This window comes from Anarhichas minor, unplaced genomic scaffold, assembly GCF_050575085.1.
Source record: "Anarhichas minor isolate MPS153535 unplaced genomic scaffold, ASM5057508v1 ptg000058l, whole genome shotgun sequence".
NCBI classification, from domain to species: Eukaryota; Metazoa; Chordata; class Actinopteri; order Perciformes; family Anarhichadidae; genus Anarhichas; species Anarhichas minor.
Window position 1 is genome coordinate 13,121,273 of NW_027466504.1, and position 144,179 is coordinate 13,265,451.

The following is a 144,179-nucleotide window of genomic DNA, read 5'->3' on the forward strand; positions in this document are numbered from 1 at the left end:
GATGTACTGACGCACGCAAAGGTCCTGGTGATGACACGTACTCAAAAAGGACACTACATGTAGAGCATCTGTGATGTCACACAAAGTACACACTATAAACGGGAGACCAACAGGAAGAAAACAGGGACAAATTATGAACAATTACTAGAAGGAATAATTCCCATTTGTGCGTTCAGATAGAAATAGATCTAAGAATGTTTAGCCTAGCTTAGCATAAACAATGAAAGGAAGGGGAAACAAGGCCAGTGAGCTGAAAGATGTTTGTGCAAATAAGAGTTTATGTTTTCTCCAGGAAATCTACTGGATACAAACACTTTGCCTGGAATCAGGTGGCTCACGGCCGGGCAGGAGGAAGAACCGAGAACTGTGGGTAGTGTAGTCTTCTACTGGACCTTGGTGACGGCCTCATGGATGGACTCAGCCACGTAGTCGATGTTCTTGCTGGTCAAACCGCACATGTTGATGCGACCACTGGCCATTAGGTAGATGTGTCTCTCCTTCACCATATACTCCACTTGTTTGGCTGAAGGAAATAGAGCAGAACTAGATTTAACTATTCAGTGATTATCACGATATTTGTGACGATATTTGTTTGTATCAAAGGGAAACAGTAATGTAATGGACTGCAGTTGATTTGTGATTCATGTGGATCCCCCCTCGCAGTTCCACACGCATGTGAACAGCAGATTAATTAAACAACCATCATAGTGTAAAATAAAGTTTTATTTAGTTATTGGCCGATATTCAATGAAAAATAAGCGATCAAGATATCGTCATTAATGCTTCCTAGTCGCACATCTCTGATAATGCTACACTGTGAGCAATCAATCTGTGTTGAAGTCGGCTGTTAACGTTGCCAGCAACAACTAAAAGCTAACATACAGAGGTTCTTTTCAGTTATGATGATGCGTTCAGGCTCTATTCAGGAAAAGTGAGTATTAGTCATTGATACATTTTATAAGGTTATCATGATGTATTAAATCTTGTTCAATGTAGTTTTTGGGAAGAAACTAAATTATTTATTATTCATTTATCAACAAATATACATTATTATTTCCTAATCATTTTAATTGTGTGTTTTTATGCAAATGACCACCATGGATGACAAAAACAAAGTAAAGGAATTTCTGACAGTTTACACTGACTTCAGAGTGGTTGAAATGATTTTTTTGGGACGGTGGTGAAAACAAATTAAGTCTGGAGCCTATTATAGCAGCAGTTATAACAAAACAAAACGACAAAAACGATTTGTATCAGCCGAAATGGCTCATCGACGCTCAGCAATCTGTCAAAAAAAAACATGGACGGGGCATCTCTAAAAGTTATAGAAACATTAGAAAACGTTCGCGTTGTGTACATGTTTGTACTCACGGTTGAGGCCTGTGAAGCTGAACATGCCAATCTGCTCTGTGATGTGGTCCCAGGTGCCCGGTGTCCCCAGAGCTTGAAGCTTCGCTTTCAGCTGAGCCCTCATCAACAAAACCCTGTCAGCCATGGTCTTCACATTGTCCTTCCTTAAGACAAGGAAACAGATAAGAACTCTACATTTACAAAATATACATTATCTTTATGCCTGTATATATCGTACACATTGAGTGTTCTTTTTATAGGGATATTCTGTGCTGACCATTCAGTAAAGAGCTCAGGTGAATTGAGAGTGATGGCAACAATGCGAGCTCCCTGAGACGGTGGGTTGGACCAAGTGGTCCTGACAATCTTCTCCATCTGGGACAGAACTCGCTTCAGGTTGTCTGCATCATGAGCCACAATGGTCAGGTTGCCCACACGCTCATCTGACGAGGACAAACACATGTCAAACATTAAACAATATTGTAGCTATTACTTTCTTTAACCTGTAGGCGGCAACACTGACACATTTACTGTAACTTTTAGTTATATGCTGGTGGTCATACACATATTTGTCGTGTTTTAAAAATAAGACGAGTGTAGACAAATTACAGCAATCTAAATTGGGGGCTTATCCTTTATTCTACTATTAAATGTCGCCATATAAAGCGCTCAGGACTGTCATTAAGATTAGGAACACTACAAAGAATGTCACTCTTTAACTACTCTCTTGCAAGCTAGTGATCTACAACTTAATGCACCCAGGCGTCACTCACTGTAGAGGCCAAAGTTCTTGGAGAACGACTGGGCACAGAACATTTCAAAGCCCATGGAGACAAAGTAGCGGATCGCCCAGGCATCTTTATCCAGACTGCCCGAGGCGAATCCCTGATAGGCAGAGTCAAAGAACACAAACAGCTTCCTCCTCTAGAAAAGAAGAGAAGAGTAATAGACAATCGTCATACTATGATAAACATTCAGCGTGCAAAACAACGTGACTGTTTGAACGGACACTTGTGTTAGTGGTGATAGTTTAGACAGCAGCACAGCCAGGCATGTGCTGGCTTGTATGTGTGTGTGCATGTACGTGGATAATACCATCATAATTTCTGCAATCTGCATCCATTGCTCTGGTGTGGGGTCTGTGCCAGTTGGATTATGGGCACATGCATGCAGGACAAAGACAGAGTGCTCTGGACAACTCTGTGGGAAACAGAGAGTAGAAGAAGTACTGTAAACTCCCAATGAAAATGACTGATGACCAAAATGAAGTCGTACGCGAGTCCCACACAATGCTTACCTCCAGGTCTCCAAGGAAACCAGCTAAATCGAGGCCCCTCTTCTCTGCGTCCCAGTACTTGTATGGACGGACATCCTCAAAGCCGGCATTGGCGAATACAGCATTGTGATTTTCTGAAACAAACGGTAAGAAAAACTCTGATACCAGAATTCTCACGTTATTGTTTGTATTTCCTCAAAATACAAAGGTAAAGGTTGTTTTATTAATGTGTCTCACATAGGAACTGATACTTAAGCAGGATCACTGATAAAATGCTAAATTAAAAAATGGAACACTCCACATCTTGAGTCTATAATCTATCTTGAGACGATACAAAGTCTCTGTAAAGGATAAACAGGTCAAAGTCCATGAGTGAGGAGCTAATCTCTGTGTTCATCTCCACTCTATACTACGACACTGTTGGTTTGTGCGTATGAGTGGACATACCCCAGGTAGGTGCGGACACATAGATGGGTGTTTTGGTGTTTTTGCTTCCATTGTAGAAACGACAGAGAAATTCTGCGCCCATCTTCAAAGCACCTGTACCACCCAGACATTGGACAGCCCCCACCTGGCAGTGACAGAAACAGACGGTTGAAATGGTTTGAATGTAAAGAGATTAAAAATGGAAACATTTTTTTTTTTCCTACACATACCCTGTTCTCCTGGATGGCAGGACTGTCATCTCCCAGTGCGATCTTAGAAGCCGAGGATCTGAAGTCAGGCAGGCCCAGGATGGGCAGGTACTCGTGGTTTAGGCTGTCATCATGCACAATGATTTTTTCAACCTTTTTAACCACTGGCAAAACCCATGGCTGGCCCTCATCTGTCCGGTAGGCTGCAACGAATAATTTAACGAAACTGATATTGTACAATAAAATGGAGGAAAGTGTGAGGCCTTGTTGTATTGCTTAGTGATTACATTTTAGATAAGTATGAGTTTAAGATGGGTAAGGACACTCTTCCTGGGTAACAATAACAGAAATGTCCCACTGGCCCTGGAAAGACCACTTAGATAGAGTAACAGGCATGCGCTTTCATTTCTCTGTTGACTATTTCAGCCAACTGAACTCCAGGTCACCACCTGATAAGGACTAAAGTATACAACAGCCTTTTTATCTTCAGAACAGAGACCATCAACTTGCTTTGCAACTCACTCAGTAAGTTTCAGGCTTATTATCATCTACGGGGAGTTTTTTTTTCTCGACTGGCATTAAGTGCATGATCTTTTGCTTTAGGACATTTAGTGAAAGAAATAGTGGGAATAATAGGACAAATAGTGAAACATGTAAATCACAAGTTTCTGAAGCCCCATGTGACGTCTTCAAAAACTCAAAGATATTCAGTTAATCGAGTGAGATAAGAAAAGCAGCAAATCCTTCCCACTAAGAAGCTGGCAATTGATACTTTTGTTATCATGTCTTGAACAATCACTGAAGCGATGAGGCTAGTGCATTGTCAAAATAGTTGCTGATGTATTTTCTATCAATCGATTTGTTTCAGGCCTACTCATGACTTTTTATGTGTTAAACATTGTGTTGCCTACATTTCCCAGCTGCCTAGCAGCCGCTGATCATCTGCAGCACTGTGTGTCCTGCAGAGAGAAGAGGATTATAAGGCTTCAGCCTCCTGTACTAATCATGGGGCAGCTTCGTCATGCTGAGCGGTGCCATGAATACACTGACATGACAGAGCTAAGCAAGGTTTGTCACACTGCTCCTTTGCAATGATAAGCAGCAGGGATTACTACCTTTAATAAGATTAACCCTGAGAACGGTTGTAGCCTACTGGGGAGTGAAATGTGCCATTTGCTTGCTTTAGGAGAGACGCAGTACTAACGCAGCACTAAAGCCAAAGAACTCCTGCAACTGGCTTGTTTTTTGTTGCTGCTGCACGAGGGAACAGTAATCCAATCGAGTCCTTAGTCCACAGAGTGAGAGGGTTTTGTGCAGAGCTGCAGCAGGGGGGAGAAAGTGAGGAAACCAGAGAGGACAGGGACAGAGATGAGTCCACTCTTTGTGCCACACTATTACATAACAAGAACACGTTGTCAACAGCTATGTCGACATCCGTGACCCGTCAGATTCTGTGACGAAAGACTGAATTGACAGACAGCCACCACGTCCATACGTCTATGCTGTCAGAGAAATAAAAACATGTGTTGGTGTATGGTGGCATCATTAGGTGTCTAAATACTGTATGGGGGGGGCATAGTTTGTCATCTGCTATCAAATTTCCTGGCAACCCTCATAAAAACATGGACATGGAAGACATTAGAATTTCCGATACAGTTCACAGAATCGTTTTGGGACAACTTACCTCCCACTCCGAGGTTCACCTTGTTGGGAAATTGGTCGTTATTGAAATCCTGCGACAGCTTGAAGACAGCTACAGGGGCTGCTAGTGGGACCTCACAAAACACCGGCATAGTTGTTGTGTATTTTAGTGAAAATTGTGGCGACAACAAGCAACAAGCTCTCACCGGGACAGCTGACGGGAGCAAAGCATTAGGATGATAAGAGGGCTTTCACCTTCAACTTGGCTTCAGTGGGAGGGGAAGTGGGCGTGAGAGGATTTACCAATAGAAATCTACATGTATCTGCCAAGCCAATCCCAGCACTGCTCCCGGCCAAGTCAAAGTTCAAGAAAACACACGCTCGGGTGCCGTTGACCAATGATTACCGCTGTACCATGACTGACACATATCACATCAAACGTCTAAGGTTGAAAGTGGGTGGTTCAGGATCTCACTGCAATCATATAACATTGCCACAAGGTGGTGCAACAGCCTCATTGATTGAGCTGACCACAACCTCAACTACTGATGGCATGAGGGTTTGTTTTTTTCCCTGTACAGTAATGTGTTCTATTTTATAGGTAAAATAAAACATATCGAGATCAAATGAGTCACGAAAAAGATATCTGCTCGACTGTGCCAGCCCTGTTGCAGAAAGCAAAGGTCGTACATCAAATTATAGATGTCTATTGGAACCCTAACTGAAGGGACAGCTATTACGCTTGGGCTCGACACGCAGTGAGTAAGTGCATGTAAGGATGTGTAAATGAGTATGTGCAAGCATTTTCATCTGTTCCGTCCTGAGGGCCTCGGCTGAGCTATGGTGTAAACACGCCGGCTCCACAGTGCTCTCCCCACAGTGCTCTCCCCACAGCCGTCTGCAGGAGCTGAAGTGGTTGATAAATGAGGGCCACTCCCGCTCTCTGCTCTCCCAGGATCAGGACTCTGTTGAAAAGTGTCTTGGCTATACTGGAGGCCGCACTCAGCCCATTTTGAGGCCTCAGTGCAGTCTTTTAATATTCCTGCCTGGTAAAGTGGGGGCTGGTGCATTGTTTGACCTCGTTCGTGTAGTTAAACTCCAGTGACGGTGCAACACAGTAAGACAGTACCATGTCCTAATAAGGGATATTAAAATATAGCATGCATTGATGCACTGTTATAAACTGACACAGTCTACTGAACCCAACACTACGTAGTAAAATTAGCTCCACTTCCACCAGCTTCAACATTAAAATGCTGCTTACGTGTTAATAATTTAGTAATAATAAGCCACTAGAGTAATATCACACTCGGTAGATTTATTCTGTTTTGCAAGTAATTTTACTTTTGATACAATGCTCGCTCTTACACTGTCAATAAATAGGCTGTTGTATGGTCCAACCAAGTTTGTGTAGCTGAACAAATCAATATTCATAGGCCTATACTAACAATGGGTCAAATGTTACTTGTAATGTGAAACAGGTCACTCAAAGGGACAAATGCACTGAGAATTATCATCAACTCTGCAGTTCACATCAGCTGTGTTTCGGCGTCTTTCAGCTCATTGTTGTGTGGCCCGAGAGTCTCAATGTGAAGACAAAGTTACAGTTGCGACTAGCCAGTGAACACGGTTGAGCATGTAGTTGCTAAAGAGGCATATGTGTTTTTCTCAGTAGTTTGTGGAGATCAGCAGAGCAAAAAAAGAGAGAAAACATTGGACTAGCAGTCATCAGAGGTGAGCAGACAGCAGAAGATTAGAGCTTGTGTTGTTCCGTGTATGCTGGATGTGTAAATAAGAAAATGTTTGTGCTGTTACAAGAGATAATATGACATTGTTTTGTTTACATCTTCTTGCATCGCTCCCAAATGGGCATAAAAGGAGTACTGCTTTGGCTACATCAATGGCTGATAAATCCTTAATTAATTGCTGCCCACTACTAGTGTAATATGGCACTAAATGCACAATTGGTGCCTCAGATGTAGCTTAGTTATGTTTATAGCTGCGATGTTTAAGAAGATGTGTTTTGTTCAAATTTGCTTCAACACTGTTTGACTTTATTTACCATACATGGAGGTGTATAATATTTATTATTTTACTGTCATTATGTAATTGATCGTTTGTTTTAGTTTGTGTCTCAAAACTGGGTAACTTTCGGTGCATGACGCTTTTACAAAGCGTCATGCACTTTTGTACTTTCTTACAAATCAGTGCTTTATAGCTCAGTAAGACACTATAAATTGGGAATAATTTTTAAGTTGTGAAAAATCTATTTGGCTTGTAATTCTGCTGTTGTTAATAAACTGATCGTGATCCTGATACTCTGAGGCTTTATTAAATAAATGTAGTTATCTTCCCGATAAATTAAAGCAAGCTAACAAAAAAGTAATGCTTTTATAGGATATACACTGGCCAGATGTATTTTCACAATGTAACCCAAAGATTGTCCTTAATAATGGCTTATTTTCGAGTACACTGTAGAAAAGTAGTTTAATTAATCCTAACACCAGTTATCACAGAACACTGAGCTACTATTTCCCCCTCCTGTTTGTCCCAGATGTTACTCACTTTCCCCATACCTGGTAGCACCCCCACTCATCTACTCGCTTCACTTTGACAGTAGATGTTTTCATTCTTTCCGACCAGGTGAGGGTGTCTCGTATGTTAGCTATCACTGTCAGGCCTGCAATTATGGGATTTGAGCTCCCAGAACAAGGCTCGGGGGCCCAGTGCAGGGTTAGGTGTGTTCGTACCGGGGAGGCCCCGGGACCACGGTCTGGACTGTGATGTGAAGTGTGAGTCAGAGCACGGAGTGACAGGAGCAGCCTCTGGCAAGACAGTGCCCACAGGGGGAGCATGTCACATCCACATCAATGAGTTAGTCAGCCAAACATTTACAGGCCCCTTCTCTGCATTTGACATTGAGATGTGGAACATTTATTTTGGCATCTAGCAATGAAATGCAAATATGACAGACACACACAAAAAAAAAAAAAAGGTGCCAACAAGGTTCCTTTTATCACAGTGTTTTCATTTTGCACGCAGGTTATTGTTGCTGTGGGACACCGACACTAAAACACACAAAGGCACACATTCAGGCACAAGACAGACGCATTCCAGCTATGGTATCACTGAAACACAAGCAGGAGCGTGTGCACACACACACACACACACACACTGCAGCACATTCCAAGGGGGGCGCTGCAGCGCTGCTCGCATGTTGCGGTGGCCTCTGTGTTTCTGGGTCAGAGAGCTGTGGTGAGTGACCACCTTTTTAGCTCCCCGCCTTGTTTGTTTTCCAAAGACAGTGTCATCAATTCTCTAACAAGAGACTAGACACAGCAACAACAAGGAGCACAGGACCTCCCTGTTGCTCCCTGTGTAGTCCAATGACTGATGGAGCATGCATGCAATAACAGACATCAGTGCTCTGTGCGTCCGACTACATTCCGACTAGTGTATTTTGTGTGCACGTGGCTTTGTGTGCCTTATTTGATATCGTGACATAAACTGTGCTTTCTTTTTCCTCGTGCATGCAGACGTTTACACTGCTTTCTTTGTAAATCTGACAAGAGACGAGTGCACCTGAGTGACAGGAATGTACATTGGATTAGTGTATTCTCATCAAATTTTAAAAACATTTTCCAAATAATACAATAATGGCGCTGTAAAGTGCAAATTCTCAAAGATCCCAGCAGCAGGAGACCCTTTGGCTATTTACTTTTCACAAGTGCAACTACGTCACAGTCGCAACCACATTGTTTCCAATGAAAAGAACAAGAAGGAATAAGTATAGCGGTTTCATTTTTGTTTAGACTCCCTGAGGAAAAAGGCCATACACTGTCTGAGATGGTCTTCTGAGAGAAATCCTGACAATGTCACTACATGTGCTGCTCACACAGAATAAAGGAATAGTTCAACCTTCTTGCCTTGAGTTGGAAGAGAAGATTGATACCATTTCCTAATACTGGCATGTTCAGGTAGCCTTATATGTATTATACAAACACGAGAATATCAATCTTCTCATCTAACACTCGCCATATTTCCCAAAATGTCGTTCCTTTAAATAATAATAATCATTTATTCATGTAAAAACTTTTTAAACAAAGTTCAAACAAACTGTTTATATTTGATTTAAGATTTTACTTTGATCATCATGTTTGAGGAGTGTGATAATGTCTACAAAGGCCTGCTAATATTCTTGTCACTGATATGGCCTTTACCCCATAATGCTGGGTGGAACCGCAAACACAAGGTCTACAGTGTGCTATTCTAATTGATTGATGTTGTCTTTTGGCAAACTCAGGCTCTGAGCTTTACACAAATATGCATGCAAAGAAACAAAGACAGGAAGTGGAAGACTCATGTCTTCATTTTTTTTCCCTCAGTGCTTATTTTCTGTCTGCATAAATCCACAAAACTGATAGGTGACGAAAAAAAAACCTGACTATGTCTATAATGACCTCTAAAGATGTGATATTTTATTAATCCGCATGGGGAGATCGTCATCGGGGATTTAATTCTCCCATTCGCAGAGAACGACACTGCATCGCTTGTTGTTTTATGCAGTAATTATTTACAAAATTGAACTTTATTCATAAGTAGTCTGAGCTTTGCCAAAACAAACTGTCACTTTGATAAAGATACCCCCATGGTTGCAGAGACAGTAGCATTTTTATTCGAGGATGTTTACCATTTGAAGCAAAAATGCACGCATGCTTTTATTCAATGGCAACATTGCCTTTCCCAAGAGAGCCGTTACTGCCTGAGCTAATCAGAGAAGTGAAAGCTGAACTTGATTCAACCTTTTGATATTTTGGATATATTTTCCAATGCCAAGTAGGACAGAGCACACAAGCAGCTAAAGGGAACATTCAAGGCTCACGTATCCTAGTGAGTTAACCCCGCCTCCCTGCAGTGTCTTTATCTACATGGCCTGTGTGAAAGCAGAGAGGATAAGCATATTTAGGTTGCATGTTTCCTCCATTCCCAACACCGTAGATCACAGACATTACAGCACTCACATCCCCCTGTTAGCGCTCATATATACAAACACACACCTGCTGGGGCAAGGCCGTCTGGGAGAGAATTAGAGCAGGCTAATTTACGAGACCCAGGGGAGGGCAAAGGGCAGGGGACCCAGACTGGCCTGACCTCACTTCCTCCTTTCATGGTCTCCAAGTTAGACCTGTGACACACAGAACAGGACTTCGGTTCTCAAACACATCACCCTCTCACAGTCTTTCAAACAAACAATCTAATTAGGGAATCTTTTTTTCCTAACCTGGTTAACACAATGAGCCCCGAAGGACTGTTGTAACATGCAAGTCAGCTATAGCACCTTAGCCCCCGGGCCGCAATTTGTGGAATATTTGGCACTTTCGGAGCCGAAGGTAAGTGGGCGAGAACAGGGTTTTGCTAAAAATCTGGCCCCAGGCTCGCCTCTGGCCTCCTCATTTCCTCCAGAGAGAAGGCGCTGTCATCCGTCACACGGACCCAGGCAGGGGCACAATAGCACAGTCTGGGTCCTGGCTACTGACACCATCACATGTGCTGCTGATAAGACTCACCTTCCGGAGCCCAGGAGAGCTGAGCCATTGCTGACACACAACAGTTTGGTCCTTTGCCATTCTTACAGATGACCATGAAATAAAATGATAAAGACGAGGCATTATGAGGCACGTAAACTCTGCATGTAATTTTGCTTTCTTCTACATTGTCACGGTCCTCTAATGTTTGTGGCTTCATGCCTTCCATATACTGCAACATGCTCTCCTAATGCAAAATGCTGGGGAAAAAAAAAGCTATCACACCCTATTAGATCACCCCTTCAAGCGCAACATGCAAGACAGATCTTGCGGACGCACTTGAGCTAATCTACTTTCCAAATGTACGAATCAATTCTTGTTATTGGCTTACTGTAAGACAAATGGATAGTCATACTTCAGTTCCGCCTCACACATCCAGGCTGCTATAGTGACAGCTGTAAACAACCATAGCTCCTTTGTAGAAAGATGTTAAGTGCTCCTCTGCAAAGCTCTGTCAAGCCATAACACACATCTTCTTACACGCACACACAAACACACACTACACAAGGCCTGTACAGTGCACCCACAGACACTGGAGGTGTTGATGCTTTCCTGAAGCAGAGTTACCACCGCGCTAAAACCATCAGATACCAATCGCCTCTCGGCTTTACAGAAGCAGAGACCACAGGGGAAAGATGATTGCAGTCATTACCGAGTCATCAAACTCCCATTCTGTGCTCAAGGATCTGCGGTCTTTGGAGAACATTCAACCCTACATCGCCACGTGCACCGGTGTTGCGGGCCTGCAACCACTGATAAGACTATACACCTGCCACTCTGCAGAGAAGACACTGCTTCAACAGGTTAGCCTGCCAGTGATATGGAGAGATGAGTGGGGCAACAAGACGAAACATGTTCAGCATTGCCTGGCAAGCCATCGACTTTAAAGAACCCACCAGAAAGTGAATTGTGAAGGAATGATTGAAACGAGCCTGCTACAGACGTGGAATTTAGATTTTATTTGATTTAGGGTTTATTTTTCTCTTTTGTTTTGAGTCCAACAAATGTGTCCGTTGCTCTGCAGTACATCCGGGCTGACCTCTGCTGTGGGCCTGGCCTTGCCCAGCTTATCACGATGATTTCTGAAATGAAGATGATGTATTGGAGGGTCGCATTCAGCACCCGAGCAGCTCCTCGACACTCTCTGAGAGTCTGGGTTTTGTTACAGGCAGGAAACAGACTCTTCCGCTCAGTAAACACGCTTCTCTGCTTGGCCACTTTCGGGCTGCCGGTGGCACGCGAAGACCACTGATGATGATGATGGTCAGTTGAGGACTCGCGAGGCTGCGTGCGCGTGCGCGCGCGTGCGTGCATGTTTAGGGTTGAAATGAAACGCTAATTGAATCCATTAGGCTCAGCGTCAGGCGTCTCTGACCCGTGACGCTTTGATTTGACATGAATAAGGCTGCAGAGACTTTTTTTTAATGTTATTGGTCTCTTAATAGTTTTAAGACACGTTCTCCTTCCTATTAAACCATCTCAGTCTTTGAATTATGTGCACCTAAAGTCTATTTTTGTCTCGTCTCTGTGCAACGGACACTGACTCCTGTGTTTGGTCTGTTGTCTCTTTGAATCACTGCACCCAATAAACAGGACTGGGTAAATATTTGGGAAACAAATTGAACAGATTTACAGCCTTTTTAAATATTTTACGAGCCAATACATTCCACTTAAATCCTCGCAAATTCCTCGTAAAACGCGCAGAAATCCCCTTCGACGTTGTGAGAATGGTCAGCGTCTTTACAAGTGAATATTCACAAATACTATAACTTCAACTCAAGTATGGGGCGCTAGCTCAACTGACCATCCAAAAATCTTCCTTTCTCTCTTTTTCTTTTAGCGGGAGGGTATTTGGAGCAGGCCCGAGCTAAAACCTTGTGTACACTCACGCCTAATTTCTCCACAGACCAAATGCCTTCACCCTGCTTCTCCACTTAAACGGAGCGTTTTAAAAGACATAGATCTCCAGAAGAGGGGAAGAAGCTGCCCTAATCTAAACAGCGCCTTGTTGATGGTGAGCGGATGAGATTATGTCGGCCTGCCCTCCTTTTCTTTCCACACGGTTTAGGAGCAATGGGCCTTCACAGCCTGGCGCCTGCACTTGGCCACAGATAGGCGACCAGCAGAGAGGTGTCCCGTTACAGCGCGTTTCCCCTTTGACACACAGGTACAACTCGTAAAGAGAAATTTCACATATTTTCTTGATCTATTAATGATTTATTAAATACGACAAAACGTGTTGTGAATACTGTGAGTCTGCTCACATGAATCCGTGACTCGAGTCGCACGCCCAAATTAAAGAACATGGTTTTAAACTAAACGTATAACTTTTTAAAGCAGGTGACACTATTGTTGTTATTATTAGTATTATGATTATTGTTATTATTATCCTATTCAAAGACATTTTTAAACAATATGTTGAATAATAAAACCTTTTGCTGTTTGGCAACCTTTACTTGTTGCCGCACATGAAATTAATAAAATCAATTGAGGACAATGTCTCAATAAATGTTTTACCCATGACTTGTTACCAGAAATACTGACCTAAGGTCAAGGGAAAGCATCGTGGCCAAATGTTAGTGGAAAAGAACCCTACAACTTTCTAAAATTAAGGCGAAATAAATGAAGCACCATTTATTTCCTTCATGTCTCCTTCGGCTGCCAATTTTATCTCATTTCCCACAGTTGCGGTACATTATCTTATCCGTGGATTGCCGAGACAGGAAACGAAGATATGCCTAATCTTAAAAGCGCCGTAGTGATGATGGGAAGAACTGTGATGTCGTGGGACCATTCAACAGAGACAAGGGGATACATAAATGATACTCGAGTTTACCGGATAAACTCAAACAATTAGGCTACACTTACCAAAGGGACTTTGCCGTTTAAACGTTAAAATGACACACAATTAAAAAGGCTTTTGTGCTGCCTTTTCGTTTTTTGTGTTTTCTGCTGAGGAAAAAAAAAGTATGTCTGAGAGGGGAATCGATAGTGGGGAATCGATAGTGATATTATTACACACACAAACACACACACACACCGACAGAGAGAGAGGCTGACTATCGGTCCCTCCCCCGCTTCAGGACGTCACTGAAAGGGAGAGGACAGCATCTTGGCTGACCCAGCTCTTTCTCGAGATAACTGAATTCAGCCAACCAAAGAGGATCGACCTCTCTCTTTCTCTCTCAGCCCTCCAGTCATAGACACACACAGCCAGAGGAGAGGGATGTCACAGCTGAAAGAAAACCAGTCTTCCTCCGTCTGCATGAAAAACAAGCAGTGCGCGGCCATTCTTCACGCCTACGCACGGGGTATTTGCTTCTTTTACGCGCCGTTCGGAGACAAATTGGTCCAATTTTGGGCCTGTTGACTATCGGTTATCCATCATCTCTCTGTTGGTGGTAATAATGCTCCCCAGCCCGCTCATAACTTCTTCCACCACGCCTTTCTCCGTGAAGGACATTCTGAAGTTAGAGTTGCAGCAACAATCTCAGCAGCACCAGCTCCAGTTTATCTCCTGCTTCGGTCTCTCCGGTGCGCTGTCACAGCCGGGAGCGTTCCCAAATAAGCCGTTCCGCTCTCACTCGCCGCCCTCCTGCATGTTGGCCGGAAGGGATAGTCCAAGTCCCCTTAGCTCCGGTCTCTCGGAGGGCGAGGAGAGGATGTCGTACCTCAACACGCTCGCGGCTCAGGACCGGCTGGCAGAGTCCGGTCTGCCGGGGGAGATGTTCGGCAACCCGGCGCAGAACCACTCTGCAGACCTCCGGCTGGAGACCGAGCAGGAGGAGCAAGATAGCAGTGAGTACAATGATGTTGATCCAAAACTGAGCGAGGACACCTTTCGTTGTTATAAGTAATTGTATAAATATTAGCACGGACAGAAATGACAGAGGAGATTCATACGTTCATTAGCAGAAATATTTGCCTATCTTGCGAAAAAAAACATAAGGCCAAGATCTAATTTTCTAAACCGGCTGTAATATATATCTGGAGAAATAACTACCGCGAACTGACAAGTTATCATTTGTTGATTACTGTAAAAATGACGTAAAAATGATCGCAAAATTCACCAAATGAGTGAATACATGATCAGCTGCGAAGCTGGAATGAGATTTACTAATAATATAAAATTGTATTTAAATTAAAAAAATGTATTGCATTTAATTGCTTATTTTTTTGTAAATATAGCTAATACAGAATAGGCCTTTAGAAACATTGCACGATGGACGCCAATTGTTCCATGCTACTCATTTGCTGCAGATTACTTAGTCGCATGTGCATAAAGCTTGAGGCCATTTAAATGTTGTTTGCATCTGAAGTGATTAGTATTCTAAACAAATAAACCCATAAACAACAAATTCTAGATGTTGCCTAATTAATGTGCATTTAACCGTCACATAAATCGGCAGAAATCTTACAATAAAATGTATGTACCTTCCATTTTAATTTCCAAGATCTAAATATTGGTATATGTTCACGAATTAATTGAGATATTATTTTCACTCTTTCATTTAGGTCCTTCTTTGAAGTTACGTTTTTATTTATTTCCAAGTGAAAAGGCCAACTTACAAAAAGACTGGTAAAGAAATTTCCAATCCATGTAGGCCTACACGTTACTATTTTTCTAAATTAATATTTAAATTAATATTCTAAGATCAATATTGTGAGGAAATAATGCAAATTCTAGGTCATATCTTTTCAAAATCCACAAATTTACATTTTAAGAAAGTTTTTATTTTTTTAATGAATTAATATATGTAGATATCAGTGTGATTAGATTGAGAAATCATAGAGAGTTGGATAATAATATCGATACATGGTTAATTAACTCGTCTTGTTAAGCTCTGATTGACATTTAAACGTTTCTCCCCCACGCAGAGAGCTGCGGTCCGCTGCTGGGTGAGAGTGAGGACCCAGACTCAGAGAAGCCCGCCACCAAGCAGCAGAGGACCAGAAGGAAACCCCGCGTCCTCTTCTCCCAGGCTCAGGTGTTTGAGCTGGAGCGGCGTTTCAAGCAGCAGCGTTACCTGTCCGCCCCGGAGAGAGAGCACTTGGCCAGCTCGCTGAAACTCACCTCCACGCAGGTCAAGATCTGGTTTCAGAACAGGAGGTACAAATGCAAGAGGCAGCGGCAGGACAAGAGTCTGGAGATGGCAGGTCATCACCATCACCACCACCACCACCACCCACCGCCGCCCAGGAGGGTGGCTGTGCCGGTGCTGGTCCGGGACGGGCGGCCTTGTCTGACTGGATCTCAGAACTATAACGCTTCTTACACAGTGGGAGCTCCGAACCCGTACAGCTACAATGGCTATCCAGCCTACAGCTACAACAACTCGGTGTATACTAACACTTACTCTTGTACGTATTCTAGTTTACCTGCTCTGCCGCCCAACAACACTCCTGCTAATGCTTTTATGAACATGAATTTGGGAAACCTCGGCGCACAGACGCAAAGCCAGGCGCCCCAAGGAGCACTCGTCACACCCTGCCAGGGAACTCTGCAGGGCATCCGGGCATGGTAGCGCAAGTCTTTACGCACATTAAGAGCCGGGAGAGACTTCTCTGGGATGGCTGAATGAACTCAAGCATGTAAACCTGATCAACTAATGCAGCAAAAGCACAATTCAAAACTCTGAAACACAAGAAATATAGGCCAGTTGGCTGTAACTGAAGGCAGGCCTACGAGGAACCCATTGACTGAGATACAAACCATATGCAGCATTTTTCTCTGAGCCACAATGTTTAGAAAAAGTAAACCTGCTGTTGGATACATGTGATTGTTGGATTAAATGTTATAGCAAAAATAGCAAAGACTGTGCGATGTGGCCTATGTGTGGCAAAAATAAAGCGACGTTTTTTTTTATACATTTCCATACAAACAAGTTTATGCGGGTATAGCATGATAAATCCATTTTGGCGTAAAAGGCCCATACATTCAATTAAACCTCTAAAATGAATTGCAAGAAATAACAAAATGGACCACAATGGCGAGATAATGCAATATCATTAAGTATTACGTTGTTTTTTTCTTTGTAGCAATGTGATTTATTTTTGTCCAGCAGACTTTGTTTTACTCTAAAAGTAAATGAGATGAACGACAGGCTTAACTGATTAAAACGGCCTCAAGTTACAATGACGATAATTCTCACTGATGATGAAAGTAAACGATACAACAAACATAATGACACACGTGACTGTTGTTCTGTACTTTGTGTGTGTGCATGTGTAGGCTATGTGTGTGTGTTTGGAACGACTGAGTATAGCCTATACATGTATGTAGAAATGTACGCTTCTATGCCTCGTATAGTGCGTTTCTGATTTTGCTTTAAATCAGGTGCTACTTCATTTCAAAATTCATATCGATCAGGATGGGAAACTCAATTAAATTCATGTTGAGTTGAACTTTTCTGCGTAGTTTCTCATCGTCTAAAATCGTTTCTCAAACATTTTTTTCCTGTGAGAACGCTTGTGTTAGACTTTGGTCTGAGACAAGAACCAGAAACAGAGAATTTAGAGGCGAGCTAATGTCCGGTCAGGATTCAGAGATGGACATTAACCAGACAGCCAACATCCTCGGGAACCCACAGAGCGAATAAACTCACAGAACTTCGGATGATAAATATTGTTGATAAAAAAAGAATCTCCTTGAGGCATGACATGAAATAAGTCCAAAATGTATATTTACATTCAAAATATGACTTTTAATGCATATTACAAATAATAATTATGTTTTAATGATATAGCATCGGTACGTTTATAATTGGTATACTACAATACAAATGACCCACATTTTCACTCACTTACACTCGAGGACACACACACGCCGTCAATCGGAGATGGACTTAAGCAAACACCTTTACCTCCTAGCATGGTCGAATACGCAGACACTATTAATGGAGATGAATGGCAACGTAAACAGAGTGTTTGTCTCCTCTGATAGCCTCACTGGCCACTTCCCCTGGCTACTGCACTGCCGGTAGGACATACCTGGTGTCAGCTCTAAGTGCTGCAGAGTCACTCGTGTAAATAGAGCTGGCGACAGGACGGCGATGCCTGAGGACGCGGCCTGGCCATGGCTGCTCTGACAGGCGCTGCGATTGCTATCTTGTGCTTCCAAAGATAGCAGCTCGGATCATCGCAGCGCTAGGCGAGGAGTTTCCCCAAAACAAAGTCTCCAATGGCAACCACTCAAGGGGCTCACAAAGGAAGCAGGGCCCAAATATGGAGAAGGAAAAGTGCGTGGAGACGCCGAAGTAAAGGCTCTCCTCGGCTATTATTACATTCATTAATTCAAAAATACCATTTCACGAAGCGTCTGGTAACATTTTAAATACACTTGGATGCTGGTGTTGTACAGATTGTAAAAACCTCAAAGACAACAGTGGTTTCGCACTAATAAAATTGGCTTGGATGTGGAAGCCATGTGAGTAACATATAAATATATGTGTGTGTGATATACTTATACACACATACTGATACATATATATATATACACATACATATATACATATATGTATACACATATATACACATATATATTGTACATATACGTATACACATATATACATATACGTATACATACGGAGGCTGAAGATATGAGTGCATTCGGACACAGGCAGGACTTTTGCTTGGTATGCGTTAGTGAATAAATGGCTTAAAATCAACTGTCACACCATTTATTACAGCAAGAATGTTACGAAGTAAAGAGTTAAATTCTAACATGCTTTGCTGAATTAAAACGTAACATTTTGAAAATGTGGGGATGACTCATGGGCTGAACGAACCAGAGGTTTCCTATCCGGACATGTTGTGACACTCTGATGCCAATTTGCGCTCTGTGGCCAAAAAACTGAAAGATTTCTCTGTTTAATCAGAGGAAGAAAACAAAACAACACGGAGGAGGCAGATCACTGGATCTGTCATCGCGTCTCCTCGATGAAGAGTAGGTCTGCTGATTGTGCAACGCGTGCGCGCACGTGTACGTGGGAGAGAGAGAGAGAGAGAGAGGGGGGGGGCGTAATGCCTTTTGTTGGCATCTTTTCTTTTTCGAAGCCTCTCCATGTTGTAAATAGATGCATTGTGACCACATGGCGGCGCTACTCACCTGTTTGAGCGACAAGGCAGGGCGTCATCTCTTTATGGCAAATCAGATATTCAGTGAAATGTCTGTCTTGCTTTTTGTTCACACACTTTATAAACATCTTGGTCTCCAAAATATCAGACTGGTAAATTTAAAACGTCACAGCTGTTTGATTTAAAATATTCACAAGTGTGTGCATATAGAACAATTATGGATTGAAGCAAATTTAGCCATTTTAAATTACAATGGACTTGTCAGAGTACAGTAGTATTGAGTGGAAGCTAAAATTAAAGTTCATATATGGCTGCTGTATTGTGGAAGCTTTCCCACATGCGAAAGCCTTTGCTGCATTTTACGCATGCTTAGCGAACTTTACGCACCAGATTTTCTTAGTAAAGTTTACATGTAAATATATTTTTTTAAACTAACAGTGGCTTAAACAGACCTAATTTGTAAAAAAAAGTTGATAATATCCGCTCTGAGTGTCTAACTCGTGTTCAATATTCAAAGTGATTGAAATGAGCAAGTGTCCAATAATCTCCTTTTAAACAGGATCTGGCACATTTAGCCATATGGAGCAATGGAGCTTGTTTTATTCCTTGCGTTTGTAACGCAATAAACTAATAAAAATCACACGTCACAAAAGTGAAATACATCGTCTGCAAAATGAGTGTCCGTTGTCCTCAATATAGCGCCAGCATGGATCTGGGCGGTGCGGAGGAGGGACCAGGCAGAGAAAACAGCCTATCGAAGGTTAACTGACGCTGCTGCTGAGAATATTGTAAAAGACTTGACAGCTCCTGGTGAAGGCTGTTCAGCAGACCGGACTTAGATCACCACAATCAAATTAGAGCAACTAAAGCGAGCGGAGAAAAGATCGAATCAGTAAGGACTTCTGCTTTCATGTGGCTGATCTCTTGATGCCTCCAAACAACTCACACGCGAGCGTGAGGAAATATCCGTGCGCTTATTTTAATCATGACATTAAGTTTTTCGTCCTTCTCCATCAAAGACATCCTCACAGGACGTGATGCCAGAGAGAAGCTCGGAACCAGGTTTACAGAAGAGCTCTGCGCACCAAAGCGCAACATCTGCAGCGGGCACGCTACCAGAGTCCCCAATCTGTCTCATCAAAACGCGGATGAGAACCGCATCCACCCGGAGAGACTTCCTGCTGATCTCAGTCTGTCTGTTGGAAACCTCCGATCTGATACCCACAGAGAGGAGGCCGCAGGAAAGGAGACTGAGCTCAGAGGTGAGCAGTTTTATTCCAATCGGCAGTGAGGGATTGTAAAGACTGCAACAAATATGACAATAAATTGAGAATTTCGTTTCTTTCCATTTAGATTAGAATGATAAAGTCCCGAAATTCAGGAAGAAAAAAAAAGAAATACAATCCTGCTTTGGAAACAGGATGAATTCGTCTCGCCATCTTTTTGAGATACAATATGGGTTTGATAAATTGCATGACGGGTTGTTTTCAGCAGTATTTACAGTGGTTACATGCATTCACCTTTCCCCAAAAAATGATGTCTTTGAATAGATGCAAAGAGAACCATATTGTATGCAATTTAATAGCTGAACTGTGTTTACCTTGTCGGGATTAAAACAGAAGCATGGCACCAAAAGGTTGTATCTGAGGATTTTGTTCGTAAAAAATGTTTCATCTAAAAGCCATATTTATTTTATTATATTTGCAGATTTTCTGACGGCGTGAAAGAGTTAAGCGAGAGAGTAAAGCCTCATTTTGGCCAACATCAGCACCTTGTTGAAGTGACCTCTCCGCCGGTATCATACGGCGTTATGCTTTGGACCACCTTGACAGAAAAAAAAAAAGCACACTGATGTCATCTCCTTTGTCTTTCCTAGGCGCTGCAGACCAGCAGCCACACACTGCGGAGCGGGATAAACAGCAAAAAGAGGAGGAGGAGGCGGAGGAGGAGGGATGTCACCACAGCGGTGAGACGGTCAGCTGTTCGTCCGATGAGCAGCGGTGCAGGCCCTCAACGAAGAAGCGCTCCAGGGCGGCCTTCTCTCACGCACAGGTCTACGAGCTCGAGCGCCGGTTCAACGTGCAGCGGTATCTCTCGGGTCCTGAACGAGCCGATCTGGCGGAAGCTCTGAAACTCACAGAGACCCAGGTGAAAATCTGGTTTCAGAACCGGAGGTATAAAACCAAACGGCGCCAGACGGCGGCCGAGCTGGTGGCGTATGGCTCACCAAAGACAGTCGCAGTAAAAGTGCTGGTGAGGGACAACCTCAAGCAGTACCAGCAGGCCAATGGAGTACACATCCCAATGACTGTGCCGCTGTACCACCAGGCCTACCAGTACCACCCCTACCTGCACTACTACTGCCAGCCCTGGAGCATGAACAGCATGTCCTGTGGAGGGATGCTCACATGACTTGGACAAGTGTCTCTCCCAACTCAAGGTGTTGGCAGCTTTTTGTACACTCAATGGATTAACCTGTCTGGTCAAACGGACTGAGACTGTACACGTTTTTTTGTTTTGAATATTTGTTTTATAGAGTGATTTTGTGTCTTAGAACCAGAACCCAGTTTGACATTTTGGCCAGTGGATTAGGGTTCAAAAAATGCAAATGCCTCTCACAATGAGCTAAATTTAGAAATATTCTGTAAATCTTTAATCAATAAAATAAAATAATATTGAAACATTCTGTGTTTGCCTGCAGAGACGATTAGCGTTGGCATAGGCATTATACAAATCTCTGTTAATTGATGAGATTATGACTGTGTGTAGAAAAGCTTAAAATTTACGACTAATATTTGAGTGTGGTTATTATTTGGAATGATTTGCAAGAAAACAAATCCTGATCTTCCAGGTATATTTTCAGAACCTTATTGGATTTGCTTACTATTTGATTTCAAGACACAACGGTGAAGAGACAGTACAGGAGTAACGGGCACTGACATATCTGATCAAATAGAGAGGTCTTTTTTTTTATTTTTTAACACTCTGATACCATATTTGAGCATTCCCATGCAGGAGTGATTTTTTTTTACAGGATTCAAATAGTGGTACATAAATGTTACAGTGTGGGTCATAAAGGTGTGTTCTGCTACATGCAGAACACACTACAATCCTGTCTCTGGTTCAGAGGTTTATTTTTCCCATCACACTAAATGTTTTACGAAAAGTTGTTTCCTCCTTCTGCATAACAAAACGTCATTCTGCCCCTAATCTGCTTATTTATAATTCTAAAAAATATAATTCCATAAATATACTAAAGTTTGATTGAACCATCTTCAATTGTTTATCCTTTACAGTAACAACACAGAGCTACATTTTTAGATAGAGGGAGGGTAGTACAGTATTTTGTCATGGACTGGGTCCATAACAAATATTAACAATGCTTGTTTCAATTAAAAAACTGAAATGTATGGTTTAATCCAAGTCATTTTCATACAAACCCTGAATATCTCAATAATGAGAAAAAAAGAGAGTAAAATAGCTTGAAAGTATTTAGTGGGTGTAATCTAAATGATATCCTCAGTTTACTTGATAAAGGTTTATTCTTTTAAATTGAAAAATGTATACAAATACTTAAAATAACTCCAGTGGGTCTGAGATGTTGTAGCTGCAGTTAATATACAAATAATGTGTAAATGCAGTTTGACCAGCCCATTAGATGAACTATCTGTATGTTACTTTCTCCCTCCTTAATGACTGACAGTAACATTCCACTAGCGACCAGACAGAGCAGAAAGGAATCCTGAATTTATACAAACCCAATGAGAAAAATTATCTTATCTCAACATGTATAACCAAGACTCTGACATTTTAAGTAGGCATTTATTATATTTATGGGACATCTTTCTTGATCGAGAAACTTAACATAACACCTGCAAGAATACATTATTTACATGAGGCTAATGGACCTTTAGGAACCTTTTGGAGAGTGTGTCTGTGTGTGAGCATGGAAATATAACTGTAAAAAGTTCCATGCAAAGAAATGCAGACAGCAGCTAATTTTGTGAACTGATTTTGGTATAACAATGACACTTTACTGACTAAACCAGATGAATTTTAGAAGGTGAATATTTACTGTTCCTTTTGAGAAGGTGTGTGTGTGTGTGTGTGTGTGTGTGTGTGTGTGTGTGTGTTAAGAGAGGGTCAGAGAGGGTCAATAGACGGTGGAGATGTTGCACCATCCAGCCGGGCTGCACAAGACAGCGCACATTAATCACGCCTTTCTGAAAAGACTACACGCTCATCCCAAAGATATGTACACGATGGCCATACTTGATAAGAAAATAAAAACTAGGGCTTTGGCCGTTAACTGTTGTGTGGCATTATGGAGCCTGCAGGCTGCTGGGAAGGGCACGCAGAGCACACAGTCCGCCGATGTACAATACAGATAAATAGATAAAAGAAGTTTTCTCCTGGACAGAAATAAAAAAAATAGATATTAATGTTCACTGACATCACTTTGACATACAAGGTTGTGTGGTCATGCACAAAATGTTTGCCAGTATTTGCCTACAGCAAGGCACCATGTCTATTTAAGCACTAGCAGATATTATCATAACAATATACAACATAAAAAGAGAAGAACTGTGATGTAAAATAGGTACTTCAACTTCCCTTTTTCCACGACGAGCTGCTTTGGTGGAGAGGATCACCTTGTGCCATCCACTGGGCTGGCATCAGACCAAACCTCATTTATCTCTTATATCAAAACACCACTTCAAACAATCCTAAGTGTTTGACACAACAGGCTTCTGGAAGGGAGGAGTACTGCACATAACACTCATATTGACAGTGCACCCATAAATCACCAGGGCTACATTAAGTCTAATTATTTTCATTTACACAGGGTGTTTTGGCTGTTGCAACAGAAACAGTCATGGTATTGCATTGTGGCTCCGAGGTATGACACTTTCTATGTGCTCTGATTAGTCACATTGTGCTGGTGAATAGTTGCTTCAGTCACTGCCGTCTACCGTGACTAGATACGCTTTCTTTCCTTTTCCCGCACCCAGTGATGTCACACGGATGTAAATTTCCATTGAGAAGAAGTTAGGCACTGAAAAAAAGTGAATAACACAACCCATATTTTGATCACTATGGACCTCATATTAAATGACAATTCTGATTGATTTCAAATCTGGCTTATATTCACATGTTTTGACCATTATTCTTATTCGTTTTGGTAAAATTGTAATCACCAAGTTAATTGCTGAAATCTGGGAGAATGGCAACATTGCTACAACAAAGCCAAGGGGGCAAGAGACAGGAGCAGTCGGACGATCATAGGTTAGAAATCAAGCCAAAAACATTATTTGAAGGTAAATCTCAATGTGAGCACAACAATATATGTATGTTGTATCAATTCATTGGCAAGTGCGGTTGATCAAAGTTGAACCAGTATGTTAGCAAATAAGTTCGAGTTAGTTTTTTCGGTTTGCCTCCATTTTCTCTTCCAAACACGTGGTTAACCTTGGGATCTGTTTAAAACCTGTATGATTAGTTCTGTTTCCATTCAACTTTCAAGCTTATTTTAAGAAAACTTATTACAAATGTATTGTGAATTAAGTGTGTTTCCACTAACTGGTTCGGAGTGAATACATAAGTTTACACAAAGCGTAGTTACGTCAGAAGTATGCCGCTATGCTTTACGGCGTTTCCATACAGCATATAGCGCACAAATTCTTTTGTGACAAAGGCAAAAAAACACTTCAAGCGAGCATCAAAACTGTTTTTGCGCATGCTTCAAGAAGTTTTATTGAATTGTGCCATTTCCATACAGCTTTTCTAATACCATACTTCAATCTGCGCAGAAAAATACGTTAATGCAAACGCGGCTACTGTCGGTGTGTTTCTTTGCCCTTCAGATGTCTTTGCTACATTCTCAAATCTCATCAATTGTGTGCTGTTCCAGGCAGTAGTCCACTGATCCTTCAAACATTGCTGCGTGTATAAATATGCAATGCTCAAGTATGTAAACACTTTGAGTCGTGCTTTATTAGCGTGTCTCCCCGTGAATAGGCTCACCGAAGAGAAAGAGAGACAGAGAGACTGAAAGGAGCCTGAAGAACATGTTCCTTTGCCTCTTCAAACAATCAGCACCAGATTCCACAACTAAACAAAGCATTAAAGGGTCGATCCAAAGTAGAAACAGGTAACTTCCTGTTGTCTTTTTGTTGCAGATATCTCAACTGGGAGGAATGTGTTGAGGGTGGGACCGAGTTAAAGTGAGCAACACAGGAATGACAGTTCTCACCTAATCCATGCTCGACTTGCTTTTAAGATCCAGATCTATTGATGGACAATTCTCACAGGGCTCCTGAGCAGCAATTACACATGCACCTCCGATACGCCTATTGTAACAGGACTTATTTTCTCAAGGGCATTGTTGATTTAGACAATATCATCTTCAACTGCTGGCACCGAGACTGCGACGGGTAATATGAAAGGATTTAGAGCTCACACGAAAGCAAGACTGGGAAAGGGTTCCCACTTATGACTCCGTTGTTGATGGTACTATCAGAAACAGTTAAAACAAGTGCTAAATAATTCAAAGATGTAGCAGTAGTGTGTGTTTTGCCGTGTGTCTTAATGCGTTGGCCCTCGGCAGGCACAGGGGCAGGGCTCAGGAAGGAGAGGGGTCATTGTTAATACCTCTGTTTAAAGACAGATCTACTTCCCTTTGACCTGGTCTCACACACACACACACACACACACACACACACACACACACACACACACACACACGCACACACACACACGCACACACACGCACACACACACACACGCTGCAAATAATCCCACCCAGAGGACTCTTCAGGCTTGTCCCAGAAACTATTAGCAGATAGCATCAGTGTATGTAGGAATGTAAACATTTACAGTAAAGCTGAAAGACATCAACTCCCCCTGGGGAAGACACATCCATCACGCCAACCGCATCAGCACTCACAAGCCCCCCCCCCCCCCCATGGTTCCAAAAGTTATTAGCTATCACACCTTGGTGAACAATTGGAACCGATTATGACGATCAGCACACATTAATGTCCTGTCAGTGAAGTTGGTAACTTGACTGATGCATGCTGCAGTGTACAACGTTACTGCAAATTTCAATAATATTTTCATTTACCAAAGCAAAATATTCTTTTGAAAACTGGTTTACATCTTTTGACTAAACTTGTTTGACGTTTGAGGCTGAGCAGTGTAGAACCCAGCAGTTGTTGAGGCCCACTAGTATTGAGCCTGTGTAAAGAAATGCATTGATCCCAGCTCTGTGTTTGTCAGAGCAGGAGCCGGGGTCATGGAGGGATTAGAAAGAATAGAAAGATGAGCCCACCCAGGACTTTCAAAAACAGACTCATTTGAAGGAAGTAGCACAGGTCTAGTCTACACGATGTGTGTGTGCGTGTGTGTGTGTGTGTGTGTGTGTGTGTGTGCGCGTGTGCGCGTGTGCGCATGTGTGTGTCTTAGTCCATTAGGAGCAGATATGGGGTATTCAGGGCTGAGAGTTTGAGTGGAGGCAGATTAAGGAACAGCACAAAGGTAAAGCTCACGAGGGAAAGTAAGACCACGAACACACACCCTTGCCAAACATTTCATTGTATGTTTGTATGCACAGTTTATATTTTTGCACAATTATAAATGAAAACTCTTGCTGAAACATACAAAGAATATTGCATTTAAACTGAAAAATATAAAACATATACGTTCTACTACAAGCAACAACTGGAAACTTAAAGGGTTGTATGACGTGTAATGTGTCTGTATATGCATTTGTAGAAACAGTGTGTCTTTCAGTGGTTGAGGGCGAGTATGCGCTGAGCTCCTCTGTCCATAGATGGACAGGAAGTCTTCCAAGCTGCCACATTTCCTTCCTCCTACTCCTCTTCGCTCTCATGTCTCCCACACACATGCTCAGACAGACACACACTCCTCCGCAGCCGGTCGCAGGAATCCAAATGTTTTAATTAGCGGTGATAAGCGGAGACAAGGAGAGCATTGAGCAGCTCTGACACAGAGAGAGGCGACTCCTATCAGAGGGTTGATAAAGAAACTCCTCAGGCCCACTTACGGCCTCTCAAGCTTCCCTCCTCCCTCTCCTCTCCATGCTCTCTCTTTCCACACCTCCAACAAGAGGGACTCTCATCCCTGCTGTGTGAAACAGTATCCAAAGTCTTTTAAGAGGCCAGCTTGTTGTCTTATCATCACAACCCCAATTTAAACTAACTTTCACTCATCTGCTTGCAGTTTAAATCCAAACCTTGCTGTTTTGGTTTCATGTGTGCAGTGGTTGTACTCATCTGTGCCATGTTTTTAGTCTGTGGAGTAGAATCATGTTCTACTCTCTAGATCACATCATTAACCGAAGAGCAACAGGAATATATTTCACAAGGGGTTAGGACGGAGACGCAGAGCAAAACACATGTCCTAACCTTGAACCAATGCTGTATCTCTGGAGGTCTGGACACACACACACACACACACACACACACAAGCCCCGAGTCCACCTGATACACACGGACGGATACAATGTAAATTGGACGGATCCTCCCTGAAGCCGTATGCCAGAGAAAAATATTTGTGTGTTGATAACAAATTTACAATCTTCAGCGACTTTTCACAGCAAAAATGCAATGGATGAAAATGAATTAGACATTAATAAAAACATTTTCCTTTTTAAATGGCTCCATTATAGATCACTGCTGCAAACACCTGTCACTCAAGTTATTAAGTGTGTAATGAAAACTTTTGAATAGGTGTGAAAGCTTCCATTGAATAAACAAATGGCTCACGGTTTTCACCAGACCAGTTTGTGCTGACTGGAGCTCGAAGGCATAGCAGTTAAGCTTATTTGACAGGAAGGGAAGACAGCTTTCTTTTCAAGATCAAGTTCAAAGGGTAGGAGGTTCGTTTCTTCCTCAGTGTCCCTGACTGCACCTGTGTTGCTTCGACACACACATACACACACACACACACACACACGGAAGGAATCTTGTCCACACTGCTTCCACCCCACTGACAGACAACTTTAGCTTCGGTCTCAGGCCGTGAGTGTGTGTGTCTTTGCACTTGCACATGTGCTGGATGTATAGCTACCGAGGGTGTGTGTGTGTGTGTTAAATTGCGGTTGCAGCTCTCTGAAGTGCTTTTAAGGAGATTTTATGACCTCGCTTACCTTTTAAAAGAATTTGTCACAACATTTGAGACTGAGGGAAGGGCAGAGGAGAGAAAGTGCCAGACACCTGCAGTCATCTGTAACAATGCTGCAGTTCATCAGACACTGCCAAGGCTTCACTCCAAAAGGCCCAAGGGATGGTGTGTGTGTGTGCGCGTGTGTGTGTGTGTGTGTGTGTGTGTGTGTGTGTGTGCATACGTGCCTTTTGCTTTGATCATGAAAGCAGTGTGGCAGAGGATTGGTGATCCCTCCTTAGGCAGAAAAGGCTGGTGAAATATTCCCTCTTTATGCACACAGCTTTTCTAACTCTTTCTAGCCTCCACTGATTTTATGTTGTTTTTTTTCTCCATCATCACACTTTGGTTTTGTCTGCTCATATGAAAATATCAGTTTCCCTGCCTTAGGAGCATTATTCCTCCTCTCTCCCTTTCTCCATATTCTGGCCCATTAGCAATGGCATTTTACTATAAACACTTGGATTCATCGAGGAGCTTTCTATTCATTGCAAGTCTTGCGTGTTATTCTTTTATTGCACTAGAAGTGAGACGGATCCCGTTTCAAACTCACGCCACAGCCGCACACAACATCTCCACGTAGTCCTGTGATCGCTACATGTGGCTTCACATCACATAGAAATGCTCATAATCAAAACAGCTGCTTTCTCTTCTGTTGCAGCTTTCTCCCACAGAGGAATCACTGTGTGCTTGAGTATTTGTATGTGTGTGTGTGTATGTGTGTGTGTTTTAGCAATCATCTTGTATCCTTGGTGGTGGTGGGAAGAATTTCTCCTCCCCAACTTGTTCTCTTAAGTGATGACAGGAGCCATATCTCCCCCGCATCCTAATTCTTCACATCTCGGCACTATGGGAGACATTCAAGCCAAAACTGGCACAGTGGGTTGATCATCTTTCTGCTATGTTGGCAGATTGTCCGTCATCCAGATTTTACATTTTGCTATGCATCCAAATTATGCATTTTGCTATGCTTCATAATTCAGTCTGATGCTACCACCTTTGGAGTCAACATCAACATTTCTGACCTGACACTTCAAACTTAAAAATAATGTCTAATACTGATGTGAACCGGGAAGACTAAACGACTATATAGCCTTGAAAAGGTTAGCATAATCACATCTTTCCGACTCATTCTAAACTGCATGAATAACTTTGGAACAGTTGTCCATGTATGCGTACATGAAATAAAGTAACACCTACATTTACAAAAGACTGGCAGTTAAGTGTATTATATCACTTGCCCTTGTAAAATTATTTATAGCACTTTGAGAAAGTCGACATTTCTCAGAAATACAATTCATATCAGATTGCATTAATCCAATTAGCACTTTGGTTGTGGCCAATAATGGAAAACAAACATAATGAAAATCAGAGATAATATCTCAATTCATAGTTATCTTGTCTGCAGATTGTTGTGCAGGATCGGGTGGTACAGAATGCCAGTAAAGAACAAAGTCTAAACAAATTACACCAGCAACAAATATGTATCATGTACTATCATGTACTTGCATGTACTATGCAGCAAAAAGCTTGTGTGCTCTACTCTCACAGGAACCCTTCTAGTTTTAGTTTCCCTCCTCTTGTCTTGGCTTCGCTCCTCTCCTCCCCTCAAACCTTGCTGTATGTGCCTAGAGTGTGAGAGACTGCAGCAGCCAAAGGGATTACAACAACAGCTCCTTTATCCAGCAGCACCACCAAGGAGCGTGAGATCACAACCTGTATGTGTGTGTGTGTGTGTGTGTGTGTGTGTGTGTGTGTGTGTATCTCAGTGAGTTAGACCAAGAGCCTGTAATCACACCTCATCCATTAGATGCTGGCAAGGATGGAATAAAGTGGACATTATGGCATAATCCTGTATCACTCTGTAATTCATGCTGAGTGGTCCAGTCATGATTTGGCTTAATGTATGGAGAGAGATCCGACAAGACACGCCACAAAAGAACCATAAATATGGAGAGCGTAAGAGAAGAGTGAGGGAGAGTTGTTGTCGAGGACCTGAGTCCTTCATGCGTTCACATTCCTAAGTACCCTTGGAGTGTGTGTGTGTTTGTGACCGTGTGTGTGTGAAATACACCCTTCCACAGGTGCTTGCTGTAAGGGGCTTTGACCGGAGGCTTGAGTTTCCAAAACATGGGCTTACACCAATACACAAGGGAGTGTATGCATGTGTTTCTGCCAGCCCCTCATCAACTTGTAAGAGTCTTTTTCACCAGAAAAGACATATGCAGTGTGTGTGTGTGTGTGTGTGTGTGTGTGTGTTACTGTCCAAATAAAGTCAGACAGGATGGCCTTGAAATAACAATAATATGCTGTTGAGAAGACAAAGGGTTCCAGGTTTGCTTAGAGGGCAGCAGCCACGGATCTACTCAGTCACACACGTATGCATAATACCCACACACCCACTGGGTAAACACTTAAGAGTAATAATGACTGAGTGTAAAGTGTGCCACTCTGACAGCAATAACTATTTTCTTGTGATGTGCATCTAATTACAATCATCAATTGCTGCTTTTAAAAGGGTGTAATTGTTGTGAAAAGCTCGGTACTAATCATTGTAATGAAAGTCAATGTTTTCATAATGACAGATAAAGCTTTGTGATTGCTGGTATCTGTGAAGAATTAATGTAATCTGTAATAGCGTGCAAAAGCACAGGTTTCACTTATGACTAACTGTTGGCTCAATTTCAATCAAGCATCTCAGCCGACTAGCAGGGTCTAGAATTGGCACACATACAGCTATTAATCATGTGATTAATTACATCCTGCTATGGCATGTTAAAACATCTATATGACTCAGAACTAATGACAGCAGAAAAAAATAAATAAAAATGTATTGGCATCCGCAGAAAGGCTTCACCTGTTTCATCCGCTAAAGAGGAAGCGCATTTGTCTGGGTGACAGAAAGGAGTAACAGCCACACAACAGACTGTTGTTGTGCCTTGACACCCCTTATTTTATGCCTGCGGTGTAGAATTGTGATAGAATCTGAATTGTAAGTCGCTTTGGATAAAAGCGTCTGCTAAATGACTGTAATGTAATGTAATGTAACAAAGCCAAAGGAAAACCAACCAGACCTAAACTTAAAAAATAATACCATACCAACCAGCAGTTTAGTAAATCTCACATGGCATTGTCAAAGCAGATTACTTCAAGTGCTCTAATTGCAACACATAGAGACAAACAATATAACAATCAAGACCCGAGTGCACCTTAACGACCGCATCATATTCAGTATTAATGACCAGGATATTTATTGTCATTCATCGTTCCACGGCGGGCGGATGAGTAGCTTACCTTGACTTGCTGGGGAGATTTTAGAACATTACATTCATGTGACAGTGTGACATTTCCCGATTTTTTTTATTATGTTCCAGCTGCTCAGTGAACACAGAGCAGTTCCTTCTCCTGCTGTTTTAGCTAGCTTCATTTAACAACACAAATCAACATGTTGATTATATAACTTGGTAGCTGCCATTTATTTTATTTCCCCGCAAAGTCGGAATACTTATGAACCTGGATTCCTGGTCAACAGGGAGCTCACACCGCAGACAAACATTTTCAAACACGTGTCAAAGGTCAACCCCGCCCACACGGATCCTCCAGACTTTTAATTGGCTAGATACTTCTTCAGAAAACCAATCATATTCGCAATCATTAAAAAGATACAAAAATAGAAAGTAGTGTAATGTAACTAAGTACATTTCCTCAATTACTATAGGCTACACTCAATTGTAGGCCGACTGTAGTCTAATGTTTCTTTATTTACATTTTTAAGCTTCTTTATACTTCTTCTCACGACATTTATTTGATAACGTTATAACTTTGCATATTCAGATAATGAATACAAAATATAAATAAACCAATAAATGATGATGTAATATTATGGATAAAAAAAAATGTATCCCACCTTCAGCAGTTGCAGAATTAAAGTAACACACTAATGCATGAATATCTGCAGTTGGTAATTTATAAGGATTCTTAAATGGGCCTCATTTACACTGTGGTATTATTAACCAAAAGATCAGAGTACTTCTTACACCACTGCATAAAGTAACAAATCCCTATTTGATTGGGTAGGCCTGTGGTCAATCTGGCAAGGCCTTGGCTACACACCTGACACACACACACACACACACACACACACACACACAGACGCTCTTAGACAAACAGAGTGAGACAGAAAGGGGCAAATGACCAGACTCAATAGTTTACTCCTCTCAGACTGCTGAGATTTGGACCAGACAGGCAAAGTCTCACTCACACTCACACACACACACACACACACACAGACACACACACACACAGACAGGCAGATAAATATAAAGCATATGAAAATTACCTTCGAAAGACGTGAGACTTGTTGCCCCTCTGAATCTGTATCACAGTATTTCTACACACATGCTATTTTAACCCATACCTTTCCTACTCACGTAAAGCCTTTCAGTCAGCCTCTCGTGAGTTTCAGAGACACACTGGGCAAGCTTCTGCAGCATCAGTAGAGGAAAGAGAGACACAAATACATCATTCTAACATGACAGGCCACACATACTGTACATGTTCGATAGTGAGAGAGAGAGTGACAGACACGGTTCATTAATGCTCCCTGTTTGAACAGGTGTCTGTAGAGGCTGAGGTGGTGAAGCTGTCACTCCTCACCACACTTTGTAAAAGCAGTAAACTTTCTGCTCTGAAACTGACGCGTCCACAGATTCTAACTAAAGGATGTTGTTTGTGTAGTCCTATAGGGAGACCATGGGCAGGAAATCCTTTTTTTGATTTGAAAACATATTTTCCGTACATGAAACAATCAGTTAATCGGTTCACAACTTCAGCCTGGTGCAGTCGGCCAACCTTGTCATACGCAGTTGATTTCTATTTCCAGACATCCTCACGAGTAGAGTTATGAAATGTCATTTTGTACAAAGATGAAAACATTAATGCAATATTCTAAGGATGATACTTTCAAATGTGACCGACTCTGGTCAAATGATGTTGTGGACTCATAGCATTGACAGGTGATGGAGGTACATTCAGAAAACGCATGTATCATATTTGTGTCTGCATGCATAACAACCTTTCTTTAAGCATGGGTCATGAATTTATGATCACGACAGTTAAAGAGTCCTTACAGCTATTTTTTTTATTACAATTCCAATCACCTCTGATGCTTCTCTAATCTCAGAGTCTAGATCTTGGTTTGAATTTTCTATCTTTTCTAGGCTCTAATGAAGTTTTTCAATATCCAATCCATCTTTCAGTCCATTATTTACTTTCTACGGTTATCAAAGTTTACTTTATCAGGCATCATTTGCTGAAATTCACAGCTTCACTCCTCTGTCTGTTTGTGTGCAGGTGGTGTCCACAGGTTCAAATTGTGTTTTCAGTCTTCAGGGTCAAAGTTGAAATCTGCACCTGTGTTCAAGACTAAACAACTGTACCTGCCTCAAACTAAACATAAATACCTGAAAACAGACAAACTCACCATGTGTTTCAGTACAGATGTGGCTCAGGGCATCCATCCCGTTGGTTTCCATTCACCAGGAAAACAAAGACTTAAGAACCTTTATACACACACCCAGATTATGACAATGTGGACTTGTTGTTCCTGCAACGACTGGTGAATAGGCATAACTTGTCTCAGTCATCTTCCCGGAGCAAAGTATTCAGAGACACTTAAAGAAATCAGAACATGGCTCCCATCATTTATGAGCAGTGAGTAGAGCCCCACTGCTCAGTCTTTATTCAACGAGTGCAATTCAGTGTCAGAAACAATCAGACATCAATCAATAAGAATGACAGCTTCCATTTATGTGTACTCAATGAGGGTAAAGATACAGATCTGGTGGTATACTGAACTCCTTTTGGGCACAGAACAATGAACACAACCTTTGAGGTCAAGCACAGATATTGAGTAGTTCACAAGCTGAAAACAGGCTGAAAGCTTCAGTTAATGCACAGAAATGACCGTTTTAATGCTGCCCTGGTTTGCTCTGCCAAACATGCACACAAGGCATTAATGGTGTGTATTTGGATGATCCAAGGGTGGATTAAACACATACATTGGGGGGGGGGGGGGGGGGGGGGGGAATAAAAAGGAAAGTTTAAAGCAATTCAATTGCTGGAAATAAAATACAATTTAAGGAATCAAAATCATTAAAAATAAATTAAACACACTAATCAGATACCCTGAATATTTGTATTTTCTGCCCAATTATATTATAGGGAACAATCTTGGACTTCGACATTTGAAAGAGAGAAAAATATGATAATTATTCATTTAACTGCCAATAGCAAAAGAAAAAAGGGACCCCAACTCAGGTCAATAGTCTTTTTTTGTTAAATAATTACTTTAAATCATCAAATACTATTGGACTATATTTACAGTTTTAATGATTTAATTGATTTTAATTAACCAAGATATAAAAGATGGTCTTATCTTTTGCCTTGTTGGAAGGGTTTCATTGCACCTCAACAGAGGCATCTGGAAACTGATCCATGACAGGAAATGAATGTGTGCAACATGTTGTCAGCCGTGGTTAATTTGCTTTTGATTCTAAATGGCTTAAATACTATTAAATTTCATCAAAGACGGAATGCCTGTGTGTAGCCCAATCTAGTAAGTGAACCCGTCTTGGATTACTTTAAGAATAGTATGTGATATATTAAAAAAGGGCCGTATTGATTAATCCAGAGAGGGTTTTAATGTTAAACTCATGGCTTGGATGGGCAGAAAAAACTGGTCCTAGGACAGCAAAGCTTCTGAATCTACAAGAGTTAACAAAGTAACACTACTGCCCTCTGCTGACTACCTTTCCAACTCAAAACTTGTGCGTTCTTGACATTTACCCTCAGCTTGAATAAACGTAGTGGTCACTAGAATAGCTTGAAAGAATAAATCTTGAAGGATGAACTACTTCTATAACACTGTGTAAATATGTTCTTATAGAGGAGAAAACAACATAACTCAAACCACACCTAGTCTTGAATTATCTTGGCAGAAAAGTAACCGCTCAAGCAGTCTTTGAAGAGGTCTTTTTTATCTGCCATGTCTGAAAAGCATGGGACAACTGAGCTGGATTTTAGTCAGACTCTATGTGCGTATTGACTTCATCTTCTCCTCACAGGGAGGCCAGAACATTATTAGAGGAGAATGAACAAAGGAGAGATCTAGATCTCAGCCTCCATGTGCTGCGTTTTCCTCTTGTTGTGCTGGTGCTTGGTGAGTCCATACTTGAAGAACTCATAGACCGACCAGCTGATGGCTGTGGAGGGCATCTGGTAGATGATCCTCGCCTGGACTCCCCTGAAGAAGCCCTTCAGGCCGCCCAGCCTGTAAACAGTCCTGAAGGCGTGGGCAAGGCCCGAGATGTGTCTGTGGGCTCCTGGGCCTTGGCTCTGACCGGGGCCTTGGCCAGAAGACAGGGAGCTGAGGGCTAGAGACTCCTGGGTGTTGAGCAGGGTCTTGCAGACGTCCAGAGGCGTGGTGGTCGCAGCCGCGATGGCACCAGCCAAAGCTCCGGACAACATGTGGGACGAGGGATTGTACTGTCTGTGGGGGTTGAGCAGCTCCTGAAGATACTCATAGGTCATGAAGTGGAGCGCCTGGAAGGGCACGTTCATGGTGAGCTGGGTGGTGTAGCTGCGGTAGAACGCAGCGGGGCCCTCTTTCTGCCACACGGCGCGTATACAGTCCATCACGCCGCGGTAAGGCGAATTATACATCTGCATGCGCTGCTTCACAACTAGGGCCAGACGGGTAGATGTATTGATGGAGGAGAAGGGTGTCCAGGGTTGGTAGAATGAAGATGGCAAAGATAGAAAAAGAAAAGGAAGGAATTAGTGAGCTAATGCCGACTGTAAATTAGTGCTTAAAACACATGAAGTTTCAATAAACACACTTCAAGAGCATTTGCTCAGACAGCTGCACCCCATCTAACAGCTGCACACGAGGACTCTGACCAGTGTCCTTCGACTGAAATGTTTGGGCAGGTGGACTAGAGGCAGCTGTGAAAGTCAATATGTGAGACTGCAGGGTTAAGGCCAACATGGGAAGATGGCTGCAAGTGTCTTCACTGAACTGTCTGTACTTTGGTTTTGAGAGAGAAAACGTCGGAATTCTGGGGTGAAAGGCAAATGGCGCCGTACTGTAAAAATGTTGCCCTTACCTTCAGTTGGGTTCATGACAGCATCGTGAAGCAGTGTGGCCACACACCCAGCTGTTCCTGAAACAAATACACACAGGGAATTACTACACTTTGAGATAATCATGGAGAACACAGAAGGAAAATAGAGAAGACTGCACCGCAGTAAAGAGACAGAGAAATGAGAAGCATTTCCTGCATTATTCCTGAAAGCTGCAGATGTCATGCTCAAAAGAAGATATCTTAGCAGAATTGGTGCATATTCAGCAATTTGAGCAGGTGTAAACTAGAGAACAGGCCTGACTGATATCAGGTGGCCAAACCTGAGCAAAGAGAGACACCTGGTGGACAAGGCAGTTCATTGCTCTTTCGTGAGATACAATTAAAACCCAAAAAGCTTTAAAAGACGGGACCAACAGAGGAGAGAGAAGATGAGTCGGGAGAAAGAGGACTTACCCAGCCTCCCACTAAACTGGAAAAGAAGGAAGAGAGAGAGTAGGGAGAACAAGGAATAAGGAAATGGTTGACATTCAGAGCAAATTGACTCTTTGGTTCAATCTCTTTCTATTTTGCATCCAAGGTGACAACAGATCAACAGCTGATCCTGGCACTTCCTTACAATGTACAACTGGAGCTATGAAAAGCCTCTGTTCAATTTGCCTGCCAGGGGTTTTTAGAACTGCTTGGGGCATGTCTGCCCCATACACGGATTAGGCCGAGTCAGCAGCTTTTATAGAGATCCCACTGAAGGTGCCTGGCATTAGGGTTCTCAAAGTTAAGATAGCCATACATGATCTGTACATCTACAGTACATGTCATGGTTAATGTGTGTATATGTATGTTTTATGGTACCATTAGCCAAATGACTGTTAGCCCCTGGGTGAATGACATCACTTAGAGTCTTTTTGAGTTTCTCATAGCTGGCAAAATAGAGGGCATGGGCAGGCCCTGCCCCAACTGCGGTTGCATTCAGCCCTCGCATTGGTCGCCAGACTCCCTCTGTGGCAACAATTCGTCGGAGAGCATCCATCACGTTCCTGTAGCGGGCTGCGGGGTCGGGCTGGAGGCTCTGCATGCGTGTCTGAAAAAGAGTAAAAAAGGTGGAATGTAGCAAAGTTCAAAGTCAACAGTGGGCTCTCTTCCCGTCCCCCAGGCCTAGGTGTTACGTTTAGGAATATGTTCACTGAATTAGATATAAAATTATAATGTAATTCATAATTTAAGTCTGACCACATGTCTTCCTAATATTGCCAAGAATAGCACAATGAAAAGAGTCCCGAATAGACTGCAGTGTGAATAAGGGGTCAAATAAGGGAAATTCGACATTGTGTGCGGTGTACATGGATAATTGAATAGAAGGAAGTATGGAGTTACAACTCCAAGGTCACAAGGGGACATAAGCTGACTTCCTGTAAGCCTCTTTCGCCACTGACCCCGAGGCACACCTTTCTCTCTTCCTCTTAACACACACACATGCACACTGAGATTAATGATAAGATCATACTAACATTCCCGAGAGGACAAGTGCAAGGGATCAGTGTTTCAGTCACCTGCTATTTGGTTTTTCAGAGAGGGCTGCTGGGGTTACACTGGGTGAGTGCGTCTGTCTCTGGTATTCAGAGATTGTGTCGCTGCCATTTCCTCAAACGCCTGTGTATGTGCATGCATGCTATATCAAAGCCGTGGCCTCATGTCACTCTATACTACAGCTGTGTAATGCAGGGCCCAAAGAGGGCTAGCTAACAGAGGTACGAGTACATGCATAGGCATGTCTCGTTGCATGGCGGTAAAGAAAAGAGAATTGTTATTGGAATACTGGCTTCCTTATTAATTGATGCCCCCAACAAATGCATGCATGGACGTCTTGCATGGAACAGCTATTGGTCAGATGTGTTTACCTGTCGTATGGAATGTTTGCACATCTAGAAAGCAATGACCTTTGTGATAAATGCAAAACACTGCAACTACCACTATTTGGAGGGAGCACTGAATTCTTCTTAGTTTCTTTCAATGGCAAATTCAATACAATTGAAATTCCAGTCATGTGCTCTGTGCAGTACAACTCTGGCAGACCTACAAATGCAACACGCTTTTTGAAATCCACAACCAATTACTGGGATTTAGGAAACATTAAGGGCGAATGACAGCCTATTCTAAACTATAATTACACAACAATCTCTTAAGTGAGAGGCTTATCGTACAGGAGGGAAAGGCTTTATTTTTGTGTAGGGGGGAAACGGCTATAAATAGCAAACCTAAATTTAAAAAAAGGAATATGTTCTCTGCATCAATGTGTGGCTGTTTATGAGCAGTAGACAACATTATGCTGAGTCACAATGCCCCCAATCTCCCACTGCATGCTGGGAAAGATGCTGAGATGCAATAGCGATGTAGCAGGGTTCTGTACACATTGGTCTTGTCCAGGTTCAGGGCTGCACAGGCTCCAACAGATACACTACATGTGTAAGAGACATTGATGATGTACAGCTTTACAGTCTGACATTGACAGCTGACTATACTAAGCTCATCTCAACCCTTTGCCCGTGTTATACAACGATCACTGCTGCACACTGCTGCATTCAGCTGAGTGACCTCCTGGAGCAATAGGTCGTGCCTCTATAGCTGTGTTTACGTTGAAAACAAAATAAACTCTCACATAACAAAGAAGACCACATGATATGAACTGTCCCTGTGCAGTTGCATGACTCGCATGTGATCAAAAGACCTTTGCAAAGAATTAGTTATAGTGTGTTAAGCAGTAAGCCTGTTCTCACAGTGTATACAACTAACAAAGTAGCAACAGATGCTGGACTTGAAGGGCCAAATGGTCTCAAAACTCTTTCGGTGTGTCTTGTAATAATAGTGGCAGGCTAAGATACTAGAAACAACAACATTTAACAGCGACTATGGCTTTGGTCTCCCAGAACTAGAATTGATAACTTGTTCCTCTTATTAATGCTACTTGAAATAGTTACCTAACTAACGGATTTGCTTACACATAACCACACACATTAATTACCTACGCACTATCATATCCGTTGAGGCTTTGACAGCAGATTGATTTGAGGACGTTAGTTTCACGTTAAGTACGTTTGACCCAGCTACATGTTGTCATAACCGTCGCCAGCAGCTACCGTTCGTCGCGCTTAACGTATTATATAGCATGCTAACACGTTAGCTAGCAGGGATGTGAAACGCTAACTGCGCCGGCTGACCTTGTCACAGCCGTCAGCTCTGCAGCGTGTTTAGGTTAGCGAGCAAGCTAATGCGATATGCTAACAAACACGTTGGCTGCACGAATAACACACGCAGAAACACAACAGAGACGCGAGTGCACTGAACATTCATACAATGGTCATGGATTCAGCTTGTTAGCCACTGAGCAACGCTACCTTGACACAGTCGATGGGGAACATGAGGCAATGCTCCATGATCCCGGCCACGGCTCCAGCCAACATGTGGGTGCTAGTGGAAGCTCCCTGTGGCAAACCCTCATAGTCTGGTTCAGTGTCCTCTGGTTGTGCATCTTGTGCACTACGGATGAAATCAACAGTCTGTAGCTCCGTTTCCCCTCCGATCCGGGGTGTCAGGCTTCCCACGATACTTTCCGAAACTCCCCAGAATCTGCCCCCCAGCCATCGAACTTCTGCCCCGGCAGATGCACCAGCAACCCCGGGATCATTGCCTGTAGTCTCCGCTGTCATCCGACGCTTCCTCACAAATCCATCTGCTTCCATGAGAAACCACGTAAAAAGTATTTAGGCAAGCAGACACTGCGTCTTGTGGGTGGTTTCAGTCCTAAAGTTTCACATTCCCGTGGGGTGGTATCACAGCGTCCTGCCTGCTACACCATTCCCTCCCCGCCTCTTTACTTCCCAGCCAGGGCCAAGCAAGGGAGGCCGTGGCGGACAAATACACACAGAGCTGCACAGCAGGCCGCGATGAGGAAATGATCTCTGATTGGTTACTACAGAGAAGTCTATTCTACTACTTCCGCTATTGGGTGACAGACGTGTCACTCATGATTGAACCCTGTGGTGTGAAAGTTGACATGGAGTACTGCTACACTTTGAGTACATCTGTGAAAGCTATCATAACCTGTAGGTCACTGCAGGTCATTCTACAAGCCTGCAGTTAAATTTGTTTACACTTGAGTTGTCACTTCGTGCTGCTCTTCTAGTCTCATTCACAGTGTTGTGAACTACTGCTTTAAGCCAGCTTTACGTACCTTTGACACTCACATTTTTAGTTCACATAATGGAGCCCCCATGAAACCCAAACTGAAATCTCTGCACCAGAAAACTGAATTTGCATCAGCATGTGTAACTTACTATTAGAAAATATGAGTGACCACATAAAACTGTGTGATGTACAATATTTACTTTTGTTCTTAGCCATCTTGACAGGCTATGTAAATCAAGCTATGTAAACATCTGAATAACAACGGCTGTGATGCTAGTTTGGAGTTACATTTCTGTCTGTGATTCGGCCCACTGATTTTCACACCAACAATATTTCTCATCCTGTTTTCCTCTATCAGTGATACGCAAAGTATTTTAACTGGTTCGCTTATTTTGGAATGACAAAACTTCAAATGTGCATTTTTTTATTACATTTTTTACAAATGTATAATAAGAATTTGTTCAGAATAAGAAAAATAATTATTCCAGTTATTGAGCTTCTACCTTCTAAATTCATTATTATCTGTATACATATGTATATATATTTACACACATACATTTATATATATATATATATACGTATATATACACACATACATATATATATATACATATATGTATAATAACAACGATAACCATTTCTGATAACATAATGTATGACGAGGCTAACTTATGCCACATCAAATGAAAAACATTATGTGTAAAGATGATTAAACAAATAGCGCGTAATGTTTGACTTGACAATCTTAGTATCACAATAAAATATAATGATCTGGTTTGGATCAGTGTCGGGCTGCATCCTTACAATTACTTTCATTCTCATTTTGTCTGTCAATATGTTTTTCATTTAGAGTTTGAACTATAAAATCTAAGAAGGCCCATCACCAATGAACCAGCAATTTTGGGGAAAAAAGACATTTCTCCACATCACACTAAAAAGTATGGACATTAAACATGAATGAATATTGGCTTTTTCTAGTGCTTCAGACCTTCAAATAGATTCCCTCCATTGAGACTACTGAAGTACTATTACACATGGACACGTTACTCTCACAAGCACTTTGCAACTAAAATCATTTTCTCTTATTTGTAATTTAACTTTTTCTTCAGGAAACATGACGTAGTCAATTCTTCAAAGTCTGTACAGTGTCTTTTTATATTAATTTAATTTCCCCCCTGAGCAAATGGATACTACCCCTTGACTATAAAACCAAGTGGGGTATTCTAGGCACTACTTCACCTACTTCAAGCTGCACGAAGAAGGGAAGAATTCTGAAGAGGTCAAAACTCCAGCAACACTTGTAGTATATAAACGACTTTATTGTAAGACCAACGCATTTCGGCTTGTGGCCTTCATCGGGGTCAGATAAATGCACAGAAGATGTCCTCAGTGCTGTAGGAAGACACTCACCAATTTTTTTCTCCCACCTTCTATGCTCTGCTATGAGAGCTGAAAGCTCCAAGGTTAACATCTTCACCAATCAACCTCTCTGTCTGGAAGAGAGAGATTTTTATTATTTTTTTTTTTTTTTCAGAAAATGAGGTAATTGTGTTTTGGTGCGGCACTGTTATAACATAATTTAATTTTCTCCTTTATTGCCTAGGAGAGCCTTCAAGGGCTGTAGTGTTGAATTTCTGCCGACAAAGGGAAATGAAGTGTTAATTTCTGCTTACAATAACAAAATCTCCTGCTTCTGATCTAGTTATGGTTGATTGGCTGCTGTCCGCAGACGTTCCTTAAAGGAAAACCAAGCAGACAGCATATCAGGATAATTTCTCTTCCCTGAAACTAATGCTACTCTAATACACCAAGGGAGAGGTCTGTTAGGTCTAGCAGGAAACTCTAGATCAACATAACACCTCATTTTATTCCCTCCGCCAAGAGAGTGCACAATCTATACAGGCCTCAGGAATTATTTTACACTGTCTAAGCAAAACATAGTCAAAAATCCACATTATATAGACGAGATGAGGAGATAACTGGATCCTGTTCTGCTGTGTTTGGTCGTTTTTGTATCAATTAATACCTTCTTTCCTTAGATCCCAATAGTCAAGCTCCTTCTGTGTATACTCCCTGGACTGCTGCTCAGGCCCACAGATGATCTATGGCCTCTTATCTTATTAATGCATGCTAAGTGAACCACTAGGCCAATATGACATCTTCAAAAGCAGCACTAAGAAACCATTCTTGGTTAAGAGCTCATCTTAAAACTCTTAAGGTGGGCCCTTACTGTGAGATGACTTGAGTCTAACCCCAAACCAGCTGAGAGAGAACGTCTTGAACTGCACCTTTTGATTATTATAATTTTCTTCCCATATATTTTGATATATGTATATTATAAACAAACATCTTCACAAAAAAGTCACATGTATTCTGTGGAGTTTCACATGCAAACATTTTGGTCCCATTGTATTCTGACATCTTATGTTACATATATTTACATCCCTAGGATCTACAAAGAGTAAAATAAGAAAGTCTGGAAGTCATTACAGTCATTGAGGTATTTTTGTTCATAAATTGATTGCCCATCTCTTCAGCCATATTTCACACACGCGCACACACAAAATACAAATATATATGTGAAATGAGTAAATACGAATTTACTAAAATGTGTAACGTCATTACTGAAAGCGAATGATGCAACTTTTAAGTTTTGTATGAGCTGTTTGTGGAAATCCATGACGGGGCTCTGGAGCTGGATTAAATAGAACAACTGTGCCACCAAGTGGACATCTTAATGATGACAGGCAGATGGATGGATCGATACAGTAGATAGATAGAGTTAGTCAGATAGATAGCATGGTAATCCAACACATGTGACAGTGTAAAACTTCACTGAGGGCCTCTTGTTTCTGAAAAATTAAGAAAATGGAAACTGTCCCTCTGGTTTATTCATTTGAACAATAAACACAGAGGAAAGAAGTTAAGGTTGAAAAGATAAAGAAAAAGGGTGAGTGGGCATGTGTGGACCCTCAAGTCCAGCCACTGTAAGGAGTGTGGTGGTTCACAGTCTTGATCTCAAGTAAAACCCCGGATCTACGTAACTCAAGTTCAGCAGAAAACTGCGGCCAAGGCAGCCTCTACTTCGAAAAACAGTCAAGCAGCCCGCGTCAGTCAGGCACGCGTATATACTAGGCATTACGGTAAGTGCGTTATATATATATATATATATATATTTTTTTTTTTACTTAAAAACAGAAATAAATAAACAGAAATAAATAAAATAAAATAAATAAAAACAAAATTATACATTGAATGAATGATAATTTAACAATAATAATGACAGCATGCAAACTGTGTGTCAAGGAAAAATGCAATTCCAACTATGTGAATATTTGCTCAAATATATTAATAAAGAATACATTTCCAAAGACTAATATGAAAAAATAGTTTGTGACATGGGCTATTTCCTTTTAAATTAGAGGGAAGTTAGCTCCTTTTTGAGATTTTAAAGGGCTTTAATTCTGAAATTCTAAATAAGAACGTCCTGATATTCTCTAAAGTGGCCTGGTACCGACCCCAAGTGAAACTAGTCAATTGGTGTAACCTTGAAGTTGCGGAATGTGATGTAGTGTACTGTCATTTTGAAGTCATATTGGTCTTTATTATTATATTTTTTTACAATTATAATTTTGTCTTATTTATTTATTCATATGTTGACGTATTGAATGACTGTGTCATGTCCTATCACGTCCACCGTTCCGGTATGTTGAAGTCAGTTCATACACGCTCTTACCTTAATGCCTAGTTTATATGCGTACCGCAAAAATGTCTCGGCTGGCTTGAGCGAAAAAGGGGACTGTTCTTGCCTCGAACTATTGCTATGGCTGCAGCGATGTGGACTGCACGAGGACCGAGGGCTGTGACTGTTGTGGGGACAGTGACGAGATCCAGATCCAGTCACACCGCTTTAAAATCCCAGTATGATGCACTGGTAATCGGAGGAGGTGAGATCAATGGAGAAGTGGTAGCAATATAAACTCAGAAAACACAGCGGCCGCGCTACAGCACAACGACATGCAACTTTGCAACATTGATACAACGTTTCAGCTAAGTTTGCAAAAGTGCTCATTTTAGAAGTTTAAGTCATCTCTTTGGGGAAATTACGTTTTTCGGAAAACTGTCTGACACATATGTTAAATTTCATTGCAGGACACAATGGATTGGTGGCAGTAAGTTATGCGTTTGTTTCCCAATACCTAACGTATTCTGTAATACATTATATGGTTCAGCAACAGGGTAAAAGTTCCGTTTGTTGTGTGTGTGTGTGTGTGTGTGTGTGTGTGTGTGTGTGTGTGTGTGTGTGTGTGTGTGTGTGTGTGTGTAGGCTGCCTATCTTCAGAAGGGAGGACTGAAGACAGCGGTGCTGGAGCGCAGACATGTTCTAGGAGGAGCAGCTGTGTCAGAAGAAATCTTTCCCGGTAGGGTGGCCTCTGGGATACATTCCTGGCTCGACCCAGGTCATAAAGGGTCGATTCACTTAAAGTTAACTACTTGTTACCCCTAGTTGTATCTCAATGCACTGACGTTGGATACTCTGCATGGTTTTGCATGTTGTGGAGCAGGTTTAACTTCTGTAGACTACAAGCACGTGTTATTAGGGGTTGAATGTATGTTGAATTATCAGCAGTATCACATTGTTTTGTAATTTTTTACTTTTGTGTCCAGGTTTCCACTTCTCCAGGTGTTCTTATTTGCTCAGTTTATTAAGACCGCATATATACACAGATTTGGAGCTCAAGGTAAACATAGCAACTTGTAAAATATATGAATTCAGCTAATTTTGAGGAAGGCTTAAAGTGGTTGATGTGGTTTGCTGCTTTCCATTTGTTGTGTGCATGTGTCTTCAGAAACATGGGCTGAAGGTGTACATGAGGGACCCCCATGCTTTCACCCCCATGCTGGAGGAGGGGGTGAGCGGTGCCCCGCCAAGGTCTCTCACCCTGGGCTCAGATCTGGCCATGAATCAGATGGAGATCGGCAAGTTCTCAAAGAAGGACGCTAAGGTGGTTTACGCATTATGACAGCCGTAGTAGATGGTTGACTGTATTGTGCATGTTTCTGCATATTACACTTTAGTGCATTATGTATTTAAGCTCTTGTCACAGTATAGTATGAACTGAAAAAGTTCTTTACCCATTCTTTGACATGTAACCAGGCTTTTCCAGAATTCAATGCATACCTTGAGAAGCTAGCAGGAGCCATTCACCCTCTTCTGGATGCTCCTCCTGTAGACATCCCAGGCATTACCTCAGGATCACCCATGAAGAGGCTGGCTGCAGCTAAAACACTGATGCCTGTCGTCAAATGTGGTGCGTTGGCAGGCCTGAGCGAAAACACCTTGATATTGTGATGCCAGAATAAGAAATGATTCACCGTGTACTAATTCTGTTTTGCTTTTGAATTTAAAGGTTTGAAACTGGGAAGAAACATTCCAGACTTTTATGAGATTATAACTGCACCAATAATGAAGGTTTTGTTACAGCACACACTAACTTTGGTATTAATTTCTCTTTTCAGTCGACTGCATCGTGACTAACTCGTGCTTTGTGTCGTAGATCCTCAATCGGTGGTTTGAGTCGGAGCCCCTGAGAGCAACACTGGCTACTGATGCTGTGATAGGAGCCATGACCAGTCCAAGTAATCCTGGTAGTGGGTGAGACATATTTTAGACACCCCTCTGGCACACAGACATTCATAACTACAGGTTTAACTGCATTGAATTAAACACCGACCTTGCCTTGAAGATATGTGCTCTTGCACCATGTGATGGGAGAGTTGGAGAAGGAGAAGGGATCGTGGGGTTATGTGGAGGGAGGCATGGGACGCGTGTCTCAGGCCATCGCTAGCTCTGCTCGATCCTGCGGCGTTGACATTTTCACTGAGAAGGTAATATGGTTTTGATTAATCATTCTGATTTGAATGCCGTTTGTTTTGTGGAAATGACTTGTAGCATCTGTATTTTGGTCTTTATGCATGTACAATGTGTATCCTTGGCAGGATGTAGGACAGGTCCTGGTTGGTTCAGATGGTGCTGCCAAGGGAGTGGTGCTAAAGGATGGCACAGAGATCCACAGTAAAGTTGTTTTATCAAATGCTACCCCATATGTTACCTTCAAGAACCTCACACCTCAGGTAATATAGATAAATACACACCGCATGTCACCATGGCACCTGACCTGACAATATAACTTACTCTGGCTTCCTGTTGTCATTGTAGGCTGCCCTTTCTCCAGAGTTCATCAAAGCCGTAGATCAGATAGACTACACCTCACCTGTGACCAAGATCAATGGTAAATCTGTTCTGTTTCTGTCATGCTAATTGAGCTAGTGCAAAAGTGTAATTAGCTAGTAGTTGTTGTGTTTGCTGCTAAAAAAAAAAGGATGATATTATAAATTGTATTCGAAGATGCTGAATGTCAAAATAATTTATAATATGATCAGATCTGCTCTGTGTCTGTTAGTTCAACGGTGTGCCGGCATGCAATATTAAACCCACGCCACCACAGCAACTTCTGAACTGGACTTGAATGATTTTCTTCAACATAGGTTTCTATTATTTCATGGCGTAGATTAGTCCCAAATGGTTCACTCTATCTCAGAATTGGCCTTGGAAGATATTGGGCTGCCATCATTTAGTTTACGTCTTATAAAACATGTTTAAGTGTGCAGTTACTTTTAAAGAGAAGATGACACATAGACTAGCTGCTGTAGGCTCACTGTCTCACTTGTTAGTTCTCCAGCCATATGTTTATGATGTTTAGATTAAACACTGCATTCTTTAGTCAAACGTAACTCAAACTATTGGTCTCTTTTTGTTTGTGTTGAACCGCTACTTACACACTTTTGAATGCCGCCAAGCAGTGGGAAGTTGTAAGGCAGACTTGGCAATAAGGCAAAACAAATGTAGTGAATCCAGAGGGATCTGCTCTTAGTCGTCCACTATTGCGTGCTGTCGCTATATTATTACAGTGTAAGATTAGGTCACTGCCTAAGCTCTTGATACTCTAAACACAAGTTTCAAAGGTTTTGGGGTATTATAAAACAGTTTAAAGCACACACAACTAACAAGATGTTTAGAGGTCTTTAGCTTCCTGCTTGTTAATTACAGCAGCGCCTGAGCTGTAGGGCTTTATTACTCAGGAAGTCTTTACTGCCTACTGATCCTTTACAGTAGACATAATGATTGTATACACTGTTTTGTAGAATTTATTTTAAAAGTCTTAGCTTCATGGTGAAGGAATTTAGCAGTGTTAAGGGCAACATATTCCATCCACTGAGAGTCGCCCTGAGTGTAATTCAAATATCAAGTAAGCTGAAACTTAATAATAATAATATTAATAATCTAAAAGATTTTCATTGAAATAAATGTCTGTAAAGTCATTATCCATCTCTGTATGGGGTAATTGAGCCTATGACCCATGGATGAAAGCCCTTGCATTTGCAGTATTACGAACTGGGTGTCTGTGGCAGCATTACTGTGATGAATCACAAGAGGCACACACTGTTTGGATCTCTGGGAAGTAAGATCCCCAAAACACACCTGCAACTACTGCTTATTGCCATAGCGCCAAAGAGAACGAAAAGGAAACATTGTAGCTTGAAGCACACACTTTAAAGATATGGAAAAGTGCATATAAATGACACATAATGTAATTTTCTTTTGTTGGGACCTGTTTTGTTCTTTTTATAGTGGCAGTGGATAAGCTACCAAACTTCCTAGCATCTCCCACACCAGATGATAAACCAGGACCCCACCATCAGTGCTCCATTCATCTCAACTGTGAAAGTGTAGAGCTACTGGAGACTGCATACAAAGAGGCCATGAATGGACGTCCCTCAACAAGGTACATGTATCTTCTCACTCTGAGTCAACACTTGAACACATGACTCTCTTTAAACAACCAAATCATCCCGCTGGTAAGCTGACCATACATGCAAGAGATACTCCTGGAGACAAACATAACCTTTATAATGTATATGTCTTAAATCTATAACATTATATGCCTTGTAATAGATATTTTCTCCACACGTTTATGTCAACATGACTCAACAACAGACTGGGTTAGGATGTTCACATATCCTCATCTGGTAGATAACATTTAGAATGAATAGGCTTCTGTCCCCTAAACACGAGGTCTAGCTGCCACCATATATATTTAAAAACATCCTTTTATGCTGAATTTCCATCAACAACTCACCCATCATCTTGTCTCATCACGCCCGTCTGTTCTTTTAGACCCATGCTGGAAATGACCATCCCCTCTGTGCTGGATCCTACTCTGGCTCCCCCTGGCTGCCACGTGGTGTCACTGTTCACCCAATTCACCCCCTACCACATAGAAGGCAGGGAGTGGACTAACCAGGACAGGGAGGCCTATGCAGACACTGGTTCGAAACACAAAATAATCCAAGAGTTCTATCATGCTGTGCTTAAAGCTGATAAATGTGTTTTTTTTAATCACATGACGGCAGATATAGACAGGAAATGAGACATCCACGTTTAAATGTTGAAATTCCAAAATGGATAAACAGTGTTTGAAGTTGATACTGATTAACCTGTTTCCATGAATGCCTGTGTTTGTCTGTCTCTTCAGCATATGACTGGGTGGAACAATACGCCCCTGGGTTTAAAAAGTCGGTTGTGGGCAGCGACATCCTGACTCCCCCTGACCTGGAGAGGATCTTTGGGCTCACTGGAGGAGTACGTATGCACTGTATAGACGTTTTAAAGCTGAGCAGCAATGGGAATGTTGATCCATTGCTCCACTGGATGAGGAAGTCATTTTGCGTCCTCTGCAGTGTTGTGTCATTCACTATCTGCTTAGAGACAGACCTGTTGTATAAGCAGTTAATGGTTACAGACACTTTAACCACAACCCATGAGTAAGATTCAAAGTTCACATCCGTTGTGTAAAGTGACACAGACTCAGTGTTTACTGCGCACAACTTTATGAGCCATTAAACAAATGTCAGACTACTTTTATCATACTGATGTAATGTATCATATTGAGAAACAAAAAAGAAAAGTCAATATTTTGGTCTCATCTTAACAGAATATCTTCCATGGATCAATGTCTCTGGACCAGCTCTACCTAGCACGACCTTTGCCCTCTCTCTCAAACTACCGGACACCAATAAAAGGGCTGTATCTGTGTGGCAGTGGCTCTCATCCAGGTTTGTTTTTAATGCTAAACCCTTAGCTAAATATTAAATTACAAATGTGACTGTTGTGTGCAAATTGTAGTATAAGTACAATAATTAACATGTTGTGTTTTCGGGTGTGAGCACAGTTAATGAACCTTTAGACCTTTGGTTGAAATCTTATCCTCACTGCTGATGATAAAGAAATTAGGTCATTTAATGATGTCATGTTGCTGAGCAAAGTGGTTCTGATTTCCGCACACTGAACGATACTGACTAATCTGTGTCTATTCTATATGTTTAATGTTTTCTTTAGGTGGTGGTGTGATGGGCTCTCCCGGCTGGAATGCAGCGCTCACTGTCATAGGTGACCTGAAACGTCAGTGAAACATGAGACAGCATCCGCGTGTGTTCCGCTCATCAGGATTCAACCTCTCTTTTGTCTTATTTGTATGAATTTGACTGATCTGAGAAATTAATTTCAACACTCAATCCAACTATCAGTCTGATCAGCTGTCTCTCCATCATGCTATGTTTTTAAGGGTATCTGAAAAGAAAAAAAGGGCTAAATGTTTGAATGAAAGAGGGTTTCAGACTCTTTACAGGCCGTCCATGTCAAAAGTCCACCAGACATTCACTCCTGGTTTTAAACACTAGTGCAATACTGCTGCACTAAATCCTGTTGCGACACCACTCATCTAACTGAGTCAGCAGAAAATCACTGATACCAGCACAATATTAATGTTGACGAAAGCATTTTTAGAATAACTGACACGTGTCTTAATTAAATACAATGGGACTTTAAACAACTTTGTATGAATAAATTCAAATGAATTCATGGTTATGTCTTTCATTTTCTTTAAACTATGTATAACGATCGCTGGTGTGTTTTATGTAGGCTATCAGGGTAGAAACCTAACAGGCTCTCTTCACAACTGATATTATTTTGTCATGGAAGGAAAACACAGGCGCTGCAAATAACATGATCAATGACTGTTCTATTCAAGTGTCCCAGTAAGTGTCGGTACCTTGAATCTGAAGCAGCTAAATTAAATCCAGCGATCATTAACTTCACTATTTACACATGTGCTTTTCCTACTATGATATGTCAAAATATCCTTCTGTGAAAAAGACCGTATCCATGAAACAATTACATTTTTTAGTAGAATAAAACATGTGGGTGACTGTTTAATTTGATAAAATATAATTCATTATTTAATTATATTATATAATTTAATATAATTATGCATGAGCTACCAAACTGGTTTCTCCTTTGGACTCTGGAGGAACCTAAAAAATAAGCTTGAAGCTTCATTGTTCCTTGTTTATAGTTGAGTTATGTGTTTATTCACTTCTTACATAAGATCTGACTAAAAGCTGGAGAAGAAATCCAGTAAGATACAAATTTGTCAAACCCAACGTACATATTGAAGTAAATGTACTGAAGTATTTTCCAGCATTGTGTAATGTTATTTGGAATAAACATCCGGTGCCACAAGTGGTACCTAGAGTTCTACATTATTAATATCATATTATATTAATTATGAACAAAACACCTGAAGTCAATAAAATTGTACATTGTATATGTACTTGTGTTATTATAATTCTTATTCATAGGAGGCATATATAATGGTCATTGTAATGATTAGAACTGAAACGTTCATCTAATAATTGATAATGGTGTCCTGTGCCTTTAAGACGCCGCTGCTCGGGGTGGACCCAGCGTCGCCGTTTGACGCTCAGGAAGTGGACCAAACCACCAAAGATTCCCGCAGATTCCGTATCGATTGTCCCAATGTTACTAAACGTGTTCACACTGACCTAAACATTTGTCTAAATACTCTTTGTGGGATATTTGAGACGATAATGCTGGATGGTTGCACTCATGAAATTCACCAGAGACATATGCAGGCTGCTGGGACTCGGGAGCGGTAAGAAACGTCCCACTTTTTCAAAAACTTTCTAAACTCAACCACAAGTTAAATTGAGCCCGTCTGCGATAATAAAGCGCGTGTGACAATGAAATCGTGGATGTAATCTAACACGCGGTTTATTAAGCGGTTTATTGGTGATAGTACGTTGCTGTTGTCTCTGTCGTTAAGTTCAAACTGAGTTCTTGGTCGAACAATGAAAGTTCCCCTCTTGCCAGTTACACCCTCGCTTGCACCACTTCCAAGTTTTTGCGCAGTCGGTGCCAAACACTTTTTCTGTAAAAAAAAAAAAAACCCGTACAAACCCACTTCAACATACTTTTACGACGACAGTAATAACGCAACTCACACGTATAAGTATGTCGAATAGAGGAGGTGACGTGCTTAAAGGACTCAAACTAGTCTCCAGACAGACGGACTAGAAGCACATTCCTCGGGGCATGTCGGTATGATAACGATGCCTCATAGGTGGCAGTGATACGTTGACCGCAGTTACATCGGCATCACGTTGCGTCTTGAAACACGTCATGTGCTCACACTTTGTTCCTCTTCTCCGACATTTTCTGGCAGTTCAGGCTGTTTCAGCAGGCTAGTCCACCGGCTCGCTCTCAAAAACCACATCAGCATCCATTGCTGCCAATGACGATGTGATAACGTCACCTTTTGAAATGTGACTCTAAATCTAGGTCTGCAGGTGTCACATGTTCAGGTTGTTATAGTCGGACTTCACTAACTCACAGAGTGAACGTTTTTGGTGGTTCTGTGTGATGAAGAGCTGTCCATGCGTGTAAAGATGCACGCACTTCATTGTAGAGAGGTTGATGATTCAGCAAGTTTCTGTTTCAGTGTTTTTTTCGAACCACTTCAGACCTGACTTGTGATTTAGTACTGATTGTGTTCTCTTTATCCGCCTCCCCTCTCTCTCTCGGTGATGCTGTGCACAGATTGATTTCCAGGTTAAAGCTGCAGTCCGTGATGATACCGGTGTTTTACATTCCTGTTGAAAAGAGCTCACACTCTCCTTGAAGGGGAGAAACAGAGACTCTCTTGTTGCTTTTGTCCACTGATCGTGGATCATTTGTTTGTTCGGAGGACGTCCCACCATAGTGAGGATTTAACAAAACGCCTGATTCAGCTGATGGAAGGGAGCTGTGGTTGTTTCTTGGCATTTGAGTCGTGAGCCAGAGACGGACAGCTGAAATGTCTTCCACTTTCTATTTACGTTTTGAGATGCTAACTCCTTGCAATGGTGGGCTCACTGTTTACTAAAGCTAATGAGACTTGGTTTAGACAGTAATTCTTTTGCAGTTATCACAGAACAATATACACACAGAGACAGAATGAGGAAGTCCAGTGGCTCCTTCTTTCCTTTTGCCCACGATAAATGTAGTATGCTTAATAAAGAGCGACGCAGTAGGAGACTTGCAATCACTCCCATCAATGCTCCCCGAGTCATAACATGAGTCACAGACCAAGAATGAATTTGTCACTACCTAGCAAATGGAAATCTGACACCGCATAGAATCCTGCAGGCAGGGTCCAGTGTTTTGATTCCTCTTGTCTTTACGTTTGTCTGCTGTCAGTGGGCTAAAATCAGCTCATGGGTTCTGGTTTGATCTGATCTATGCCCCCCAAAACACACACACACACATTCAACAGTCAAGGCATTTTTCAACCACGTTACCGAGAAAAGATGCCATGTTTCTCCACAGCAGTACCTGCTCGTTGAGCATGGTGCAGTGGAAAAGTTTGAGCAAACATGTCTCTCTTAAGACCAAAACAGAAACGCCTGTGTGCATTTTTGTCTCATGATTACCTTTCCTGGATCTTTTTTTATGATAAAACATTACGTCACTCTCCTGTCGCCACCCATTGTCATTTAGAGTTCGTCCTGTTTGTGGTTAGATCTGAAAGTGATTGAGGAAGGAGGAACATGTCTGCCATCCAGATGACCTACAATTATAATGCTGCTTGTGGATGTCTGTTACATCGTGTACAGAGCAACATTATTGCAAAGCTTCACTGTTATTATCAAGATATATGTGTGTGTGTGTGTTTCCCATCAGGCCCCCCCGTCCAGCAGCAGCAGGAGGAGCAGATGGACTGTGGTGCCGCAAACCTTGACCCGAGTGATGATGCCACTTTGTCACAGGTAAACAAATCGTGTCAGACTGGCGGGGCATTGTCAGGGCTGCAAGGGCTGAAGGTGCAATGTTCAATAATGCCTGTTTGTTCAGGATGCATTAAATGGAGAGGAGGATCTGAGTGAAGAGGAGAAGGTCAGAAGAAGGGCAGAGCGACGCAAAGCCAAGAGGAAGGTTAGCACACACATCCCTTACACCCCTTAAACATCCTGCTTGTTGTTTATAAGTAAAGTCTATTATGCTATCCTAGTCATGCATTTTCTGATGTGTCGAGCACTGCATCTGTTTCAGCGCCGTCGAAAACGTAAGAAGCAGGAGCAGGTTAAGCAAAACGAGAGTGCCGAACCGGTAATAATCACATTATTCCTTCTAGGAATGCACTCTACATTTGCCTTTACTGTGGAAAAAAAACAAACTGGTTCTTTATATGGTCCCACACATTAGGACGATGAAGACGAGGATGGGGGTGCAGAGTCTGAACTGGATGATAGTGAGTCAGAAGCAGAGGTTGGTGCTGAAGAGGAGAAACAAGGAGTGCAAAAAGAGGAGAAAAGGGAGGCTGTCTCACACAACCACGTCGCCACTCCAGCGATGGCTCCTGCAGGAATCAAAGGACATCCGAAAACCCACGCCAGATCCACTGAAGAGGTAGAGGAAGTGTACTAGAATATTCTGCATGTCTGAAGTCTCTGCTGCTATAATGTGTAGCTATAAACCAGTGGCCAAGACTCTGTATGCAGGTTTTAACTCCAGCCAAACGCCACAGTGGAGGATCAGTTAGGCTAGTATGTGTTTGATATAAAAGCCCGCATGCTTGTAGGCCTGGATGGCAAAACTTTCTGTGTCCCACAGGAGCCAGAGTGGGATGTGAGCAGTGCCTTCTTTGCTAATGCTGCTAGCCATATCAAACCCAAAGGAACAAGCCGCAAGTCCAAAGAGAACAAGGAGAACGAGGCCAGGAGAGAGGTGAATGAATGCTAAGAGATGATATAAGATGAGAAGCTATAGCAAGACCTCCCATCATAGCTGTGCACGATTGTTCTTGTGGCACCAATATGTTGCTCTGACAGTTCCAAAGTCTGGTGTGTGGAAAAGTGGACTCTGGGCGTGTGTGTGTGTGTGTGTGTGTGTGTCAGCTGTGGGATGAAGCTTAGTTATTAAAATACATGTCAGACTATTATATATGAATGACAAAACAAAGTAGAAGTATAAAACCAAAACACGCATCTAAAAGATGTACTTATGCATTCTCTTGTCAGCACTTCATAGTGTCTCTGCATCTGATTTGAAAAGACAAATCTAATCACTTGGTTAACTACCTGAATATGAACTGATAAAAATAATGTCTTGTTTACAGACAAATGGAACTGACACCATGACCAAGAAGAGCGCGTCGTCACTGACAGGTACGAATTGTTCTTTGCATAACGGGGCACAAAAGCAGCCTTTTTTAAAAATAGGTTATTCATTGACAAAGAACCATAGCCTTAGAGGAAATTATTGATTTTAGTTTTCTTTATGCAAGCATGTCAGCATGCAGCACTGCGGTCAGCTGAGCCCCTCGGGCTGCCGACCCACCAGAGAATTATTTACAAGCATTTTTTCTTTTTAGCAGAAAAAGGCATAAAGCTGGTGCAAGAGGGGCAGTACGCACAAGCTGCCAGTATGTTTACAGAAGCCATCAAATGTGACCCAAAGGATTACAGGTACGTCAGGACTATTTGATCATCAAGGAAATCCACACATTCTAGGCACGTGTAAGATATTCTTTTTTTGCATTAAACTGCGTCCTGTAGGTTCTTTGGGAATCGCTCCTACTGCTATTACTGTTTGGAGCAGCATCCTCAGGCCCTGGCCGACGCCGAGCGCTCCATTCAGCTGGCCCCCGACTGGCCCAAAGGACACTTTCGCAAGGGCAGTGCTCTCATGGGCATGCAGGTGGGTGTTTATCATGTAATCAAAGAAATATATCGAGTGAACAGCTTTACGCTCATGGTGTGGTAAGATTAGCCTTTACTAACTCATGTCTGTGGGTCTCCGTGTGCGTTGTAGCGGTACAGTGAGGCAGAGAAGGCCATGGAGCAGGTGCTGAAATTTGACAAAGACTGTGAGGAGGCTGTCGATGACCTCTTCAACTGCAAAGTGCTGCAGTTAATGGTAAACACACCCTCAAACAAAGTGGCAAGGTGTTTCCTGTAAGCTTGGTAGCTGTAAATGCAAATAACTCCAGCTTCCTCTGAACTTTACGATCAAATTGAGTTCCTTTTCATTTTATTTCCATGACTGGTCGTTCATTTTTTTTTTCTCTTCTTTCCTCAGGAGCTTGGTTTTGAAGAGGTGCAGAGTGTCCTACTGCTGGAGAAGTTTTCAACTGTACAGGCTGTTCTGGCATCTTGTTCCGATGCTGCTGCCAGGGGTAAGATCACATGTCCGTATTAAAGAGGGCCAGCCTTTCCTCTGTGGAATGCTGAAGAGGAATGGAAGCAGCAATGGGCTAGCCGCTATATGTTAAAAATCCTACAGCCTGCTTTTTTTTTTCTCGATTGATGAAGCTTCTTTTTTTTTTTTTTTTTGTTCTGCAGCTGGGAGCCAAGATCCGTCAGTTGTGCAACCAGGGTAGGTGACAATTTGTTTGTCCAATCAAAGCCACGGGTCAGAAGGGTTCCAACACATTCTGTATCTGAGCTGTGATGGAATTGTTTTCTCTTTGTCTCTCCTTCAGAAGCCCTTGCCCATCGCTGTGGGTGGGAAATGTGACCACTGAGTTAACTGAGAAACATCTATGGGACATTTTTATATTGTAAGACTCTAGTCCATTACAGTACTAACTAACCTAATTCATGACTTGAAATGGGTCTATATAAACACAACGTCCTATTCCTAATTCAATCATTGGAAAGACATTTCAGCAAACACTTGTGTGTGTATTTAATACTTAACCAAGGTGGTTAAAGCTGTTTGCTTTGCATCTTAGGTATGGTGAGATCGAGAGTGTCCGTGTTCTGCATGAGAGATTCTGTGCCTTTGTCAACTTCAAGAATGCAAACATGGCTGCTCGTGCCATGGAGAAACTAAATGTGAGTACTCATCTGGCCCTCCTCTTTCAGTCCTCTGTCTGTTTTTGAAGAATATCCTTATGGACTTCGAGTTGTGTGTTTGCTTCCTATCACAGGGTTATTGTATTGAAAACACGCGTTTAGTGGTGCGCTATCCTGACCGTCGCACGCAGAGGGTCCTTCCCATCCCACTCAAGACCTGTCTCCCTGCCACACAGCAGGCCGGGGCAGCTGTTGGGTGAGACGCACTTCAGCCTCACTTAAGAAACTCTCCGTCACTGAAATCAAACAATAGAATTTCAACTGTTATCTTCCTCTCTTTCAAGACCTCGACGACGTGGCCCAGTGAATGAAGACGAGTGTTACTTCTGGAGAACCACCGGCTGCCATTTTGGGGACAAATGTCGCTACAAACACATTCCTGATCAGAAAGGCAAGGACAGGAAGCCCTGGCAGCCCTGAGCTCAGTTTACTCTCTGCCTCAGTAGTGTGCAGGAAACTGGGATGCACAGAGTGTGCCAAAGGAGCCGGTACTCACTGGGCCAGGTTCTCTGGGCTATTTTATATTTACTGATGCAGAATGGACTCGAAGGAACAGAGCCAGCACTCGGGCTCTAAAGCAGGGATGGTCACACATGTGCCACAAAGGACTGGGAGCGTGAAGATTTTTATTTCAACGAAAGCTTTTACTCAACGATATCGCTCAGTAGTAACAACACCGGAGCAACACAATGACCTGGTGTAGTCCTTTGTTTTGCATGTAAACCTTCACATTCGCAGCCTTCCATGGCACATGGGGACCTATTCCAGCTTTAGGGGACACAACCTAACCTCACAGACGTGCAACATAAGGAGGAACTGCTCGGTCCACGATGGGGGAAAAGTAATGGCTCTGTCATGGGCCGCAGTAATGAAAGGACTCAGTATGGATTTTTCAGGTTCTTCAGTGATGATCCTGGGGACCCTCCTTTAGAAATTCCATCACAAATCAGTGCCCCCCCTCCCCCCCTATTTTCAAAGTACAGTAACTCGACCAATACTTCAACTTGCAGTCTGTGAACCTGATTATTAACAGTTATGGTTTATTCACGGCCCACAACTGCTCACCAGTCTGCAGTTCAGTCTGGTACTCACTTTCCCACTTGTTGTTCCTCCTCCTATATCAACACGTTGTCTGCCAGACCAAAGACTTACCAACAGACTTACACGGCGTTTCATTACCTCCCCTACGCACATGAGGTTCTTTTAGCCAATAAGCTCCACAGGCCCAGAGCGATGCCTTTCGTACTGTGCGACGTAGCCTTAGTTAAGATGATCACACATGGGTAAATAGACACAAGAACTACACCGTTGTCTCGAGGATTTGAAATTGTAAGTATTAATGCATGGACTAGGTGTATCTTTCACTTTATCTATCGGCTGGCCCTTTGTTGATTGAATAGGCAGACTGCATGCCTGTTGAGTTGTCGTGACAAGTTCCGGAGGACTCATTGTACGGCATGGAAGAAGTAGTGGAACCATCTGACCTGCTCTATGACTATGCAAAAGGTTAAGTGCCAACTCTGTGTCAGTCATACACACGCCTTTAATGCCTGTGACATGGCAATGCCATTGATAAAGTTCATACTACAGGACTGTGCCTTACTAAAAATCATGTTCAGCCATGTACACACACACACACACGCATGGCCACATGTGTAACATAATCCACTCGCAGAACTTTTGAATCTTAAAAAGCAGTGTTTTTAACCATAGGGCCTCCATTTCAGTATTTCAGTGAACCAAAGAATGCTTCATCTGATGACTGCACTAAAACAGCCTTGTTTTTTAAAAATACGTTTCAACACTAGGCAGTGCATTGAAACCTATCGGCATGTGTCTGTATCGTCCACTAGATAATGATTACAAACTCCTGGTTTAGGTCCACACTACATTCACTAGTAAACTATGCACAGCGTAGTGAGTATTTATTTCCTTATTTATGCTGACTTTTTTTCCATTTCTCTTTTACAACATAACTTAGGAGCTGAATACAACTTTTCATTTACTGGCCTGTTAGTGTTTGGGTAAGTCCCCTCTTCGGTTTCTTCCTGACTTTAAGAGCCATTTGGTGCAAACACTGTCACATGCTGCACTTCTGCTTTTCTCGCATTAACTTTCCGTCTCGTGGCTAAAACTTGTGAAAAAGGAATTGGGCACCAAACTTTAAGACCGCACTTGTTGAACTTGCTCGTTTCTTTTTGGACTGGTGCTGTTAACAATGCCGGTGCTTTCAATTTTGCAGGCTAATATAATGCATTGGATGTTACTGTAGCATATTAGTATTTACTTATGGATATTTCAGAATGGGACATAAGTATTCCCTGAGTTTAATTTGAACTATTCGGTATGTTTTTCATCTTTTTACCTTGTTTGAAACTTTTTCAGGAAAAGGCATTTTTAATTATAATATACACGTTGATAACCAGAGCACTGCAATCCTGTTAATCTTCCAAATATTTTGTATTATCGTTACTGCACTGCGAAAAGAGTCTTTTATATTTAATAAATGTATTTGAACCACCTATGTCTGAGTCTCTACATGAGTAATATTACAAACTGGGGAAGAAATGTCTGAGGAATGCAGTTATTCTACTAATATGTCATAAACAGGAATGTTCTGGGTATGTATGTGGGTTTTCCTGCCTTCCACTAGGTGGCAGTGTTGTACTTGAAAGGTTTGCACTGAAATATGTCACCAACAAGCCTATGCAATGCATACACATTTGTCTTTTGTGATTTCCAGGAACCAAGTTCCTCTAAGTCAGGGGTGTCCAAACTTTTTTCAAAGAGGGCCAGATTTGATAATGTGAAAATGCCCAAGGGCCAACAGTCCCTGCTGACATTATTTTAAACAATACAAGTAGCCTATACATACGTTATTTAATCATTTTATTTTCAATGACAGCAAATAGCAATGTAACCAAATGTAAGCAGCTATACTCACTATTTTAAAGTGATTAGTGACTCATCTAAAACATTTAAAAAATGAATAACTTCAATAGAATCATTCTATACACTGTAGCTTCTTTACATTGTATTAGAATGTAAAGAAGTTACATTCTGATACAATGTAACTTATTTACATTCTATTGGAATGTAAAGAAGTTACATTGTTGCCTTTTCTTTTCTTCCCACAAGAACGTAATTTTGTCAGGTTGATAAAAAAATGTCACTTTACTTCCTGACATTGTTATTTTACCACAGGGGTGTCCAAACTTTTTTCAAAGAGGGCCAGATTTGATAATGTGAAAATGCCCAAGGGCCAACTGTCTCTGCTGACATTATTTTAAACAATACAAGTAGCCTATACATAGTTATTTAATCATTTTATTTTCAATGACAGCAAATAGCAATGTAACCAAATGTAAGCATTCATGTGTGAACACATCTCAACAACTATTCTGCCTTTCGTTCACATCTTGAAAGTCAGATAACACAAAGAACAAGCCATCTAAAAGCTAATTACATAGAAACCGATCAATATTCTCACCTCAAGACAATCTTAAATATGACTTAGTGAGGGTAATGAAAAGTTGTCTCACATTTAAGTTCAACACACATGAAACAGGCTAACGAAAAAAATCAAGTTGTCTCTTAGTATCTGATGATAGCTCTTCAGTGTTACGAGCCAGGCAAACATTAGCAAACTCGGTCTTCTTCTCGGGGCAATTATGTTTTCTGCTATTTTCATAACACAGTCTTTGATAAACTCACCTTCCGTAAAAGGTTTGTCATGTTTAGCTATTACCATGGCCACTTGGTAGCTTACTTTGATGATGTTTTCATGTGAAAAGGACCGCTGCTGTGAGGCCAAGTTATCTTGGAGTTGCTTCACTTTTCTAGCTCGGTCGCGCTCTGATAGCTTGTTGTAGCATTAGCATGTTTGGTCTCGTAGTGTCTCTTTACATTATATTCCTTAAACAAGGCAACAGTCTCATGACTAATTAGGCAGACACAGTTGTTTCGGTTTTCGGTGAAAAAATTATTGCGATCTCCACCTCTCCTGGAAGCGGCGGCCCTCATTATCGACTTTCCTTTTTTTACTTGCCGTAACATGACAGGTCAAGGGTCAGAGCCAATTTCAAACAGCCAGACAGTTACAGAGTGGTGCTGCCACCATGAGGTAAAAAGAGGAATTGCATGTTGAATTTGTATGATTTATTCATTCCGTTTTGACTGTGCTGGCGGGCCATAAATAATGCATTTTAAGACAGAAGGTGCGGGCCATATAAAATCTGACCTCGGGCCGTGATTGGCCCGCGGGCCGGACTTTGGACATGCCTGCTCTAAGTCATCCCTGATACTCGAAACCCAGAAGCTGTAAATCAAAGCAGGCCTGGCTGGTGTGGGAGGAATATGGTAACCCTGTCATCACTAGTAGGAGACACTTGTGTGGCCAGCAATGAAAGATTCATTAGGGAATCTGTAAGCACCCAGACCAGTGGGAGAGGGAGACGTGACGAACAGTATGTAGAATGTGTGGGAAAAGCAACCATTATCCCACATGACCTTTTGAATTGAGAGTAACTAAAGGCTCATGCCACCTGCGAATGCATGTGTAGTCCATGCAAGTGTGGCAGTTCAAGATGCTGCAAAATGAAAGCAGCAAATTAAACATTTTCACATGAAGTGTATCTGAGAAAATAATTGTGTCATGCCCTCCAAAATGTATAAATAATGCAAGAACAGAACGCCTACAATAAAACTATCGGTGTTGGGTTTGAAAATAAAAGGGCATTTACAAAGGAGGCTGGGTGGAGTAATGGCAGATACTATTAGGTCGCATTGAGTTTTTGAAGCTCGATTCATTCTAGGAACTAAAATCAGGTTATGTTGGGCTCTGATGCTTTGACCTCTCTTCTGACGATGTGAAAGTGCAATACTAAATTGGTAGAGTTCCCCTTTGAAATTGCATGCATATCCTTTTAAAAAGAAAAAGGGGGGGGGGGGGGGGGAATGGGTATCTTCTAAGGATTTTCCACCACTATCAGATTTAAGGTATGCACTGCTAACACTCTAAATTGCAACCTGATTTTATAAAAGGTTTACCTCTAGATTTAGCATACCTTAGAAGTTCTGGCAAAGTTGGCCTTTGATGCTTGATCTAATGAGATCAAGCTCTATGTAGCTTTCTGCACTCTCAGCCCTCTAACCAGTACAACATATCCTCTATACAGTATGGGCCAACATGCTCCAAGTAAAAGCATTATGAAAGCCCGGGGAGACGGCAGTGGGGGTGAGCATGAGGAGGTGCTGTCGTTTGAAAAGGCACTTGTTTATTGTTGGAGAGCATGTATTTATTTCATGCCTCCACAGATTGTGGGTAAGGGCAGAGCCGGCTCGGTCGGCGTAATTAGAGAGGTGGAGAGAGAGAAAGAGAGAGGGTTCTGCCACAGAGAGCTGCTTCGCTCACATACTCTCAGCCCTGTGAGCCCTGTAATGCACTCTCACCAGCACACACACTCTGAGCTGTTAAGTATTGGCACACAGGCAGGGACACCTGTCTGGTCTAGTTTAATTAGTCTGATACGCAACAGTGCCTCACAAGTTATAATGGAGGAATGTCACACATAGCAATGAGTTATATTTTTAACCTTTCCTCTCCCTGTCGGCCTTGGAGATCCCTCTGATTTGGCGCCGCTAATAGGGGGTCAGCTCTTCCTGTTCGGGTTTACCAGTCAGGGAGGGACCACCATCCTGCCACCCAGTCACACCATCAGTCGCACACACAAATATCTCAATTACGGCTTCAAAGTTTACACGTGTGCACACAACTAGACATATATGTAACGTATGTTTTTTTAAATTGTTTCCCCCCTGTGAGAACACTACATACTAGTAAGTGTTATTACAGTCTTGGTTGATGTTTCGGTTCCTGCCTCCCCTGTCATGATTGTAATTTTTCACGTCTATGAATAAACTGTGCTGCCTCAAAGAGGTGCCCACTGAGGTTGACTTGCAAACTTGCAAACTGGAAAACAGTTTATCAACACAACATCCCTGAGGCCAAAAATGTCTATGTAGCTAAATTTGCACCCAAATCTTCCCGAAAGGACTCAAAAAATAAATAAACAAGATTCAAACCCACCGAAAAGGCCTCAGAACACATCTGGAGGAATGTTCTGAAGTGATCTCGGTTAGAAAGACATAAACAGGACTTTTTTCCTCATTTTGTATCTGGATCTACACTGGTGACTCAAATCTTTATGCTTTCTGTACCATGATGATAGGTTAGACTATAGTAACATACTCCCGGGCAGGGGTGGTGTTTGGCATATTCTCATCAGTCACGTGCACCATGGCTACGGTGAGGCTGGGCCTATTTTAGAGTTGGTGGTTTGCGGCCATCTGAACAAGGAAATATCTACCCTGTGGTATAGGGAGCTTCTTTAAGACACTTGGAGCTTGATGTTTGAAACTATTCTGGAACCAGAGTCCTTCCTGTTGGGTAGATTTACACACGTTCACCCTAAGGTTTTGTAACGCTCTGCGAGTGCAGTTGCATAAAGCATCATATCGGAGAAGGGAGGTGTAGAGAGGCCAGAAAAACACACCATTTGATTATGAAATGAGTTTTATAATGTATGAAATCGATTTCTGCTGAGGTGCTAAACACCCCATCCTGAAACTGATGAGTCTTGTGGTTGCTGGAGACTCATTTCTCAAACATCCACCGTCAGATTCATTTATCTGTGAGGAACGGCTGAGCTCATACAGCGGTGCTTAAAAGTATTCACCCAGAATTATACGAATGTCAGCAAAGTATAAGTTCAAATGACAAATCCTCCATCAGTGGAGGGAACACAATACTTTTGATTTCATAGGAAACGTGTTTGAACATTGTGCAGACACGTAGGTTACAATCTAATAAACTAGCTTTACATTTTAGCACTTGAATTACGTCAACACTTCTATATGGGAGAAAGATATAGAGGGAAAGAGAGCACATGCGGGAGGGAGGGATATAGGGAGAAGGAGGGCAGAAGGGAGGATTGACTAGGGAGAGCATTTAGTCGACACACTCCTTCACTCAGTCACTCTCCCCTAGCTAGTGACGTCCACCACTGCAAACATTTGCTGCCTGCCAGGTGAGTTAACGTTCACCTTCTACCTTCTACATCTACGTTTTTTCCTGGTAAAGAATATTATTTTATTTTCACTTGATTTATAAGTTATTTTCATTTATTGTTTCGTTTTTTTAATACATGTGCATCTGAAGTGTAACAGGTGTAACAGAGTTGAGATGCTCCTTTTCCTTTCTGGATTCTGTACTTTAGCGAGATAACTATAATACTGCCACAGTTCAAACATTTAGAGGAATTATTTGTTGTGTACAATTTTGTTCTTACATTGAATTAAGCAGTAAGAAAAGACATACAGTCGAAGGATTCATACAATATAAGCTGCTGTTAAATATGATTTACTGAGACCAGTCTGCAAAGTCTGTTTGTTTGTTCGTTGCTGGTTTGTTCCTTTATAATTTTATCATCACAGTAAACAAACAGATTTTGTGTATTTTGTGCTCCGTGCTGTTCTGTGGCATGCAGTGATTTAATGTTTCAGTCTGTCTCCACCACTGCGTTTTCCTTTGGCTGTGACACTTGTTAACCTCCAGTTAAAACCTGCCTCGGGTTCTGTCTGGTTAGTAAGCCTCAGGGGATGTTTATTCACGTGAATTGCAATACAAAAGTGCGTTGGTGTATCTGTAATTGTATGCCTGTGTTTGACATGAGTGAAAAGTAAGCCTTTTCATTTTATGCGTTTTGGCTGGCATTGCATCACAAAATTGGTGCTGCACTAGTGACTTAAATCAAATGTGGGACTACAGAACAACTCATCTCTCCGACAGTGAAAAGATAAGCTGGCTGTATTCTGCCATTGAATAAACTACCTGCACTATTTTGTCCAGAGGATGTCACCATTAGTCCAGTTAACAGCCAGGCCTGGCAGGATCCCTTCTGGCTGGCTGTTTAACCTGAAGGAAATTACTCAGTCTTTATGCTCGGTAGTTTAAGTTCCAGGAGATATATCTCAAAGTGGTGAGAGACGTTTCTTATTACAGAGAAAATTAGCCTGTAACTTTAAACGGACTGCTTATTAATTGACAAGCAAGTTAAATGACTCCACTGGTCAATTTCACACAAATGAGTAGAATAACTTGCAACATGAATTCAACAGAGGAAAAATAAATTGATAAAATTGAATCATGTCAATTCTTACCCGCAGACCCCCCTCCTCTCAGCCACGATGACCCGCACCCTCTGCTTGAGCTTCCTCCCGCTCCTGCTGCTGTCCCTCTCCTGTCCCGCTGGTGCTGAACCCCGGCGGACCACGTCCTCTCAGCGCAGGGCGGCTCGTGCACCCGCCGCCAAGGTGCGTTTGGCGGGCAACTATGCGCGAGAACCGCACGAAGGGCGCTTGGAGGTGCTGCACAACAACACCTGGGGGACCGTCTGCGACGACGAGGTGGACATCAAGTTGGCCAACGTGGTGTGCCGAGAGCTGGGTTTCCGCAGCGGTGTAACGTGGGCACACAGCGCCAAGTATGGAGAGGGAGCAGGTGAGAGCACTTCCTGTACCAAATGACAATGAAGCCAGTAGGGAGACATTTTACTGAAGTAAGGTCAGATGTCATCATTTTCCAGATGGCCAAAGCCACACCGATCTTGCGAGTGTAAAACAAGCTATGATAGGCCATGAGCAGGGAAATCACATGTGTAATTAATGATGTTAGTAGGGCTGCAGTCCATTTCAAAGCTCTGCATTGTGCATGCTGGATCAGTGGCAATGCTTACTGACAAACTTGATCACAACAGAGCCATCATTAATGGTATGAATTACACCTGTGCTTTTCCTGCCACGACGAGTCCAAATGTCTGCTCTGAAAAAGGCCTGTTGGATTATCATTGTCATTTATTAGACTTAAGATGTCTGAGACTCAATGGCAGGCTTCCATATTAGACCTGTCTCCTGCAAAACTTCAATGCTACAGTGTGTTTCCCCCACAGCACACTAAATGTAAGGCTTCATGAAAAGACCACAAATTAAGCCATCCAAAATAACTAACATCATAAAGTGACAAAGATAACTTGTTGTGGGATTGGAGTCTACATCTCGTTAAGGTCGCCAGGCAGGCTGTCAGAGCAAATATATGGGCCAAAAGGGGCATTTGTTTTAGAATAATGACAGCATTCGCTTGCCAGAGTTGTGCAACACTTGCTGTGGTTTATAGACATTCTTTACTGCTGCTTTTAAATCCAAATTAAAGAGAAGGTTGAGTGGATTCAAGGAGCAGGATCTACAGCACCCTGCCTTGTAAAATACTGTGTATCTACTGCTAAACACGCCGCTAAGGTGCAACCTTAAATCAGCGTGCCAGTAAAAGTCAAGTGTTAGGTGTTTAGGAACTGATTCGGGCCCTTGTGTAGATGCAATGCCCAGTCTGTCTATTGAACAATCAATGAAAGTCACACTGAATAAAGTAATAATTGTTTATCCTCTCACAAGGCCCCATATGGATGGATAATGTACGCTGTGACGGCTCAGAGATGTCCTTGAAGGACTGCAAACACAACGGTTGGGGCGTGAATGACTGTAAACACTCTGAAGACTTGGGGGTGGTGTGCAACCCGGAGCGCAGGCTGGACCAGACAGCCAGTATAGGCCACACCCCCGCTGCTGCCAGGCCCAATGGCAGCCCTGCACCTCAGTGGCAGGGTCTGATGGCCACCCGCACGCATCCAGGATATGCCTACAATGGAAACGGACATCAGCAGGAGATCCCTAGGTTCCAAAGACACCACCAGGTACAGCAGTTTAATTCTAACACATTACGATGCTATTCTCAGAAAGGCATGTAACAATGGATGTGATGTGTATCTTTCCAAAGGGTCACAGTAAGGTGCAAATCGAGGAAGTCCGTCTTCGTCCCATCCTCATGGCTACCAAGAAGAAGAGCCTAATCACAGAGGGTGCGGTGGAAGTGAAGCATGCTGGGAGATGGAGGCAGGTCTGTGACCTGGGTTGGAGTCTCAACAGCAGCCGAGTTGTGTGTGGGATGCTTGGCTTTCCAGAGGCTACTCAGCACAATTTGAAAACATACAAGTGAGTACAATTTTGTTGCTGTCAGCTACACTGAGAGCAACACATTTCATCTGTATGAACTCAGGTTATTAGATCACACTACACCATTGACTGTAGTTCAGAAGGGCAACATGCTTGCCATTCATCCCATTGTTAAGTGGACAAAAACTCATCCTGAAGAATAAAAAAAACAATGCGGCATTCCATTTAGAGCCACTTTGAGTAAAAGCCTTTTGTTGGGCTTATCTTCCTCCCCCAGCCACTTCTGCCCTGTGTCCCCTTTTACTCCCACCTGCCTTCCTCAGCCTCAGGAGGATGATAAAGGAATCCCTGTCCCGTCTCTACTGCCCTTTCTCTACACCTCTCTCTAGGCAAATCACCTCTGCTCACCTCATTGCCTCTCTCACTCTCCCTCTGATGCTATCTTCATGGGTTGTGTCTATGTACTAGGGCTGGATGTCATTGAAATCTTTATATTTTTATAGTGTTGCCAATATAATACTTAAGTCTTGGTACCAATACCAAAACAATACTTCTTTCACTACGTTACTTCAGGGAACATGGACATTTGCTCAATGTGTATTTAACAACACAACTGCTCAGTTTCTCAGTTCTCAATTCATCAGTGTTCAATTTGGCCTTAAGATAAAGCAACCAAAGGAGAACTTTCCTAAATAAAGCACACTCTTAAATTACGAAAAGTATAATTCAAAACCAAGCTTATTCAAGGATAATTAAACAATGATTTTGGGACTTTTGGCACATTTTGATACTCAGTGCTACAGACACATCGGTCGCCACTGAAAGGAATAGTTCGAGATTTTGGAAAATACACTCATTTGCTTGTTATTAGACCTTTGGACAGAGCCAAGATAGCGGTTTCCTCCTTCCTCCTGTCTTTGAAAGATGTGAGAGTGCGATGTGAGAATCTTTTCTATTTCTTGACAAGAGTGTGATTTTCCCAAAATGTCAAACCATTCCTTCTTTAAAGTGTTGAGGTCCTAATTCCCAGCCTCAGCATGGATCAATGCATTCTCTCATGGAAACACTTCTCCAACGAGACATGTACTTAAATGCATTGTATTTAGGTGTCTCCTTCTATACTTGCTCTCTTCCTGCTGAAAAAAACCCCACTGACAGTGGATTTTGGTACGGTTCTGGTCTTCTACCACAGGAGGACCACACATTAGCAGAGAATTACTCCATTGCTATTATAAGAATGAATAGTGTCTGACCGCTCTCGGTGGAAGGGGAACCCAGTTGGATCTGGTTCCTGGAGCGCCGCCGGCTCGGTGATTCACAGTTAAGCCATTCCTTCCCTCTCTTGGCCGGGGTTATTCTGACTCAACTGGCGACAGACCGCAACATCTGCTCTGTTCTGTAGGTGCTAGATTCCTATTTGTACTAGAAAGCTGTAGCTGTTGAGGGGGTAACTAATTTGTTTTATAGACTTTTCCAACTTTTTTGCTGACTTTACAAACATCCCTATTGGAACTCACTCACTGAAAGGGTTTCTGCATTGCCCTTGAATTAAGCCGTCTGCGTTGAACTCTGTTATTGGGAACACAGCGACGCTATAACTGGAGTCTATTGTTGGAAGAGGGCATCCTCAGGAATCATATCTTCAGTAATAAAAGATCCTCAGGATGAGCTGTGGTCAAACAGCCTGGCCTGACTCTGTACAGGATCATTTATTAGAGCACAGCTTTCCCGCATTGCAGGTGTGATGCTTTTTATGCCTCTCTTCGATTTTCTATCGCAGTACAGATTCCCCACCTAATGCAAACAGTGGGAGATAAGAATTGCGAGTAATAGTTGAGTGAGGAATTAGATGGGTGGATTTGTATGGATGTCACATAAGAGATTTGGCTGCCCACCAAGAAGGGAGATATGACAGAGGAGGACAGGGCTGCTGTAGCTTGAAGGACTTGGACTGAAGCCTGCAGGGAATCTGCTCAGTTTTGTTTTTAAATCTCCTCCTAAGGTCAAGGGGAAACAAAAACATAACCAATAGCACTCCATGGGCTCTTTCAGTCTCTAACTGAAGCCACAACAAAGTGCTAATCCAACATATCTGCTTCTAAATGTACACTGATGCCATTATGAGGATTTTTCTTATTGTGCGTGTAAATTATAAGGCTCTGGCATGGAAGCGGTTGTGACTTGATACATCTCGGTCTGCCTGTCCTGGGTATGACCTGGTGTTTTGCTGTATAGCCTCAGGCGCTATGCTGGTTTGAACCACGATGATGTGTTTGTTTCCAAATCTGTACCTGTTTTCCATCTCCACAGATGCATTCTTGTTGTCTCTCAATACGTGTTTTTGACTTCAAACTGGTTCGAGGTGTACACATGCCTCAACGTCTTAGTGGCCAGTGAGAAGTTATTTTAGTAATATCCTAGTATCAAGTTATCTTAAAGTAGTGAGTTTTCAGGATGAAACCTTATCTCTGTTATTTTACCAGGGATGTTTATATACAACTTACAGTTACAACCAGAAGAATACTTGAAATACAGGTAAAGCTGTTCTAGCCTTTACTTATGGGTAATTGTAAGGATTGCCCTCTGACTGAAATTGCCACTGTTATTATAATGACTGTACAAAATGTGAGCAGAGTTAAAGAGAAACAATTGGGTGCGAGACAATATGATGTTCAGTTTTCATGTAACACATATATATATATATACTGTACATATAAACAGTTGCCAGAAAAGCTTAGGATTTTATTGCATGGTTTGACCAAATTTAGCCAGTGACACTCCCCCATGTTCCTCCACCTCACTCCAAGTCTCTCAGTCCATTCTTAGAAATCCCGGACCATGCCATGTCTCTCGCCTCCCTGTGTCTCTTGGATGAGACTCTGAAGATGCTGTAATTACAGGTTGGTCAGGAACAGGCTCTCCTGGGTTTCTGCTGAGAGTGAAAAAAAAATACACCCTCAATTATAGCTGTGTGAGAGAGAGAGAGAGAGAGAGAGAGAGAGAGAGAGTAAGACATAGCTGGCGAAGGAGGAGGAAGAGAGTACCAAGAGAAAGAGGAGATGGAGAGAAAGCACAGGAGCAGCAGTCAGACGAGCCAGATTTTCGCTTGCTCGTGTGAAATATGTCCAATTACAGCGCGGCCCGCTGTGTCAGCAGCTGTCTGTCTTCCTCTGTCACCGTAGTGATTTGGGGACTTAACCGGCATTTTATTTTTAAATTATGTTTCAGCTGAAATTTTCTTATGATGAGGGTATCATTTTCAGGCTTGTGTGTGACATTTAGAGCGACCGAGTCTGGCTTTGTTGTCTGATGTCTGTGTGATCTTCCTCAATGACCTTCTCTCTAATTTATTTCACCATCTTTTAATTTCTGTACGCACGCCGGTGGCTATTTTTGTGATCTGGAAGAGACCGAAAACCGGCTTTGAAAACTGGGTTGAAGCATACGTAGTTCTCAGCTCACTCTGGTCTGCATGGGAATATTTAGAGATCTGCATATTGTAGCATTATTGGTACTCCTAGCATAGTGTATAAAAGGGTCAACGTTTGTAGTTAATGACAATTTTCTCAGCTATAACTAGCAAGGTTTTTAAAAGGAAAACATCAAATAAAATTTAAATCTGATTTGCACCCGGATTTTTATAGCATTGTTTTTTAAGCATTTTTAAATAAAAAATAGATTTTGTCTGATTTCATCTTTTACATTAAAACCAGAAGACCTATAGAAACAAAGCCAGTGAGCAGTGTGAGGGTGCTGCAACCCTGACAGTGGTGTAACGCTTGTCTTTAACAGGCGGGTGGGACTCCCTATCATTAGCCTCTGTTCTCTTGGCTCCACAACAAGTGCTGGAAACACTGTTTGCATTCTTAAACAAGGCTGATGAATGCTATGGAGGTGAAAAGAGGCTGTCAGTACACAGCATGTAGAAAGACTGTCATACTGTGCTAATACCTGTTACAGTTACATGTATTTATATAGAACTAGTTTATAACTAAGAGAAAGAAACCCTTTTTAATTATTTGATTTTATATATTCAAAAGGTGACATTTAACCATTGTTTTGTCTTGAAAGAAGTTTTAAACATGAGCAAACAGTGCTTCAGTCAAATGAAAGACCTGAAGGCTGAAGGTATCATTTATAGCTTGTAGTAGTGCTGTTGGTTTCTGAAGAGGGAACATGGTTAGCTGATTGGTCTGTGGTGAGGTCACAAACAAGTCACAGACATGTTTGCCTCATGGGAAACTGTCTGTGTTTGCATGCTCCTCACGGTCTATCCGGCATGTTACTGCAGAGTCACATGGTAGACACATTTAAGATATTTTACAAGTGTACTTCAAGACACTGTAAAGAATGAGTGTTAAATTCTATACGTGTCAGCAGGTCTCGTGACCCCACATACGGCTTTATTTAGACCCCTGCGTGTGACTTAAAATTAGGGTATTTTTCTGCTTCATCAAGTCAAACGTTGAGATTTTATTTACAGATGTTCATAATTTAATCAGCATTTGTGCCTCAAATGGGCCTGGAAAATGACCTGAAGTCCATTTGAATGGTGTTGTTCAAAACTAGCATGTGTGCTTTGCAAAACATATCTTATTTGCTAAATGATTGCTGACATGAAAGTACGCACATTTTAAAGTATTTTTCCTGACAAAATGCTAATATCTTTGATGAGAGGTCTCTTCTGGCTCATTGACTACAGCATCAGGAGGAGCGTCAGGTTGTTGTGTGATTTTTGGAAAGTGTTCAGTCAGCAGTCCATGACTTCACACAACCACCTAACATCATGTGGAAGACAATGCTGCTCTTGATTCCAACATCCTCAGTTTGTTTTACATTCTTGTTTGGCTTTCGCTTTACGGGAATGTCTAGAGTTCGTGTCAGAAAATCAAATATTTATCTACCTGTACTTTCATACAAATATCCTGAGACGTGTTTGTTTTCTTAGGGGAATGCCACTAAAATCAGCATGGGAGTATTTTTAATGAGTTTTTTTTTTTTTTTTTTACTGTGTCAGTGAACCACAAAAAATGAAAACCATCTAAGCCTCCCACACCTGTGGTGCCATGCTGATATACATCTCTACAGAGATTGAAAATATGTGCGTGCTTCGCTGTACAAGATATTTTAATGGAAACTCCACCTCACCAGCTCATTTGATGAACGCCAGTTGTACGTGCTTGGAGCCCAGTGAACATTATAGGCTAGATATTCTGGGCAATGGTTGGACAAAATGGCGGCTGTGGCTCAGGAGGGTAGAGAGGGTTGTCAACTGATTATTTGCAAGACACTGAACCCCGAATTGCTCCACGGACAGATCTGTCGGTTTAGTCAAGTGACGATCAGTCGACAAAAACGTACGAGTGTTAGTCGACTGAGAATTTCTTTGGTCGAAGACGGTCCTAAATGTTAGTCTCTAAAGTACCTAATGTATTATGAAGCTACAGTTTTATTTCATTGGTATATCTGTGATGTACTAATACTGGGCCGATAACGGCCCCTTTAAAATATCCGGCAGGCCGTAGCATGTGTGTCTCGTGTGTGGTGTTTTGGTGTAATTGATGTGAATGTCTGTGATGGTGCTTGCACTTTGCAGTGGTTTGAGGATGTACTGGCATGGTTTGTGTGGCATGTCTGCTCTGCGTGTCTGCCAAGAGAACAGAAGGCTTTCCTCTCCACCACTCTACCGAGTCCGCCAGCGCACTTGGTGCATAAATCTCTATTTGGTTCTGGCATTTCTCGGACGTGCAACGTGCTGCCAGACTCTTTGTTTGTATATCGTGCTTGGTCAAACCCTGTTTGTTTTCCCGGAAATGTTATACATCACTGATGTTGAATGTCAAGATTTTTTGGACTGCGTGTGCCTTTGGAGGTTAGCGTCATAGTTCAAAATATCTTTTTCATTTTTTTTGTAAATCCTTTTTTAGCTCTTACATCCTGTAGTTAGTACAAAGCTCTGTGATATTGCAACATGGAATGCTGAAGTCTTATATTCAAAGGGTCTATGTTAGTTTAAAAGGCAAGTTCATTTTATTTAATGTAATTTAGATAAAACTTACCCAACAGCACGCTCCTGTTCAACACGTACCCGTATGTTGGTGACAGGAAGTAGCTACTGTTACCTTTGGAACATATGATACACCGGCCACTTACTCTCAACATAACAACACAGTAAATAGCAAGCAGCCCACATTCCAGATGGAAATATTTGCTACTCAACCTATAAAGCAAGAAAGGGAGACAGGAAGTGAAGTTGCTGAATGAGAACAAGAACATTGCATTCTTCCTTGAACTACCAGTCATCTGCATCAATATATCTAACTTTACACTCACCACAAAGCTGCACACATAGCTATATATGGAGCTGTATGATTCATCCTTTTGATAACGCCTGTGTCTGAGCTGTAACTATTTTAAGTCATCACCAAGTGCCCCAGTAAGAACACTCTTCTAGTAATAAGCAAGTTGGTGTGTATGTGTTTGTGCCGCTACTCGCCGTGGCAGAAATCCCTCCTGTGTGGCCAGGTTACATATAAAACAAACAGCAGATGCTACAATATATATCCTACAGTCACTTCCACTTTGAACAAGAAATGAGTGACCCAGGTCACCTCACAGGGTGATATGTGTGTACGTGTGTTTGTAACCTCAGCAAATATACAGAACTAACATCTGTTCTTTGGTTCCTTTACAGGAAAATATGGGATACCAAGGTTGCAGATCCTTCAACAAGGTAATAAAAAGACAACCTCATGTTTCTAAGCTATATTTGACATCACTCATTTCATAGCTCTGTGAGATACAGTCAGACCTAACAAGTCGAACTTCATTTAAAGCCCCCGAAAACCTGTGAGTGCTGAAAAACAATGAGTGATGAGGTCCTACATGAACACAACATGTTGTGCACTAATCAGAGTTGAATTCAGATGTGATTAAAGTTTTGGTTGATGTTATGTTGCCAGCACGGTCAATCAAATCTGATCAAACCAAACCCACCCAGTTCTGAAGAAGCAGATTAGCCTTTAGTGGTCTTTGAATGTTAAACTCCTAATTAACAATTATTAAGGATGTTTTTCTCTGAACTTTAACTTTGAGTGTTGCTAATTCACGAACATTAAATGTTATTGAGCATTACTAAAGACTTAAAACTAAGTTGTCGGGGGCTTTAAGGATATATGACCACAAACTTTCTCTTCTTTCTAGATTGAGCATCATGTCAAAGAAGAAGGGATTCTGGGTAGAAAAGGTTCACTGTCTGGGTACTGAGAACAGCCTGTCAGAGTGTCTTGCTCAGCTGTCCATCCCCCGTAGTCCCAGTCCTTGTAAGAACGGGAGACATGCAGTGGTGAAGTGTGTGCCAGGACCTCAGTTTGCTCGCATCTCCTCAGGAAGACCCCAGGCCCCCTACCCAGCTGTGGTAAGATTAATACAGTACTACACTGGCACAATCATACACAGTGTTCATGAACTTCACATAAAGATAAGATGAGTTATATTCCCTTTGCTGCCCTGTACAGCCCGTGCGTCTGAAGGCTGGCCCCAGGCTGGGCGAGGGTCGCGTGGAGGTGCTCCGGGACGGAAAGTGGGGGACCATTGTGGACCACATGTGGGAAAGACCTGCAGCCAGTGTGGTGTGCAGAGAACTCGGCTTTGGTAGTGCAAAGGATGCCCTGCAAGGGGCCTTTATGGGTCAAGGTGAGAAAGAGAACCACTGTTGCTTAGAGCAAAGGCTTTCCCATGAAACGGACTGGAAATTCTGGAAAATTCCACATTTAATCTAGGTGTTTTGAGTCTGCAATTTGGATGTTTGAATGTGTTTATCACGCGTCACGGCATTCCAGAGAAGACAGGGAGGTTTTTTTCAGTCTTTTGCTTATCTAAGACGCCGCACCCGTCTGCCCTCACTGATCAGATAATGCATGGGCATGTCTGTCTGTCTGTCTGTCTGTCTGTCTGTCTGTCTGTCTGTGTGTGTGTGTGTGTGTGCGTGTGTGTGTGTGTGTGTGTGTTACCTCATGAAGCTGCAAATGTGTTGATTGCAGTATCTCCAGCTGTGATTAAATGAATCCTGTGCCAGGGCTACCAGCTGCCCAAACATCATGCACATGCACACACACACACACACACACACACACTCACACACAAAATGTAACACTATAAGCCATGGTGGTTTACGTTGGCATTTGGTTACTAAAGCCACAGACATAATCTTTCTAGCTTCAAGCAAGTTTTTTAGTCACTCACTGAGTTCTGTGGTCTTTTTCCTTCGATTTCAATTTTCCGGCTTTGGTGATGCACAGACTGAAGTCACTATCCAGCTGCGTCAGTGGTGTCCCCACCCTTATGAGATGTGAGAACGGCTTCCCCATGCCTCAGGCTTGGGTGTAGTCTATAATCATGCTGATTGAGATGAAATGTGGGATGACAGTCTGCTGGTTTAGCTCTCCAGTTGATCATAGGGTATGTTTGTATGTGTTGGATTAGTCCCTTTTACCTTTCAACCTCTTAAATTGGGTTTTCTGTCGATGATGTCAGTTATGCTACCTTTATTTTTGATGAGTCTAACAAGACTAAAATCTGGTTTAGTTGGCTCCTCTGAGGCACCAGGCTTCACACCCCTTGCCGTCTGGATTCAATCACCACTTTTAGTCGTTGGGCCAGAATTCAGGTTCATCGTGGTCCCAGCAGTCTGAGGCAGAGAGGTGTTTAATTGTCAGGAGGGGCCAAAAAGCTTTCAATTTTAGACCTAAAATAGGTTTTCCCTGATCTAATCACGAAGCTACATTTATATATGTGCAAGACATGTACTGTATATCTTGCACGGTTGTGTGTATGTAATAAAATCAGTCTCAGAATTATAACAAGACGTGGCTTTGGTTTGACAGATGACCATGCTTCATATTTTTCCGGTCTTGCTCCTGGAAATGCAGGTTTTCATGATCTTAAAATTGTCTATGCCCTTCTGTGCAGTGTTTTGGTGCCTAGTGTAGAGCTCATGGTGCACAGGTGGGAGGAAAGGCACATAGAGGTGGGCAAAACTAGTTGCTGGTGTTTTGGTGGAAAATGAGTTGAACCATGTATTTAAATCGGCACCAAAAAACATTGTTCCTGGTTTAATATGGATAAAGCAGTAACATAATTAAACCATCTGCAATTATCTATTTGTTAAAAGAGTATTTGAATATTGCTTTATACTATAGGAAAAGCCGCTCTTTCAGTTCATTAAATCTGAAGGCATCAAGACAGATATGTTGGTAAGTGCTGCGCCAGAGTGCAGTGCCAATACGCACAGCGTCCACGTTGTTCACCTCGATAAGATTACACGCAAACGACAACAGGCTGCTACAGAATAACCACACACACCTCTACACACATCCGACTGGTCGGCTATAACTTGGTATAATTACCAGAGTTTATTAATCCGGCACGTCACAACCTCCTCTCCAAAATTGTACAATGTGAATACAGTCAAATTGCAACTGAAATAGCATTGAATTGATTCAATCTTCTAAACCGCTTCACCAAACATTGTTGTATTATATGCTTCTATCATCATTGTGCTAATTAAGTGTTTAAAAAAACCCACACGATCTGCCTCTGGCCACAGATTTGCGGTGCTCTATATTCACATTGTGCCTGTGATCTGCAGAGCTGTTTCACAGTGATGAGACCAGTGATATGACTGGCTGAGATTGTATTTACGAATCACCACACCCTCTGATCTATATCCACCCTCACCCAGCCCATTTGCACTGTGCACATGCAGAAACCAAAATAGCAGGTGTGCTTGGAGACAGCCACACAGTCCCGAGACCTACCACTTTGCGTTTCTCGTTGTGCTTGCACAATAAAAGGGCCCATAAACAACTTCACATACATATACGTACATGCTCTCGTTTCTCTCAGAGACACACACACACACACGCACACACGCACACACACACAGTACTCTCCCTTTTTATCCGTCTCTGTCTTAAACTTACATATACACTGCTATTGGAGGATGATTGGACTTCAAAGTCTTCTCATAGCTTCCTTTCTATAACATGCAGCCTTTAAGACATTTTACTGACATATAATTTTCCATGTGCTCGAAGGCCACATAAACATAGAGCTATATGTCGTTGGAAAAGGTCTAAAATAGACTCTTTGATAGAACAAACCCTCACTGAGAACGACTTCCTGAAAGAGTGGATTGATTAAAATGAAGTTTTGTGCAATGTTTAATCTCAAAAAGCATTGATTATAATAATAATAATTATATTATTCACAGCAAACTGAATTACATTTAAATATAACTTCTTTCTGTCAGTATGTGAAAATCTTTTCTTCAGTCAGCGGGGCAACGAGACCCCACAGAGGCTCGTTGGATTATTTATGATGACCAAATGTGATAAAGGTTGTGGTCGACTGGCTGTTTGGCTGGAGAGGGAGGTTAACAGTCTGCCAGTCAGAGATCCGTGTTTTGAATGTGATCTCACATATCAGATATGTTGAAACACTTGCTTGCACATATGCACCTACCTGCGGTATACAGGTGGTATGCAGAGTATCCCCCTCTGGGATAAGCGAGGTCGTTCCCTTGTTATCCAGCTCCTGTTGACGGAGGAAAAGGAAACATTATGTTGCTGCTGGTTGGCTTCTGCCATCTAAAAGCCCTCAGACAGGCAAATCTATTTACAAACGTACATGATTTTAGCACTTGGCTAAGAAACAGATCTAACTGATGACAGAGAGTTTTTGTTAGAGGCATAGAGAGAGACGTTCCATGGAAAGAAAAACTTCAGACTACATTAATGTGCCTAAAACAGAGTATAATTTCAGAGAGGAAAAGAACAGGGTTTCCCTTGTAACCACCAATCAACTATTTATATTATTTTTCAACAAGAATGTGACCTATGTTACCCTCTTTCCATCCCCTTAAGTACATTTTCTAATCTGTCCAAATGATCTGTGGCATTTGCCAATTTAAATTATATGGTAATTAAGCTCAATCCGTTTCTTTTAAATACTAAATTTAAGCTACCACATTTATTTTATGCCTGAATGTTGCTCTCATAGCTGTATCTGTCTGTCAATCTTTTATGATGAAGTTCATGATTTGATCATTTGTGAACTTGAAATAGAATTAAAGTGAAGAAAATATTGTAATATTATAATATAATAACTCTCTTACTCCCATCATCATTACATTTATCATCACCATCAGTGAGTTATAGTACAGAGACCTCCTTTGTTGATTACTATACTTACTAGTACTATACTTACATAAGGGAGTAAAGTATCCTGACTGCCACTGTGTGTGTGTGTGTGTGTGGGTGTGTGTGTGTGTGTGTGTGTGTCTTTATAAAGAGTGTGTGACCAGTTTCCTGGAATTTATTTCTGGTTTTTGTGGATTTCCTAAACTTAAATACAGCATGTCACTGCTCATTTTGAGGATCCCCGAACTGGGCCCCGTGTTTGTCTTGATAAGTTAAACAGTGGGAGTTTGTGGCTTTTACGCTGCAGATAGAGGCGGAAGTGGTTTCGATGTGTCTTTTTCATACGTATGAACCCACGCATTGTGACCAGTATGGAAGCAGGCCTACAATCTACCAAAACCAATATAGAGACAGATCGGGTTATAGGTTGCAATCTGGTTGCTACCGTCAGTCATCTTCCTTCTCGCCCTACTGTCTTGTTTTTTCTCTCTTCCCCCTGGTTTTTGTGGTTTTGGTTGTGTTTATTTCAATGCTGCCTCGGTCCAGGTTTTCATTTTGTGCCGTTTGTTATTGGAAAACACTGAAGCCATAGTTAGTTCTGTGTTTTAATTTACTGCAGTCTTTATGGCAGCAGCTGTTTGCTTTTTGTTTCCATCATCTTCTATGCTGTTTAGAGATTATCTGGTTTTAAATGGCAAACGACTACGAGTGAAAGTCTTTAATTTTGTTGCCACAGATTTTGCCTTGTTTGCTCAGCCAGGGTGGTGGACTACACACCATGTTGTAGTTGTTGTTGTGCCCGAAGCAACAGAATGGTGGTAATGAGGTGTGACAGATCCCTAAAGTAGATGTTGGTGGGGCTGCTGCTTGGCTTGCAGGAGCATTGTGTCATGACAGATAGGAACCTTTCATTGTTGGTACGACCCTAAAATAGAGAAAGTACATTCATGTGAAAGAAATACAGAGCCTTGCGTGTGTGTGTGTGTGTGTGTGTGTGTGTGCTCCTTTGCGTGATAAAGTCTGCTAATGCCTTTGTGTCTACGTTGGGTGGCCTAAAACGGTGCACAAGAAATATTGTATTTCCCTGCTTTATTTTTGTCAGCAGAGTCTTTAAATCTACCTCTTCTCCTCCTCCCTCTTCAGGAACAGGACCTATCCATATGAACAGTGTCCAGTGTATGGGGTCAGAGCGCTCCATCCTAGACTGCTACTTCCAGGAAGTCCAACCGTGGACATTCAAACACAGCCAGGACGCCTCAGTGCGCTGTAACGTCCCTAAGACCGGAATGGAGAACAAGGTATGAAAAATATCACAAGACAGACACTCGTCAGCTTTCACTGATAAAGCATCACCCATTTAATCCTTAATGGATTTCCAGGCGCGACTTGTTGGCGGTAGAGTCCCATCAGAAGGCCGTGTGGAGGTGTTGATGGAGGTTGGGGGTCGTAAGCGTTGGGGCTCTGTCTGCAGTGAGAACTGGGGCATCAACGAGGCCATGGTGTTATGCAGACAGCTCGGCCTGGGCTTCGCTGCCAGTGCTCATCAGGTAACAACCTCCCTGACAACCACTACATTCATAACTGACAAGGTGGCAGCAAGCATGTCATTTTGATCTCTGACTGTACTGCCACTCCTTAATTTGGGTCATTTTGAATAACTGTTTTATCAATGTCTGATAATCAGTATCTAAATGGATGATGCATGATGTCCTGAATCAACAAACAATGTAACTCTCCCATCTCTAAACTAATTAGTGTCATTTTGTTCAGGGGTATCATTCCTCCAAAATTTGTCAAAATCCCATCAGCAGTGTCTGAGGTATTGATGAAACACATGGAGGCCAATCCATAGTCACAGCCCCTGTATTCACTCTGGTGGACAATGAGCTATGATACTGCTCATTGATAGAAAACCTGACAAGCTGTCTGTGTCCTGTGACTCCACCCCCACGCCCTTCCTCTGACAGGAGACCTGGTACTGGCCCGGTGAGCCAAATGCAGCTGATGTGATTCTCAGTGGATCTCACTGTGTGGGCACAGAGCTTTCTATTCAACAGTGTCGTCGCAACAACCATGTCCATTGTCCTCGAGGAGGTGGAACTAAGGCCGCTGGGGTCAGCTGTTCAGACAGTAAGTCGAGCCATCTTCCTGAGGCTCCCCGGATTCTCCTCTGTTTTTATACCTGGTTGAATCCTAACATAACCCCATCCCATCTGACCTGCTTCAGCGGCACCTGACCTCGTTCTGGACGCCCAGCTGGTCCAGGAGACAACCTACCTGGAGGACCGACCCCTCCACCTGCTGACCTGTGCCAATGAGGAGAACTGTCTGTCCTCGTCTGCTGCCAGGATGAACTGGCCTTATGGGCACCGACGCCTGCTGCGCTTCTCCTCCCGCATTATGAACATGGGTCGCTCCGATTTCAGACCCAAAGCAACAAGAGAGAGCTGGACATGGCACCAGTGTCACAGGTAGAGCATCCCACAGGAGTTCATGGAGGTGTTACATTGCTTAGGATGTTGCAATAGAAAGAACTGTTTACGTACTTACTATAAGTGGGATGTTGTGGTTGCCCTTGTGGTAAAAAGTGTATTTTGGGAAAACTGGTTTAGAGTGTCCTGGATACAGGTGAGCTGTGGTTTTTAATATGTCAAAAATATAGTGACGAACACCTGTTCCTTGTACAAAATTGCTTTAACGTGCAATAATGACATTACTCCCTCCACGTTTAGTAATTTGAGTTATATTTAATTTAATTGCATTCAATTGCTACCAGAAAAGAAAACAAGCTGAAGCGTGATCTCTGTGCCAGTGCACACAGGGTTAGGCGAGGGGGCCGCAGGTAGTATGCAGCACAGGCATTAAAAACACAAGAGCCTTTGTCCGTCGCCAGGACTCAGGCTGTGTTTTGTCCGTCAGTTGTAAATAGACAAAAGTTTGTCCTCAGATCTACTCTTCACAAATTCCACTCTACATCCCCATGTTGCTCTCAGTAAGTTAGTTTCTTGTCAGATGACGAGAGCACTTTGAGGTCTGTCGTCATGAGAGAAGAAGGAGCCATTTGAAGTGACATGTGTCCCAGTAAGTAATGGGTGGCCTGAGACAGTGATGTCATCTCTCCAGATTCATTAGCCGCCCTGCAGCATATGTCTGTGGAAATGACGGCTGAACCAATCCAGTTACCACAGGTCTGTGTAATACAAAGGACAGGGTAGCCCATGTACAATCAGGTCCATTTCAGTTTGTTACAACAACACATCAGAGCTATAGATGTGTGTTTCAAAGCCCTCTATTCACTCAGAACGAGTCAACAGCTCAACCAAGCTGCGGCTAAAACAAGCTTCTGTGAGAGGTTTTACGGTGACACCCACGCTCATGTTCAAGCAGTCAGGTCACTAGGCTACGAGCCATAGGGAGCCAGTGTTCAGTTAGCGTAAATGCACACACTCATAGACGTGCACACATACCACACACTCTCACCTGGACTTTCCCTTCTGTCATCCCAGGCACTACCACAGTATCGAGGTGTTCACACATTACGACCTGCTGACTCTGAATGGCACGAGGGTTGCAGAGGGACACAAGGCCAGTTTCTGTCTGGAGGACACGTATTGCCCCGAGGGTAATGTTCACCACTATTCATGAGTCCCAGTGAAATACTCTTTCCCATTAGTGACAGGAAATGAATATCAATATTTCAGCTACTGCTGTTTAAATTTTTACTTTGTGGTTAATGTTTTATATCACTGCTGTTGTTGTTTGTTCACTCCCCATTTACTTGTTATATCATGGATGAAGTAGCGCATTTGAAAAAACAGAGTTCCTATGTAGTCTGACGCAATTCAGAAAGCTAAAGGCTCTTAGAAATAACAGGGAGTGCTAGGCATCAAATGAGCTTTGATGTTGTGATTGATAATGATGTTGGTGTGTGTATGTGTGTTAGGACTCCAGAAGCGGTTCTCCTGCTATAATATGGGTGATCAGGGTATCTCTGTGGGATGCTGGGATACGTATCGCCACGATATCGACTGTCAGTGGGTCGACATAACGGATGTACGGCCAGGAGACTACATCTTCCAGGTCACAAGTCATTTTATATTTCTCCTCTCTCCCTTTTTGTAGTTTGGGTACATTTCAAAGTATTTTTTTTATCACGTCACGTAAATCAATCACCATTAACTTTGTGTTTTAAGTAATAGTTCGACATTTTTCTCCCTTGCAAAGAGTCAGATCTATGCCACTCTTATGTCTGCACAGTAAATATGAAACTACTGCCAGAAGCCAAATAGCCTAGCTTAGCACTACACACAACTTCCAAGCAGCTTAGGTGCGGTGAGGAGTCTGGTGTCCTGTCGTGTTCTTTAGAGTTTCCACTAGTTACCTTGTAAGTTTATGGGGATGATAAGACTCCAACTGCACCAAGCCATGAAATAGTCCGACACATAACCCCTCGTCAAACCGTGACGTGAAGTCTTTACCCTTATGTTTTTGTACGCATTAAACAAACAAGGTATAATTAGCTAATTAGTGAGGTTGAGAGGTGCTTGTCGGTGGATTTTGTTACCTTTGGGCAGAGCCAGACTAGCTGTTTCCTCCTATTTCCAGTTTAGTGCTAAGCTAAGCTAACTGGCTGCTGGCTGTATCTTCATATTTAGAGTACAGGTATGAGAGTGGTGTCAATCTTCTCATCTAACTCTCAGGAAATCGAATATAGGATTAATATATGACATATTTCCCTAACTTTTCCGATAAAGTTCGGGTTGGTCATCAACTTAAAAGACATTTTTGTTGAAATTATCATTATAATACCTGACAGCAATCAATAAATCAAATGTTCAGACAAAAATAAGAAAAACTCTGGTACCTGTTGCAAGACTGTAATCCCGTTCAATCATTACATTTGCGATGAACGATTCCCAGCCCTAGCTTTAAGGCCAAATATTTAGTTAATGAGAAAGAGGTTCACAGGATCTTAATGTGAACTTCCGTCTATTTCAGTTAAACCTCTCGACCACCATCATCACAGTCATCACCTCAACCATGCCTCTGTCTGTCATTACTTTGACCCAGGTCATTCAGTCGAGTCATTGTGGCAGCTAGACTAAAACACATCAAGGACTCCATCTCCCATTATCATCCATTTCCAGTTCAGACTGCTGATCCCACCATGTACGCAGCAGTTCTCAGATCTTATGCTGACAATTACGTCCCAGCTGTGGCAGATTGGTTACAGTGTAACTGGGTGTCTGATAATTACTGCTGTCACCCTGTTTGTCTGAAAGGTCATTCTCAGTCTTTGTAATTACACTTCTCTACTCTCTATTGAAGATGGATTTTTTAAATTTACTCGTAACAACACGTGACACACATATACGCATAAATTCATGTGCTGACTAGATGTATTTTAAGCATGTTGAGCGGGGTATAATTATAAAGTCGTACATTGCTACAGCACAATGTTGAGGCGGAAAGAAGGAATGAATGATAGAGCACAGAATGGGAGAACAAAATTGGAAAAGCTACTGAAGGTGAAAAGGTCAGGGTCATTTGAGGAGAAAAAGCACTAAGGGTACAAAACCAAAGTTATCTGAGAAGAACAAGAAACAAGAAAGCCAAGCAGGGAGCTAGTTATTCAACAAGGCTGCTGAATTGGAAAAATACAAACATCTAATGCGACAGCTCTCAACTGGGTTCTTTCATTGATCTAGTAAAGTGCAGATGATGCCTGACTTCTCTGATCCTGAACTTTATTGAAGGATTCAGCAGACTTACCCTTGAACCACCCACTGCTAATGAAACAGACCAATTACCCAAATGAACTATTGCCTCCCTTTAGTCAAAAAAGCAGCGAGTCCCCCCTTCCATTAGCAACGGCTAATTTGCCACCAAGGAATTCCTCCTGCCCTGTTTTTATTTTTATTGCCACTTTCTCACTGAGCAACACGTTCTACGTGAACTGGTCCTTTTCTCCTCTCTGGTCCAACACTGTAATTTACCCTGCAAAATTAAGAGACAGCCTTTGTGCATTCACTAAGTTTTTTTTGGTTTTCTGCCTTTTTTTTGTGTGTAGTTTGCCTTCGTTCTCCCTTTAGCTGTTTGTAACATGTACTTAAATTGGGTGTAGCAGTTTACAGAGCAGCTATTAGAGTAAATGGCTCCTCAGTATTATCACCAGACCAGATTAACAGAATGGTTGTATCAGCAGTTATGGAGCTGCTCTGCAAATGACAGACTATTAGTATGGTATATGGCAGCACTCAGAGTATTTCAGACTTACAAACATGCTTATGCATAACTACTCTATTGCAACAGACATCAATTTCAGTCCAATTCAGTCAATTATTATTGCTTATGTTGGTGTGAGGAGCAACCACATTCCATGAACTTCAGCTGTAAAGTTGCATAACCTCTTATGCAGCCAGTTATCGTGTTTTGTGTGGGCAGAAGTGTCTTTGTTACATGTTTTCATACAAGTAATAAAGTATTTTACGATGAAGCTTTCCTTAAAGATCTATCAGCATGTTTCGTGCTTTGCATGGTAAAAGCAAATGTTTTACCGCCACATGTTATTCAGTCCATATGCTTACTGTAGCTGTCATCATTCAGCGTATTTATCTTTTCAAATAGAAATACTGTATGGAAAAGTCATCCAGCTTTTTATAGATGAGAAAGGGATTGACTATAAAAACAATACCAGCCACGGGTGCTGTTTAATAACAGGCCCTCTAACAATTTTACATCCAACTGCTCTTTATTTCAAATGGCTTTCTCGGTGTGCAGTGAGGGGAGACTTAGTCCTTGTTTGACCATGTGCCTGCTGGAGATACAGTATTCGATGAAAGTGAGGACAACAAAGTGATAAATTCTCCCATTTCCTAATGAATGTTTGTTTGATTAAGTATGCAGCTGCAAGTCATGAGGTCAGAAACATTGTGACATTAAATCGTTGGTATCCTGTCGTCTTGCAGGTGGAAATCAACCCCTCGATGGACATGGCTGAGTCTGACTTTATGAACAATGTCATGAGATGTCGGTGCAAATACGATGGCCACAGAGCTTACATGTATGGATGTCATGCAGGTGAGGACAGAAAAGCCTTTTCCTCTCCCTCACTTTATCTTAACGTCTCCCCTCCTCTGTCACTGATTGTTATGTTCTTTTCTCCATTATAGGTGATGCATACAGTGCAGAGATTGAGGACCTGTTTGAGCACCAGAGGCAAATTACCAACAACTTTGTGTAACCCATCCGAGGGCCCAGTGCAAAGGCCTTCCAATGGGGCCCAGAGACTACTCAGGATGGGCTGAGGTCAATGGCCCCAGGCCCTTGGGACCATAGGACCCACAATAACAGACAACATACAAAATGTCGCCTGATCATCTCCTTGGCATATGTGGATAAAATATTCATCAGCACATCATATCACAGCAGTGACCATTGCAGACACTCCATTGACAACAAGAGTGGAACAGTTGCCAGATGGCTCAACATGTTCGTTAAGTTAAGTTGGATATTGATTCATACTATACAGATTTTTGTGAATGTGGACGACTAGTAACTTAAGTTAGTTATTCAAAATGTGTACGCATGAATGACCTTCATGTCGCTACAACTGATCTGTCACAAAGACAACGGGGAAGACGGTGCTGCTGGGAAATCTCATTTCCAATCTAGAAGATATGAAAATCAGAGAAAAAATTTATAATATTGTGAGTTTGCGTAATTTCAGTTGCAAAAGACGGATTTAATGCACATGTAGCAAATAATTATTTGCTCTGTTGCCATTATTTTACCCAAATTGTAACTGTTGCGCTTTTACATTACTTCAATATTGGTGCTCTTTAACAATAGTGTATGTCGTTATAGTAACCTCACTACGTTTCAGGTGAACAGTGTTGTACAATGCAGTTTGGGTAGTTTTCTTTCACAGTTAATTAGATATTTTATCATTGCTTTGGTTTTAACAAAATCATTGTTTTATAAAAGTGTAGTTATGCTACGATGTTTTGCTTCTCATCTAGATTAGGTAACAGGTCAAATTATTTTTTTAAACAGAGCACTTTATCTTTTAAACATCAGTATTCTAGTTTTGCCCCCATACTCTTTTTTTAATTAGCCACCAAATTGAATTCTTAGGGCATTTATCTAAAATCTTCAGAAAGTGAAATACAAGTTTTTTTGTTTTTATATTCAATGTACTATTTATGCTGCAACATTATTTATTCATGGATTTCACACATACACAGCATGCTCAGTAAAGAGTTTCTTAGCTAGCGCTTAACAATATTGAATATATATATATTTTTTCTAACGTTACCAACCAGAGAGGGAAAATTATTTCATACAGGACATAGTATTAGAACGTTCCCATGAATCATATGAATAATTGTTGATTCATTTTAGTTATTAAAACAACTGTAACTGTACAGTTTTTCTCTTCCAGCCTCTGAAAAAACGGCCTGACAAAACCACAGTATTGTGACGGGCAGGCAGGCTGGGTTTTGAGAACATATAAAAAAACTTTTAATTATGTCTGTTTGGGTTAGACATAAGGTTACGGTTAAGGTTAGGGCTATAGTATGTGCTTCATAAAGAAACACTATGGAATTGTTACTTAAGGAATCATAGAAAGAGCGAGAATCTGGATTTCCATCTTTACATAAACTACAAGTTTGAGAGATTTATATTCTGAGATTTATATTCTTAGAGATTTAGTGAGGGAGACAGCGATTGAAAGAAAGATTGAGAAAGTAAGACAGAAAGAGACAAAGGGATAAAGTTTGGAGAAAGAATTATGCAGACACTTTTTACTACCAGAGTTGCCTTTTTGTAGGCAGCCATACAGAGACCACAAGCCGACATTTTCAGCTCCCCAACGAGAACAACATGTTTGTCTGGGAGAAAAAAATATAAAAAATAAATAAACTCCTAAATTCACGCTTCAACACAGTAAACAGGGGCCTTATTTTTACTAAAGCTGGGCCTGCTATAATATACTGCATCCCTCCACACTTTCTTTACTAACGTGTTAACTCCATACCAAACAATGATGCAACTCCATTGTCTTTACAACATGGAACTTGTGTTAATCATGTTGTTTTACCCCATTAATGTGTTTGATGTGTTTGGCTTAATGTCTTAGTGGTCAAACCTGTTAAGATGGTTTTCTAATGGCCAGTTTCCAGGACACGTTGTGGAAAGGACAAGTCTCAAAGTCATCAACTGCAGACTAAATTACTTTAGTCTTCCTCCTCACTGGGCCTTCATGACTCCACGAAGAAGGCTTAGAAAGAATAGGTGCATGCACAAACACATTCAGCCCTATCACTCAAAACTGTTGGACACACTAATGTAAGAAGAAGGATCTGAAAGTCTAAAATGAGTATTTGTTGAGATGCTTTTCTTATTTTTCTGCGTGTGTACAGTTGCTCTTGACATATTACGGTCTGTTCTTTGTGTTATTTAAAATTATATGCAATTCCATATCTTAAGTTGGTTCATACTAACCACTCTCACCATATTACTGTATTGTACCCACGCTGTAGGCATAGCACTGGGACATTGTTTTCCATGGCCAGTTATGCTTTTATTTTGTCTTTAAAGCTGAGAGTGTGAGCTACACGGTGCTTATCTACAATTATATTTATAGAAAGCTGTGCTCTCAGGGACTTTAACCTCATCTAAAGAAAAAACAAATAATATTTCATGTGATGTGATTTAGGTTGCTTTTAGCTGTGATGCATACACTCCTACAAAAAGTAATCTGTGCCTGTGTATGGAGGAACGTGAGGATAACTGTGGATAGTCACTGGCTGAGTTAAAGGCAAATTTCAGTTAAAGACCAAATCATCAATCCATTCATCATTACTGTGAATCAATAAAAATGTATCACATACTAAACTGTCCGCTGCTTCCTGCCTCTTTCTTGCTGCTAAAACATGGCGCTGCAGAATATTTGTTGGCGACAAAATGTCTTGAATTGTGTGTTTCCTCTGCGTCAAGAAGATAGAAGGTGCTTTATTATATGTAGCATTTTCCTTCCACCGGCTCTGATACATGCAAGTTATTTTGTGGGTTACGATCTAATCTGTCCAAACTGGATACTCAAGCACTCTGGGCTTATGGTTTTTAGACGCTTAAACCTTCTCTCAGACTTCTTGTGTCTTGGGCAACTGACGTGAGTTGTGTAGGGTTGATTTTGCTAGTGATGTTTTCCAGTGAGTTGATCTTAGCCGTAGCTTGTGCATTAGATGCCGATATATGTTCTGCTTCAGTCTTGAGGTCAGCGGCAAGTTGGCTGTGTGATCTGGGCTTTTTCAGTTCCTCCTCCATCCGCTCAACTATATTTACTAAATCTTTGTTCAGTGAGTTTATCCTGGTGTTTGTTGTTTGTAAATCAGTTTGCAGCTTCACAATATCAGTCGTGTTTGCACTGGTGTTGTCTGAGAGAGTTTCAATTGCTTGACTCTGGAAAAAGCCCAGGCTTTCTATCAAGCCCAGATGGACGAACAGAGAGTGGAGACGAACAGGATCGCAGTAGCTCTGAAAGAAACACAGGACCTGCTGGAGACTGAGCGTCACGTTCAGCCTAAAACTACCACCGAGGAGGAGATGGAGATATTTAAGAACTTCTATCAGGCAACAGTTGATGAACAGTAAGACTAGCCCTATTTTTGAATAGCTTGTATGAAGGATTATCATGCAATTGACAGACAATGTTGATATTGGCATTGGTATCAGTTGACAAGGTATGTTTCTAAATGGCAGTGGCACGGCCACCCTACTCACTGTACCTTGCACATGTTTAAAATAAAAACATGAATATAGGAACCTGTGTATTATTTGAATAGCTTAGTATTGAATGCACAATAAAGAGATATGTTTATACATGGCACTAGGCCCAGTTTAATATAAAACACAATTTTATACAATATATATAGTCGTGGGTCCCTGCTCCATCTCTCTATCAGTTTGGGGGTCCTTGGCCTGAAGACCCTGAAGACTTTTTTTTAAGTCCACATGTGATACATCTGCTTACCAAATGTTATACATCTAGGTGAGACGTACTGCGAGGGCTGCTTCGTCGAAATTTTGTAGGGGGTGCTATTGAGCCGATTTGCCACTCTGAACGAATAAAATCATATTATATAACTTCATTTTGGGCTTGAAATATGTTTGCCAAGTTCGCTTATGTTTCGAGCATTTTTAGCCTCTCAAAATTCCCTTCGTTTTTCACGGCAACGGTGTTCGACGAAACATCAAAAGCTTCATGAACTGGCATTATGAACTTCTTACATTTGTGTGGAACTAATTTGATGTTGATCTGATTTAAGTGAAGTCCCTGTTTGGCGGCCGGTAAGTCCCTGCTTGGCGCGAGCGGTAAGTCCCTGCTTGGCGCGAATATTAAGTCCCTGCTTGGCGCGAGCGGTAAGTCCCTGCTTGGCGCGAACGGTAAGTCCCTGCTTGGCGCGAGCGGTAAGTCCCTGATTGGCGGCCGGTAAGTCCCTGCTTGGCGAACGGTACGTCCCTGCTTGGCGAACGGTAAGTCCCTGCTTGGCGCAAACGGTAAGTCCCTGATTGGCGCGAGCGGTAAGTCCCTGATTGGTGGCCGGTAAGTCCCTGCTTGGCGCGAACGTTAAGTCCCTGCTTGGCGCGAGCGGTAAGTCCCTGATTGGCGCGAACGGTAAGTCCCTGCTTGGCGCGAGCGGTAAGTCCCTGCTTGGCGCGAACAGTAAGTCCCTGCTTGGCGTGAACGGTAAGTCCCTGTTTGGCACGAACGGTAAGTCCCTGCTTGGTGGCCGGTAAGTCCCTGCTTGGCGCGAGCGGTAAGTCCCTGACAGTAAGTATCCCGCTTGGTGAACAGTAAGTCCCTGCTTGGAGAACCGTAAGTCCCTGCTTGGCGAACAGTAAGTATCCCGCTTGGCGAACGGTAAGTCCCTGCTTGGCGCGAACAGTAAGTCCTTGCTTGGCGTGAACGGTAAGTCCCTGTTTGGCGCGAACGGTAAGTCCCTGCTTGGCGCGAGCGGTAAGTCCCTGACAGTAAGTATCCCGCTTGGTGAACAGTAAGTCCCTGCTTGGAGAACCGTAAGTCCCTGCTTGGCGAACAGTAAGTATCCCGCTTGGTGAACAGTAAGTATCCCGCTTGGCGAACAGTAAGTATCCCACTTGGCGAACGGTAAGTAACTGTTTGCCAAGCAGGGACTTACTGTTTGCCAATCAAGGACTTACTGTTTGCCGAGCATACTGACCAAATCTGAAGTTGATCAGGTTAAATTTCTAGGAGGAGTTCGTTAAAGTATGACGCCTTGAAACGGTTCAAAAACGTCATAAAATTCAAAATGGCCGACTTCCTGTTTGGTTTAGTGAAAATTTCGAAGAGGATTTTTTGTACGTCCCATAACGTTCCACATACCTACCAAATTTCATACAGCTAGGTGAAACCCAATGTCGGGGCTACTCAATAGGGGGCGCTATCGAGCCAATATTTCATACGGCGGCTGGACACCCCAATCAGCCTGCAATTTTTGCAAATTCTGGCTTGCGTTCCAAATTTCGAAAACCTTCCAGTTTCCCAAGCACCTCCTTTTTGCGACGAAACACCAAAAATAATAATAATAATAAACAAAATAACGATAGGTCCTCCGCTCCGACTACGTCGGTGCTAGGGCCCTAATAATAAACATAATAACAATAGGTCCTCCGCTCCGACTACATCGGTGCTCGGGCCCTAAATAAACAAGTGTCCAGGAATTAACGAGCAACTTCAAGCATATCAAAGTGGGTGGAGTAATCAGCTATGTCTGGAAAGGAAATTTACTCTTCTCAAAAGTCTGATTTGATCACAGCTGACAAGTCCACCCAGAAAGAAAACAGTGGAGCTGTGGAGTGGTCACTCGTTGGGATGAAACAGATGCTGGGCAAATAGGAAAGGAATATTTGAAGGCAGAGCACCTGGGTTCACAGAGTTAACTCACACACATTTAGCATCCTTTCATGCACTTTCAGCACAACCTATTCCTATAAACACACATGCAAGGTCCAAGGGCACACATACTGTGAGCAAGTTTGGACTTCACGAATAATATTAGGTCTTGAATTTTTTTTTTTTCTGAAACATGTCACTGCCCTGGAAAGTGTTCAAATTATATCATCACACTGGCAGACACTATATACTAGTGTCAAGGACTCGCTTTCAGAGAATGAGATTTTGTAAGTCAGAACTTGACAACATCTCCAGCACAGCTCGGACATCTGTGGACCATCTAAAGTGAAAACCAAACATACCGAATCACTCTATCAAGAGGAATCAGAATAGGAGAAAGAAAGCAATTTGAGGTGAAACATTTGACGACATATGACCAACCTCCATTCATAAACGCTCGCTCACGCATTTCTCGTTTTATCCTTACAGGCCCACTTCCTGTTTGCTGCACGTGTTTTTATTCGGGAGGCCCCCTTTGCCACCCCACCCTGACCCGATGGGGACCACAGACGGCTCCACAATGGAGACTGTGTGCGCTTTCTGAATGACAGACCTGTCCATACAAGCTATAAGGAACCAAACCCCCCACCACGTCACACACACACACACACACTGGAGTGCATAACAGGTTGGGTCATTGCCGTCATCTCTTTCGGGAGCAGTGTTCCATGTTTTATAAGGCAGACAGACATGGCGAGGGATTTTTGCGATCAAACTTTAGATTATTTAGTAGGAATGTCTTTGCTGAAAGCCACATGTCTGCTTTGATAAAGAAAACCGTTTGGGGTTAGGGTCTGGTTTTGTACTGCCTTCATTGTGATGTGCTTTTTATCACGTTATGAGCTGCTGCTGTATAATCTAAGAAACTGATGAATGCTCATTAGTGTCTTCTTACACTTTTAGTGAATTATCATTTTGCATGTGTACAGTATGTGAATGTGTTTCCATGTGCTCATGGATCATAAGCGGACCACCTGGCGTACAGGCCCTAACTCATCACCTGGGATTGTTAATATTTACTGATTAGGGAGATGCTTTCATGACTAATGAATTAATTAGCATAATTATCCCATCCTGTTGAGTGAAGAACACATTATGAGACACGTTCACTTTCCATGTCAGGCCCATTGAGAGAGTAAATGAATAGTCGTTGAGAGAACACTTGCAAATTAGCACAATGCCTTTCCTTAGGCGCTTGTAAAATGTTATCTACTTCTCTGCGCTTACTGTATATTGCTTGAGTATAGTGAATGTGTCTTTGTGTGTATGCACGTGCTTGTGCACTTACTTACCCCCCATCACCCCAATCCTCTCCTCTTCACTACGAGATTTATTGCAAAACAGCCCTGTGAGAGAGTACACATGTCCTGCCCAGTCTCTGTACTGCACCCTGGCAATTACTGCTATATATACCGCTCCAAATGAGAGCCATGAACCGGCGTGATTATAGGGTGGAGTAAAAGCAAAGAGGGAGAGGGGGGAAACTAAAAAGTTAGGCGAGTTGTGAGAGGTAAGGAGAGAGAGTGAGAGAGGGCGACCGGCAATACAAGTGGAAGTGACTGAAGTCTGCTGTAAATTGCATTGTGCACTTTTCACAAATCACAGTGTATTTGACACACTACAGTTTAGTCTGCATAGCTTCCTTTTCAAAATTGTGAAGTGTGAGACATGAGATTAAAGTGATGAGAAACATGCAGGGAATGAGCAGCATCTTCTCGACTTTGATGATGATGACCTCTGTCTGCATACTTGTCAATAAATTACACAGGAGAGCTTCACATGCCAGAATACCGCGTACGGCAGAGGTTACTATTACATTTGGTAAAGAAGTGCTGCCCTCTTCTGGAAGTGAGGGAATTGAATGGAATATAAATAAGAACTTGAAATTGATGTTTCTCACTAAAAGCGTCAATATTTAAATAAATATGCAGATCCTTTTCTTGTCCGCAGTGAAAACTGAGATAAGAGAGCGAACAGAGAAAGATTAGCAGAAGCCTGAAAAGAAAATAGACATGAAAGAAGACACAAACATCCTGGTAGGTGAAGTAGCTTTCTCAGGCTATAAAAAGTCTCCATACCTCTTCTGCATCCATCTCTCACTTTCCCAGTGGCTGTCCAACGCTGAGCTTGTCACTTCAGCCTGCTGTCAGTCTCGGGGCTTCCCTGAGTACGCGTTCATCTCCAACCGGCTGTCAGTGACATCAGGCTGCCTGAAAAAAAAGAAGCATCTAAAGAAAGATTGATAACACATGAACTGATGTCACAGCGAAAAATCCCCACATATGATGTATTGAACTGCTGTATATAATAGACGCAGGTTGTTGCAGAGCTCTGGCCCCGGTGATGAACCATTTATGAGATCAGTCTACATAATGGGATCATGAGATTAATGGGAAAAGTGGTGAACTGGGAAGTGTTGAGTTGAGAATTGGCTGCTTTTTTCTACCCCCCCCCCCCCCCCCCCCCCCATCCATGAGCAGCAACCATCCCTGTGGGGAGAAAGAAGCGGGATCACATTACCCATGGACCAGTTTTCATCGTACAGAAACCCCATGCTCTGCCTCACTCCAGCGGCTCGCATAATTGGAAGCATCTTGCCATGAAGATAGAGTCAAGGTGGCATATCAATGGGCGCGTACTCCAAGGGCATGCAGATAAGAAACGGCTGCTTCTCTTAACAGGTCGTGTCCATGATAGGGTCACTGGCCCTCCCTAAAAAGACAGCAGGCTAGGTGTTGACTCACATACAAATAACTATAGCTGATCAGTGGTGTGGAGCCTTGTTGTACAATTCACTCCCAGTGGCACTCATCCCTAACGCCGACAAGAAACTGTTTTGTTACCAAGCCATGTCTCATTATTTACGCATGTATAGTAGCCGGAAATTCCTGCAGCTAAGCGAAAAGAAAACAAGCGATGATGTTTTTTACAGTGACTTCAAGGCTGTAAATGAATTCTCATGAACAATAAGTTGCTCTGACACTTACTCACTGCTTTTTGTTGCATTACACCAATAAGAGCTCTGTCATACATGCAGCATTGCTATGCCCAGTTTCATCAGAGTTGGGCAACATTTTTTAAATCAATTTTCACAATGTACTCCAGTGGTTTAGAGGTGGATTCTATAGAATTTGGGGATTTGCATTAAAAAAAATAATCAAATAAAAATAAAAACCAAATCACTTCAGCAGAGGCTAAGATATCCTTACTGTTGGTTTCAAAAACACTGGATGCTACATGTGCCACAATGCTACTCGACGGCACCTTTCAAACCTTTCACCTGCTGGTATGTTTGTTAAATATAATTACTTTTAAAACTTTCAAGCCCAAGCCACAGATCACTATGACATCATCAGAATTATTTTCTCAGACTCTACTCAATGTTTTTAATTATGATACGGCAAAAATATGCAGAATCTTCTCAAATATTTAAACTTTTTTTTTTTTTTTACAGTTCTGCAATACGTCAACGTATCAACTTCAATAACTGATTCTGTGAGTTTTTAATGAGAATTTATTTTGTAAAAGCTGATAATATAGTGTTGTTATTTTGACCAGCTCTTAGTCATACATCGATTCAGTCCTGTGTAGTACTTCTCATCAGACCGTAACAAAAATGGTCAGTTCCTCTTTCTCCTGCCGACTTGTTCTGTCTCAGCTAAGCATCCTCCATCGCCCCACTGCTTCCTGTCCTGCAACAGTATCCACTCAGCTCCACGCCTCTCCAGAAGCCGGACTTCTCCGCCTCTGCACAAATAAAACTGTGTGCCAAGTCACATTAACTCTCCATCCTTATCGCCTTTCTGACTTGAGACATTTTATGAGCGGGATCCTTCAGCCCCCTCAGACTCCAACAACAAGAAGAGGCATGCTTTATGCACTGCTGCATCACCGGCACCACTGTTTACTAGACACCACTATCATTTAACTGCAAGTACACTACCAAAGGTCACATTTTGGACTCCAGTTTTATATCTCATTACATGATATATTTATAATGTAGCTCTAAAGCTGTTCCTGAGCTGGGGGCAGGTAAAACTGAGCAATGTTGGTGAAGTTATACATAAACAGGCTATGTTGAATCAGCAGACCTACTGTGGCCTCTGCTGCGGGCCTAAACCAGCTCTCTGGGCTCTTAAAGTTTCTGCCCACACAAACACTGACCACACTGGCAAGGCCTTTATGCTTACTGAGGAGAAAATGACTCAATTGCGTGCCAGGAATGTGTGCATATTTCCACAAACATCTTATAAAAAGTTAAATAGTGTGAAAGTATCTCATTTTAAACCCACGAGCCAGTGCCATGTTGTATATTGGTCAACATGCTCCACCAGGACAAATTCATTTCATGCTCCTATAATTTAAGTGTTTGGTCTGATAATTTTTGCTTTTTAGTATGCATCCACTGTTGCCTAGATCAACTTGTATTCATTTCAGCAACATTGCTCCAGCTTACACTCAAGTGCAGCATTAGTATATGCAAAACCTCATAATCATGCTGTGGCTTTGGCCCCTTGTGGTTTCTACAGCAGTGACTTAATTCTGCTTCACTAATCATAATAATTATAGATATAACAGTATCCTTGGTAATTACTGTAGAGCACTGGCTCCTATCTTTTAATGGGTGCTTAAACAAACAGATTTCAGACAAGTTTGGGAAGAAAACTAATCTATGGCCTCTGAGGGGAGATCAATCAGGTGAAGGAGTTGGGGCTGGGAGGGTGTAATAGGGTGGGGTTCAGTAATTAATACAGAACGCAGTAAGAGATGGAACCTGGCTCTTCCTTGTTTTTCAATTTGCTTCCCTTTCGTCCCTACATCCCTCCTTCTCTCTGTGCCTTTGCCACATTATTTATCTCCCCTGTCACACCATTGTTGTGATTATGGATGTCATGCAGCCGTAAAGCGCTCCACGATCAATAGGCCTGAAATTAAACCAAAAAATGAATTTCCGCAGTGTCGGCCACATGCACTCCTGAGCAGGAATTACCTTGCAGGAGAATGGCTGATTATCCCACTGAGGAGACAGCGACAGAAACACAGGAGGACGAACAGTGCTTGACTGCGGCTGGCAGGACAGTTTTACAGCTTTTCTTTTTTCACAACTACAGCCCACAGAACACAGGGCATATATGTTGAAACTTTGTTTAGCCTCCCAACACCAATTTTAAACTAAAGATCATTAGTGTTCTCATAGGTATACTATATAGCGTCAAAAGGTTAAGAGGCTTTGCATAGTATTTAGTACTAAATGTCTGAAATGTAACACGTCCGGGTTGTTCATGTTGAAACAGGTCAACTAAGGACATGATGTCATTTCTTCAGATCAATACACTAATAGGCATGATGAGATGAAAAAGAACTCTCTAATCCAATCACCAGGTCATTTGGAGAAGCCTGCAGACTGGGGGGAGACTTTGGTCGAATGACAAAACCTCCAGTGATGAAAAACTGTGAGAAATATAAAACAATATGAGGAAGAGTGTTATAGAAAAGAGAGCAGGTTTGTTAGAAAAGTGCAGTAAAGATGTGCATCCTGTGTTCTGTGAAGTTATGTCAGGGTCAGTTTTACAGCCAAGTCACTTGACAGCTGCAGCCTTTTTAGAAAGCAACAAGCACAGTATGAAACCTGCAGCTCTCTTTGTTTTGGGGAATGTCTCTGTACCCACTTTCACTTGGCGATCTGTCTTGTCCACACCAGAACTTGCTATTTATCCTTAGCAGCTGACATAGAGCTCGGGAGAGAGAAGACAGGGACGTCAGGGGAAGTGTTTTCATGCTTTTAAAATATCTTGTATAGCTCTCTTCAACCAGCCTGCCTTCCAACATCTTCGCATCTGCACATTCCTCCACCGGAGATGGACGCATCCTTCCGTTTCTCCCTCGTTTCCCTCGTCCCTCATTGAGAATTGATTTGCTATTAATGCCAGAGCATCACATAGGGAGGGTGACAGGGGTCGAGGTGGGTGCAGCTGCTTGACAGGCTTCTTCATCTCCGAACAGGAAGTTTGGTTTACATCAGCCATGGGGCGGGAACTGTCATCAACAGACCTCAGGGCTAATGGGCTGGATTTATGCTGTCCTCTCCTCCTCTCAGTGCGGACCAAGTTGGAAAAAATCACTGATCTTTTCAGAGTTTTCTTCCAGGGTTATGGTTAAGGTTTGGAGACAGACAACTGATGCACGATCTACTGTATGATCCAGAGAAATACTAAAATTATGATTTGTTCCTATAAATTTGATCTTAAATCCATGCACAGTTATGACTTTAATACGTAACATAAAGTCAAGTATACTGAACCTCAACTAATTCCTTTCTTTTCCCCTAACTTGACATGTCAAGACAAATTCTATCCATCACTCCCCCAAGGAGCCTGGTGCTGGGCGATAACCACAGTTCTGTTTTCACATCAATTTGACAAATCCTTTGAGAATTATAAAGCAGTCTTAGAGCAAATAATGGCCTGCCACTCTTCATTAGCAGAAAAGATGTGACTCAATACTGACATCTAACCATGTGGCTTCTGGGTTTACAGAGAAACATCATGTCCTGTCACTTATGACGTTGCGGCAAGATGTCAATAACACACAAAGGAATATACCTGCAAGCAAAGTGTATTATAGCTCAATGCACCAGCTTCATCTAAAAGTGATGGAAACTAAATGTGACGTGTGCCCTGGTTTAGTTAGTCTTAAAGGATACAAGAGAGGAAAGGTCATTCTAGTAATGAATTCTTACTTTGTGGATGAATTGAATGAAGCGTCTTTAATTTGACAATATGCATATGAATCGACAGTATTTATCTTTTACATTGTATAAGGACATGCTGCTGTTTCATTCTCTTACTATTCTATTCCTGTTCTTTCCTCCTCACTCCGTCTCTCTCCCATCCTCGTGAGCATCGCGGTGACTGAACTGAGTCTCAACTATTTATTTGCTTTATTTCCTGAGATCAGCTATAAAGAACAAACACTATTAAGCCAGCCAATCAATAAGGGAACATCAGCGCTCTTACCCCCAACCCCCCTCTCTCCACAAAATAGATTTATATCTTCTGCCCGAGCAACATAAATCACATATTCATACATTAAATTAAAAATGTGATTGATAGCAACGCAGAGAGTGTGTACAAAACCTCATGATGTAAAAAAAAACAACAGATATTAGTTGGGCACTGCGGAGGGCGAAGAGGAAACAAACAGTTTTTCAAGTGTAATTCTTTACAGTCTTGTGAGGACGTCGGGTTTCAGGAGATGAGTTGTTGTTTTAGGAAAAAAGAAAACTGACACTTGGTAAAAATGTAGCTACAGAAGCAGATCATGTAAATAATTATCAGCATATAAACTCAAATATGAACTCAGTGCTGCTGAACATTTTTACCAATAGAAACATTAGCTGTAGGAATATCTAAACGGCTAACTCTGGGTCTGAGAGACATTTATCTTGACTTTAGAGGAGCTGGTCAGGTTCCAGCCTCTATCCTCTGTCATTCTACAAAGCAAACTGCATGTGGAGAAACAGGTTCATTCACACAGTGACACTTAATGGGATATATACAGATTGTGTCATGCATTACAGGGCCCAGTGGTTATGGGAGCATTCCCGAGGAGAGAGGCAGAAAAATATGGCAGCATCCATCAGAGGCTCGACCAGAGAGGAAAAGGTGCAGGAACAGAGAGGGGACGAGAGCTGGGGGTTGGGGGGCTGCCAAGGACATTTAAGAGAGCTGTCAGGGGAGGCTGATATATGAAGGACCCTGTTGGCTAAACCTATATCCCAGCATGAGGGTACGTGTGTGTGTGTGTGTGTGTGTGCGTGTGTGTGTGTGTGTGTGTGTGTGCTATAGAAAGTGCATAACAGCAGCTGTAACACATGCGCTCACACCCTGGAGGGTGAGTATAGTAGAGTAGTCTCTGTGCACAGGTTCAAAGATCAGAGATGGAAATCATCCACACAGAAAATCAAATGTTTTCAAATGTATTTTGAGCATGAAATGAAACAGAGTATGAAAAAGACCGTAGGGGGGGGGGGGGTGAAAAACAAGAGATGAACTGTTCAACAAACAAAAATGTTTTCCGGAAAAATAATACAAAGTTTAAGTTATATGTATCTTTATTGTGTCATGCAGCAGTGTCAAGTATGCACGACACATTATTGAACAAATCAGATACAGAAAGGTCCATCAATGGGGTTTACTTTACATAACCAGATATCAGACATTTGTGTCCACAGCAGAACACCTACATTACTAATAAAACATAATTATGTAACCATCAAAACAAATGAAATACTCCATCTTGGCTGCTTTTGAGACAAAGTAGACTTCGAGATTTAATACAATAAGAAAATGGGACTCACTTTCCACTTCTGCGACAGCAAACAGCTCACAAAATCTATTTTCCTCCACAAGATTTTTCAATCTGACAACCTCAAATAGCTAGAAAGAGGAATACCACTTCTTAAAAGTGCTCACTATAGGGATCTTTGCTTACATCTAAAGGGCGCTCCCCCAATTTCATATTTCACACAGAAACAGCAATCTGAAATGAAAGAGAGACCGATTTTGTCCAGTTATGTCCCTTCTGCCAAAGAGCCCTGAATAAAATACCTCACTAGGTATAGATAGTGTGTGTGTGTGTGTGTGTGTGTGTGTGGGTGTGTGTGTTTTGTCAACCAAGTGCTTGCGCTGCTTTTCATAAATAGTAAAACGTAAATGTTGTGCTATTTGAGAGTGTTCTTAAAAGACCTAAAACTGAAAAACTGCATTCCTTTGTGGGAAATTTCACATATAATATCAAATTGTCGAGAATACATTCTGGATCGAGCAGCTTCACTAAGCGCTGCTCTAGCAGACTCTGAGGTCTCTGTACTGTAGGTAGCCAGCAGGCCTGTTAGCCAGAGGAGTGAATGCCGGGCAAACCCTGCCAGAGAGGACACGGCACTGGGACCATTACTGAAGCTTAATGATATGAAAAGTGTTCTCCTATCCACCACGGAGGGGATTCATCCTGATGCTGTAGCGCTATACATCTTTCAACAGCCCTTAAAGAGGAAAGAGGAGATTTTTTCCTGCTGTAGTAAAAGAAAAGAAAAAAAACTCCATTCTTCCCTTGAGCTTTCTACATTCCTCATCTTCACTTAAAGACGCTCTATTTTAAGATCATCACAAGGAGGGAGGGGTGGCGTGACCTTGGCGACGGGTGAGGGTGAAATAAGGTGGTGAGAAGCACCGGATGAGTGTGTGTCGAGTCACAAACCACAACATCTTGTCTGGGATTTGTCCCAGTGTGCCCCAGGGGGAAGGAATACACTCACTCTCCGCCTCAAAGTCACACTATACACTGTCACTGGCTTCAGCTGAGTGCTGATAGATGTCTCTGTGTCCCCTCATAAATAAAAACACTCTGGTCTCTGCTGTGAGAGACTGTAGATCAGGGTGTAAATAGCTGAAGGTATCATGCGCTGCAGTACTTCAAGCATGGAGCATTTTCTTTCTCTCTAACCCTTCACATTTTGCGACCGTGTCAGAGAACAACCTGCACCCTGTAAATCACGGTGATAAACTGTAACACAAGAGCAACGGAAACAAGTAAAAGCAGTGTTCACTTTGGGTCATAAACTTAATTTTATAGCCTGGAGCAAATTTGTAGCAATCATAGCACAGAGATGCTTAACATATCTGTTGTAGTATTTGCATTGTTTGAGTCACAGCCACCTGCCTGTGGATTTACACCAGTAGATCACAGACAATAACAGTAAAGACAGAAGTGCGCTGGTTTATGACTTCAGCACTTTCAGTTTGAAGTCTTCCAGCACCAGTGAGTTTAAATTATGGTGGGAGACGTCCTTGGGATGTGAACATCTCATTTCACCAGGCTGTGCACAACCACACACACACACACACACTCTCTCACAAACACAACTCATTTCATTGGGGGTCTCTGGGAGGCTGGACTCAGTGGAGCATGACATAAGGATCTGGCAGCAGTAAACCGGCAATCTCTCTCTCTCTCTCTCACACACACACACACAGACACACACACACACACACACACACACAAAAGAGTGTATGTGAGTGTTTCCTTTAATAACATTAATTACTTCAGTAAGGTTATTAATACATCAAACTAAAACCTTTAAGGGCAAATAAGTTGTTTTTGTCAATATAAATAAGAATATGCAAATGTCAAGAAGATTTGACTTTCTGAAGAAGAAAAGAAACGTTTTGTGTTCATAAACTGATTGTTATTGGACAAAGTATTCTGTTTAATGCTTTGTTTACAAACTACAGTGTTTGTAAGGTGGGGCCAGATATAATTGCATAACGTAAGGACCCCCTAAAACCAAGTTAACATCAAACGACTGCATACGCATCAAGAAGTTAAAAAACGTTAACGTTTTTTTTTACCTGAAGTTACAGTGATACGCCCACAATACATTATTTCTTACGCTTCGATTGGTCACGTTATTCATGTATTAATTATTAACTATTCCTTTTTTTTCAAAAAAAATAAATTAAAGAGTGAAAGAGAGAGAGAGAGAGAGAGAGAGAGAGAGAGAGAGAGAGAGAGAGAGAGAGAGACGGGATTAATCAATTTGTGGGCATCATTTGATTATATGTGAATATATATAATATAATAAAATCATTAGCTAGTCGATCTACAGTAGCTGGTCCACAATGTAAATTAATACTTAAATAAAAAAAATAAAGACGACCCAGAATGTATCCACATCCCAGCTGCGCCTCGCTGACATCATTATAATGAGCACCTGGGGACACGCCCACCTGCTGCTATCCAGCGCTGTTATTGGCTGCGTGTTTAAATATTTCACAAGCTGTCCGGCGATTGGCTGAAATATCACACAAGTAATTTCATAAAGGAAATCTTTTGGAAGTTGTGTAAAGGGAATAAGTGGGGAAAACCCTTGAGATAACTGCGGCATCCACCGCACAATTAACTGACTATAACGTAATTTCCCTCTCCCTCTCCTGGCTGCTGTCAATCGCTGGAGGATTTGTCGGAGTTTCCGAGCGTCTCTGCATCTGTGAGTACCTGAGTTTGCTTGCTGCTGGAGCTGCTGCCCTCCTCTGGGTCCAGGATGACTGTAGCGCTCCGCAGGGATCTGCTGCAGAGAGAGAGAGCGCCGATAGAAAGTTGATCGCCGTCCGGATTTGCCTGCAACTTTCTGCACAGAGCAAATACTAATTGAACAGATTAAGATGCGTGGTTGTCAGTTTCCATTCAGATAGCGCGTAATAGCCTACTATTTTATTATCACCTGCACGGATGAATCACTGCTTCACACACAGTGGATTTTTTTCCCCCAAGAGTTTCTTATTTTCAAATAGTTGCTTTTTGCTTTCTTACTTTTATTCATTTATAATTGTGAATTTGATCTATTTAATGTTTGAAAAATACAAAATATTATAGCTAGATCAAGAGTGTAACTTTTTATAAAAACTCCTGCAACTATCACAACTGAATAATCATTTGTCCGTTACTATTGAATGTTTTAAAACATGTGACCAGCGTTTGATCGTGAAGCAGTTGAGGCTTTCTATAGTGAGTCTTTGCTGGAATGAGGTGTTTTATTGTGTGATATCCACTTTGGTAAATGATGGATGAATTGGAGCTTAACATTAATGCTCAGTGTGACTGCTAAGTGTATTTCACTGGGACTGGTGCAGCACTTTGCGTGTGTGTGTGTGTGTGTGTGTGTGTGTGTGTGTGTGTGTGTGTGTGTGTGTGTGTGTGTGTGTGTGTGTGTGTGTGTGTGTGTGTGTGTGTGTGTGTGTGTGTGTGTGTGTGTGTGTGTGTGTGTGTGTGTGTGTGTGTGTGTGTGTGTGTGTGTGTGTGTGTGTGTGTGTGTGTCCTGCAGTGAGGGTGTCCTTCACAGAGAAGAGCCTCTGGAAGCGTGTTTGAAACTGAAGATGTTGCTGGCTCTTTGTCGCAGTGTTATCAGGATCAGAGCCAGGCTTGAACGCTCCAGAAAGCACATGCTGATGTTGCACGCTGTGGTAATGGCCTCTTAATGCCAACATAAATAATCAAATCGCAAACATTTCTCTGCTTCAAACAATGATTTTTTTTTTTCCAAGGCTATTTCATGGCTGTTTTACTATGACTTCATTTGATGCTTCCTGTTCTTATAGTGGAACTGTTGTTGATCCCGCAGATGTAACATCCTAGTGCATCAATTGTTGAAAAGTCACATTGCAACTTTACTTGGCGACTCAAGTGGGGTGTCCTTACCTTACTGCAGTGAACGTGGGGCAAAGCGACTATATGTCCTTGAATGGATGATGTAGTACCCCACCATTTTATCTGGCCGGTCCCCAATGGTTCCAATCTGTCCTTTTTCTACATCCCTCTTCTCAGTTATTACTTCTTATGACTGAACTATTTGGAATATTTTACTTTTTCTCTTTCAGACAGGTGTTAAACTGAAATATGCTACAGTTGAAGTTGGTGATCACAGTCCGGTGGTTATACATAACTACCCAGCCAATTACACAAGTTCGGTCCTATACGTATCTTAGTGACCACGTGGATAGCACTTTAAACCGGAATATTCATGTTGACTGGGTATGTTCTTGGCAACTCCAGAGAATCGATTGCGTCCATATGGAGTCGTATGTTTTTGTCTTATCAAGCTGTTCTGCAGAATGTAATCAGGAGTGGAATAACTGCATTGTTCTGGATTCTTCACGTATCCTTAAAATCAAAGTTATCACATTTGGTTTAGACTGCGATGAAAATCATTGGTAAAAAACATCAAAATCATATTATAATTCTGTACTCTCAGTGTGAGCAGCTACCCTCTGGCAGGCAATACAGAGCTCAGTGCTGCAAATTGAATGGGTTTAAGAGCTCCTTTGTGCCTGTATCAGTTGGAATTTTAAACAGAAGCCTATAAGTGGAGGGTACGCATGCTGTACTGGGGGTACAAAAACTACACACAGACTGATGCCTCAGGATCTACCATGAGAATAAAGCCCTGTCATATATTTTATCCTTGTTTGTATGGACATTCAATTTCAGTTGCCCACCTGTGACTAAAGAGTAATTGTTTGCTTATCTAATAATTCATCTTAAAAGGATTGTCCAAGTGCATCCTCACATCAACAAAAATACTTCAAGAGCGAACCCTTTTCCACCACCCTTTTTCTTTTTACTTTTCAAGTTTCCTTTTACTTCTCTTTTAATTTATAGCCTGCAGCCCCTATCTAACATGGAGTATAGGAGACAGTCTGTAAAGCTGCATTCTGTAGTTGGGAACTGCCCGGCCCATTTGTCATTACATCCTGCTCTAATGGGGAGAAACTGCCTCATCCTGAGCTCTCAGTGTTGTTAATTAACCCTTGTCGCTAACAGCCACAGTCTACACATCGCTACCAGCTCTCCAGCCAGCGTTATCACTGCGCCGCCTGCCAGCAGAGCTAGCATTAGCCCGGGCCATATTTCTGCAGGTGTCAGCGGAGGTGCTTCCTCTCACGGGCCGACGTGCTTTTGAGAGTATTACTCAAACGGCAATGCGGTTTTTATCTTAAATTGAATTGTTGAGGGAGATGTTAAAGAGCCATACATCACCCGGACACACAGAGAAGAAAATGGGAAATTTGCAGCAGTACGGAGGCAGAGATGGGAACGGCTCAATGGCATTACAGATGGAATGAGCGCTATGATGAGGGCTGCGCACATAAATCCACTGGCAGAGCAAATCAAGTAGTCAGCTTGTAAATGCCATTAAGTGTGTGTTTGAAGTTTTGCAGCGCTGCTGGTGATGAGTGTTTTATTTTAGCCTTAATGAGGTGACCTTTCTCTTTCCTTTATCCCCTCAGTCAAGTTTCTCTTCTCTCTTTTTTCCAGTTTGAGCATCAGAAAGCTCACCTCTACCTGCCTGCACTTCACAAGTCGATTGGATCAATTCCTCCACGTTCACCTTTTATCTACCGGCCACTAAAAGGACACTTATACATCACACAGCCCTTTCATCCAAAAAAAGCCTGCCCAGTTTAGACTTGGTCCCCGTCTCTGAGGAAACAGCACCTCAGTTCTGTTATATCCCATCATTGGTTTCCTCTGTGTTCACTTGGCCTCTGGCTAATGCCCTGCCCCATGTATGGATTTTCTGTCCTGTAATTCCTCAGCCGTCTGCCTGTGATGGGTTGTTCAGATCTAACCCTGCAGAAGGCTGCTGATTGTGGTGGTATATCTTCATCTTTATGTCTGAGTATTGGAGGAAGCTGTGCCAACTATCCGCTGATGTTTGCCTCACGATGGATTTGGAGAATTAGCAACAAGAGCATGTGTTGCAGTTTGCAAGTGTATGACTTACAGCTTCTCAGATTCTCATTTGCCTCGACAGCCAGAATAACAGTGCGCTGTAGTTCAGTCGAAGAGTAATGTGTGTGAATTTGTTGGATGGGAATTGTGATGATTTTACGTGTGTGTGTGTGTGTGTGTTCTCTACAGATGAACAGCAGCAGCATTGTTCTAATTTTTTAATTCAGACCTATTAGTGCTGCACTTTTGCTCTTTGGAATATGCATTTCAGAGGTTTTTGAAGCAGCAAAATAGACAAAGGGCATGACAGTAGCCCTCCTCAAATTCATCTGTTAAAAACAGTGTGTTTTTTCCTTAAGGTGAGGATGTTGTTGTGGCTGGTTATGTTCCTGCCTGCCATCTCCTCGGCTCAGCGATCAGAGCCCATGTTCTCAGCTATAACCAAGACCGTCCTTCCTCCCGACTATGACAACAACCCCACCCAGCTCAACTACGGCGTGGCCGTCACCGATGTGGACGGGGACGGAGACCTGGAGATTTTTGTAGCTGGGTGAGAAAGGGGGAGGCAGGTTGTGCAAAGCAGCCTTTTGCTATTTTTCATTCACGCTTCGTGAATCCTAAATCGCTGATATCAAAAGCACAATTATTTTTTTCATACACACAATTAGAGCAATTAATTAAGTGATGAGTGATATCTAACTCTAAATCAGAGGCTGAAACAAAAGTGCATTGTCATTTTCCAAGCTAAAGGTTGAAGACAAAGGCAAAAGACTAAAAGACAAGAGATGGTAGTGTGCCCCGAGGCTCACTCAGCTGATGAAAATTGATGTGATTGGATAGAGCGCCATTGATGGGAACAGTTTGGCAAGCCTGCCTCTATCCAGTGAAGCGGCAATGAATTTCCCAATGCTTAACAGAATATAGAAGGACCAAAATGACCCTGTTTAATAAATGTCATTCAGCCCAGACACCCTATTCAGCAGTTATCCTGGACAGGAGAGCATCGCTAAACCTCATAGAAGATGTCATTTCATTGGGATTAGAAGAATCATAGGGTAGAGTGTTTCAGTTTATGTTGCTCCTACACTCTTTATTATACAGATGAAGGAGGGACAAGCCACGTGAAGTCACTGTGGTCCTACTTTTGTTTGACTATTCACTCATAATCAGTCAGAACAGAGAAGAGTGTTTAAAGTGTTGATGGATCAGATTTTGAGGCCTCTTTTTTGTCACTCTTATTGTCACTAACAGATTATGTTAAACATACATTCTTGGCAGTCTGGCCTCAAACACATAGGACTTTCATCCAGGGGATCGGCGTTCGTGTCTCGTTTGAAATGAATAGGAATTAGTCATTTTTACTGACGACGTTATGGGACGTGATGCTATTTCACTGGCTCACATTGAGTTGTATTTATTTTTTACCATGTTCTTTTTTTCGAACCCTAACCAAGTGGTTTTGTTGCCTAAATCGAACTGCCACAATTACGCTGGTGCAGTCGAAGGATGATTGATTTAATTGGTACCCTAAAGAAAATGAGCTATGCCAATTATAAAAATGTAAACTGATTGTATAACATGCATAATATGCAGAATGTTTTGAATTTTAGTAAAAGAGAACTACTTCAAAGAGTGGCGTTGCACTCCTACTGCACCGATCGATCTGCGTTTACGTTGGCACACACCGGCGCAGACCGTAACGTCAGAGCAACACAAACACACACACACATTTGGTGTGAAAGTCAGCGAGAAAAGCTCACAATTTGTCCAAAATAAGTACGAGTATTTGGTAAAGGTCAATTATAACACTATAATGATGTGTTCAAATGTAATCTTGTAAAATTAAGTTTTTAGCAAGAAACTTGAATAAATACACTTGTGTGAAGGTTATTTTTTCACTGCAACATGAAATAGATATTACAGAGGGAGTTATGATCTGTTTAACTTTGTAACACGAGCTCTAAGCAGGTTATAATACATAAGTACAACTATTAATGCCAAGAATTTCTTTTTGATCTAAGCAAGTCATTAAATAAAAATACAATCATTTATTTCCTAATCATTTGAATTATAACCAAGTAAAAGGATAACACTTAGAATTTTGATGGTTCACAGTGACACAGTGAGTTAATTTGGGGCCTTGCTGTCAATTATAATATGAGTTTGTTTGGCGATAGTCAGTAGTGGCTAGTGTAGCCTCAAGAAGTGACCATCAGGCTACGGATCTTCATCTACACAATAAAAAAACCCATAAACATTGTTTTTAAGATTAGTCACTACTAATGATTTGTAGATCAAAAAAATTCCACTCCATGATTTAGTCTTCAAAATTCCTCTTATGTAATGCAAATGTAACAGCTGTGCCATTGGTGCCTGTTGACAGCTACAACGGCCCAAACCTGGTGCTGAAATACAACCAGCAGCAGAAAAGGCTTGTCAACATCGCGGTTGACAACCGAAGCTCCCCGTTCTACGCCCTGAGAGACCGCCAAGGCAACGCCATCGGAGTGACAGCGTGTGACATCGACGGAGACGGTCGGGAGGAGATTTATGTCCTCAACACCAACAACGCCTTCTCTGGTACAGTCCACGCTTTCACACACACTGGTACACTTTCACAAAAATAATGCATGTGTGCCCACACTCTCACAAGGGTCGTGCCTCTTTTCTTGTACGGTGACAAAGCAGGAGAATCAGTATGCAGATATTAAGCTTATCTTCATCAGATAACAGATACCCTTTGTGCTGCTATTAATCAATCGGAGAGCTACAGAGTGCACACTGTCAAAACCACAACACCTCACATAAAAATGATAGAGGTCACTTTCAACCCCAACAACCTCTTGTGTTTCCAATCACCAGAGGTTCTTGTATTACATAACACCTCTTTACTCTCTCAACAATCTTTGCCTCTCCTGAACTCTGCGTCTCTCCGCATCAAGGTCGGGCAACATACTCTGACAAGCTGTTTAAGTTCCGTAATGGACGCTTTGAAGATCTGCTGAACGATGACATTAACGAACACAGAGATGTGGCCAACCGAATGGCTGGGCGCTCAGTGGCCTGTGTGGACAGAAAGGTACTACGCACACACATACACACACACACACACACACACACACACACACACACACAAACAAACAAACACACATAAAAGTAGAGTATATGCAGATCCACACCACACACACACTCCCCAGAGTGTCTTCTGCGTACATGCATGGTTGCTTCTGTTTGTTTACCAGTGATAACTCATGCCCTGCCTACGCCGCCCTTCTCTGCATGTGCTATGACAGTTCATTTGGCGGAATGGTGTGCCATTTTCTCTCTTCTGTCCATCGCACCAGTGTAATTACAGCAACCAGGGCTCGTTTGTTTTATAGAACATCGTACGAGGGGAGGAGTGATGACTGCACACTACTGCTTTCTGCCCGTAGCATTTTCTCTCAGTCTCTTTTCCATTGTTTTCTTCCCTCTTTCCCCCTCCTTTACTCCCTTTTTACTCCCTCTGACTGACACACTCAGTCTTTGTCTCTTAGCTCACACACGCACATACAGTTCTCACTTCCAATCAGGGGACGGGATAAAGAAAGTGATAGTTGGAAGAGGACGGTATGGATTACAATAGATCTTTCTTTTTTTTTTTAACCAGAGTCCCATCTCACTGAACATGAATAGGTTGTGCCGCTGCCAGACTGATTGGAAAGATATTTGCTTTTAATGGCATAATGCTTTTAGAGGAAGCCAAACCCCTGATGTGTGTTCTTCCATGCAGACTGACGGGAAGAGAGAATATATTTTCCTATTGCTGAGCAAGTATTATTACAACAGATTTGGAACGACGACAGAGGGTTGCATAGGCCAAAACCGAAGCAGGTTGTATAATCGGCTAGGTTGTGTTGGGTCTACTCATAAATACTGTGTTATCATTCAGAAAAAAGAGGGATAATTGGTCATCCAACTGTTTCATCCCTCCCAGTCTCCTTGAAAGTGACGTCCCATCACTAGTCTTATACAAAGTGATGACTGTGACATATTGAGGGGACTCACTTTGAACTGATTGATCAGTTCACTTTTCACTGGCAGGCAAGAGCGAGATTCTGATAAGTGGATTGAAAAAAGCCAGATTAATTGAAATGAGCTCGATAAGAAGCACCTTTCAAAACCAAAAAATGGAAATGCTACATTAGAGGTAATAGCTCATTCAGGCTTCTTAGTGATAGCTGTAAAGACTGATGTAAAGGGCACACAGTCTCATATAACTGCACCTGCATGCACTTTGCAGGCATGCACGCCACACTATTCACAATGCCAATTCCGGTGACAGAAATTAGCCTTGGGTGAAGACTTATTGAAAAATCATTGACTTTTAAGTTTGTTAAGTAACTGCCAGTGGCCTTCAGGTCTTTCGTTGTAGTTCATTCTCATTCATTCTCATGTGAGTGTGTGTGTGTGAGTGTGTGTGTGTGTGTGTGTGTGTGTGTGTGTGTGCTCCCACCTCAGCAGGCCATAATGTGACGCTTCATGACATTTACATCAACTAGACTCATTTACTTTTCTTGTCTTGTAAAAATACAGTACAGTTATCATTGAAATGGTGTGTATATATGTGTGTTTGCATATGTGCATGTGTTTGTATTGATTGAAATATGTTAGGCCTGGTGGGAAAGCTCATTGGAATCCAGTGTGTAGTCTATTATTGTGGTTCCGTCTGTGAGTTTGTGTCTGCAGGGACTCTGACTGATAATGGAGTGTGAAATTAATCTCCAAAGGGAGGCAGAGGAAGGAGTAGGGAGAGAGACTGAGAGAGAGAGGGTGTAAAATGTAGGAAACATGGTAAAGGGAGATAAAGGGGAAAGAAAAGGGTTGATTGGGAGAAGGTGAAACCGTGCATAATATTCACAAAAATAGCCCCAAAAAATAGATGTTCAAATAACATAATGTAATCATGTTTTAGTTTACTTAGAGCTACTGAGCTCAACTTTGTATTTGGCTATAATTGAATTTTCCAACAATGTATCAAACAACAATTTGAAAGCAATGCAACAAATTTGACAGAAAAAAAAATCAGTTTTGAATGAAAGAATGTCTTCATGGCCAGATTTACATGCTTGAGAGCCACAGAAAAGGAAGTGGAAGGGAAAGGGGGGGGGGGGGGGGGGGTTCACAAAAATATTGGGATGATGTTTGAAATGAATGACCAACACTTATACAGGTTACTGTATGAAGCGTGTGCATATGGCTGTTTGTCTGGCGGGAGGAGCTAAGGGCAGAGAAGGGAGAGCTGCAGGTATTTTCAAATTCTGGAATTTTTCAAATCGAAATGTAAACCCTTTTGTTTTTTTCCTCTAGGGTACAGGCCGGTATGCCATCTACATAGCCAACTATGCCAGTGGCAACGTGGGTCCTCATGCTCTTATTGAAATGGATGAGGCAGCCAGTGATCTTTCACAGGGCATCATTGCCCTCTCCAATGTGGCAGAGCAGGCCGGAGTCAATAAGTTCACTGGTAGGTATGCTGAAATGACTGTGTGTGTGATGTAGACCTTCATCCAGCACTACTGGACTTTCATTCTGATTTACACAGACATCTGTAGCGGATGCTAAGAGCATGTGCTTGCTGTACCCATGGAGTCTGAAATATAGGACTTCAGTACAGTGAGGGTGCTGGAGGGGTGCCAGGTGAGGAAAAAAAGAAAGAAGCAAGAGATGAAAGAGAACAAGATGAGTGTAAGCGTGAGAAAAGAAAGAGAGAGAGAGAAAAAGAGAAAAGTATTAGTGGGCTCTTTTGGCCCTGTCAGCTGTTTACTCCAGCCAAAGTCACACGGAAGCGAAGGCGAAGGGCGACACACACATACATCAGACCAGCTCAACGGCCCAGAGATGGCATCCATCACAGCCTGCTGTGGTTACCCCAGACTTTTAAAGGTGTGGATACAACTACGTACGTCACTACAACGCAGAGTATGTGCATTTTATCAGCTCACTCAGTTTGAAAGTGTTTCGGCAGAGATTAAAGGTTTTTAATGTTGACAGGAAGTGGCTGATGTTGTTTAAAATATTGGTCAAAGAATCTCTCCTGACCCTCCTACTGATTGGTTTGAGTCGCCAGTAAAATCACTGGTGAGAAACATCCTTCCCTGTCCGACATTTCGAGTTGACAATTCACCCAAAAAGCCGTATCCATTTGAGCAAGTTCACATAATCCTCTCTTTAAGGAAGATACAGGCGTCTAAAAACTAAGTGTAACAGTTTCATTTATTCCATTTGCACACATGCCATAAACTGCCTCGCACACCCACCGAAACCTTTGCACCATCATTGATCATTTGTTGTATTTTTATTGTTTGCATTGTCATCACTAAACTAACGGCTAATCTTGTCTAAAATGTTGAATGTGTTTTAATTGTTTTTTAAGATGCAAAAGCTCTTGTTTTTGTGAGAAAATAAAAATCTGAACTGCCATTTAAATGCTTTTGAAACTAAATGGATAACCTTGAAATAGATTGTTTTTACTTCACAAGCAGCACTGAAATTCATCACCGCACCTCTGCTCAGTTGGATCAACATTTCACTTAACCCTGTGATGGATACCTGTTTTGGTATCGAAGAGGAGAACAATAAATGCCAAAATGAATGATTTCGCTGTGATTTGTGTCTTTGATAATAGCGCTGCCGCTATGATACTTTATTGTAACCACTGAAAAGTCCTTGACGCTGATGTCCAAGTAAATTTTGGAAATGGGAGACGACTTTGTATTTGAGCATAACAGAATCAATCTTCTTCATCAATGGATCTTTTTACATTCAAGATGTCATCTAAGCCACCAGAGGGGCAGGGTGAGCCGGCCCACAATTGCTGTGAATGATGTACGGTGGGTGGCTTTGTCATCAAACCGCCGTTAATCAGAGCAGAGGGACAGGCAGCGAAGTTGCATATCTAATGGTTACATATCTCTGGAGGGACATTAGTGGTTTATGGCCATAGGGGGCAAGCGATATTTGTCTGGGCTGATGGAGCGGGCCAGTAAATCAGTAGCGAGTCCTGACTCACAGCACTGACTCTGCATACTGGAAGGGCAATCAAAGCCCTTTCAACTCCATAATTAGACTCCGCAGGTCTCAGATGAGACACTTTAGGGAGACACTTCACTTCAAAGAATGTCATTGGAAAAATCCTGGAGCGATATTGAGAGTGTAGAACAGTCACAAAGATGTTTTCATAAGAAAATGACTGTTAGCTTTTGGTTAACACAAAAGATTCTCAGCATGTGTTGCGTCTTTGCATTCTTTTTATTTGTTTGCGCTTGAGCCTAGATGTGTTTATCTCTGTGTGTGCGTGTGTGTGCGTGTGTGTGTGTGTGTGCGCAGCCTATCAGAGTCAGTGTCTGTGTCAGTAGAGACCTGCCATGCTTAGAGGAAATGGTCTGGAAAGACAGTAATGATCTCTCGCTGTTCATTTTTGTTGTGGCGCTGATCTCTCTCCCTCTGTTCACTCCATTGTTTCACCTATCCTGCCTCAATTTTACTAAAACAGTCCGTTCACACTCTTTTTAACGGACTCATTTTCTCTTACCCGTTCAGCCTTGTCCTTCTGTCTCCGTTTGTGCAGGAGGGCGAGGTGTCGTGGTGGGGCCCATTGTCAGTCAAACCCTGTCCGATGTGTTTTGCGTCAACGAGTACGGTCCCAACTTCCTGTTTAGGAACAACGGAGATGGAACTTTCGCTGATGTGGCGCAGCTGGCTGGTAAGAGGAACATGTACAGTTTAACAGATCATAGCCTTGGATCAGTTAATCACAGACACATTCTGCAAAAACAGAACACAAGGTAGGCTTTATTGATAGAGTGTATTACCATATACCTGTAGGCGTGGAGGACCCAATGCAGCATGGCAGAGGGGTTGCTCTGGCAGACTTCAACCGTGACGGCAAGACAGATATCGTCTATGGGAACTGGAATGGACCTCATCGCCTGTATATGCAGCTGAATAACCGCAAACAGAAGTTCAAGGTGGGTACAGTCGATCCTGGGTATTTAACAACTGCTAATGCACAAGACGCCAATAGTTTAACGAAAACGTCTTGAATCACTATCGCTCTACGGTCTCAGTATGCGTTCAACAAACACGGCTGGTTGATGCGCCACAATTATTTGTTCCAAATGTTCACATTAAAAAGCAAGGTGACAAGGCTGCCGGTAAAACAACAATGAAAAGGGATAAGGTCTGACAATTTCAGTTGCACACCCAAAAAATTGACGGAAGCAGTTATATGAAGAGGGGCTTTAGAGAAAAGTTGAAACTGTAATAACTCTCACACCTTCACACACCAGGCCAGTAGCTGCGTAGATTAGGCATGATTGTCTGATTGTTGGTTTGAAATTCTTCAGAACCCCCCCCCCCCCCCCCCCCCAGATTCAGACGTCACCAGACAAACTGACAAGCACGTTGTTTGAAGCATATTGAGGCCTTTATTACCAGTTGACCCAAATGACCAAACGCACATGTTGTCACACACATGAAAACTGTTCACAGGTCGTTCTGTGGATAATCAAGAGTAAGCAGCACTCATTTAGAGTCTACGGTCTTTGTGTCGAGTGATTCCCCTCTCAGGATATCAGGCAGAGGCATGTCAGAGTGAGGTTGTGGTTCTCTCTCTTCTTCTCTGTCCAGAATCAATGTCTAATCAACAAGCAGCACAAAGACGGCAAGCCCCACCTATTAACTCTGAGAATCACGAGAGTTATCAATGCTAACGGATGGCTTGTGAATTAGCACGAGTCGGGCTCACTTTGGGATTGAGTGGGATTTAAAGAGGGATGGATGGTGATTTACTCAATCAACTCGACTATAGACAACTGCAGTGAGACAGCCAGCAGTGTGCATGTGCTCGCGTAGTACGGTTAATAGCGTCTCTGCTGCGTGTAAATCTGCGGAGGTTTCGTGCTCGGTGATTTATCTGTCAGCAGCTGCGACTGCATCTTTTCGCAAAGAGATAAACGCCACACGAGACATCTTTATAGGGGTCAAATAAGGGGTTAATGTGTGATGCTTAGCCCAGAGACAATTCCATCAGTATGACACACACACACACACACACACATACACACACACACACACACAAAGACAATGCACTCTAATGCACACACAAACACACAAAAGACAAATTGAATTATCTAGCCAATGTTTTCTTTTTTTTTTAAATCAAGATTGTTAAATCACAAATCCACAGCACATTTAAGACCCCTTCCCCCCGCACAAGCTGACACTCCTACCAGCCGTGTTGACCTTTGGCATATATAATGAAGCTGTTGTATCACTCCAGTAAACCGCTAATTAAATTGGGCTGAAACAGCAGCTTGCCTGGGCAGTAGAAAGTGCAGATTAGGCCTGTTTGTGCTTTAATTAAAATCTATTGCCGAGGTTTTCCTTGCGGTAGGTTTAACACACATAAAAAAGCACACCCACACATATATAGTAAGTATTTAAAGAGATTATTCCAAATAATCAAACAGTAATAAAGTACTATACGTGCATGCTTTCAAATAAACACATTTACAATATCATTTATTCATTTAATATTAAAAAAAATATTATTGGAAGAAATCTTATTTTTTTTCTGAAACCATCTCCCCTCTTTAAAGTCTTTAAATCTTAGGTTTCTGTGCTTCATATTCGTTTGGTGAGAGTCCCTTTCTCTTTCCTTATGGAACATCGATTCATCCACCTTGTAATAAAGTAAATGTAGAACTGGCCCTCCCTTGTGGCCCTCAGTTGGCCATCCCCTCTCCTTCACCTGAGAAGCAGAAGGTCACTGTGAGCCCTCCCTAGCCCCGGCTTTATGAGCCTTATAATTAAAACAGGGAGTAAATACTGGAGGGAGTGAAGGGCTGCTCTATAACTCTTCCCCGACTTATCACCGTGTCACTGAAGCGAAGAGATATCCGTTACTTTCTTGTGCAAAAACTCCTCTGCTGAGGAGACTTTTTCGGGACAGCAGTCTTTCTGATGCCAAAGGATGTAAAAAAAAAAAAAAAAGAAGAAAAAAAAGGCCTTTGTTTTTATCTTTAGACTTTATCAGCCAGGGTGACTTACAGTGAGTGAGTGAGTGAGCAGATGACAGATCAATGTCGAACTCAAGGACTGGACCCTGATTATTGATGGACAATGTTGAGGAGATTGAACTTGTGACCTTCATGTTATGGAACAGTCTCTCTGTGCTCACTCTACGGGTGACATAGCAACAGGCTACAAGTCATTTTCAATGGAAGCCGGTGACATGAAGCTGCAAGCTGACACCCGACACGTGACGGGCGCGACGCGCTACAAAACAAAAGTTCTGCTGGTCTCAACTTTTCTTTAGCGCTCCAATGACGCGGTGAAGCGTCAACCAATCATATGATTTTGTTTTACCCCGCTCCATTCCATCTAAAAAAATGCATTTAGCTTGTTCCCAGTGCAACATAACCACATCAACGAGCGCTTGATCAACATTTCAACGGCAACTTGCAACAATGTAGCTGGCCACGCTAGGCGGATTTAGTTGCTTTTATTGCTTGTAGTGTGAACACAGCACTCAACTAGCATCACATATAGGATGCAAGCTGTAATAACAACGGGTTCCAGTGAAAATCATCTGATACGTGAGAGTCTCTGGGATGGTCTGAAGCTTCGGTTTTACTTTCCATACGGACATGTGCTGACGTGGAACCGTGACAGGAAACTTTGGGATCTTTGGAACTCTGTGTAGGTTTCTCCTTGCGGCAAAGTTCTCAATTTTCTCCTGCCATTCACATCCACGTAGTTAGAAATTGTTAGATGTGCAAAGACGGCCGAAAACAGACCACAAGGAACCCTCGCGGAGGGCCGCGTCTGTAGGAGTGACGTCACTTTGGCCGCGTGGACACTTGCGACACTCGTGGATGCAGCAAGCATAAATCTCACTTACACCCTACGTTACACTTTGTCTATGAACCTCATCTTCCCCAGTGAAGAAATAAATACTAAAATAGAATTTTAGAATATGCTGTCATCAGCATATAGAGTAAGAAAAAGGAAATTTACTGTATCTTTATTAAAGTGTTGGATTATTATGAAATAACCCTAAACCTTTCTCTAACCCCAAAGCGATGATAATATATATTTAATTTACATTCATTCAGAAAGGGGAAAAAAAAAACAAAGAAACCAACTGAATAATATGAGAGAAACCAAGAAGTTTAGGTGTGACGTAAATGTCCTTTGCATTGCAGTGAAGAAACATTTTGATGATTCATACACCTGCAGTACAGGTCAAGTCTCATTACAATTTGGTTGTTGAAAAGGCATTTCAAGTGTTTTACTGATGTACTGTGCGTTTTCTTTCTTTCTCAGGATATTGCATCCCAGAAGTTTTCTATGCCGTCCCCGGTTCGCACCGTCATGGTTGCTGACTTTGACAATGACAACGAGATGGAGGTCTTCTTCAATAACATCGCCTACAGGGGCCCCTCCGCCAACAGGCTCTTTAGGTTCTCACACAGAAATAACACAACACACATACATACACATGTTATACAAGTACGATACTAAGGTTTAATAGCTTGTTGATCATGAGCTAAATGGACTGCTCTTGTGTCTTGATTTCATATTCTAAAACATGGCTTGGAAGCTGAGAAGAATTTAAAATTCCCAGCCAAGGATATTTATCTAGTCTGGCATCCCACCGCCTCCTCCTCCACACATGAATGAATCTTTCATTAAGACAGTTTTAGGTCTCTTTTTGGATGACGGTTTGGCTTCCTCTCTAGATAATATTAATGAACTCAGCCTTCAAAATGCAATACAGTACATGAGATATGAATTGTTAGGTCTTAATAGTATTATAAACCCATCCTGTCTGAATAGAAATCTGATCTGGCATATTTTTCTGAACAGGATGCAGAAGCAATGATGAAAGTTGCCATGAGCTGGTGGGTCAATTCATATTGAATATCAATAATCAGTGTAAGCCCCAGAGGTTTCCTGGATCTGAATATTCCTGCCGGCGAGGTCACTGGTGGAGAATTTGTCTTTCTGGACACGATGATGTCCGACAGGGTTCACTGCTCCGCAGCCTGTGGCTCTATAGTGTGAAGATGAATCAGCTAATATATCTCTGCTCCTGGGCACTGGAAAGCTCAAGTTATTGTGCCCAAGTTAATTAATACAATACGACTAATCAATATTTAGCTGGGCTGAAGGGTTTAACAGGCAGGATCAGCACATTATTGCACTGTGAAATTAAATTATAACTTGAGGAAACTTGGATATAGACATGCTTTGTCACTAAAGGTAAAGGTACTAAAGTCAATGTGCATGAATTCTTCTAACTAATGTCTATCTGAAGGAACTTAAATCAAGGGCGCAATTAAAAACTACAACTTTTGACCAAATGTTTTTTAGGAAGATGACAATTACAGTCCAATAAAACCACAAACAATATTATTGAAAAATAAATTAGTAAAAAATCAATACATCAAAATCAATACTTATTTATTTAAGATAGCATATTTTATCAAGTATGGATCAACACATACTAATAATCATATAAGAAGTGGTTCCCTCTTGTATTAAATACAAAAGAGACAAACAATGTATGTATTTCTGATGTGAAGAGGAATGAAAGTATTAAAGTATTGTCAGCAAAATGTAGGGCCCTATTAGGTATTATATTATTATAAATTACATTAATGGAGTATTAGCACTGATGCATAAACATGAAAGCAACAATTCAATGTTGCAACTCATTGAGGGGAACTAATTTGACCAACTTTAGGTTTTGTTTGGTCGTTTACTAACAGTTTATTATATTTTGACACTGTTTTGATGAGTACTTGCCGTGATATTGATTTGATAGGGTGAGCAGGAGAGAGCATGGAGACCCCCAAATAGAAGAGTTGAATGTTGGAGACGCATCAGAGCCTGAAGGACGAGGAACCGGTGAGTGGCAGAAGAAGACAGCCGTCTTACAACAACCTCATACTTGCTCTTCCAACATCTCACCGTTAGATGGCACCAGAGCTCCACTGGGGCTTCCTCATGCGCTTCACAAAAAGAAAAAAAGACTTGTTCCACATAATTAGTTCTATGACTGTTGAAACATTACGCTCCCCTGCATAAGGATAATACATGTTATGTAGGTATGTTTCCTGAAGTGTTTAGTTGCATCGTTACAGGGGCTGTAGCCACAGACTTTGACGGTGATGGCCGTCTGGAACTGCTGATTTCTCACGGGGAAAGTGCAGCACAGCCGCTCTCTGTCTACAAAGTCAACCAGGTGAGTGTTTGTGAGACGTTTTAAAAGCCTCAAAATCAGCGTAGTGTGATCTTAACCACAATCCTCCCTTTTCTCATTCTGTCTGTGTTTTAGGGGACTACAAACGCCTGGCTGCGAGTGATTCCCAAGACCAAGTTTGGTGCTTTTGCCAGAGGAGCTAAAGTGGTGTTGTACACTAAAAAGAGCGGCCCGCACACACGGATCATCGACGGTGGCTCGGGGTACCTGTGTGAGATGGAGCCTGTCGCCCACTTTGGCCTAGGTACGTTTTAATTTCAACAAATTAGAGGACTGTCCTGAACCTGTAGCCTATTAATGACATCTTCAGATTGCATGTTTTCTAAAACCCAATGATATTCACTTTGCAATCATATCAATTTGGGAAAAGCAGTAAATTGAATTTGAGTCGCTGAAACCAGCAACCATTTTTTTGCATAACAGACTTAATGTTGTTGACTAAGTCTCTGTTGATTGATAAATCGATGAATTAACTTACCATTCAAGCAATGCTCTCTGCTTTAGCTGTGTAAGGGATGGATAGAAAAGGGAAATAGACAGAATGAACAGAGAGTAGTAGTGAGAAGGAGAGCTCCTTGTGGAAAGCATTGTTTTAATACTTCCAGCCTGACTGGACACCCATGGGAGACTAAGTTGTCTGTGGGAGGGAGCTCGGGGGACAAAAGAGATGGTGGACAGGTGCTGCAGCTGGAAGCCGTCCTGGTTTGAGAGAAACTAGGTCCCTGTCTCCTTCTGCCCCCATAAGATTGTCAGCTGATGGTCAACCTGGCCTGGCAGCTCAGCCACCGCTGCCTCCTGTCCCTGTTCTGTATCAGGACTGTCCAATAGGAGGCCCCTCAATTTGAATGCTTGATGATTCCTCACAACAGAGGGTGTCCCACGGGTGCAAAACAGGTGAATTATTCTTTGGCTCTCAGGCAGAACACCTGCTGTGTAGATCCCTGCCTGGCAAGGTAACTCAAGATCTGTTTGAATTAGAAATGCCACTTTAATTAAGGGCTGCAGAGGCCCTCTGGAGAGGGGCTGCCTCTATGCCTGATTAAAGTAGTTAATGGAGAGAGAAGAGTGCCGCTCTGTCTCTCACTGTGTTTGTGTCAGTGAACAAGAGAGGAAGCTTTATGAGCCCTTGAGAATGACTAAAGGAATGTTCCTCTGTGTGTGTGTTGCGTCTGTTCTGTTTGTCTGACCAGGTAAGGATGTTGCCACCAATGTCGAGGTGTACTGGCCAGACGGTCGTTCAGCTGCGCGACCCCTGGAGCCTTCAGACGTCAACACGGTGCTGGTGATCCACTATCCAAGAGATGAGGAAGAAGTCACTCCTACTGTGGAAATAGAGGTAGAGCGGTCATTCATGGTACTTAACTCTCATCATCTCAAAGATCGTTTTGCAGGTTTAGCCACTATGTGCAAAATCGGAGAATGTGCTTCTTTGGCGCCACTGAAGCACAATATCAACTGACATGGTAAGTGCATTATCTGCTTTATTTACTCTTGTGTTGAAGAGAATCCCCGAGTCAAAGTCTAGTTTCAATACCCTGATTATTTAAGGTTTGTCCTCTACTATGTGTTGCATATTTCCCACTTAAATTGTGTTAAGTCAAATCAGGTCAGGAGTGCTGTCTTAACATGTCACGCCAAAATCTCATAGAGGTGTTCAGTATAGTTGGGATCCCCTCACCACAGAAATATTTCATTGTAGGATTAAAGCATCTGAATGAAAGCATCTGCATTAGTTATGTTTCTCCACTCATTTCATCAGCTTTTCCATTTATTTGTCACCCGTCTGTATAATCATATTTTAAAAAACTATCCATAGTGAGTTTTATGGATTTATTTTTATTCAAAAACATTCTTGTTTCTAATTAGACTGACTGTGTCTTACAGTGTGGTCACGGCTTTGCACTGAATGAGAATGGCCGTTGCACAGGTAAGACACAAAGATGCTTCTGTTAACCACTCTATGCTCGTCTCCTTGTTTTGAATCAAGACAAAAAGCTTCTTTCCCTCCCTCCCCTCCCCTCCCCTCCCCCTCCCTCAGATGAAGATGAGTGTACCCAGTTTCCTACTGTGTGCCCCTCTGACCGCCCTGTCTGCACCAACACCTATGGCAGCTATAAGTGCCGCGCCAAGAGGAGATGCAACCAGGGCTTTGAGCCCAACGATGATGGGTCAGCCTGTGTGGGTGAGTGGTCCTGGCAGAGTTGGCGTAGACTTAGCTGGATTACAAAGATCAGGAGAACAAAGCAAGCACTGCCAGAGAATGAGATGCCTTAAGCTGCCTTAATTACTCTGGTTTTGAGTAAAGGCTTAGAGGTGCTAGCATTCCTCTGACCGTGTCCCCTCTCTGCACCCCGCTGTCTTGCATGACTAACTCCCCCATGTGAATGAGCTCTCTTTCAGCCATAACGACGCAGATGTTGGCTAACTTTCCCCTGCCCTCTGTTTTGCCTCTTTCTCTACAGCCCAGGTGGCTTACTTTGGGGGGACGCGGTCCTCTGGGGAACCCAAGCGTTCAGGCCTTTCTTTCTGGATGCTCCCCGTCTCTGTACTACCACTCGTCTCTATCCATCTCCAGACTGGACTACTGTAGCCGTCACTCTCTCCTCCCCTTCCCAACTCTCTCCACTGCTAAATGGGGATGTACAAAAACTCTCGGAGCAAACTTTTCACTTCCACATCAACTCCTTCTTCTCCTTTGTAGATCTCTGCTATTGTTTTCCATCAGTTATTTACGGCCTTGCCCCCTCCTCACCGCTGCTATGTGTCACCTCTTGGCTCCCGGCCCCCTCTGGACTGTAAAGAAACGCACAAGGAGCATGCTCGCTGGGAGCTACGGGGTTCAGAACTATCTGTGTCACACCCGCGGAGCCCTCACGTCATCACCTGGCACTTATCTTAGTGGGACCTGAACTGAGGCCAAGTCAATAAGTGGAGCTGGAGCGTATAAACCTCTGCACATACAGTACAGCAGACAGATCTACTGGCTCCACAGACTACAGGCATTAGAGACACGCTGAGACCCCATCTGTATGTCCACAATGCCACTATGTTAATCCTTACAATGTCCCTCTCATTCTCATTATGGGCTTTTTGGGATGCTGAGGAAGACCAGGTCTCCGAACTTTAGGTTCTGTGTGTGAGTGCGAGTGTGCTGTGCCCAAAGAGGCAGTCGGGTAGAGGAACATATGCCAGACCATCTGTCTCCGATGGTAGGTAATGCTTTGTTACCTATTAATAATAATTCAGCACAATGAAGAATATAAACACACGTGTATGTGTGCGTGAGCACAAGAATAGGCAGGTTCAATTCTATTTATGTTAAGTACAGTAGCCGGAAGGTGCAAACATAATTTATTTAGCAATTTTTTAATAATTTGGCACAAATTTTAGAACTGTAAATTGGCTTTCAATATTTACTGCGAATATGAATTCCAAATTAATCCTTTCGTGCTTATTTCACCAATTACATAAAAATAATGGGACATGGCCAAGACGATGTGGATTTTAAAGGACCATGATTTTTTCAGAAATATTTTTTTTCCCAACATCATATCAGACTTTATAGGATAAGGCTGGTGATATTCCATATTATGTTATTGTCGGTCTCCTTAATTTCTTATAAATGATTTCCTTTAACTGGGCACTGTAGTTTTTAGCAAATGTTACTCAAACAGGAGTAAATTGTGTTTTTATTGGGAAACACTTTCAGCTGCAAATTGGGTGTGCTACTACATTATCCAAGTTCATTGTAATGAAGAAATGTGTTTTTAATGATATTTGAACAACAACAGAGGTCTGTGGCACAGAGCAATAGGGTCAATTCATTGCAGATTCAATTTTTTTAAGGGAAAATATCACCAGATTTATCCTATGAAGTGTAAATATTAAGTAAACATCAACGAAGAATATTTCATGTTAATGATAACTTGACGACCCTTTCCTCTCCTCTCCGCACTGCAGAAACTGCACAACACAATCATCCCATCCAGAGTTAGACTGCAACCACCGTCATAGCAGAGGATAGATTCATCCAGTGTTGGCCGAGCCCCGACTGTGAGATGATTTATGGATTTCTCCCTATTCACTCGCTGAGGCAAGTGTTATATATTTTTGAAATATTTGGCCAAAAACCTCACACATTCCACTTAGGAAACAGCACCAGACTGACATCAGTCCCCGAGCCTGCTAATGAGCTGGACCCAAACCACAGATGCCACCTGTAAATATCAAACACTCCAGTTGAGATTTAGAGACTGAGATGTTTTTAATGAAAACCAAGAGGCATCAGAGCATGAAAAACTACTAAACAAACAATGATGGACGTGTTGCAGCAATTAAAATTACTCACTACGGATGTCTGTTGGATGCACGTCGCCGATGTTGTCATGCTCTCTGTGTCAGCCAAAGACTCTGTTGAGGAGAGAGCGAGAGAGACCAAGATCACGGCCAATATTTGAATATTTACGCAGAATTGTTCACTAACAAAAATGTCAAAGAGGTTGAACTGAGGTGGCTGTAAAGATGTTATTGTAAGGAGAGAGCGGAAACCGTTTTTGTAGTTTGAATCACACTCTTGGGTCAGACTTGAACTTATTATATGTAAGCTCCGAGTTTGCATGAACAGTAAGATCCACAAGTGTTTATCAAAATTGCACGCTTTAAAAGCACATAGCTGTGTTTTCGACCCTATTGCTTACATTCACCTGCCTAATCTCCACAAACCAAATAACAATGCAGTCATCTATTGTCAAAGATATGGTTGTGTGAGTCCAGTTTGTATCTTTTCCTATACATTGTGTGTTGAAATGGGTTGTGGCATTTCAGCTATTTTGAAGTTTGTACAGCAGAGAAAGGATCCTACTGAAGATTGCTCACTATATTTGACAACTCTTAACGACATGTTCATGCCATATGCAACCAAACATACTATTTACAGTACTTACTGTCTGGCCATTCAAACGTGGGGTCTCTGAAATCACAGGTCATCATACAATTCAAAATATGAAGCTTTTCTGTGTCCAGTGAAACGCTGAAGAAAATAAATGAAAACACAATATTCACAGTGATGGATTATTTTGCTCAACCTTTAGACATGCCGAGAAATAGAGTTACATGTTTTGGGGATAAAGTGGAAGTATGTGACTACAGAAAGGTAGAAAAACGACATGTTTATTAGAAACTACAATCATAGAATAGACGTCACTAAGAGCAAGGTAAGCTTTTCACTCTTTCTGAATGATGCCCAACGATGCTCCATGTGTGCGTGTGTGCGTCATGGTCACTGCCACGGTAATGTTTGCGTCCCAGAGGCTCCAGCTGTGTTCCTTTCTGCTGAAATGAATCGCAAGTGGAGATGTCCTTGTGTAAAAAAATTAACCTGGAACACAATGCTCAATGTGTGTGTAATCAGGGGGGGTTTGGACCAGTGTGTGTGTGTGCATGTGTGTCCGCAGTCTGTTTGTATGTGTGTATGTGCTCCATGTGGAAAAATAACTCAAATGCCCTCTTTTTTTCTTGTGAGCTTCAGACCATTAATTACAAACTGTCCCACAAGCAGCAATTGCACAATGTACACACGCCACAAAGCATTCACAGAAAATGACAGAAGATCAGATATACATGTGAAGAAAATATGTGTACCTTACGGAAATTACCAGAAAAAAGGAGCGGGAGGAGACGAGAAGAAAAAGCTGTATGAATGTGGATGTATACACTGTACTGTCCATTTCTTTTAGATGCAGCCAAAGAGTATGTATGTTTACTTTCTCTTTAGTTTTGGTGAAAACGAGCTTGTCCCTGATGCAAACTACAGAGCAGGTTTTTCTGAGCTTCATGGGTGGAGCGGTGCAGTGTGCAAACTCTTGTCTCCTGTGTCTTTAGGCCAGTGCAGGCCTAGTTCTGGTGATGCATTGGGGTTTGCTGTAGCCTGCGATCAAATCAACACCTCATCATCCCTTCCTATAATTGCCTGAGCACATCTCAAGTAATATGATTTCAATTTGTTTGACTAATTCCATTGTGCCTGAGAACTAAAACAAATCAATGACATTACAGATTAAGCATGAAAGGCATCACACACAACAGTTGGCTGGTAAGTAGGTTCTAGGTTCTTGTAATTGCTGCTAATTATATATTCATAATATTCATGTGCTTTACAGGTCACAAGAAGCTGGAACAAATCTCAACATGGTTTTTGTAACTTATTTTTGTTGCTGGCTATCATTTCTATCCCTTATAACAGCATTGTACTCAAGAAAGTAGCTGCTGAAACCTGGTAGCCTGGCCACCAACAGTTTGGCTATTTATCTAACCATCCAAAATGTTGGTAACACTCACTCATTGCAAAGAAAAGCTGTGAGCAAGCACAAATGTGCCAAATACAGCAGGTCAAAGTCAAGCCAGGAAGTCATTATTTTAAACCTGTATGGTTGTCTGACCCCTCATCAATCTGGCCCTGTTGGACTTCTATTTAGAGATGTTGCTGTGTTTCCAGATCGCAGCAATGAACTTGGTGACTATTACTGATTATCTTCTTTTAACTATACAAAATAAGAATTCACCTGATTGAGAAAGCCACGAACATGCAAACTCTGCACAAGCTGGAGCACATGGGTCAGTCAGATGGGAGGCAGCGGTGACTGACACAGCAACATTTATTTGCCTTCAGCAACAGATCTAAGACGAAGGGCACAGAATGACCTCTGTTTCACAATTACCAAGGTGATCAGAAGTGACATTTTAACTGTAAACACACATTCCCAGCCCTGGATGCTTAACATTGTGTTTTAATGTAGCGGATTTCTGGGCTGCACTGGGTAGGTCCAGTGGCAAACACAAGGGCTGTCAATCACACAGAGGTTGAACGCAATGAGCGGATATTCCTGCCAAAGCCAATAGGCAGGGCAGCGGTAAAGCAGGGGAAAAAAAATTGGTTTAAAGGAGTCTCCAAACCCAGCTTAGCACAATAAATCAAGTGTGGTCAAAACATGAGAGACAAATCATGGTTTCCACCATGTGTTACCTTTTTGTCTCTTAAAAGGGCAACTCAGCAATGTGGCTTTCACGGCCGAACTTCAAAACAAATGTTGAAAATCAGATACAACACTAGTATGTTTAAAGGGTCTGTCTGTGGGTGGGGTTTTGTGTACAGACTGTCTGTGTTTGGAAGGGAGCAGTAGCACTGAATCTCTCTGTTTGTTGCATCACAGTGGTTTAATGCACAATCATAACTCAACGTGATCTTGAATTTGGGCAGATGTGGATAAATGTTTGTTGGGCCTGAGTGAGCACAGTCAGTTCTGATGCCTCATGAGACTCCGCGGTAGAGTTAACAAATCACTCTATGTGACTGAATTCCTGTTGTTTTGTTAGTTTTTGTTGAGGGAAGTGAACCAAATGCGTATTTGAGAGTGATTCCAGTCACAGGTGAGTGTCAAGAGTAGAATATACGAGTAAACATCCTCTAATGTCACTACAGGCCTGACTTTTCTCTGATGCCAACTGCCTCTCCGGAGGAGCTTCCTGTTTAATGCATTACAGGCAAGCACACAATTGCAAACGTCTCTATAATGACTGCTCTACGTTTGCCAGGCACCGCTGCCAGTTAAAATATTTCTGGAACACAGAGGCAGCGGTGGGATACTGATTTTTCTGTCATTTGCAGGAATAAACATTTTAATCAATCAATACCAGAAAGTGACTTTCTTTCCCCTACTGGGCGTCCGTGACTCAGACTGAAAAGAAATTGTGGAAAAGGTAAAACAAGCCACTTTTTTTTTTCCTGTTTAGAGAACAAGGAATGTAAGAGCAGGGAGGCAGTAGAGGAAGCAGAACAGACAGAGAAAGTGTGGTGCAGCCAAAAAACGAGGAATTTGAAAACTTGGAAACTCAAAACAATTGCAGCAACAACCTGCAGCAGACGGTGGGGGAAAAAAAAGGTTTTAAGCAACAAAAGAGGTCTGTGTAGAGGGAGAGAGTAGCTTGTTAGCGTGAGAGTGACCTTTCCCCACAGGTGTTGAGACGTTTCTTCACTCCTCTGCTGTCTTTGAGAAAATATCAGTTCACTCTCTCCACTCCTGTGATCAACACTAAGCCTCAATATCTGCCAGAATGTTATCGCTAATTGTTGGCCTTATGAGCAGGCTATGATGGATCTGCTGTACACCTCTTATACACACATGCTCACACATACACACATGTACAAAGAGCAGTTTGGACGGTCGCCGCTGCAAAAAAAATGTTCAATGAAACAAGTCGGTCTAACCTCAACCTACATTAAATAATTTGTTGGCCACTTGCGGCCAGTGACATTAACATATCATCACCTTATAAAGTTGATATGGCCGTAGTGTTATTTGCAATTACACATCTAGCAAACATGGAACAGCCTTACTATTTACTTAGAGCTGTGTTTCTGTTCCCCTGAGGGGAGCACTACAGAGGAAGTTCAACATAGCTGGGCTTTCCTTGCTTTGGCTGGCCTCGACAAAACCTGAAACTCCAACTCAAGAATTGCATTTAGGGCTGACACTGTTCCACAATGAAGTACTTATGGAAATCACTATAGTTTTTTGGCCAAATGAAACTGACATATTATCAATTTTCGAATCTGTGTGCTGTACCAGCTGCAATACCAGATGTGTGAAATGGACCTCAGCAAATCAGGACTAAGCATAAAAACATGATCTGAAGTGGAAGGATGCAGTTGTTGTGCCTTCATCATTCTTTTAGTGTATGATATGCTGTGAAAAATATAAAGTGCATTAGCGGCAGCAAACAGGCCAAAAATAAACAATTTGCGTCAAACTGTATTCTTGTTCAGATTTTCTGCATCACCAACTGTATACATGTAGGTTAATAACCTCAAAATTGAGGCTCAAGAGTTTACCTTCCAGTCCTGACCACCTGGACATCCCGCCTTCAGGTGATACGACTTGGCCTCATTGTGGAGTTTCCTTCTGTGGACATCCAGAGAAGTGTGTGAGAGAGAGAGAGAGAGAGAGAGAGAGAGAGAGAGACGTAGCGTTGCCTCACATGAACTCAGAGCAGAGACACAGCATTGAGCGAGTTTCTAAACACTATGAGATGAACATTGTTAGATACCAACAGCCGCCGGCAGTCACAATAATTCTCTTTCCACCAACTTCATTACACTTTATTCATCTCTTGGAGGCAAGTGAAACTCCTCTCCACAGCCTCTGAATAATAATCAGCTTTGAGAGAAAAAATACATAAATCCAATTCAATAATATGTGAATTATCTGATGTAAACACATAAATAGCATCAAGATAAGATATAAATTCCTCTCTTTTAGCAGCACAACCGAGGGACTTTGTTGATTAGGGATTTCACTTCTTGTCATCTGGCACTCGCTTTGTTTACACACACATCATGCAGCATCGAACATCAATGCAGTTTGTGTCTCCCCAAGGACTTAAAGCAACTCAAAGACGCTACACATCATCATTTACATTTTTAGGAAGACATCATATTGCACTGTGCATGATCCCTCACTTACAACAGCATAACATACATACAGTACTGATGACTCCACGAGTCTGAACGGACTTGCTGCACTCTCAAATACAGTACAAGATAAATACAGGAAATGTGGGAATTTACATACAGAAATGGACTATACATCATCAGTTGGCCAACAAGTTGTATGTGTCCGCCTCTCCTCTAAACTGTTGGCACAGAGGTTATCTTAACACTCAGTATGATAGAGGCTCAAGGACGCAACGTTTAATCTTCTCTGTGATAGTATACAAATATCTCAATTCACATCTTTTTTTACAAGAATACATTTTATATCTTCATCTTCACTCCCTTGGTTGTCGTCATTAATCAAAGAAGTCATTCTTAAAAGAACAAGCTACATAACGCCTAATGACTTGTCACACAGTGCTTCTTTTTCACCTTGGCCGTGAACGATAGATTCAGATTTGTTTTTAGTTCATCGACAGTAAACTACTCACACACCCATATATTCATTTAAAGAGCCATTGAAAGAGTTATTCGTTGTTGTAAACATTCCTACTGTAATCGTACCTCCTCTTTCAATGTATATTTGGAGTTCAGACCAACTGTGCCAACATTCGAGCCGTTAGCTTGGCTAAAAATGTGAACGTATCCCTTAAGACCTTTAGCCTTTGGATTTGGCACATTTCAAACGTTCCCCCTGAGCATCATCATCATCACCCCTCTGTTTACCTCCACAATAATAACTGACATTGTTCTGATTACTAACAACATCATAAGCTACATTATCACCATTATTTAGGACAGAATTAAACATTATCTTCATTTTACAGAAGATAAACAGCAACTCACAGCTGTACAGACGATATGCTTTAGCTGCTCTGTCACATGATGCCCAAAATATAGAGGATATCAAAACGTTAAAAATGTATTTAGGGAATGAAATTGGGCAACAGTGACGGTTTGAAATTAAATAGCATTATGGCATTTCCATCTTCTTCTTTACACTTCACAAACTCAGCATGAGTAATCATTGACAAGCATGTACAGTGCAATTCTTCACCTGTACACACTCATTGTTTATTTTTCTTTATACATTGTCCAATGAGCTCCTTTATCCGCTAATTGGCAGTGTTGAGTCAGTTTATAACTGGTCAGTCCATCAGCTCCAGGTTGGGTATCCATTTCCACTGGGATGAAACATGAAGGCATCAAAAAGAACAGGAGGCTGAACACAAGCACAACTAAACTCAACTGCTGTGGTCTTTGTCAGTTCCTCTCTAACATCCAGGAAGTAAAAACTCGAGTTGAAATTAAACTATGGGAATTGCAAGGCAGAGGCTCTGCTGAGGGTTTGGCGCAAAGCTAACTGTGGCTAAAGAAGAGGCAAAGGGCTACACTCCCAGAGTTGATTTAGAGATCATGTTATGACGCGAGTTGAAATAAAACAAAACTGAATTTGGAAAAATAAAGAAGGAGACAGAAACTGTGGGAACAGAAAAAAAAAATGCAGACACTAAAACAGGGATTTAGCTTTTCAGTTCCCGTCTTTGGTTAGACGTTTTGTGTGTGTGTGTGTGTGTGTGTGTGTGAGTGCTGGCTTCTACATTTTTCCAACATAACGATCATCTTTTGTGTCCTGTGCCTCCACACACACAGAAGCCAGACAGGATGCACTGTTTTTAATACAAAGAGAGACAGAATTTATGCTCCTCAGGCTGCATTATCTTGAGAGTTTACTCAAGACATCGTACTAGAAAGGAACCTGCAGGGCAGTGCGATAATGTGAATAAGTAGTTTTAGATGAATATAAGGTTTCACTAAGGAGCTAGAAATGATATTAGTCTATTATCTTTGTCTTTACATTCAGCATTTCTAACGATTTTACTTTCAGACGTTCAGAACGTCCTCAGTCTGACCCTAGAGGGAGCTACAACTGTGTTTCACTGACAAAATGTCATGAAAAGTCACCCCTTAAATTTCTGATGATACAAAACTGACAAATGAGGATGATGAGAGACTTTGATGATAGAGACATTTGAAATATAAAATCTTCTTCTGCAACATCTTCCTGTATTTCCCAATCCTATTGTGTGCATGTCAAATAAAAACGATGTTCTAGATGTCTATTTCTTGATGTCTAATTGAGGTATTCTCCTACACACACCAGTCTTTAACAGTCATACTGGTAACATTCATTAAACAGCTGAAGAGATAACAACACACACAATTTTCTTTCCCCGAAACCAAATGTGTCAGTGTGTTCAGTTCTCATTTTGGACACTGACACATGCTTTTTGACGTCTCCTTAATGATTAGCAAGCTCTCATCTCACACTAGGAAAGACAGGGATTGATGGCACAGACACATACACAACACACTGGATACATGTACATGTTTGCTTACATTCCCAATGAGCTGAGACCACAGAGAATATTGTTTGGCTAGGTCGACTCCAACTCCACGTCTGCCAGAATCTGTGTGCAGGAATACATGGCCACTAGCCACTGGTGTGTGTATATACATGCATGTGTGTGCATAGTGTTGCTAGTGTCTGTATGTGAATGTCTGTATACTTGGCACGGTTCTGTACATTTGTGTGTGTGTGTGTAGGAGTGTGACCTACAGCTGTGATGTGGATCACTAGTATCCACTGCTGTGAATGAGAAGGATAAATCATCCAAGGTGCTCTCTGTTAGCTGTTTGATATTGAAGCCAAATGCATGTGAACAGAGCATAGAACTGAGCGGTCCCACATCGGGCCCAATTTGCCAGCATTCAAAGCGGCTTTACCCCAACCGCCTGACATAAGTGCAATCATTCAGCAAGACCTGACAACATTGGGTCTCCCAGGAGGCTGGGTGTCTTCCTCCTTCAAGACTATAGCCTGCCAATGCGTCAGCAGGTAGACATAGTGACAGTGACTGCCCTGAAAACAAAGGTAAGCCTAATGAATCAGCCATAGGACGGAAATGCTGTGACTCATGGAAACAACAGACTTGATGGAATGAGAGAAAAAGGTGAACAGAAAAGTAGGAACAAAATGAATGGTGATTATTTTGGTTTGGATAGCTGTTGGAGAGTGAAATATATTCCCTCACAGACACTCTGGCTTGTACATGTGACTGCTGTCTGAACTATGTGTGGGTTCTGTTGCTTATTCTGTTATCCAGTGTGTTTGTGTAAGCCAGCTCCTGTTCTCGAGGTGGTACGTCGTAAGCCCCAGCAGGGAGAGTGTGAATGCTGTGGATCACCTCCTCGCCTTTTTGCCGTCCACTTGTCTTAGAACCTGGTGCTCTCATGTTTCAGCATGCGGATGTTGGTAAGCGTCCCGCTGCCCCTGTGGTTGTACCCGTAAGCCTGGCGCTGCCCCTCCAGTCACCGAGCGCCGCTGCCTGCCGACGACATGCTGCTGCTGGGACTGGAGCTGCCTGAGCCCCGGTCTTCAAACACACTGATCTCCAGCTGAGGACACGGAGAATGTCAAGGATCATCATGACAGAGAGAATATTAAAACACAGGGTTAAGAAAGTGCTGGCAGATACAATTCCACAATCCCTGACAACAGTCTGGATCCTGTCATATCCAAACCCTCTGCTCACTTATAGGCTTAAAGCTACAGCAGACTACAAGACTTTCAAACCAACCAGTTTCTGTACTGCTCACGCTTCATTTTTCATCCCAGAGTGTTGTCATGTTAATCTGAGGTGTGCGCAGCCGAAACAACTGATCTCGGATGAGATGTACTCATGAGATTTTCCTACTTGGAGAGATCAGTGACTGGCGTGAATGAGCAAAATAAAACAAAAACACACAAGAAGTCACTGCGTCTGCTGCCGCTGCTGCTGTTTCCTCCCTCTGCGTCACAGGTTTCCGCTCATCCCCTGTCTCAGTCTTGTCTCCGAGGTGCTCCGAATACAAGTGCATCTTCTTTTTGCTTGGAGCTTGTTCTTTGCGCCAGATCTGCGTGATGGTCTACTGGACACATTATCTCTCTCCCTCTCCCTTTTAACTACATGAGGAACTGTGCTGGGATCACTCCGACGGACAAGGAGAGACATATATCTGGCCTCTTCTGGCTAGATTGTGACAGAGCACCTTATTTTGGAATGAAAAAATAACAGAACAAGGCCTTAGCAAACAAGTGCATACACACCTTCATCTGCTAATATATTATATCACCCCGTTTCTTTTTTACGGATCATGCATGTATTTTCCTGCCTTGTCCTGCTTCAGAATTCCTTCTGGGAACGACAGTTGGCCATTGAACAGCTCCTCTGCAGCAGCTGGAGTTTAAGTGCCTGATTCAAGGGTATCTTGATGGTAATACATGAGGAAGAGGTTGTAGTCATTTATTCAGCCAGATGTTTCAAAAAGTTCCAGTGATTCTGACTGGTGAAGCCTGGTTTCTGCATCCTCTCAACTACGGCCACCTCCTCTCAGTATTTTATATGCCTAACTATCCTTTATCCTTTATCTATTTCTTACACACTTATAGCAGCAGATGAGTTAAGGATACAACCCTCATTCCTCTCTCTACGGGGTCTGTGAGCAGCAGACCTCTAGGAGTGTAGATCTTCTCATTCTGCTCCTGGATGTAGCCTGATATCTTCTTCAGCACCTGGAGTAAAACAGGGGGGCCGGGAGGGGTTAGAAAAGGACAGAGGTACATTTGGAGATAATCCAGATTTGATAAAAACCATTGGAGGCATAATGAAAACCTAAAAACACAAGCAGAACATGTGATCTAGCAGAAAATAATCTGAAAAGACATTCCAACTGGGGATCTATTAACTTCATATTGCTTTACAAAGTGCACTTTGCGTTACATGTAATAACCTAAAATAGGCTAAACAAGGGCTACAGCAACTTAACCTCCTCTTCTGTTGTCTTCTGAAATTCTTCTGCGCATAGTAAGCATATACGTCATTCGATACTGACTCTCTCGAGTCATTGCCCATCTTTATTTTTCCTGAACATTATAATCTAAACTCAAAGTAATTCCATTATGCTCTAAGTACGACAGTTATTTTTATACATAGTTCCAATCCACTCATGTCAAGCAAGGCTGTATGCATTGAATTACTAAAATTGACGAGCATGGGCTTTTCTCTTTCTGAAGTTTTCCATTTGGAAGCTTTAGTTCCTTATTCCAAAGATGGCTCTCTCAGGCTAAATGTCATGCCTTGGTTAACTGTCGGGGCAATTTGGAAACAATCTCAAATTTGAGGTGGACAGTTTATTTGGATTGCATTGGCACTGGAGTTATTTCTCAGCTTTGCAAGTGAGTATTGCATCAAATGTGCTAAAAGCCACAAAGCAGCGATGGAGTGAAGCTCAGCATTGAATTCAGGCAATGCCTTGGCACACAAATTCAAACAAGCATGCTTGTATACGTTCTCCCACGCATTGCAAATGCACTCCAGTTTGCCCTGAAAACTAGAAGAGTGTTTAAGCACCGTGATGTCGTCCCATGGTGCTGCTGATAGCAACCAAATGGCTGCTGACTGATGCCGCTGATGCTAAATGGATAGATATTAGCTAAAGCGTCATCATTTGAGCAGTTTATTCAGCCTCAGCTATGCTTCTGTGGACATCGACAATGCTGATGTGCCATGCCTCTGCCTAACCATGTCAATCAGCTAAACCACGCTTCACTGGGCCTCATGTACACAGAGGGAGCTGTCACCACTCCAAAAAGGAGGCGCAATCTTTAGTCTGTCTGTACTAAAACAACACACATTTGTATCACTTAAAGAATAAAAAAAAAGAATCACAGCATTACATGCTGTATATTCTACTGTGTATTAAAAGGGGTGGGGGGGGGGGGACAACATTGGTCTTATTTTTGTAGCTTTAGCACATTCGTTAATTGTTGAGGGAGTATGGCGAGTCCAGTTGAGCTAGAAACAAAGCAAATATTTACCCATAGCTACACCTGAGAGTCTGGCTTTTTTTTTTTAAACCTGACTGATTGTCTGACCACTTGTGCCAGACTTCTTTTTATCAATTAATTGTTATAACTACAAAGATAAGATCCAAGTTTCAAGCTACAATTATCCCTTGAAGTTTGCTGTATTGAGATGTAACACCTTTGCATCTGATTTATTAAACATGACAGATTCACTTCCCCTTTTGTAAGTTAACTAAAGGTCAGTGCAGCACTCAGCCTTGAGAGATTAAAACAATAGAGACTGAGCAACATACTGAGCAGCGCTCCTCTGGGATGTCAAAGGCCTGTTACAGCTGCAGGCACAGCTGCTAATATAGTGACCCCTGCTAGTGGAGACTAAACCACAGATGAATACCTCTTCCTCCCACTGGAAGAAGAGGAAGGAGAAGAGCCTTTTCCAATAAAATGTCTGGATGCTGTTACAATCGGGGAGCAAACAAGACCTCAACAATCCCTCAGTGAAAAGCCATAAGAAGCCATCAAAAGGCGGTGGTTCGCTCCATTGAGCTGCTTTATATCAGTCAGATCTATGTCAAGTGTACCTAAGCAGAAAGCAATCAATATTCGTCTTGGAACAATGACTGTATCTCCACAAACACAATATACAAACGGTGTCTTTTGTTATAAACTCCATCAAAGAGAAGAATAAGAGACACACAGAGGCCTGACTAATGGGGTCATTGTGGTCCAGGCAAAAGGCCAATCCTTTCACTGCGAGCGAGCTCTCAGGGCAGCTCAATCCTCTTCAATGCAACAATATGACAGTCAAGTATACAAGCTGTGCCGCTGCTGTACTGGCATGTCTGTGACAGCCCTTCAGGAAAAAGCTATGTGAGTGTGTGTGTATATCGCCTAAGAAGCATGCCAACCAGTGTTTATTCCTCTGCTACAATGAAAGTTGTTTACGTCACCAAGTGCAATATAAAGGGAATTATGTGTGTATACATGTGTCTGAGTGAGTCCCATATGTGCAGGCACATTCTTGTGAATAATAGAAGAACAAAAAAATAGGAGACGGAGGGCACATAGTATGCGTGAGGGAAGTTTTATAAATGCTTGTGCGCACATGTATCTGTTCTGACTTGCTGGGCGCAATCAGTGTCCTTTGATAGGGTGAGATGTAAGCATTGGGAGCTCCAGTGAATCTGCTCACTGATCCAGGCTTACTGGTGTGTGGCCTCTTTATCAGCACACACACACACACACATGTACCTACACAAACAGCATCAACTTGGGTGGGTACATTTGATCACCGTTAGTCATCATCCAGCCAAGATGAGCAAGTTAAACAGGTAAATAAACAACCCTCCTGTGGGGTTGATAGCATCTGAGCGACTCAATGGAGCGGCACCCAGCTGACAGGGAGATGAAAGGAGCCCCAGACCGGGCCGTTTGTGCGTGGCTTCAACACAGCAGCAAGTCCTTTTGTGCTTCTCGGTCAAGCTCCCTGGCAGTACCCCTGTACTGCTTTGATTAGAAGGGAAAAAAAGCTTTCAAAACGCAACAAGACTAGGGAGATGAATGCTGTGGGTGACAGAGATCAGAACATAGAGGCATGCTGGGACTTCACGCCACACCAGTTTCATCTAAAAACTCTGGCAGGTACCCACACGGTCACAAGAGGATTAATCAAACTCACTGTATGTGATTGCGATGTGCATGCTCTTGTTCCATCTCAGGTAGTGACAAGCTGCAACACAGCCACACAGAGGTTTAATCACCTGCCCTTTCTCAAGATGGACACCTTGGTTTTGCTGGAGGTAAATTCATGTTACAGTTTGCGTGCTATGCCTTGCTCACCGGCACGCAGGTGTGGGCTTAATATCTGGTTGTAAAAGCTAGTGGACGCACAGCTGAGTCGAAAATTGTGCAAGAGAGAATCAGATCTTATCTTCTGTTCTTTTGGCTGTGCTACTTGTGTCAGTGGGTGTAAATAACTGTGTGTTCTGACCTCAGAGAGCCATAGTGCATTAGAACACACAATTTAATGTTTATGGGTTCTAGAGAGAGCAGGCTTCCATAAAAATGGACGGTAAATTGAGGATGGGCAGTGGAGTGTATAATAACCAGCTGTACAGTTCATGAATAGTGGTTGAGCTGAAATATCCCTACAACGACGCACGCTAAGAGGATCCAGATCCATTAAATTACCTTGATATCTTTAATATTTCAATATTAAAATTATTTAAATATCTGTCGAGCCTTTCTGTGTGGAGTTTGTGTGTTCTCCCAAAGGCTGCGCGCGTTTCTAGGTGTTCCGGTTTGCCCTCACATGGAAATGTCCAGGATATGGAAGGATTGGTAAATTGTGTCTGTGGGTGTGAATGCTTGTTTGTCTTTATTTATTAGTTCTGTGAAAGACTAGCGACATGTCCAGGGTCTTCTCTGCCTCTCGCCCAATACGAGCTAGGATAGACTCTATAGCCCCCTGCAACCCTCGACAGGATACGCGGGTCAGAAAAAGGATTAATTGATATTTTGTATCTTTTTTCTGTACATCACAAGTCTACCGGGGAAACATTGTTTTTTCCCCTTAAGGCTTCATCAGGCTTGCTCTGTAAATCATATAGTGTCAAAGTAGTCTTAACAGACTGAGTAATAAGACTGTGGCCTCTAAAATGATGACTAAGTTTTCTATATAATTTTTGTCGTAAAGAAGAAAACACTGAGTAACCATACAAAAACACAAAAAAAACAAAAAAAAATCACCATTTTGTTGTTTACCTTCTCATAGCGCGTCTCCATGCAGAGGAAGACAATATACGCTGTTGCACAAGCCAGACATCCTTCCAGGTACGACTGACCTCCAATTCTTTCGGCCTCCACATAGTAAGAGTTCAGCGTCTTCACTGTCTCCTCGAGCAAGGTTCGCTCAATCTACTTACAAACACAAACAAAGATCCAGGTAGAGATATGGAGGCATGCACAGACCATAAGGAGCGCGAGAGTGAAAAGTGTTCTGGCATAACTGTGGGAGCAAGCTGTTGAGCTATAAAACAGCCCGCCAAACATACCAGCTGCATTCTGCTCAACCCAAAGTACTCCTACTTTGTCAAACCATTTATTAAAACACCTCTCTTGAAGACTAAGAAGAAACTTGAGGCTAAAATGGAAAATGACTCATACGCGTGACAGCAATGGGTTCAAAATTCAAAATGTGTATTAATGGTTCTCTGTGTTTCTCTTTGTGTTCATGTTTCTTTCTGGCTCTGTGTGTGGGGACTGCCTGCTTCAAATGCTGATTGCTAGACACATCTGCAATGATAATTTGCAGATGCTAATACAGAAAGATAAAGAGAGCAAATACAGAGTGAATTCTCTCGCAGTTCCCAAAGTAGGAGAGAGGAAATAAAAGCTCTAGGGCTCATTATTTATTGCTTCTGAGCACTTACAGAAGACTTTTAATAAAGTTGTAATGCTTATTTATTCTGCAATACAACTGTAGGATATGAGAGGTCATGCCACAAAAGTTTGTATCCATTTGCGGATGGAGAGGAAAGACAGAGTGAATTTACCTACAAGTAACTTAATGCACAAGTCCACATCCATCATTCACATGTGTTCTTTCATCCAGGGAGCACCATTGTAGTAATCGTGTTACCTATATTGAGCCATCACTCGTCCTGTGTTGGAGAGTGTTGGTGTCAGGTGAGTTGGGATTTTGTCAACATATCACATTTGCCTGGATGTGTATATGTGAGTGTGTGTGTGTGTGTGTGTGTGTGTGTTTGTATTTGTGCTCACCCTGTTGTCCAGGTCTGAGGGGAACTTGGTCTGGAAGCGGCAGATGGTTCCTTCGCTGTAGTCTCTCTGTACAAACACCTTTGTGACCAGCGATGCACTGTGCCTCAGCTCCTGAAGGTTGTGAAACTGAGCAGTTACACAACAGAGGAAAAGCACACGTTAAATATGTGGTCCAACATACATTCATATGCATGACTTCATAGAGTAGCAGGTCTCTTTGATTTAGTGTTTCGTAGATCTAGTGCTACACAACAGATCCAAAATTCCTTACGGAAACATTCCAGTCTGACCCGAAACCATTTTACTATAAGTTATCAAATATTACCTGCTCGACCTGAGTTGTATTTTTAACTGGCAACACAGGTTCAACAGGGCTACACGGTGAGAGAATGGTACTCCGTTAGAGAATCAACAGCAGCGCAGGCGTAGTTAGCGCTCTCACTGCATCCCTCCAGCATCAATAAGCCCAGTAATAATGAACACTTTGAAAGACACCCCTTTACAGCACTTTGGTGTTCTTGTGAGTGGTGTGGTTTACACCTAAACAGTTAGTCCCCTGAGTAGAATACAGCAGCATGCAAGTGGGCCAGTTTAACGTGCCCCCTGCTGATCTAAATTGCTCCCATCAAGAGGATGGCAATTAGAGATACAGTAGGAGTGTAAAGGGAGGGAGAGAGAAAATATAGTGAGAAACAGAAAGAGAGGCACATTATCATTTGAGAGCCTTTAAATATGAAATGAAAACGACATATTTCTCGTGTTCAACCTTATTTTATTCACTAAACATAATTTCATGGATAGTTTGGCTAGCTTCTGCAGTGTTCTAATTGAAAGCGGGGCGACTGTGGCTAAGTGGATAGCAGGGCCGTCCTTCAATCGGCGGTTCGATCCCCGGCTCCGGCTCTGCTAGTCGCATGTCGATGTGTCCTTGAGCAAGACACTTAACCCCAAAATTGCTCCCGTAGCTGTGCCTACGGTGTAGAAATGTGATAGAAGTAAGTCGCTTTGGATAAAAGCATCTGTTAAATGACTGTAATGTAATGAAAGCAAGCAGAGTCTCAGCATGTATGAGCCCGAGAGAGTCATTTCCAAGTAAGAAGGCAGAGTACAGTGGCTGCCTTTCATCTCTATACAGGGAATATCACTCACAACCAAGAATAGCATCCAAGCTGCTATTTGTGTCAGCCAAAAGCTAAAATCACCTCACAGCCACTAGATCGTTCTGCCTGCCAGAGCTTTTAATATCCTTCTTTTTGCCTTCTCCGTCTCTTTAACACTGCCCCTCCCCGGCTATCTTTGTGCCATCACGATGAACAAGTCACTCTATTAATAGAAGGAATTATCACGATCGAGAAACATTTATCCGAGAGTCAGTTGGCCGAGAGTTCGATTCATTAAGATTATAAAGGTTCTTTGTTCGTCACTGTGAAAATGTGTGTAGGTGACTGTATGCATGTGTGTATACATTATATACATGGAAGTATGTGTGCAAGCAATACGACAGGGAACAATATTCTTTCAAAAGTAGAGGTCCTGCATTCAAACTGTACTTGAGTAGGTTAAACAAATATACTTCTAATACATATTAGCAGTAAAAAATACTCAAGTATCTGAATTAAGAGTTGAGTTTGCTGCCCGATTTTAATCAAGTTGTGTGTATTTACATGCTTTCAGGTTGGTTAAATAAATAAAAAAGTAGGGAAAATGGAGGGGAGGATATATGGAAGTAACCAATGAAGGAAAGTGGTAATAAGTATGATAGATAAGGACATAAATAAGGACAATGCAATGAAAGGTAGAGGAAAGAAAAATGTAAAAAAGTAATGGAAGAACGAGATAATGAAAGAGAACAAGAAAGGATGCCGGTGCTTTCGTTGCTATAGTCCAGTTCAGAGGCATCGGAGTGTCACATGCACTGCATTCAGGCCAGTGGGACATCGCGGTGTGTTTTGGCTTGTTGTTGACCTCCTGACCTCTGTCTTGCATCTCTGTGCTACATGTAGCTCACAGCTGAGCAAAGCAAGCAGGAGTCATGTGTCTCTGTGGCAGCCAAACACTGAGTCCAGTTATTTGTCCAAACATGCGATCCCAGAGGACATCCACTCCCCTGATTTCAGTGGACTTTTGGTCCAGAGTTTAAACTGATTGATCGAATGGGGACGTTGTGGTTAAAGGTCAGAACTGACACATCTTACAGACTGAGCTTGTACCCTCGAACAAGTTATTTACAACTGCCAAAGTGCTCTTTCTGCTTTGATGATAGAGGACTTCATCAAATATTTCGTTTGTCACGTGGTGTTGATGTTAGTGGCAGAGCGGTCTTGTCTGTGTCCATTTTAGCCTTTAAGATAAATGCTTTCTGCTGGCAGAGCGCTGATGTTTACTTTCCTGCGTGGGTGATCGGGGTTCAAATCCAGTCTATTACTGTGTCTAAATATAGTACACAAGCAGACGGCGATGTTAAAATGTCATACTGATCACACAAGACGCTATTAACAAGCTCTGCCTCATGCGGCACTGTCTGACTTCTGCTTCCACTCACACACGGTTTACTTTATGTTCGATTTTTGTTTGCACATTGATAGAACACAGTGAAAATGAGTTAAAGAGGGAACGTTATCACCAGTTAAGAGGCTTATTAAAACATATTACATTAAGCAAACGAAATATAGAAACAAAACAGAAAAGTACAGAACATTATCCGAATAGTCACTGGCTGACCAGACAAATAAAAGGTGAAGAACCAAACTACCCTACTTCAATTAATACCAGAAGTAAAACATGACACATGATGTATCAATGACCTCTCATGACCAACAAATAAATAAAAAAAGATTCCCATTTTTTACATATTTTCTGTGTCATTCCTACTCTGATATCCTCCCATTACGCATTTCCTCCAGCTTGGATCTGTGGGTCTGTGTTTCTCTCATTACCATGACATGTTTCTTGAGTAGTCACTCCGACTCAAGGAACACACCCAGCACGGGTGAGTGCTGCCAGTGGGCAGACGATGCAACGGGCACACACACAATTACAGCATGCGCAGTAAATACACTCAGAGCTTCACAGCCCTTTCAGCATTTTTCTTACTTTCAGTCTTCGCTTTTCATCTCTTCATAACTAGTTTTCTGCCATTGGGAGTAACATTTTTCATGGTCGCTGCCAAGCTGGGCTAGCCAGAGGTCTATAAATCATTGAAGTTTCGACAGTGTTGACAAAACAGTCAAATTTCCATGACATCTACGTGGAGGATCAGTGTCTGTGAGGCCAAAGCTGGAAGAGTATATCTCTTTTGGATAAAGGTGGAGCATTGTTCCAGTGGAGAGCTGAGCCTGCTCCAGCCCCTGAGATGATTGCTGTGCTTCGACACATTATTCGTCAACAGTGCAACACTGGAGCCAGGGCTAGCATACAGACTGAGAGGAGGATCTGGCAGTAGTGGACTTAATGGATCCAGAGATCGTCCATGCAGCACAAACAGTCTGGTCTGCAGTATGAGCTGAGTGTTACTCAGTCGCTTAGCGTATTCATTTTCTGACTTGGAATACAATAAATGTCATAGTTCTAATATGATATGAGACAGAGAAAGAGAGAGAGAGGCGGTGGAGGTGGATAAATCAAGGAGAGGAAGTAAACTGTGCTGCAGCAGCCTCTTTACAGTTAATATGCCATAGATAATTGATGGACCATGGACATAAAACCTGCCCTGGCTGCACGCACATGCATTTTTGTGCACGTGTATGTGTGTAATTGATGGAGCTTGGACAGGGATGCTGGCACACCACCAAAGGAGATCAGGGTCACTCTGTCGATGTCTTGCAGGCTCAGAAAAAAACACAAAAAAAAAACACAATCATAAATCATGCCCAGTTTACCGTCCTCTGCACCTTTACCTGCAGCAGCATTCATCTTGAACTTCAAATTCACCCCCTCCTATAAATTGGATGCTTTCAGATGTATCCAAATACATATGAACACACAAACTTACACTCATGCCTGCACATATTGCTTGCACGAGTGTAAGGTGGCTCCAACTTGCAAAGTAATGGCTGTCTCCTCTAGTGAGATTAAAATTATGATAACTAAGGCAGCTATGTCTCCAGCATTATGGTGACATCACCAAGGACACAAAGAGGGGGAGGAAAAGTGCCGGCCTGAGAGCTACCAGGCATTACTGAGGCTAAAAATACACCAGCAAACACTCTTGGTGCTGTTTGGAGTAACTAGTTTGACTATGTGACACTGCCTAAACAAGACCTTCTCTTCTGGTGCATCTTCTGCTTATGCTGTAAGTTGCCAATCATGTTGATTGCATTTAATACAGGCATGAAGAGAGCCGAGTATTGAGTGCTGATTCATGGGGCTCATTTAAAACACAAGGACAAAGCCTTGTCAAGCTAATTTAAAAGTATGACAGAGGGAACGACAGAGGGAGAGACTTCCCCTGTCCATGGTGCTGACTGCTCCATCATCACCATCATCATCACTCTCGTCAGGCTTCAAGGCTTTGAGCCTGTACTGGATATTCTCCACATTAATGACATCGATTTTGTTTCTTACTAGAAAATGCATTTAAAAGAAGCACTTTGTATGGTACAAAAGAAAAATAAACTCTGAGGATATCTGCTTGTAGTTACAGAGCTCATAAAGTCAGATGAAAGTAAGTGAAATTGAAGCTCCTGGATGAAAAATATTTCCACACGTGAAGATAACGTGATCACTCTCTGCATTCGCAATAAGCCAGGTCCAGTCGGCCGATTTGATTGAATTAAGATTCAACATTCTTCACAATAAAACACATAAATTAGAGGCACAACAAGCAAGACATTCAGTTTACAAGACTGCGTTTCTCAACCTGCATTTAGAAAAAAGAAAAAGAACAAACGGAGGTACAGAATAATCTTTCGGCTTTGTTTATACATTCCTAAAAGAGAAAGGCAGCGGAAGAGCTTGTTTTCATACCTCTGTCGCCATATTGCAGTAAAGAGGGTGCAGGATCAGTCCCGTGCTGAAAACGACAACCGTTTGCTCGTGCTGTGTGGGACAACGCGACTACGGGCTTTGGCAGGAAGAGTGGAGGCACGAGCGCGCGTATGTGTGCGTGACTGGGCGCGCAGCCCGCGAGTGTTATCGCGGGATGGAGAAGGGGGGGGTATGCTAATTACATAAGCTTTTTTATTAATGCACAAACCGAAAATAATTTGCTCCGAAATTCAGTCCTCTGGGGTCAGGCTTTCAGAACGCAAATGAGTGATTTTCCAAAGTGTTATTTAGGCTAGTGTTTCTTTCTGTGGGCTATCAATACTTTCATTGACTATCAATAATGCAGATAAAGTGCCTTGGTTTCCATTTCTATTTGCAACCAGTACAAGGACAAAAAGAACTCACGTTTAATCACTCAAAGGCAAGAGCTGAATGTAACGTCCATTAATGTGGAGCTTTATTATAGTACTATCCTTTGTTAGAGTAGAATCAAAAGCTCTATGTTGCTATTACAGCTCTATAAGAATAATACAGAAGTGCTATACTAATTTCCATGAGATAAAGTGACAATGTGAATCCCAAGGAAATATTGCAGTGAATTTACTTTTAAGCATTAATCACTTGTTACTGCCAGCATGCAGGGAAGATTACATTTATTTCAAAATGATCAATTTGCATTTGATCAATGCTGTGCAGCCATCCATTAGTTCACTGCAGCAAACGCCCTTTGGTGCAAAGTGGTCATGCTGCGGTGACTCATACTGTAGCCCATATGTTTAATGCACCATTAGAAAGTGCTCATATTAAACATTCATCAGAGGCCACTCGGGTGTTCTATATTGCCACTTTTTCCCTTTGAAGAATAGCAAATTCTTCCAGTTCACGAGCAGTTCAAGGTCTTACTTGGTTTGAATGTTTTACGGGGTTGACTTAAAATTCACAAATATGACTAAAAAGAATGTGGCAGCCAAGATAAAAGCTCACGTTTTTGTGCTCTTGATGCTCCCAAGAACGGGAAAATGTTTTTGATTAGATAAAAAGGACTTGGGAGAACAGACGGCGAGTGAAATCACTTTGATGAGGCTATTTTTGGGGTAAAACTGTTATTTTCTTTTACTTGTTTGACATCATGAGTCATAACATGTGCTCAAATTAGCCACTTTCTCTGTCACCGCAATACACATTCCCCGAGGTATGCGTAGATCACATTTCTGGCAGGGACGCTCAAATGCACACAAATATATCCACAGCGACACAGAAGCATCCAACTCTTATGAATGGAAATAGAATCCAAAATAAGATGGAAGAGCTTGAACAAAATGAGAATTATGCAGAACTAATATTACTTGCCAGGATCCTGCTGCTCACTCCAGATTGCATGAAAAGATGCGTATCTAATCACACGTTGGCAGAGATTCCTTTGGGTGTGTGTGTATTTATTCTCACATTTACGTGTTTTTGTATCCATGTGTGCATGCATGTATTCCCCATTCTGCATTCTCCTGTGAATTTTCTCCTCAAGGCTTTCAGTCATACACACATATATAGAGCACACACTCACTACTTCACATAAACCTAAGCTGAAGGAACAGATTCAGCAGATAGAGCTCATTATCAGTGTTCATTATATGTGCATAATGTGTAGGAAGAGGAACTAAAAATATCTAGCATATGAGGGTGTAATGCTCATTCAATAGAAGAAAACTAATATTAAACAGTAACCATAGATTCGTACCACTAGTGGGGCTACAAGTCTTAAGAACAAAATAACAAAATATGT

At 42.1% G+C, this 144,179-nt stretch overlaps 9 protein-coding genes across 10 annotated transcripts in view; 6 read left to right on the forward strand and 3 right to left on the reverse strand.

The window, feature by feature from the left end:
* Positions 1-383: 383 nt before the first annotated feature.
* got1 (glutamic-oxaloacetic transaminase 1, soluble) lies at positions 384-5,054 on the reverse strand. The gene is made up of 9 exons (XM_076077125.1): positions 4,946-5,054; positions 3,283-3,464; positions 3,074-3,197; positions 2,648-2,760; positions 2,446-2,550; positions 2,124-2,274; positions 1,628-1,793; positions 1,372-1,514; positions 384-523 (listed from the first exon to the last, which is right to left on the reverse strand). The coding sequence occupies exons 1-9, from the start codon at positions 5,052-5,054 to the stop codon at positions 384-386; spliced, it is 1,233 nt and encodes a 410-aa protein (XP_075933240.1).
* An 8,840-nt stretch (positions 5,055-13,894) lies between these two features.
* Positions 13,895-16,012, forward strand: nkx2.3 (NK2 homeobox 3). Its single transcript, XM_076077351.1, has 2 exons — positions 13,895-14,285; positions 15,366-16,012. Exons 1-2 carry the CDS (start codon positions 13,895-13,897, stop codon positions 16,010-16,012), a joined length of 1,038 nt encoding a protein of 345 aa, XP_075933466.1.
* Positions 16,013-20,040: 4,028 nt separating this feature from the next.
* On the forward strand, positions 20,041-20,988 carry nkx3.3 (NK3 homeobox 3). The gene has a single exon (XM_076077367.1). The coding sequence runs from the start codon at positions 20,415-20,417 to the stop codon at positions 20,973-20,975; it is 561 nt and encodes a 186-aa protein (XP_075933482.1). The 5' UTR covers positions 20,041-20,414; the 3' UTR covers positions 20,976-20,988.
* A 12,452-nt stretch (positions 20,989-33,440) lies between these two features.
* On the reverse strand, positions 33,441-39,821 carry slc25a28 (solute carrier family 25 member 28). Its single transcript, XM_076076772.1, has 4 exons — positions 39,280-39,821; positions 36,740-36,968; positions 35,912-35,968; positions 33,441-35,488 (listed from the first exon to the last, which is right to left on the reverse strand). The coding sequence occupies exons 1-4, from the start codon at positions 39,622-39,624 to the stop codon at positions 34,914-34,916; spliced, it is 1,206 nt and encodes a 401-aa protein (XP_075932887.1). The 5' UTR covers positions 39,625-39,821; the 3' UTR covers positions 33,441-34,913.
* Positions 39,822-43,892: 4,071 nt separating this feature from the next.
* Positions 43,893-50,045, forward strand: pyroxd2 (pyridine nucleotide-disulphide oxidoreductase domain 2). Its single transcript, XM_076076773.1, has 16 exons — positions 43,893-44,016; positions 44,222-44,241; positions 44,397-44,490; positions 44,738-44,811; positions 44,920-45,075; positions 45,228-45,381; positions 45,481-45,542; positions 45,628-45,725; positions 45,817-45,958; positions 46,070-46,204; positions 46,290-46,362; positions 47,763-47,916; positions 48,309-48,460; positions 48,667-48,773; positions 49,126-49,246; positions 49,530-50,045. The coding sequence occupies exons 1-16, from the start codon at positions 43,893-43,895 to the stop codon at positions 49,598-49,600; spliced, it is 1,737 nt and encodes a 578-aa protein (XP_075932888.1). The 3' UTR covers positions 49,601-50,045.
* A 912-nt stretch (positions 50,046-50,957) lies between these two features.
* Positions 50,958-58,908, forward strand: LOC142932980 (uncharacterized). Of its 2 annotated transcripts, none has more exons than XM_076077110.1 (16): positions 50,958-51,144; positions 53,211-53,296; positions 53,382-53,462; positions 53,580-53,636; positions 53,733-53,936; positions 54,141-54,254; positions 54,646-54,694; positions 54,901-54,994; positions 55,085-55,226; positions 55,341-55,445; positions 55,608-55,704; positions 55,871-55,904; positions 56,011-56,088; positions 56,263-56,365; positions 56,461-56,582; positions 56,671-58,908. In XM_076077110.1, exons 1-16 carry the CDS (start codon positions 51,087-51,089, stop codon positions 56,804-56,806), a joined length of 1,560 nt encoding a protein of 519 aa, XP_075933225.1. In that variant the 5' UTR covers positions 50,958-51,086; the 3' UTR covers positions 56,807-58,908. The 2 variants fall into 2 exon arrangements, with proteins under 2 accessions (XP_075933225.1, XP_075933226.1); XM_076077111.1 differs by having other exon boundaries at positions 54,904-54,994.
* A 5,725-nt stretch (positions 58,909-64,633) lies between these two features.
* On the forward strand, positions 64,634-84,895 carry loxl4 (lysyl oxidase-like 4). The gene is made up of 14 exons (XM_076077044.1): positions 64,634-64,946; positions 65,894-66,192; positions 66,276-66,490; positions 73,146-73,184; positions 73,655-73,868; positions 73,969-74,146; positions 78,796-78,950; positions 79,032-79,199; positions 79,620-79,782; positions 79,880-80,123; positions 81,159-81,274; positions 81,596-81,732; positions 84,621-84,732; positions 84,825-84,895. The coding sequence occupies exons 1-14, from the start codon at positions 64,634-64,636 to the stop codon at positions 84,893-84,895; spliced, it is 2,424 nt and encodes an 807-aa protein (XP_075933159.1).
* A 20,393-nt stretch (positions 84,896-105,288) lies between these two features.
* crtac1b (cartilage acidic protein 1b) lies at positions 105,289-120,825 on the forward strand. The gene is made up of 14 exons (XM_076077158.1): positions 105,289-105,473; positions 107,307-107,503; positions 107,866-108,002; positions 110,273-110,429; positions 112,533-112,667; positions 112,790-112,932; positions 116,294-116,430; positions 117,798-117,880; positions 118,117-118,217; positions 118,311-118,479; positions 119,426-119,571; positions 120,120-120,162; positions 120,274-120,417; positions 120,698-120,825. Exons 1-14 carry the CDS (start codon positions 105,289-105,291, stop codon positions 120,823-120,825), a joined length of 1,905 nt encoding a protein of 634 aa, XP_075933273.1.
* A 10,269-nt stretch (positions 120,826-131,094) lies between these two features.
* The window catches only part of golga7bb (golgin A7 family, member Bb), a 29,498-nt gene continuing 16,413 nt past the window's right edge, over positions 131,095-144,179 (reverse strand). The window contains 7 exon segments of the mRNA XM_076077333.1: positions 131,095-131,181; positions 132,236-132,337; positions 136,394-136,546; positions 137,414-137,539; positions 142,379-142,405; positions 142,407-142,443; positions 142,445-142,521. Of these exon segments, the coding sequence (XP_075933448.1) occupies positions 131,095-131,181; positions 132,236-132,337; positions 136,394-136,546; positions 137,414-137,539; positions 142,379-142,405; positions 142,407-142,443; positions 142,445-142,521 (609 nt within the window).

Coding starts and splice junctions, on each gene's coding strand:
- nkx3.3 (XM_076077367.1), top strand. CDS start 20,415: ATGTCATCTCCTTTGTCTTTCCTAGGCGCTGCAGACCAGCAGCCACAC.
- nkx2.3 (XM_076077351.1), top strand. CDS start 13,895: ATGCTCCCCAGCCCGCTCATAACTTCTTCCACCACGCCTTTCTCCGTG. Junction 14,286..15,365: donor GCAGGAGGAGCAAGATAGCA/GTGAGTACAATG, acceptor TCCCCCACGCAG/AGAGCTGCGGTCCGCTGCTG.
- pyroxd2 (XM_076076773.1), top strand. CDS start 43,893: ATGGCTGCAGCGATGTGGACTGCACGAGGACCGAGGGCTGTGACTGTT. Junction 44,017..44,221: donor TGCACTGGTAATCGGAGGAG/GTGAGATCAATG, acceptor ATTTCATTGCAG/GACACAATGGATTGGTGGCA. Junction 48,461..48,666: donor GGAGGCCTATGCAGACACTG/GTTCGAAACACA, acceptor CTGTCTCTTCAG/CATATGACTGGGTGGAACAA.
- LOC142932980 (XM_076077110.1), top strand. CDS start 51,087: ATGGTTGCACTCATGAAATTCACCAGAGACATATGCAGGCTGCTGGGA. Junction 53,463..53,579: donor GACGCAAAGCCAAGAGGAAG/GTTAGCACACAC, acceptor CATCTGTTTCAG/CGCCGTCGAAAACGTAAGAA. Junction 53,937..54,140: donor ACGCCAGATCCACTGAAGAG/GTAGAGGAAGTG, acceptor TGTGTCCCACAG/GAGCCAGAGTGGGATGTGAG.
- got1 (XM_076077125.1), bottom strand. CDS start 5,054: ATGCCGGTGTTTTGTGAGGTCCCACTAGCAGCCCCTGTAGCTGTCTTC. Junction 2,551..2,647: donor GTTTCCTTGGAGACCTGGAG/GTAAGCATTGTG, acceptor TGTTTCCCACAG/AGTTGTCCAGAGCACTCTGT. Junction 1,515..1,627: donor CCTGAGCTCTTTACTGAATG/GTCAGCACAGAA, acceptor CCTTGTCTTAAG/GAAGGACAATGTGAAGACCA.
- slc25a28 (XM_076076772.1), bottom strand. CDS start 39,624: ATGGAAGCAGATGGATTTGTGAGGAAGCGTCGGATGACAGCGGAGACT. Junction 36,969..39,279: donor TCCCCATCGACTGTGTCAAG/GTAGCGTTGCTC, acceptor ACTCTTTTTCAG/ACACGCATGCAGAGCCTCCA. Junction 35,969..36,739: donor TAACAGTCATTTGGCTAATG/GTACCATAAAAC, acceptor TATTTGTTTCAG/GAACAGCTGGGTGTGTGGCC.
- crtac1b (XM_076077158.1), top strand. CDS start 105,289: ATGTTGTTGTGGCTGGTTATGTTCCTGCCTGCCATCTCCTCGGCTCAG. Junction 107,504..107,865: donor CACCAACAACGCCTTCTCTG/GTACAGTCCACG, acceptor CTCCGCATCAAG/GTCGGGCAACATACTCTGAC. Junction 112,668..112,789: donor TGATGTGGCGCAGCTGGCTG/GTAAGAGGAACA, acceptor ATATACCTGTAG/GCGTGGAGGACCCAATGCAG.
- loxl4 (XM_076077044.1), top strand. CDS start 64,634: ATGACCCGCACCCTCTGCTTGAGCTTCCTCCCGCTCCTGCTGCTGTCC. Junction 64,947..65,893: donor CAAGTATGGAGAGGGAGCAG/GTGAGAGCACTT, acceptor TCCTCTCACAAG/GCCCCATATGGATGGATAAT. Junction 81,733..84,620: donor CAGGAGACTACATCTTCCAG/GTCACAAGTCAT, acceptor GTCGTCTTGCAG/GTGGAAATCAACCCCTCGAT.